The sequence below is a fragment of the Schistocerca americana genome, chromosome 3 (assembly GCF_021461395.2).
Source record: "Schistocerca americana isolate TAMUIC-IGC-003095 chromosome 3, iqSchAmer2.1, whole genome shotgun sequence".
Classification (NCBI taxonomy): domain Eukaryota; kingdom Metazoa; phylum Arthropoda; class Insecta; order Orthoptera; family Acrididae; genus Schistocerca; species Schistocerca americana.
Window position 1 is genome coordinate 637,114,977 of NC_060121.1, and position 144,179 is coordinate 637,259,155.

At 39.5% G+C, this 144,179-nt stretch overlaps 1 protein-coding gene across 5 annotated transcripts; it reads right to left on the reverse strand.

Annotated features, from left to right (window-relative positions):
* Positions 1 to 49,493: 49,493 nt before the first annotated feature.
* Positions 49,494 to 116,654, reverse strand: LOC124605212 (ATP-dependent RNA helicase dbp2-like). Of its 5 annotated transcripts, none has more exons than XM_047136758.1 (13): positions 116,355 to 116,645; positions 110,336 to 110,617; positions 110,046 to 110,171; positions 109,709 to 109,820; positions 99,889 to 100,077; positions 91,479 to 91,658; positions 80,384 to 80,556; positions 72,379 to 72,489; positions 70,960 to 71,021; positions 60,056 to 60,115; positions 57,759 to 57,995; positions 50,735 to 50,974; positions 49,494 to 49,857 (listed from the first exon to the last, which is right to left on the reverse strand). In XM_047136758.1, exons 1-13 carry the CDS (start codon positions 116,372 to 116,374, stop codon positions 49,853 to 49,855), a joined length of 1,797 nt encoding a protein of 598 aa, XP_046992714.1. In that variant the 5' UTR covers positions 116,375 to 116,645; the 3' UTR covers positions 49,494 to 49,852. The 5 variants fall into 5 exon arrangements, 4 of the variants coding, with proteins under 4 accessions (XP_046992714.1, XP_046992713.1, XP_046992710.1 ...); XM_047136757.1 differs by lacking the exon at positions 49,494 to 49,857 and adding an exon at positions 49,908 to 50,207 and having other exon boundaries at positions 116,355 to 116,648; XM_047136754.1 differs by lacking the exon at positions 49,494 to 49,857 and adding an exon at positions 49,908 to 50,207 and having other exon boundaries at positions 50,430 to 50,974; positions 116,355 to 116,644.
* Between the last annotated feature and the right edge of the window lie 27,525 nt (positions 116,655 to 144,179).

A 144,179-nucleotide genomic window follows, 5' to 3' on the forward strand; every position in this document is an offset into this window, starting at 1 on the left:
GATGGTTTCTTGTGGAGACTTCGCTATGTTGTCTTGTGAAGAAGAAGAACAAGCAGGTTGGGCAGCGTTGCTTTGCTGATATCCTTCTGCTTCACAAGGTTGCGATGTAATTTAAGGATGGCATTGTGAGAAATATACCTGATGATTGTGAAGGCTGAAAAAAGTACTATCGGTGGTGTTCATGGCTGGAAGTGGTTGGATAACTAGGGTTTCATTGAACTTCCTCGATAATACTTAAGATTCATCGTTTTACTGACAACTTCAAGTGCTGCGGTATTTTCTTACAATTGGGGATCAAAGATAACATAAAAGAGTTTGTCCTCGTCTGTCATCATTTGTGCGTCTAGTTGCTGTCTTGCATCTGCAGATTTTTGCAGCACATTGATTAATTCTCTACCAACTTCATTTTGTGGCTTCCTTTTCTTGTCTAGCACCCTAGCCCGTGTACGGTCCACTTGCTGCTTCACTTTCTTGTGAGGCCTGATTCTCAATGGTTTCAGGCGATACGCTGCTGTGCGTATGGGCGGGTGGACTGGTGATATTTAAGAATGACAGTAAATTGAAATACAAATATTGTGTGTTCCTTGCAACGGCAGAACCACTTTTACCGCTTAATCTCCTCTTCTCTCGGTTGTAGGAGTCTTTGATATTGCGCCATTTCTTCTGTAATTGCATACCTGTAATAATGAAACATTATTTTAACTACGAATAAAGTCCATTGCTTGCATGCTGAAACCGCAAGCAGTGATATGTTAACGAGTTTCCACATACCATAAGTTAATTTTTGAAAAAAATATTACAATAATTCTGCTTATTAGATTATCTTAGCAAAATGTTCCACGAAATTATGGTAAGGAAAAGGTTGCCTGAAATGTAACCTGTTTCCTAGAAGTGTGAACTGATTTAGTAATTTCTCCCTTTCAGATATCTAGCAACTGGAAATTCGTTTGTTGATCTGCATCATGCCTTTCGACTTGGAGTATCAACAATCAGATAAATTGTAAGAAGAGTATGTTCCAATCTGGATTGCCTTGAAAGACGAATGTTGGTCAGAACCTACCAAAAACAATTGGTTGCAAATAGCAAAATATTTTGAAACTAAGGCCAATTTCCCAAACTGTCTCGGTGCTGTTGTTGGAAAGCATGTGAGGCTGGTGAAACCAGCAAACAGTGCATTAACTATAAGGAATATTTATCTATTGTATTAATGGCTGTTAGTGATGCAAACTACAAATTTGTCGCTGTGGATGTTGGATCGTGTGGTAAACGTGCTGACCCAACAATATTTCAACAATCAGTGTTCTATAAGCGAATACTGTCTAATAACTTGGACATTCCAGAAGACAAACAAATTTCAGAAATAAACAAAACGCTAGTACCTTATGTATTCATTGCTGATGACGCATTTTCTCAGTCGCACAGAATTCTGTGTCCATACGTTGGTCTAGGACTTGATATGAAGAAAAAAGTAATTATCGTCATTGCCGAGCAAGACGTTTCGTAGAATGGCAAATAAGTGGAGGATCTTTCACAGGCCTCTGAATGTAGACGTTGATTTCGCTATAGATATTGTAAAAGCATGTTGTATTCTACACAACTCTGTACGAAACAGAGATAGTGTACAATTTTTAGATACATTGTATTGATACCCTCGAATTCATGAGGATACTCCACAATCAATATGCAGCCATAGATCCAATTCACACTACAGAAATGTTTTTGCCGATTACTTTGCACATGAAGGCACTCCGTCATGGCAATTGGACTACATTCACTGAATTACGTGTATATGTTGTGATAATTAAATACAAATAAGTGTAAAAGAATTTACACAACATGTTTTGTTCCTGCAGTGTTGCACGTTCACTGACCCCGAACATCATGGTCACTTCCTCCCACATTCTCTTCTTCAGGTTTCAATCAGCATATTCTTCAGATGACAAGTCCCACAAAGAAGGCCTCTCCCTAATTTCTATAATAAATTTCTCCGTGTCGAAATCCATTACGAATGAGAGATTTTTGTATAAACACGCAAGAATACTGAAACGTAAAAAACCGCACAGCTGGAACGTCATCGACGGCTGGTCGCACACTGTCAACCTAGCGTGCGCGCTGCCCCATGTAACTGCACATAACATTCGCCGCAGCGGCCAGCTGGCCGGAGGCTGGTCGCAAGACACGACACTGGCCGCACTTGCGGCCAGTGTTGCCAATTTAGCGACTTTGTCGCTATAAATGGCGACTTTTGCCTTCGTCTTAGCGACAAAAATTATTTAGCGACTTATCTGGCGAATTTTGGAGTACTGACGACTTTTGGAGTACAAATCAAAACTATTTTGGGCCAGTATTTTCATTAACAAAACTAAGATTGTAACTATAGAATGGGCACTACACTGACTTTGTTCAAGATTTACTAAGTTAAATTAAGTTCTTAGCAGACCATGTAACATTGTTCAGCATTTAGTAAACCTGAATGTGGGAATTGCCTACAGAGTAAGAAAACTTTGACTATAGAAAAATTCATTATTCATTACCCGCTAGCCTGTTATCGTCGATAGCATATCGATCTATAATTCAACTTTTGAACTCCCTTTATTTTTCGAATTGACAAAAAACATATGTAATATTAAGTATAATAAAATACATTTGTGTCCAGCAACCTCTAATTTTTCGAAATGTTAACTCGCAGTCAAATTATTACCACATGCAGTGTGGTAACGCAAGAACAACTCGGTGGGGGTATCTCAGACATTATTATGTTTTAAACAATGTACAACAAAACTGATATTGAGATACCGAGTGAGTAGATTGTTTCATGACATCTAGTTTGCCTGAGTTTTAATGTACACTCCTGGAAATGGAAAAAAGAACACATTGACACCGGTGTGTCAGACCCACCATACTTGCTCCGGACACTGCGAGAGGGCTGTACAAGCAATGACCACACGCACGGCACAGCGGACACACCAGGAACCGCGGTGTTGGCCGTCGAATGGCACTAGCTGCGCAGCATTTGTGCACCGCCGCCGTCAGTGTCAGCCAGTTTGCCGTGGCATACGGAGCTCCATCGCAGTCTTTAACACTGGTAGCATGCCGCGACAGCGTGGACGTGTACCGTATGTGCAGTTGACGGACTTTGAGCGAGGGCGTATAGTGGGCATGCGGGAGGCCGGGTGGACGTACCGCCGAATTGCTCAACACGTGGGGCGTGAGCTCTCCACAGTACATCGATGTTGTCGCCAGTGGTCGGCGGAAGGTGCACGTGCCCGTCGACCTGGGACCGGACCGCAGCGACGCACGGATGCACGCCAAGACCGTAGGATCCTACGCAGTGCCGTAGGGGACCGCACCGCCACTTCCCAGCAAATTAGGGACACTGTTGCTCCTGGGGTATCGGCGAGGACCATTCGCAACCATCTCCATGAAGCTGGGCTACGGTCCCGCACACCGATAGGCCGTCTTCCGCTCACGCCCCAACATCGTGCAGCCCGCCTCCAGTGGTGTCGCGACAGGCGTGAATGGAGGGACGAATGGAGACGTGTCGTCTTCAGCGATGAGAGTCGCTTCTGCCTTGGTGCCAATGATGGTCGTATGCGTGTTTGGCGCCGTGCAGGTGAGCGCCACAATCAGGACTGCATACGACCGAGGCACACAGGGCCAACACCCGGCATCATGGTGTGGGGAGCGATCTCCTACACTGGCCGTACACCACTGGTGATCGTCGAGGGGACACTGAATAGTGCACGGTACATCCAAACCGTCATCGAACCCATCGTTCTACCATTCCTAGACCGGCAAGGGAACTTGCTGTTCCAACAGGACAATGCACGTCCGCATGTATCCTGTGCCACCCAACGTGCTCTAGAAGGTGTAAGTCAACTACCCTGGCCAGCAAGATCTCCGGATCTGTCCCCCATTGAGCATGTTTGGGACTGGGTGAAGCGTCGTCTCACGCGGTCTGCACGTCCAGCACGAACGCTGGTCCAACTGAGGCGCCAGGTGGAAATGGCATGGCAAGCCGTTCCACAGGACTACATCCAGCATCTCTACGATCGTCTCCATGGGAGAATAGCAGCCTGCATTGCTGCGAAAGGTGGATATACACTGTACTAGTGCCGACATTGTGCATGCTCTGTTGCCTGTGTCTATGTGCCTGTGGTTCTGTCAGTGTGATCATGTGATGTATCTGACCCCAGGAATGTGTCAATAAAGTTTCCCCTTCCTGGGACAATGAATTCACGGTGTTCTTATTTCAATTTCCAGGAGTGTATTTTCAGTGACTATAAATTGGTGAAACTTATGTTGTGGTGGATTACAAAATGGATTTACCGCAGAAGAAGAAGCAGTACGCTCAAAAATATCGGGATGCGTGGGAAGCAGGACCTGAATTCGTTGGAGACTTATCCAAGGCAAGATGTCAAGTATGTGCAACAGAGTATTATGCTAAATTGTGTGATATTAGAAAGCATTCGAAAACTATTAAGCGTAGACCAAAAACTGATTTTAAAAAAACACAAACCACATTACCTGTGAAACTTGTTCCGAAAACTACAGTTAGAATAGCAAGCAGAGCAGAAGGCGCCCTTTATTTACTGCTGAACATGTTCTATTTTAGCTGTAAATCATTTAGGAATACTGTGCCAGAAGGTGTTTTCAGGTGATGAGGGCGCTAAAAACATGCAATTACATCGTACAAAGTGCACTAACATTATAACTGAAGTTTTGGCTCCATATTTTACACAATCATTGGTTGAAGATATAGGTAACCAAAAGTACAGTGTACTAATAGATGAATCCACATATGTATCAATATCTAAAATGCTAGGTATCATTATACGGTACTATAGTGTAAACAACCAAACCATTAGTCCAGCATTACTCAAACTCGCTGTAGTAGAAACTGCAGATGCAAGAAATCTGGCTGCTGTTCTTGTGAATTCTTTGAAAGATCTCAAACTTCCAATCGCAAATATGGTAGGAATTGGCACAGATAATGCTTCTGCAATGGTTGGAATAAACAATGAGCTTTTCGAACAACTCGAGAGAGAATATGGTTTCAAGCATTTGGTATTGATCCATTGCAGTTGTCACTCCCTTCAGCTTGCAGTTTTGCATGCCTCAGTGAATACCATACCTAGAAACATAGAGTTTCTTGTATGGGAAACCTACAATTGGTTCTCCATTTCACCCAAAATACAAGAGGAATATAAAAATGTTTATGAGACAATAAATTGTGGAAAACAGTCACTAAAAATTTGGAAGGTCTGTGCAACACGTTGGCTTTCAATTGAACCAGCAATATGAAGAATTCTGGAGAAGTGGGAAGAACTAAAGCTACATTTTTCACTTGCCATGGTTCAAGACAATTGTTACACTACCGACCTTTTGTACAAGATGTATTGTGACGACTCAAATCATCTTTACATGTTCTACCTTAAACATGCTTTAAAGGACGTACAAATAGCAATAGAAGCTTTTGAAGGAGAATACAATGACCCCATTAAATTACTAGATACACTTGTATTTCTTATGCAGTCACTCTGACAAAACATAGTTTTTCCAACTGTTGATTTGTTGACAACACCAGTTCCAAGCGAAAGTATGTACACAAACCCGAACCTTGGCTTTATGTTTAAACAGAAATTGTCTGAGTCAAGTTTGTCTTAAGAAAATAAAGTTTATTTGAAGAAGAGATGCATTCAGTTTAGTCTGAAACTCATAAAAGAAATTCAACACAGACTGCCAAGTAACGTTACGATCCTGAAAAAAAATGTCAATGCTGAATGTTGAAGAAACGCTAAAAATGAATAAAAATAATGCTGTAGCGGATGTAGCCAAAGAATTGGGTTTTAGTGGCGATTTCATAGACGGTATGCTGCAATAATGGCATAATATCAACTTCGTTATGTGGAATAACACTACTAACACTGTTCGATTTTGGAGTGAGGTTTTGCAGTATAAAAATGCCGCAGGGGAGAATCCTTTTTCTTCAATTTCACAGCTAACAATGACTGCTCTATGCCTACCACATTCCAATGCAGAAGTGGAAAGAATATTCAGTTCTATGAACATTATAAAAGCTAAACAACATAACAGATTATCATTAAAGACAATTAATACTTTGATCATATTGAGAGACCAGCTGAAGAAACAAAATAAATATTGTGCATCTTTTGACATACCGTCAGACGTATTGGAGCTTATTGGAACGAACAAAAGTTATTCTTTTGTGACAAAACCAGTCGAACTGCATCATCATCTTTTGAGCGACGTTCAACCCTCTACATCAACTACATTTCTGTCAGAGCATGAAAGAGAAGAGTTATTCGATCTTCTGTGTGACGACGATGAATAGCTCACATACCGGTATGTATATATTTTGTAACCTAATTTGAGTTCTTGCTTTCTTTTGTTACAACTATAGTTGTATATTTCTAGTATATTTGACTGCTGTGATTGAAATAACAATTTATGTGTTGCGTCAATTATGATAACACGTTTAATTGAACGTTAGCGTATTTTATATGTATGTTGTTGCAAGCGATGCGTCATTTAATTATGACAATATAGCAATTACATGTGAGAATTTTTATTAATATTTTATTACCCCGTCCCCTCCCTACTGGCTTATTGCACCATTCACAGCACGAAATTTTCAGTACACCCCTGGTAAAATCAGTTTTAGCGACTTTGTACCGACTTTTGATATTGAATCTAGCGACTCGGGTTTTTTAGAGTTGGCAACACTGCTTACGGCAGGCCGCAGTCGATCGTGTGGTCTTCACACGATAGAGAATGCATTTGTTTTGTTTCGCTGACACATTTGGACCTAATGAAACCATTTTATGTCATATTTCTCCGGTATGAGTTACTAATATTTCTTCATATGCTCTTGACAATTTCATTTAAAATGCCACGAAATGTAGGTTTCTTAAAGCCAAGTGATCAAGCAGAACCCATTTTCTTGGTTTTGCTGAGGCATCTGAACCTGTTCCAAGCTTTCTTTCTCGTTTATTTCTCTGATACGAGTCCCGAATATTCCTCCATCTGTTTTGCACATTTCACCTAAAATTCCAATGAAAGATAAGTTTATTAACAATAACCGCACGGTAGCGTCATTGCATTGTTTCAAGTTCTTGACAACAAGATAGGGTTACACCTTAAACATTTCTAGAATTTTGATTCTGAACGTCTACAGTATACATTGGCAGAAATGTGGAAGAAATAATGTCCGTGCTTGTTCACAAAATTTCCCCAAATTATACTTGTCAGTTTCTCCCATGCAGAAACTTTTGGAACAAGCTAAGGCAACTTTCATAGCTGACTGAATTTTTATTCCCATCCAAATGAACTTCCATATTCTTATATTCTGACAGCATACATCGTTATGGTTGACATGAACATTTAATCTTGCCAAGCTGCACTCAAAATATGACTCCAGGATTTACAAAAGACGAATTTCAATTGTGAACTGAGTCAGACCAGAAGGGCCTTGTAAAACAGTAGTGCACTTTTGGCACAAGTTTTTTGAGCACCATCTTCTACCAATGAATTGAAGTGAATATGTCAAATTACTTATTGCAGCATACTGTTTGCGCAATCTGTTGAGAAACGCCTTCCTCAAAAACGAACATCTATTGATTACAGAAAGCGGTACAACAATCTGGTGGTGGTTTTTCACAACTAGAAGGTATCATCAAGACACCAATTTACCGTTTACTTTCAAGGTGGAGGTATTGTAAAACGTAACTTTCTCGTTGTACTTTAGATTGTTCATTTTATAATGTACTTGCCGTTTTCAATTTTTATCGTCACAAAAAAGAGTAATGCGAAAATTGACCTTCAAGTTCATTTTCATCATTCTAATTCTACATCTGCATGGATTATACTGATTTTCATAACAGGCCTGAAAAATTTGCATTAATGGGAAAAAATTATATATTTCACTCACCTGCCAGTTTCAACTGTGCACCAATTTCTTCCCAAATTCTGTCTCTGAACATAGTGTCTCTATATTTAGGGTTCTTCAAATCGTAAAGGCAAGGATGTTGCGAGACCAGCTCACAGAGCATCACGTCCTGTGAGTGGCTCATTTCAGTTTTCCTTGACTGGCTCGATATCTTTCTGGCAGCCGTACGTCTTTGTGTCGTGCGACTGCCGTCGCAACACTGCTCACTGGTGCAGTGCTGCGGCAACTGTCGCAACAGTCGCGCGTCGCATCCCAAACTCGAACTGCGCATGCGCCAGCAGGCAACTTCTGACGTCACGTAGCGATCCGTCGCAGTCGCTAGTGTGCGTCGCGTCTTGGACAACGTACCTTAAGGGGAGTTGGAATGCCCTATCTCGCCAATGTTAAATTTGCTAACTTTGTGTACCTTTTTCTTTGGAACTATTATCTTCAGAACTTTGAAATTCTGGCAGAGGTTTTCAGCATATATTGTGAGCCCACTGAACTAGAACCAATGTTTTCTTTTTGTTGGTATAGTATTTATGAATTTTTTACCATTAAGCCATTTTTTATTGGAAAAAGTATAACATAAACTTCCCTAGTTCAGAGAATAAGCCAGTTCTTGTCATGATTCTAGTTCAGTGGCCTCTTTGAACTGTTTTGCAGCATTTCTGAAAATTTGAATGTTGTTGGTTGAGTGGTTTATGAGATAAAGGTACATGTAACACTAAAAATGTCAAATGCCAGAAAATGCGATTAAAGTAATTTATTATGAAAATTCACAAATACCTTTTATTCTATTATCAAAAGTGTCCAGCAGAGTAATCAGGGTCATCTTCTAGTTCTTCTTCTTCACCTAGAAGCTTTCTTCTCCTTGCTGCCCTTGCTTTTTTTGTATTAAATTCAGCTGCATACTGAGCCTTCCTTACTCGCACGCTGTCCAGAAGCTGAAGACCTCTGATGGTGTTGATACCAGGAGCAATGCCGAGCCTTGCCATGACCTTTAGCCTACCCATATGACCATCATTGAATGAAATAACAGCATCACTGACTCCCCATTTCAATGTTTTTATCCCAACAAATACATTCTTAGGTACACGAGTCCAAATGAGGTTGTTGAACGACTCGTTTTGATTCTGGGTACAACCATGAAGACATTTTCGCAGAAGATCAGGATGCCCCAAGTCTCTATATATTGGTTTAATTACTTCCATAACAGCCAATGGAATATAATTTTTATGGTGATAAGGATCCCCAGTAGCTTGAGATTTTCTATAATTGCACCATGACTGAGGACCATCTGGACAAGCAAAATGTTGAGGATTATCATCAGTTGATGATCGATGTAAATATGTGGCCCATACAGCTTGTCTCATTTCCTGCAAATTATTTGCATTATTTCTTATTGCCATACCATAGTATTGTTGTAATTCATTTATAATTTTATCTGACAGGCGACCTCTAATGGTTTTACCATCTGACAAAATTTTGTCCTTCAGATTCTGTTTCAGTTTCCTTAGACGAGTGCCCATTCGTTTCTGAACATGACCGACACATTCTAGTTTAGTTATTGTCTTATTGACATATGGCATGGATTCTGTAACACTTTTGTATGCCTTGGAGTCCCCATCTCCAAGGAATTTTGTGTAAAATACTCCCCGTTCTTTTTCTGATCTGCTAAACATTTTCACAGCAGCGGCAGCCTCCATGCCTCCACTCGTACCTTCATAATTCTTGCTACATATGTGAGCTGCTTCTATCTTACCAGATGCACAATGGTAACAATGTTTAGTGAGCACTTCATAGTCCAAAACTTTACCGCTGTCCACACTAGTAACAGTAGCAACAGCATTTTTGGATGTGTGACCCCTTTTCTGCCAGGTTCCATCAAAAGCAACAGGGATATCTGGGTTTCCTTCATTTATATATTTTGCTTCACTGGCAGCAGCTTTCATTGATAAATCTGCTACAGACTGAACAGCATCTCCTATCACTTCAGTGTAATTGTCAATTTTAGCAGGTGGAGGTGGAAGATTCATTATGGCACAAAATGTTTGAGCAGCAGTATGTCCTTTACCAATTGCTCTCATTGCATACATTAGCCTGATATTACTCTCAAACAAATTGCTACTGCATGTTTTAGAGCTCCAAAAACAGGTCTCATTTTCACAACTGGCACAAACTATAGCAATTTTGCAGGAAAGTCCTATAGATTTTGTTATGTTCATATCAAAAGAACCTCCACAAAGATTACAACACAAACATTTCTTCATAAACTCAGTAAAAACAGGAAAGTCGACTAAAACATATTGTTCATTAGAAGCTTCATCTGTAATTTCACTTGCACAGTTTGATAACTTCTTTTTTGATGCACTGGTGGGCGTGTCTCCTTCACACATCTCAGCTGTACAAACGTCAGAACTTTCACCAGCATCAACAGGTGCTGAAGCAGAATCACTTGAACAAACGTTATTTGTAAATCTATTACCGCGAAACTTTCGCTTTTTAAATAATGATGCACTCCTAGGCATCGTAGAAACTACGCACTCACCACTGAAAGTCAAAACAAGACAGATAACAAACTCCAAATGAGCGACAAACTAAACTCGAGGCTCAAAACAAACACTCACAGATCAAAAACTGAACAATAAACACAGCTAGTCGTAAAAACAATGGTACCTATGGAAGGATCAAAGATTCTACAACTGAAGAGTGAAATCCACAGCCTTCTATATGTAATGTTTTCGGAAATGCGAAGATTTAAATGTGTACAAATCACAAGATGGGTAACTTTGCTGGGCGCACATGTAATTTTGAAAAATTAAATAAAAATACTTCCAATTGGAATTTCTTAACAAATTTTGCACCATTTTAAGCAGAAAATTTCAAATTAAGTTATAAGGTTAAAAACTGAAAATGTGAATTTTTTCCATTTTCCGGCATTCCAACTCCCCTTAAGTGCGCGTTGCCCGGTGCACTCCTATGTAAAATTGGCCGCATCCGACCAGCCGCAAGTTAGGCCGTGGCCGTCCGTACTAGTGCGCTATCGCTCTAACATAACAGTCGCGACACTCTCTGCTGTAAAAGTCATTACCGTTTGACAGATGGACCGACACTAGCGCTCCAAGCAGCGAAAAAGGTGAACAACAGACGCGTCGTAAACATAATGTTTGTTTTACTTCCATTTCCTACGTAATTTACGATATAGTTGAGTTATATTCTTGCCTCCAGGGGTTTGTGTAGTATCAGAAGATATATGTTTCTAAAAATGATTCTAAAATAAGCGCAAGTATGGACAAAAACCATGAATCGAGTGGCAAGCTACAACACATTCGTGAAGAAACACTTGTGACGATGGATAGAATTGCAGCTTACCTCGTTGATATCAAAAGAATATAAACACACAGATTCACACGTAAGAAGCTCATTTATCGTTCTGTAGGCCTACTGTGTTTGTCATTGTCGCCTGTTCCCACAAGTACGACCTTCATCTTTATATTATTCTAAGTGGGACAAGCAACTGCCAGATAGTGGGTGAAATATGTTGAAAACATTATAATGAACTGAATACATTACATTTCACGCAAAACCAAATATTTGAATATTTTTCAAACAATCTGTCAGTGAACAAGGTGCCAACAAAATGATGTCATCGCACGAAGGAAGCAAGGAAAACTAAGTGACTAACAACAGAAGTAAATGAAATTCATACCAAACATTACTTTTTTTAAAAAGACACGAATAACTGCACTTAATGTAACTAACCACTTCATCGTCAAAGCAGGTCTGTGTTGACGATTCACACGAATCTGGCCCTGATACATGGAGAGCTGAACTGCCTACTTCTGGGCCATTGGACTGTTTTACAGCTTTAGATGGATTGTCGAATCTTTGTAGCCGTTTCCTCTGCATCGTCAGTTGAGGTCGTTTATTTGGGATGCCAAACAGTGTGGGTACTGCATTTCACACGAGTTTATTACTGTCTGCGTTCATGAACTGGTTTTGTTCTAAATGTAGCGAACAAAACCTAATATAATTATACAGGTAAACTGCGTCTTTTTTCATAAGGTCTTTTCGTCTGCTGTTAACTAGCCATTTTCTGTTCCTAAAACGAAACAATCATTAATACACATGTAGTTTGCAAGTGAATCATGACGGTGCAGTTTAGCAACATGATGGTATATACCTCGCAGGATACTTATGAAACCCGAAAAAAAGAAAGCTGTTGTGTCTTCTTCCTGTTGTTGCTGCAATTTATTGCGCTACAAACGCTCCCGCTTGTAAAAACCACTGTAGAAATTAAAATAACAACCACTATGCGCTTTCACGATCGCGCGGACTCATCGTTAAGTTACTGGCCGCTTGGGGCAACAAAATCGAGGCGAAGTGTCGCGACTGTTATGTTAGACTGTGGCAATACTCTTCTACAAAGTGTGTATGAAAATTGGGCCTTTTGGTTTGACAGTTTGCTAGCCTGCAGAATGTGATTTCTGTGCCAGTCTCACCTACATTTCACTTGCATCTGTGCTAATGTCACATTGTTTGGGATGCCTTTTGTGGTTGTGTTGACAAGCTTCGTTGCTGAGAGTATTATCAGTTTCGATGGCCTGTAACGATCAAGATAAAGGGAGAGTTATTCACAAAATGTCAGGGGGATGACAAAGCTCACAATGAATCCAGACAAGTTTATAGCCAGGAGCAGTGAAAATGTAGGTGTGGCACCTTTGTCTCCTTTTATCATTTTTGCAAAATTAGAGGGAGACATGGGAAGTCATTTAAGAATGTCAAAAATCGCCTCATGTCTTTTCACCCATCTCCACACACTTTAGTATACTGTTATTTTTCTTCTTCCATGAGCAAAGGAGTTTGAGTTTCTTCTTTCAAGAGATACATTCTTCCAGCTGACTCGCAAAGAAAGGTTGCCACAGCTGAAATCTTTCCCACATTTCTTACACTAGGTCCTGTGAAGTCAGTACTGATGGCTAAGTGAAGTTTCTGTCTTGCACAATGAGTATAAAAAGCTCAAGATTGAATATTAGATATGCACACTTGAACACCTTATATATTACCATTCATATTGGCCCCTCCATGTGTTCCCAGTACAGTTAAATGCCTAGGCTCAGGTGTTCCAATTCTTGCAATATATTGCAAGCTATGTTTTCACCAGTAAGATCCACAATCTGGGCAAACTTCAAGAAATTGTCTGATTTCATTCGTATCCACATCAATACAGGGAATACAAATGGATAGCTGGTCACTAATAGAAACATCTCTAAGCTCTCGGCTGTAATAGAAGAAATCTATATCTTGATTTTGGCTACTACTTTCATATTAATCGCACACAGCTCTAAGTTAATTCATTTTGTGTTGATCTGGTAATATACGAAGACAGCATGTTTTCATATGGTCAGGTAGTATCTCATAGCCAGGATCTAGTCAGAACTTCAATAAGTTCTGAAGTTGCCTTCTCCAGGAGAACTTCCCGATTCTAAGTCACTGTCATCCCTGTGCCCTCTTAATGGATTGTTTTGCATTCCACACAGTATAATCATTTTTATAATGAGTACTTTTCTACACCAGTTCAACTATGCTCTCCTGGGATATCATTTGGTCAAAAATATCCATTGAATTTTCCCTCCATTATCATCAGGAAATTGTGAGAGGCTCCCGCATTAGCTTGGTGATATTTTGTGTTCTCATGATGTTTGAGAATGTCAACATTTTTATATAATTTCAATGGTTCTACACTAACTTTCCCAGTTTAACATCTTTGCCAATAGCTGCAATGACAAACATTTTGTATCCAGGCATTACATATTGTAGGTAACCAAAGATGCAGGAAGTGCTTTTCTTCAGCAAAAAAATAAAATTTTCTTACTTAGGCTTACATCTTTCATGATTACTCTGAAAACTTCAACAAAAAGACAAGAGGATATAAAGTGAATGTAAACAGACCATTCAATGCCATAATCAGAAATTGGTTGACAGACACCTAATTTATGTGGAAGAAAACATTTCCAAAGTTAGCCATTTCTTGACTACTCAAGTCTGAGCATTTCACCTTTTGAAATTATCTTTGACTGCAAAAACTAAAATTTATGCAAACAAAAGACCACAATGAGGTAAAACTTTAATATGGTCTGTCTGAAAAAAACTTATACCAACACACACACAGAGAGAGAGAGAGGGGGGGGGGGGAGAGGGAGAGAGGGGGGGGGGGGGAGAGGGAGAGAGGGGGGGGGGGGGAGTCATGTAAAAAAAAAAGTGTTAAGTACTAAAAGACCCATAGATTAATGTGCAATGACACTGAAAAAAGTGAAAACAATAACTGGTGTGTTGTTCATGGTAGTGACCTTAATGTAACATATTCAGAAATGCTTTATATTTTCATACAGTTGTGGTTTGCACAGTCAAATGAATCTTAATAATCAGACAACAGGATATGTAATTTCTTGTCACTGGTAATTTTAAGGTACATAAAGCTAAAGTAGTCCTTTCATATGCTTCTATCAGTCAGGTTGTCTTCCTGGACAGAATGAAGAATGCTGTAGGAAGTCCCTCCTCGAAAAGGGAGATGCAACACGAGTCACTAACATCCCATCCCTGTCCTGGCCCCTTCACAGAATTTAGGCATCTGGGTAACATTGACCCCATCCATAAAGACAGTTTGGACACCAAAAAGGTAGCTTCAAAACTGAAGCCAAATTTTCTTTCTTTCACAAATGGTGTACTGGAATCACTAAATAAAAATTCAAGCCAGTCAGTATATTCCTTTCTAAGCTTTCAATTGTCTGGATCGCAAAATACTTCTCAAGCAAGTGTACTACTGAGGCCTCAGAGAGGCTTGCAAAATTGGCTACAAAATCTACAGTCAACGAAGTTTTCAATGGGAGCAGCAAAGCAAGTTGGGGTGGGTAAGAGGTAGTCTGACTGAGCAACTGTACTCCTTTGAGTGTGTATGTTTGATTCGCTGTTGTTAAATAACTTACCTTTGTCGTACAAAACATTATTCACTATGTTTGCTAACAATATAAGCATTGTGATAAACAACAAATGTCCAACTCTCTAGAGGCCGATTCCAACAAATTACTGGTTCAAAGCAAACTGTCATTAAACCTGAATGAAACTAATTATATCCAGTCTAACTCCAATCACAAAATCCCATAGGAGCTATTGTACATGGCATTCAACAAATACAGAGGGTACACTGCTCCAAAGTCTTAGGCCTCCACACAGGTAGCGAGGTTACATGGGAATATCTTGTTGGTTGGTTTAAAAGAAGGGGGGGAAAGTACCGAACTGCTAGGTCATCGGCCCCTTGTTTCCGGTAAAATAATTGCGCAAGGGAAAGAAGAAAATAAAGGGAGACATACAGCACAATAACAGGAGAAAGGAAGAACCAGAAGAACGACAGAAGGACAACCAACACCACTAAGGACAAAACAGGAAAAGAAAACCACAGAGAGAAGCAAGAAACAGGTAGATGAGGTAAAAGCAAGAGAACAGATGACCGTGGCTGGCCGACCATGAGAATAAAAAAGAAAAAGCCAGCCACTCTGCAACAAATTAAAACATCCACCCTAAAAGCATTAGAGTGGAGAACACAAAGGGACAAAGGACTTGCGCTAAAACTTATATAGAATGATAAAACCCACTGTCATGTATAAAACGTAAAACTAAATTAGCCGATGAGGCGTTGTCAGCTAAAATTAAAGGCAACAAGTCCGGTAACTGACGAGTCCATCGCAGGGCAGCCAGATATAGGCCACTGTCAGCCAGGCACTGCACCGACACTGAGGTGGGTCATCACAGCGCAGGAGATAGCCGTGTGTCACCCAAGCGTGGCCAATGCGGAGCCGGCAGAGAACCACAGAGTCCCTGCAAGAGACTCACATGGAGGACTGCCACATATTCGTAGCCTCCTTAATGACACGCAGTTTGTTGTGCATGCTGAGGTTATGCCATTTTGTCTCCTAAGGCCACAAAACCTTGCAGAATAGTACTGAATGCCGGTCAGTTGCAGAGAAGCCAATCACCATAAGCAGTTTCCACATAGCCTGTTTGGCCAGCCTGTCTGCAAGTTCGCTGCCTGGGATTCCGATGTGACCTGGGGTCCAGACAAACACCACTGAACGACTGGACCATTCCAGGGCATATATGGACTCCTGGTTGGTCACTACCGAAGGATGACAAGGGTAGCACTAGTTGATAGCTTGTATGTTGCTCAAGGAGTCAGTACACAGAAGAAACAACTCCCCAGGGCACGAACAGATGTGCTCAAGAGCATGAGAGATAGCCACCGTCTCGGCAGTGAAAACAATGCAACCATCGGGCAAGCAATGCTGTCCAATATGTACTACATACATGAAGCTGACGTGAGCATCAGCCATCGAGCTGTCGGTGTAAACCACTTCATGGCCTCGGTACATGACAAGAATTCGAGAGGAAGTGGCAGCGGAGAGCGGGGGGTTAACTGAGTCCTTAGGGCCACATGAAAGGTCCAGGTGAAGCTGCGGGCTAGGTGTACAGCATGGATGTGTACAAGAATGGACCTCTAGTATAAGTGATAAAGGCAAGGACTCCAGTTTGGAAAGAAGGGATCGGACACGAACTGCAATTGGAAGCCCTGACCTGGGCCGCCGACGCAGGAGACGAACTGCCGTTGGTGGGAAAAGTAGATGAGATGGTAATTCGGATGCGCAAGAGAACTATGAGCGTGTGCAACGTAACTGGCCAGCAGTTGTACACGCCTAACCTGCAATGGAGGGACTCCGTCCTCCACAAGGACATCTGTCAGCGGATTCGTCCTAAAAGCTCCTGTCGCTAGGTGAACACCACAGTAGTGCACTAGGTCGAGTAAACGCAATGCTGAGGGTGCCGCCGAACCATAAACCAGACTTCCATAGTTAAGGCGGGATTGAACAAGGGCTCTGTAGAGCTGCAGTAGATTAGAGCGATACGCACGTCAATTGGTGTTGCTCAGGCAATGGAGGGCATTGAGGTGCTGCCAGCACTTCCACTTAAGCTGATGAAGGTGAGGAAGCCAAGTCAATTGGGTGTTGAAAACCAGTCCTAAGAATCGATATGTCTCCACTAAAGTGAGTGGATTGTCATTAAGGTAAAGTTCTGGTTCTGGATGAACAGTACGACACCGACAGAAGTGCATAACACACGACATTGCGGCCAAAAATTGGAAGCCATGGGCTAGATCCCATGACTGCACTTGAGGATGGCTCCCTGTAGGTGCCGCTTAGCAACACCAGTAATGGTGGAGCAGTCAAAATGCAGAAGTTGTCTGCATACAGAGTCTGTGAGACGGATGGCCCTACAGCTGCTGCTAGACCATTAATGGCCACTAAAAATAGACACACACTGAATACAGAGCCCTGCGGGACCCCATTCTCCTGGATATGGGGGGAACTAAGGGAGGCACCTACTTGGACACTGAAAGTACGAAGCGACAGGAAATTTTGGATAAAAATCGCGAGCGGGCCTCGGAGACCCGAATATCTTTTCCTCCAGCCCATAAAAAGGGTGTATTAGGCTACTTTTGTCGTTAAGACATGTGCCCACTAGCAAGCAAAGTTGCTTGCAAAAGCTAATTCTGCCAGTTCTTTGACATGGAAACACTCCCACCAACCAAGTTTCTGTCAACTTGCTGAAGTGGTGTATAAAAACAGTTCCTTCCATCTTGTTGCATGTACATGGCAGTTGCTGGAAGTTTTTCTCGAACTTACAGAAGCTTTGTGTGTTCAATACGAGTACAAAAATAGCAGTGTCGAGGAGAATGGCACAAAGGTAGATAGGCCAAAACATATGTACCACTGGAGACCTTGAACGTACGAGTATATTACTGACCATCACAGCCAAGAAAGTGGGAAATCAATTCAACGATTACTTTGTTTTGCCAGAAGGGAAGTAGAATGTCAGCACAACTTTAAATTTTAACAGATTTTTTTAATGTTAGCATAAACATAAATGCAGTAAATTTATATGAAAAGTAACAAATACTATTTGCAAAAATCGGAGAGTAAATGAAAGACCATCTTTTGGTGGTATAACATGCCACACTTTTGTATCCTCTTTATAAACACAATTGTACAAAGACAAGAGATGTTTGAAAGTAGCATATGACTATCAGGAAGTTTCAACCTAAACAAGGTACTTAGATTTTATTCTACTGAATATTGTTTCTCGATAACTTAATTATGTATGCCACTGTCTCCATTTCATCATCCAAACATTTTACAAAAAATGTATTCACAGTCACAGATATGGCAACTATCAGCTGTATAATAGAATGACAACAATGAAAATTTGTGCCACATCAGGACTCGAACTCGGATTTCCCGTTTTCCTGAGCGATGGTCTTACAATTTGGCTACCTGTGCACAACTCACGGCCAGACCCAAACTCCCGTGTTGTCATCCACGTGTCTAACAACCAGTACTGGAAATTCATTATGTATATTCCCACGCAGGGTAGACACTACTTGAAAAGTGCTTGCCTGATGTCAGTGGATCAATTACATGGACACTGCAATATTGTATTTATCAACACCAGGCAAGCGGCATCCAAATAAAGTGTCTCCCCTGTACGGGAAAATACATAATGGATGTGCGTGTACAGGTTACAGACATTTGATGGACAACAAATGGAAAATTCGTGTCTGGCCAAGAATCGTGCTTGAGCAGCCAAACAGTAAGGCGACAGCTCAGAATAAGCAGGAAATCGGGGTTAGAGTCCCAGTCCAGCACAAATTTTCATTGTCGTCATTCCATTATACTGCTGATTGTTGTCCATATTCATATTTGACGTATTTCATAAAGGCTATAGGTGTCGCAGTGCCGGTTTCTTCACACATGCATGCTTGTCTGAAGGAACACTGCATCTTAATTTGGAATGACACAGGCGCTGCAATATTGTATTGTATACATTTTCTTCTTAATTTTGATTTTCTAAACGATTTTTTTTTCAATAATAGTAATAATAATAAACATTACACTGTAAACTTCCACTTGCATATCTTATGATGGTAAGTACTTGCAACAAGTTCCCCAAATTAATTTGCCGGAGAACTTGCAGATGTAAACTTGTGCATGTTTTTGCTCTAATACAAACACCTCAGTAACTGCTTACAGAAGTTACTTGCTAGTCGATACATTACATGCCTTTAGGGCGCTCGTACTGGAGACACAAATAACAAAATCAGTTTTCTTTGGATACTTCCACTATTATGCAGAATGAAGTTATCTTCCAGTGAACTTCACGCACATCAGAGAAAATTTTCTGCCTGCAGAAAAAGGTCATCCAAACTATTTTAAGAATTTTCCCAAGAACCTCATGTCAACATTATTAAGAAACTTGGGATACTTATCACCACTTCTCAATATATGTATTCCAATATTATTTCATAACTGAAAATATTGTGTACTATGGTACCAAGGAAAGGCACCATGATTGCAATACTAGGAAGGAGGGCAGACCTCCATTGTGGTTTCAGGTTTAACCCAGGTACAGAAATGTGCACAGTATTGTAATATTAAAATACTTGGACCCATTTTCAAAAATTATTATTTATTCAAGTATAAATCCAAAATGGGATAATCTTTATACTAACGAAAAGAGAAAGTTTCAAAGTTTTTGGCAGGCAGGCAGTGATGGTTTCAGAAGCGGCCAGTACAGCTCGTGCAGCAATAGGGCGTCATTCCGTTTCACTGTCAGTTGTGAGAAATGGGGACTGCGTTCTTGAGTTCGTGAAAAGTGAGTCGCAAATTACAGTACAGTGGGCATTTCACACCAAATTCGATATTCAACCACCAACTTGCAAAAGCATTAGCCATGTTGCTTAAACTGCCAATTTAAACAGACTGGAAGTGTGTGCAAAGGAAAAAGCACATGCCGACTGTGTGTTTCAAGAGGATATGTGGCGGATTTAATAACATTTTGTGCACAGTCCCAGTAAGTCTACCAATAGAGCCAGTTGAGAACTTGGAATACCTCAACCAACTGTATAGAAAGTTCTGAGATGGCGTTTGCTGTACAAGCCCTACCAACCACAACTTGTGGAGGCTCTCAACCCCGATGACAAAGAGAAGCGTCTCACATTTCTAAAGCATGTAATTTTTAGTGATGAAGCGACGTCCCACCTTAGTGAAAAAGTCAAAGTCAACAGACACAATGTTCACATATGGGGTTTGGAAAATCCAAATTCACCACTGCAACACGAAATAGACTCACCGAAGATCATGTTCTGTGCCGTATCCCATACAAAGGTCTACAGACAGCTTTTCTTTGCGGAAAAAACTGCAGCGGGAATCAGATACCTGGACATGTTGGAACAATGGCTGCTCCCTCAAGTTATGGAAGATTCACAGGATTTCATTTTCCAACAGGATCAGCCCAATTGGCGCCATGATGCACAGGGCTTTTTAAATGACTCCCTCCCTCAGCACTGGATCGGTCACATGGGACTTGAGTACCTGGCCCTGCACTTCTGGCCACCGAGATCTCCTGATTTCGCACCCTGGGGCTATTTCTTATAGTTATGGGGCTATGTGAAGGAAGCTGCGTACATCCCACTTCTACCAAAAACTCTGAGCGATCTGTAGAACCGGATCACTGCTGCCGTGCATCCAACGGTGACCACATTGAACATTTATCATTTCTAATTATTAAATAATTCTTGAAAACTAATTAATTACAAATTATTAAATTTATTTAATTGATATCAAATATAATGAAAAAAAAAAAAACTTTAAAACTTTGTCCTTTCTTTGGTATAAAGCTTGTTCATTTTGGATTTGGATAAATACGAAGGTCTGTAAATGAGTCCATCATTTAGTATAAACCAGCATTTTGATCGTATGTTTGTCACACAATGGTAAATTTGGGATGAAATAGGACAGATTGCTACTCACTACGTTCAAGCAGCGTTGAGTGACACACGGGCACGTCTGAAAGAAGACTAAGCTACTGGACAAATTTCCCTTTCAGAGGTAGGAACGAACACACACACACACACACACACACACACACACACACACACACACACACACACACACACACACACTATTTCTTTTTGTGCAAAGGCCCTTAGCCTTTGTAGTGTTCAATATCACACAGGCATTTTTGACTTCCTTGTGTTGCAACCATGTTCTTTAATAATATGATAAGAAGCTCAGGACCTTAATCAAAAGTGTAACACTAGGAATGCTTCATTTTCAATGCCGGTGGTTCTAAATGTCTCATTAATGACAAATTGTTGAACAAAAATTTGTCGCGAACCTCAACTATTTTATCCAGTTCAGTCTTCCTAGTCAACTGCAGCTGTTAGTTCCTGTTACTCAAATGGAACAAGAATAAAATTGTTCACTAATTTAAGCACCTAATTCGTTATCATACTGTGGACACTATACTTCGATCAAAATCACGAAGTGATTGTCAGCTGAGCATGGAAGAGAACAATTTCTGGTTCACACTGTTCTGCATACACAATACAGCTGCAGCAAAAACTGAATGGCGTTTCTGTTTTGCGATTATTCACATACTGCCCATTGACATGTTTCATTGGGTTTGAATAACAGAGTGTATAGTCTTATCACTTTACTGGGCACTATCACAACTAGTTTAAGATGTTATCATTTGAGACAGACAAGCCACATACAGAAACAATGCAAACAACAAAAACAAAATCATGATTTTTACATGACCAGCTGCAAGTGCATCCGCAACTGTGATACCAGACCGATACGTTAACAGTGAACAGAGTGAGAGGCTTGCGAAGTTCACTCTCTGGTTGTTTGTGTAGTACCTGTCAATTAGTTCGTTATCATTCACTTATATGTTGTTAAGGGGACCACACCGTGGTTCAGGGTGAAAAAAATCAATTTTCGGTTTTCATAAATTTCGATAGATAATTAAGTACTTTGAAAAGGATTTTGCTGAAAATTTTTTTTTTTGAGCAATAAAAGAGCATTTTCCTACCACGTGTGTATGTGCCATGCCCTCTTTTCTGCATATGTTTTAGATCTTTATATCCCCTACTTTGCATGTTACGGATATTTTTTTTTTTACTCCAAAGTGTGTTGGCTATCCTTGGAATGCAACAGTCGGTATTCTTTTGTTTCTGCTGTTTGTAAATAACAAGCTTTCAAACACGCGCATAGTTTTGTTCAAGTGTGATTGCGAGTAGTTGTTATACTTACATTTGCAGTGCTTGTTTATGTGTGTTTATTGAAGATGATGAAACATAAAGGCATTTTAAGAAACAACAATTTAGAGGAAACAAGTTTAGAAAGCTTTCTGTACAAGAGGTTATGTTGCCTGGCAACGATGTTTCTAATTGTAATTCTTCAACAAGTGCATCATCAAAGAAGCTCTCAACATTTCAAGAGAGTTACAACGAGTTTACTGTAAGTGACAAGGGGTGCAGTAACATTATTATAAATTTGAGAATATTATCAGATGTAATTTCTAAATTTGTACAATGTAGACAGTGTGGTGAGTCACAGAGTGCGAAAATTTGTGAGAGTGCCAGTGGGAGGAAAGGCCTTGCAATTGCTTTGGATTTAATTTCCACTAAATGCTCAGCTTTGATTTCATTTATGAATTCTTCAAAACAAGATGCAAATGGCCCTTATGAAATCAATACTAGATTAGTTTATGCCTTACGATCCATTGGCAAGGGCATGACTGTAGGGAGAAGATTTTGTTCAGTGATGAACTTACATCAACCAACAATACTAGAGAAAGATGTATGTTAGGTCAGTGAGGAAAGCATGAAACTGGCCGTTAAGGAAGCAGTGGAAGAAAATGATGGATGTTCAGATATTGCAGTTGCACTTGATGGAAGATGGCACAAAAGAGGACATACTTCTCTGAATGGAGTAGTAATTGCCACGAGTGTACACACCGGTAAAGTGTTACATGTGTCTAAATATTGCAAATGTTGTAAAGTCAACATACAGAACACAACTGTGTGGCTAATTTTAGAGGAACAAGTGGTGGTATAGAACTTCATGGAGTACAACAAATATTTCACCGCCCCGTAGAAACAAGAGGCGCACGGTACACCAAATATTTGGGCAATGGTGACAGTAAGGCATACAACAATATGGTGAACTCTAAGCCATATGGAGATGCCATTGTTAGCATAATAGAATGTGTAGGCCATGTTCAAAAACATTTGGGAACAAGGCTGAGAAAACTAACTGCTGATATGAGAGGAAAAAAAAAAAAAATTAGAAGATGGAAAATTGTTGACCGGACAGGGTCAGTTAACTAAAACTGAGGAGAAATAAAGAAAATCTGGAGTCAATGAAGAGAGATGGATTGTGTCCATCAGCAGAAAATTCGTGGTGCGAATACAATAGGGCTCAGGCAACTGGAGAATCTTATTCTCACCAGCATTCTCTTCCTGCTGCTGTTATTACAGCAATTAAACTTATTTTCAGAGATGTGGCTCATCCTGACCTCCTAAGGAAATGTCTGCATGGGCAGACACAGAACCCACATGAATGTTTCAACAGCATAATTCGGAACCGCCTTCCTAAAACTGTATTTGTAGCCATGCATACAACGAAACTAGGATTTCATGATGCTGTTATTACATTCAATTTTGGTAATATTGGAAAGTGTTGGGTACTGAAAAAGCTGGGAATTAATCCTGGTGAAAATATGCTCAGTGGGCTGCAACACTGCGATACAATGAGGATAGCCCATGCAGACGGGTCAAGAAAGCAAGACGAACTTCCAGGAAGGTGAAAAAGAAGCTGGAAGACCTGCTAGAGGCCAAAGAAGGGCCATCATATGCAGCAGGGCTGTTTTAATTAACTGTAAGTAACATATTTCAAAAGTTTTTTCTTTAAAGTCAATTTCTCGCAAACTAAAATTTTCAGTATATATGCCCCATTATATCAGAAACTGTCATAAATAAATGAATGAAATTTTCAGAGACTCTGCATAATATAGAAAGCCACCTCTGGTACTACAGTCATTAATATTCCCCATTAAGAAGTTTTCCCCTTCATGAACCATGGACCTTGCCGTTGGTGGGGAGGCTTGCATGCCTTAACGATACAGATAGCCGTACCATAGGTGCAACCACAATGGAGGGGTATCTGTTGAGAGGCCAGACAAACGTGTGGCTCCTGAAGAGGGGCAGCAGCCTTTCCAGTAGAAAATTTAAAAAGGGAAATGGATAGGTTAAAGTTAGATATAGTGGGAATTAGTGAAATTCGGTGGCAGGAGGAACAAGACTTTTGGTCAGGTGAATACAGGGTTATAAATACAAAATCAAATAGGAGAAATGCAGGAGTAGGTTTAATAATGAATAAACAAATAGGAGTACGGGTAAGTTACAACAGACAGCATAGTGAACGCATTATTGTGGCCAAGATAGACACGAAGCCCACGTCTTCTATAATAGTACAAGTTTATATGCCAACTAGCTCTGCAGATGATGAAGAAATTGATGAAATGTATGAGGAGATAAAAGAAATTATTCGGATAGTGAAGGGAGACGAAAATTTGATAGTCATGAGTGACTGGAACTCGAGAGTAGGGAAAGGGAGAGAAGGAAACATAGTAGGTGAATATGAATTGGGGCTAAGAAGTGAAAGAGGAAGCCGCTTGGTAGAATTTTGCGCAGAGCATAACTTAATCATAGCTAACACTTGGTTCAAGAATCATGAAAGAAGGTTGTATACATGGAAGAACCCTGGAGATACTAAAAGGTATCAGATAGATTATATAATGGTAAGACAGAGATTTAGAAACCAGGATTTAAATTGTAAGACATTTCCAGGGGCAGATGTGGACTCTGACCACAATCTATTGGTTATGAACTGTAGATTAAAACTTAAGAAACTGAAAAATGTGGGAATTTAAGGAGATGGGACCTGGATAAACTGAAAGAACCAGAGGTTGTACAGAGTTTCAGGGAGAAACACAAAGTCTCAAAAATGATATCGACAGGAAGTGCAAATGGCTAAGCAGATATGGCTAGAGGACAAATGTAAGGATGTAGAGGCATATTTCATGAGGGGTAAGATAGATACTGCCTACAGGAAAATTACAGAGACCTTTGGAGAAAGGAGAACCACTTGCATGAATATCAAGAGCTTTGATGGAAACCCAGTTCTAAGCAAAGAAGGGAAAGCAGAAAGGTGGAAGGAGTATATAGAGGGTCTACACAAGGGCGATGTACTTGAGAACAATATTATGGAAATGGAAGAGGATGTAGATGAAGATGAAATGGGAGATATGATACTGCGTGAAGAGTTTGACAGAGAACTGAAAGACCTGAGTTGAAACAAGGCCCCCGGAGTAGACAACATTCCATTAGAACTACTGACAGCCTTGGGAGAGCCAGTCCTGACAAAACTCTACCATCTGGTGAGCACGATGTATGAGACAGGCGAAATACCCTCAGACTTCAAGAAGAATATAATAATTCCAATCCCAAAGAAAGCAGGTGTTGACAGATGTGAAAATTACCGAACTATCAGTTTAATAAGTCACAGCTGCAAAATACTAACACGAATTCTTTACAGACTAATGGAAAAACTGATAGAAGCCGACCTTGGGGAAGATCAGTTTGGATTCCGTAGAAATGTTGGAACACGTGAGGCAATACTGACCATACGACTTATCTTAGAAGAAAGATTAAGGAAAGGCAAACCTACGTTTCTAGCATTTGTAGACTTAGAGAAAGCTTTTGACAATGTTGATTGCAATACTCTCTTTCAAATTCTGAAGGTGGCAGGGGTAAAACACAGGGAGCAAAAGGTTTTTCCAATTTGTTCAGAAACCAGACGGCAGTTATAAGAGTCGAGGGGTATGAAAGGGAAGCAGTGGTTGGGAAGGGAGTGAGACAGGGTTGTAGCCTATCCCCGATGTTATACAGTCTGTATATTGAGCAAGCAATAAAGGAAACAAAAGAAAAGTTCGGATTAGGTATTAAAATCCATGGAGAAGAAATAAAAACTTTGAAGTACGCCGATGACATTGTAATTCTGTCAGAGACTGCGAACGACTTGGAAGAGCAGCTGAACGGAATGGACAGTGTCTTGAAAGAAATGTATAAGATGAACATCAAGAGAAGCAAAACAAGGATAATGGAATGTAGTCGAATTAAGTCGGGTGATGCTGAGGGAATTAGATTAGGAAATGAGACACTTAAAGTAGTAAAGGAGTTTTGCTATTTGGGGAGCAAAATAACTGATGATGGTCGAAGTAGAGAGAATATAAATTGTAGAATTGCAATGGCAAGGAAAGCATTTCTGAAGAAGAAAAATTTGTTAACATCGAGTATAGATTTAAATGTCAGGAAGTCGTTTCTGAAAGTATTTGTATGGAGTGTAGCCATGTATGTAAGTGAAACGTGGACGATAAATAGCTTAGACAAGAAGAGAATAGAAGCTTTCGAAATGCAGTGCTACAGAAGAATGCTGAAGATTAGATGGGTAGGTCACGTAACTAATGAGGAGGTATTGAATGGAATTGGAGAGAAGAGGAGCTTGTGGCACAACTTGACTAGAAGAAGGGATCGGTTGGTAGGACATGTTCTGAGACATCGAGGGATCACCAATTTAGTATTTGAGGGCAGCATGGAGGGTAAAAATCGTAGAGGGAGACCAAGAGATGAATACACTAAGCAGATTCAGAAGGATGTAGGCTGCAGTAGGTACTGGGAGATGATTAAGCTTGCACAGGATGGAGTAGCATGGAGAGCTGCACCAAACCAGTCTCAGGACTGAAGACCACAACCACAACATTAAGAAGTTCACAAATATTACTTTCTGCAGAAAAAACTTAATATATTTTGTTAATAAATTTTAAAAGTAATTCTTAAAAACTATACAATGGATAAAATAGATTTTAGTACAGTTGACTATTAGCATCATACAAAATACAGTAAAAATATTAAGGTCGTGCATCAAATAGTTTTTTTCAGAAATGGGTCAAATACTTGCCTAAATTAACATGGGTTAGACTGGCAGGGTGTGGTCCCCTTAACTGTGATGGTAATAACATTAACACTGAGGAAACTTCCTTAAGCGACACCATTATCCTGTTCAAAATAAATCAACAGAAATTCAACTCGATACTTAAAATAGCTTTATGGCAAGACTGGGTTTATAAATATGCAACAGTCTACCTAGTTTTAAACGGAGAAATAACTGTTAATCCGAGTCACTAATTACTTCATAAATCCTATACACATCAATATACTCTGCATATGACTATTTCACGCATTTACTTGAGATTGGGAAGAAGTACAGCTCTCCTGAACGGAAAACCACTTTCAATGTATTAGCTACATTCGCACCAATGTAATCACCTGAACTGGACCATATGTAAACTAGCCAGTGATTTCTTTTTTCAGCAATAACTTTTCAAAATGTGGTTCAGATTACTTAATTTCAAAGTACGCTAACTATGAGCAATAACAAGAAGAGGGCTAGTTCATTATCAAGCTCCAATGTGAGATTTACGACACAAAAGAATGTTCATGAGATGGCTACATGACTCCACGTCTTTTCACTTGTGTGGCCCCAGTCTACAAGGTTTGTCCACAAAATAATGCACAAAAAAAATGCTACAAATGCAAAACATTGTATTTGTATGTTTGACCTCTTCTGAATGAGCATGCCAAGTTTCCGTCGCTTCCAACAGATAGCATAGCTGCATGAAACTTTAAAAATGGTGTCATATGTGATGTACGTTACAAGCAACGTGCTGTCATTGAATTTCTCACTGCAGAGAAACAAACTGTGGGGAATATTCACAAACGCTTATGCAAAATCCATGGAGCATCTGCTGTCGACAGAAGTACAGTTAGTTACTGGGCATGTAGGGTGAGGTCCTCAGAAGGTGGTTCGTTGGAACTCCACAATTTGCAGCAGTTGGGGAGACCATCCACAGCTGTCACACCTGACAAGTTACAGTGAGCTGATGATGTCATTTGCAAGGACAGACAAATTACGACTCAAGAAGACGTTTTGAGGATGATGACGAAGTGATTCACACAGTGAAGCACTGACTCCGCCACTAGGACAAGAAATAGTACTGACAGGTCATACACACCCTCATTCTACACTGAAAGGAGGCCAGAGAACGGGATGGAGGTTATGTGGAAAAATTGGGTGTGTAGATAAAGCACCATTCTTTCGTGTATATAATTCTCCTTATGTTGAAGGGGAGAAAGTGCGGTGCTTTACTTTCTAGGCACACTTGCATCTCGGTATCTGGGTTCTTGAGTAAATTCTGCATTATCAAAGGCTTGAAACTTTTTGTTCTACTCTGGATATATAACTTTCTCAGTCTTCCGTGTCAACTGGGCATTTCCTATTTTGAATCAGGATCCTGCCAGAACTACTGACATGCTTGCAGTGACAGACGATGTGCAGCTTGAAACACTAATGGATTACACATATAAAGCATCTTTTGATAAATCCAGGCATAGTAGCAACTGGGTGTACTGTAAGTAAAATAGGAAAGAAGCTGTTCTGTCTATCACGCAACCTCTTAAAAATGCTAACTTTAAGAAAATACCACTTCCATTCAAAATAGACTAACATATGGACATGCCATAGAACAAACCCTCTGAATTAAGAAAATATTAATTTCAACAGAAATTCATGTATGTTTTCAAGGCTTTTAACATGGCCTACTGATGCAGAGTAACAAGAGTCCCTCTAATCCCATATTTATATATGTGGATTTTCAAGTGTTTTCTAACGACTATGAAAAACACTATTTACAGAACCTGTTAGTTACTCTATCAGGTAAGAAACATTTTCAGGACTTGTTACACAAAATCTTATTTGATTACTTGTAGACAGCTATAAGCAGTAAACTATCTTAATAAAAGCCTCATAAGCTGATAATTTTGCCCTACAAAACAACAACAGATGGATTCTTAGCTTGTAACTACAAAAATAATCAATTTTTGAGCATTCAAAGCAATTGGATAAAAATTCTACTCACCAAGCAGCAGCAGAACACAAACAAAAAAAAGAAAAAGTTTTATGTAAGCAAGCTTTCGGAGGCAGTAGCTCTGTTTCTTGGCAGAAGGGTTGATCTTTACCTTTCCAACAAGTAGAAATAATCTTGAGATCCAAGAAGTTAGGTCAAAATTCTCACCAACTGTAGCACATGTTTCAATGGGAGAGATTTAATGGGAATTGAAGTAAGACCAGGATGTGAGATCTAATGGGAGCTGAAGCAAGACCAGGATGTGAGGTCTAATGGGAGCTGAAGGAAGATCTGGATGGGACATCTTGTTTATGTAAAGGTCATTAAAAGATTAAGCACAAGGTCCCATCAGACAAGAACAGAAAGGAAATCTATAGTTTCCTTAACAAAGGAACCTACCTAGCATTTGGATTTATTTCCACTAAACTATAGAAACACAAAACTGGATGACAAGCATTTAAATCCTACCACTCCAAAATTCAAGTCCAGTGCTGTAACTACCGTCCTGCACTGCTCAATTAATAGCAGTTTCTGAAACAAGCGCAGATCTTACAGAAATACAAGACTGGAAATATTGACGTATTCTAGTTAAGGAATCAATAAACCAGTCCTTGAATGCCTTTAACAGCAGCAACTTTCTTGTCTAGAAACACTATTCGTTTTAAGTGAATCTACTACAGATCTCCTATTGCATTATTCCTGTACTAAGACTCACTTTTCACAAATGGTAATTTGAATTAACACCAAAATTGTATTTTTCTAAGTGCTGTTTAGTTTGACACAACCAATTGTAGTGTTGAGGATTATTCAAAGTGGACTCCAACAGAACAGAGTATAACTGTCAAATGATGGGGATGATCACACTATATGAACTGTCACAATGCTCAGCCGAGTACTGAAGAGTTTAAATGAGGTTTATAAAGTACAATCTTTACTAGTCGATACACGATAACAATGATAGTAATTTTATTTATGATCATAGTAAAATTATTAGTGAAGGATCTTGACAAACGCCATATTTTAAGTTCTCCACGCTACCTGTGTAGCGGGACTTTGAATTTTGCCCCGCTACACTCGACACCTCAGATATAAATTATACCGTCGCAGCGGTATGAGCGCTCGACGGCAGAGAAAATACTAAAACTGTAACTCTTTTTTTTCTGTTCGTCTATTGTCTCTCGAGAGCGGAAGCTTAATGCAGATGTGATCTGATGAAGACGAAAAAAAAAACTTATTATTGTGTAGACATTGTGGAAGTTATGACATTTGGAGGAGGGAAGCAACGTAAAATAAATTGCATTTAGTATCAAGACGGTTTTGTTTACATTAGAAATTCCTGGACGATGAAACTTATTGCAAGATTTCGGAGCAGACTTTTCACGCAGAAATGAAGTAGGAGATTTCTGAAGACCTGGACGCCACACGAAGATTAGATTAGATTAGTTTTTCGTTCCATAGATCCGCGTTGAGGAAATCCTCTTGGATGTGGAACATGTTAACCTGGTAAAGGATGAACTCTTATCTACGCCATTTCCCCATGTTAGTTACATTTGTCCACAAGGACCACCCATTAATAGCCATTCCGAATCACGAAGTCCGATGACTTTTCTGTAATACGAAGTCCGATTTGCATTTCATTATTTCCCTTTTTTCACGGTCATTAACGATTTTACAACCCCCTTTTTATTCACTCTTTTCTTCCTACATTTTCAACCTTTTCTTTTCTTCTCTCTTTTTCTTTTTTAATAACCACTACAACTGGCTTCCGCGAGAGGACGCAATTTTCGGATGTGGCGTTTTAGAGCAAATTTGAAACTTTTGTATTTTTTCCCAACTTAGAATAACCAAAAATCCTTAAATTTAAATAGTAACTGAAAGACCAACTTTATTGTACCTAAGCAAATGATTATACAACAATATTGTAAAGAATTTTTGTATCTAATTCAATCTGTTTTTCTTTGCATGGCATATATTGATGCAAAACTGTTATTTTGAGACCTTTTGGTGACTATCCGATGGAGATGTATTAAGAAAATCCATATTTTGACGAATACGATTTACGCAGAAGTGATTGACCAGCCGCTTCAGGACAGAAAATTTATTGGTGAGTCACACTATGTTTCACTCAAGCATTCAATAGCCAACTGCAGAATCCATTTTTCCCTTCCCACACATTCTGTAGTTTTCTTCTACATTTTTCCAAAATGATCTATCTCTATTGTAGTTTGTGGTAATTATAGCATTGTTGTAGCATATGAAGATCGTGAATTTGACCGCCAAACAGTTATTTGTTACGAAAAATTTTGTCCGCCCTGCTGCATCTTTCTCAACCATTGTTTGCAATAGAGAAATCATTTACATTGACGAGAAAATATTTCAACCTGAATCTGAGTCAAATCTTTATTAATCAGACTTATATTATTCCCTTTTTGACTTACGATTATACATCCTATTACAATGGAACGCGGTAAGGTAGAGATAGTTTCGGCAGATGAGTTAAGTGAAGTAGATTCATCGTTCAACCAACAAGAAAGTCTGCGTTTCCCTCCATGGACGAGTTCACAGATCAATGCAATGATTTTGCCTCAAACTCGCAACATTTGTAATAACACACAGATGGCGACTTTAAATGACGAAATGTGGAATGGGCGCGAGACTAGACCGTCAGTGCCATTGTTAACATCAATGTCAGAACCGAATGAGGCAAATTCAGCAATGTGACACAAATCGGACACAGGAAACTGACAAACTGGACCGTCTATTGGAGTTATTTGCAGACATGAAACGAGACGTTAGTCAGAAAATTGACATATTAAACCACACCATGACCGAAAATTTTGAACGAACGACAAAAAAGATGACAGAATAAAATAACACCACTCAACAGCTCAGCCAGCGATTTGAGACATTGTCCGACCGAGTCACTAAACAGGAAGAAACTTTGGTTACATTCACACATGAAACAAAAAACAATATCACCCGATGTGAGAATCAGTTCAAATGGTTCAAATGGCTCTGAGCATTATGCGACTTAACTTCTGAGGTCATCAGTCGCCTAGAACTTAGAACTAATTAAACCTAACTAACCTAAGGACATCACACACATCCATGCCCGAGGCAGGATTCGAACCTGCGACCGTAGCGGTCACGCAGTTCCAGACTGAAGCGCCTAGAACCGCACGGCCACACAGGGCGGCTGATGAGAATCAGTTAAATAGTTAATGTGCAGCAGGAAGTGAACACCCGTGTGGAAGAGTTAGCTCAGGCCCACACTTCAGCTAGCTCCACCCAAGAAAAGCTGACTGAAGCAGTGGGAGATGTTACCCAACAGCTCACAATGGTAGTCCTTGAACAAACCCACATCAAAGACAAGATAGGAAAATTAGAAGATCGTGCGGACCTCGCGTCACTAAACAACGACACCAACATGGCCGAGAGAATTGTACATGAATGTAAATTGTGTGACGACTATCTGGGCAAAAAAACTTGAAACAATTACACAGGACATACTTTCAAAAACAAAGACACATGTTAAAGACGAGGCAAAACACATAGAAGACGAAGTGACAAAATTACGAGACAATGTTGTGCCGTGTTTGGCGATTGGTGTAAACGCATCCTCAGGGAACGACAAAACAGCTAAAACCACGGCGAATGACACAGACAGAACACCTATTGTGGAATCACCGATTTCCAATCAAAATTACAATGTGCCGCTTTCTTTTCCACCAAAAGAGCAATATTACGGTACGACACCTAGAGTAGGAAGTGACACAAACCACATCAATACAGTTATGCAAATCGGCATGGGCGATGACACATTTGTAAGGCATGGGTATTTCCAGACATTTTCCAGTGAGAACAAGCACAAAATCCACCCTATTGTGTTTATTAGATCATTTGACGGTGGTTTTCCACGTAGTCGGTCAGAAGTCGATAAAATCAGATACGTCACCAATCTCATGAGAGGACGAACAGCTAAGTGGGGTGCCGCTATGAAACGGCGGTGCCTTACGTTTGAACAGTTCGAACAAGCCTTCTTGAACGAATTCTGGTCCGAGAATGAGCAACAGAGACTAAGGAGGGAAGTGTGCAACCCCGAGACCTATGACCCTAAAAATAGAGACATTAAGACAATACTTTGAGAGGTACCTAGACAAGACACTGTACTGGTCCAAACCAGCCGACTTGCCAGCGATAATTGACACTTTAAAGAGCCACTTCCCCTTTCCATACCGAGACAGATTAATATGAGTACCGGAGAATGGCGTTAAGACTTTCTTAAACTTCTTAGATCAAATGGACGTAGTTTACACAGGCGTTTCACGCCATTCAAATTTTACTCATATTAGTAACCAAAATCAGCACCAACCCCAAAGGAACTGTAGTGACGGTGGTTGGTGAAACCATCCGTCCGCGCCGCTACACAATACGATGCCACCGCGCGAAACATATTCAAATAGAAATGTGTATGACGGTAGGAACAACCGCAGAAATTCGTGGAATAATAACGACGACGACAACAACAACAACAATAATTATCACCCTTTATCATAATGTAACTACAAGCAAAATGAAAATCAGTACAACAACAACCGCAATAGGAGACGTGAGATTAACCGGTACAGCCCGGGCTACTTTGACAGGAACATGCCATATAACAGACATAATTACCACCAAAACAATAACAATCCCAACAATCACCGACAGAATATGTGGAACACACAAAATTCACACATGACAAATCATAACCCTCCACAGAATCCGCCGCCTTTCCCCAGTACAGTCATACACTCCCCGCCACGAAGTAGCAATAACAATTGCGGCGCGCCATCAGCTGACGCGTGGGCGCCAACCGGTCTTAATGTAAACATAGTAGAGCCGGTCAACGAACCCGGCCAAACACAGCAGACGACGGAAAACAGTCGACGACCGACCTAAGCGCTCGTGCTTCGGTCGTGAGGTGTTGTAAGAGCGCAACGGCTGAGACGGTTTGTTTCCTCAGGTACGATGACAAAATGACAGCAGAACAGGAATTAACCGACGAGAAAAACATTAAATCAGACAGTTGTGTTAAAGAATTCGTACAAGCTACGGCATGGGTTAAGTTTAACGATTATGATGTACAAATTTTATTCGATACTGGTGCTGCTGCAAGTGTGATGTCAACCTCATTCTATAATGAATTGAAACAAATTATAAACATATCTACTTTACCCGTACAGAATTGCCACGTGGTTAGTGCCACAGGTACTAAATCTAAGAACATACGCATGCAAGCCCTTGTTAACTTCACATTTTCCAATACACAGTTCAAGTGTAATTTTCTAATTGTAGACAAGCTCATCGTACACTGCATCCTGGGGATGGATTTCTTTAATGAACACAAAGCAATCATAGATTTAAGTAATGGCGTATGTCAATTATCTGTAGGAGAACAACTAATTAATGTTGAACTTAACAAGACTATTGAACCACGACAAAAACATTACGAAGTAAGTCAATTTCAATTGGTATATCCTACCATAGTTAGTGTATGTAATTTAACACTTGAAGATTCAGACTATCAGGAGATTGAGCGGGATTTATTGTATCCGAAATGTGTCGAATCTGACTATTTAACGAAACAACAGCAAGAAGAATTGTACAAATTATTATGTGATTATGCACAAGTTTTCAGTGAGAGGCCTGGTGTAATCAGGGGTTATAGCTACAAAATGGATGTTAAGCCACATAAGACTTATTGTAGGACACACAATATTCCATGGGCGAAGGAACCTGCAGTTTTACGTGAAATCGAGCGTATGTTGACCTGGGGTGTCATAGAAAAATCACGTTCTCCTTATTGCAGTCCTATCCTGGCGGTAGACAAGCAAGGTGGCAACGTCAGATTGGTGCTAGACTAGGGTGTCCATTCGTCCCGTTTTTCCCGGAACAGTCCCGTTTTTGACCAAAATGTCCCACTGTCCCGAAAGTTTTTATGGGGACGCTCAAATGTCCCGTTTTTTTATGATTCCGCTTGGCTAGGGTATTTTACGCTACTGGTTGTTTGACTTGCTATTAACTGCTCAATTATTTACACTAGGAAGCGTGTGATGACTTTCAGCATACCCCAAACATGTACCGAACTGTCACAAATCGCAAGTAAATTTAAACCCACTATAGGTTACGAATAATAACGAAGATTCTTCTCTTCCAAAACGATCCACTGAATCCGTCCTTTCGGTCCAGAGATACTCTACACCACTAATACTTGCTCTCTGGCTTTCGTCACCACACTGTTAATGTTTTGCATACTGCAATCCATGGAGGTAAAAATAAGAGGAGTTGTCATGACGTCACAAACTTGAAGCCGACCCAAGAGAAGGTCCGCCATGTTAGCTACCCCAAAACATTCGCTTCTGGTGGTTTGATTCCGCGTATTCGTGAAGTGTTTTGATAAAAAATGCCGGGCTTGCGTCGCTCACGGGTGTACTAATCGTTCTGATTGTAGTCTAAAGTTTAAACAAATCACATTTCATTCGTAAGTGGACTTATTTAAGCGCTATTTTGTTATATATACTTGAAATTCTGATGCACTGTAAAGTTTTACAGTATGGTTTTATTTCTGTGATTTAACTTTAGATTTCTATCAATCCAAGGCGAAGAGCTGTCTGGAAGTGAGCATTACACTTGGTTTTCACTGTGTGGTTATTCTGAAGTAACTGAAAAGTCCTGGCAAGAAATATCCTGGAAATGGGGACTAATGTTTTAAAATGCAATAATTTAATATAAAACTAATGTAACTACATGTAGGTAATTAAATCTTCAGTAAAATGTGTGGAACACCTGTTACAGTGGTTAAATTATAAGTACTTAAATGGCTACATATTTGTTAAAGCAAAGTTCCCTATCGAAGTCCAGGCTTAGATCATTACATTAATCACTGTGTTGTCGTATTACCCTGTAAATTGCTGTTATTTGCCACGCTGAATGTCATTTGGTAGGTACAATTTAAAAAGAAAGCAGATGTGGAAATTGCAATGGGCATGACAATCTTAAATTCAGTTCTGTTCCTTCGTAATTTAACGTATTTTTCACTTTGTTGATATGACAGCTGGCTTGTTTATATCATCCCTGCATACATCTATGGGACACCAAAGGAAATAAGGTAAGTTTCTTGCAAACGTGAACATTTAAAATTTGCATTTGACTTGAAAATGCAACGAATACAAATCGGTGCCTCTAAACTATCAATCATTGTTTTTGGAGTTCTGGCTTTATCAATTATCGACACAAACACAATGAAAGTGAATAGAAATGGATTACAAAAGCACGCTTTTCATAGCACATACGTCTCTTCTCGATTATTCTAAGTGTATAAACAAAAAGGAATTACAGTACTGAGGCAAGAAGCGTAATATTTTTGCGTATTACTGTATCGAATACGCATTTAAGACGAGAAAAACGTTTGAAGTTGCGTTCGTTATGCTGTGTTGTTCACTAAAAACGAGTAACATTTACTATATAAAACAAATATCACGTGCACACGACACAAATAACGAACAAGAAGCAATTGTAAACACTCGTCTGCTAATATTTTGGGGGATCCAAGATGGCGGCAGGCCCCGCCCACTGGCTTCAAAACAACGTACAGCGCAAGTCTGTAGCGCCATCTCCCCTTATTCTACCTCCATGCTGCAATCACTGTTTCATTATGCCAAAACGAAAGTGTAATTTTAACAGCAATATAAAAAGCAAGTTTCCTTTTATCAGTGGTAGTGGAGAAACTGTAGAATGTACGTTGTGCAGATCAAAATTTGCTATTGGCTATGGTGGAAGGTATGACATTGTCTATCACATTAAGACTAAGAAACATCGCATGAGTGATCAAACGAAAAGATCAAATAAATGCGTGAGTGACTACTATGTGAACTTAAAATCAGTAACAGAAATGGATAGGCAGTCGGCAGCACAAGAAGCTACGTTTGCATAGCTCAGCAGGTTTTAAATAAACTGAAAAGTGCTCGATTCATTTCTGTAATGATTGATACATCGAATCATCTGCATTTGAAGTTGGTTCCTCTCCTTATCAGGTATTTTTACCCTGAAAATGGCATCACGGTGAAAGTGCTCGAATTGGTTAATTTAGCTGGAGAAACTTCAGACTTACTTCAGAATTATGTGCTGGAAGTTTTAAAGAAATATGATCTTGAGGGAAAGGTGATTGCAGTTTCTGCAGACATCACTAATACCAATTTTGGTGGTAAGCAGAGGAAAGGAAAAAACAATTTGTTCTATAAACTGCAACAGAACACAGTGAACAATATAGGTGTTGGCTGTCCAGCACACGTGGTGCACAATTCCTTACAAACTGGCTCAGTTTGCCTACCCATCGACTGCTAATTAATTGTAAACAAAATCTACCAGCATTTCCACATATATACAGTAAGGGTTGAATCTCGGAAGTAATTCTGTAAGTTTACTGAAACTGAATACAAAACTGTACTTAGGCACAGCAACACAAGGTGGCTATCTCTGCTACCAGCATTGGAAAGAATTGTAGACATTTCCTGCTTTGAAATAATATTTCATTTCCCTTGATAAGTGTCCTGTTATCCTTAAACAATTCTTTGATAACCTTGTGTCTATTGTTCTACATTTTCTTGTTAGCCAGCTAAAACCTTTCTCCACAAGAATTAAATGTATAGAGAAACAAGAAATCACAATAGTGGAAGTTTATCAAGAAATAAACAAATTATTGGGGAAATTAAAATGTAGAAAATCTGAAAGATTTCTCACATCCATTGTACATGAGACTCTAAGAAAGCTGGAAGAAGAGGGAGAAATTACTGTAGAACAATTTCATATTTATGCTGACATCATCTATGACTCTTGCATTGAGTATATTAAAGAATGGTGTTTACAATTTCTCACATCTTTTAAAGCATTTGACTGGGTTAATACTGAAAAGGAGCAGCTACAGTGGAAGGATATTCAGGACTTTTTTTTTTTTTTTTTTTTAAGTATTGTACCAAATTTTCCTGTTGATGAAGACGAACTGTTTGATGAATTTTCATGTGCACAGAACTTCATAAAAAGTGAAGGAGGAGACAAAGAAAGTGTTAGTGCAACGTGGTGTAAAATATTTGCTTATTTCAAAAGTAAAATCATTAACATGAAAAACATGATTCATTTGGTGGAGTTTTGTCTGGAAATTCCTGGGTCAAATGCTGCTGTGGAATGTGTGTTTTCGTTAGTGAACTCTTTGTGGTCAGATGGAAAAAACACAATGAAAGTTGAAACAGTGAGGGCCTTACTCATTGTCGAAACACACTTTAATGGTGTATCGTGTACTGACTTTTATGATACAATTTAAACGAAAATGCAGTTCTTGATAAAGTACATAAAAGTGAAAAGTACGGTAATAGTGTGGCAAAATAATTGTAAAACGTGATTTGGGGTCATCTGAGTGCACGTTGTAAAGGTAAACTTGTATGTGTATTAAATTTAGTCAATACAGTATTTATGTCCTGTTTTTTTATTCATTGTCCCAGGTTTTTCTCTAATTTTAAATGTCCCCTTTTTCAATGAAAATGAAATGGACACCATATGCTAGACGCACGTGAAATCAACAAAATTATTATGCCTGTTAACACAAGACACGTCGACTTGGACGATCAGTTGCTAAAATTTTATAATGTACAATACCTAACTAATATTGACCTCTGCTTATCGTACTGGCAGGTGTCCCTTCACAATGACAGTCGTAAATACACTGCTTTCCCTTGTGAAGGACGCAGTTATCAGTTTTGTGTGTTGCCTTTTGGTTTGCGCGTAAGCGCGGGCGTGTTCATCGAGGCGCTTGACGCCGTTCTCGGCCCGTGTTTGTCACGCGTCACGGCGTACGCCGATGACATTGTCGTGGCAACAAATACGTGGGAGGAACATATTGATCTGTTACAGCAAATTTTATTTAAATTTTCACAAGCTGGAGTCACAGTAAATCTTTCGAAGTCCAAAGTAGGAAGGCGTGAAATCAAGTTTTTAGGCCATATTGTCTCGCCGGAAGGCATTAGTCCCGATTCTAAGAAGATTGAGGCTATTCGTAATTTCCCTCCTCCACAAAACCGCAAACACTTGAAAGCATTCTTAGGATTATCTTCTTTCTTTCGGAAGTTCGTTTCACAACAGCTTCTGAACAGCTCTCACCTACTAACTCTACTGAAAAAGAACGCAATTTGGAGATGGACAGTTTTGCCAAGCTAATTTTCAGGCTATTAAAGATGCATTTGTGAACGCACCCCTCCTCTGCCACCCCGACATGACGTCAGATTTTTGCCTAGCCACGGATTCGTCATCATACGGCCTTGGAGCTTTTCTATTTCAAATTAAATCCGAATCAAGACAATCTGTCATCAAACCGATAAGTTTTGCGAGCCGCACGCTCACTGAGTGCGAGAGGTCGTACCCGGTGACAGAGCGGGAGGCTCTTGCCATTATTTGGGCATTCCGTAAGTTTCGCTACTTTCTTTGGAGTAAACATATTCGCATATTCACAGACCATCAAGCCCTTTCTTTCTTGCTATCATGCAAATTGCTTCATTCACGGCTCACCCGGTGGTGCCTTTCACTCCAAGAATAGAGCTTCGAAATTATTTACATTGAAGGTAAATCAAACGTAGTAGCCGATGCCCTGTCCCGTTTGCCGCAAGGCATACAGGATTTTTCGGAACTTTCCGAGTAAACATCAGACTTTAACATCTCACTTATGTATGATGGTACATACGCCCCATACTACCGCAATATGTGCAAGAACTTTGCTTCACTTCAGGACAGCGACCCCAGGTGGTCAAACATCAAAAAGAAATTACGTACAGATCCTTCTTCACACTTGCAAAAATATTACACAATACATAAAAATGTACTTTTTCATAGGCGTACCCCAGACTCGCACCATTGGTGTGTGTCTACCTGACGCGCATGTTGACGATTTTATTCTGTTCACACACACTACGGAGACACTGGGACACTACGGAGTCACCAAATGCACTGATGAAATAGTACAGTGCTGTTATTTTCCCAATCTGCGTCGGAGAGCGTTGCAAATTGTTCGTAATGTATCATCTGCCAAAAAGCAAAATTTTCCAACCGATAAACTTTGAATTACATCCTATTGTACCAACCCGACCTCTGGAATTAGTATCGTTGGATATCACCGGACCTTATCCCACAGCTCGTGGAGGTGTGAAATACGTCGTTGCTGCACTTGATGTCTTCTCAAAATACTTAAAATTGTATGCTATCCGTACTGTCAACACATCTGCTATTGCTAGACGTTTGACTAACAGCTACTTCACAAGCTTTGGCAAACCCCACAGCATTATCACGGATAACGCACCCTATTTTACGGGAAGAAAATGTAAATCTCTTGTTGCCACACATAACATCAAACATATTCTTACATCAGCATTTTCACCCGGAAGGGAACCCCGTAGAAAGGATTTTTAGAGTTTGGTCAATTCATGAGACTACATTCACCTCGCAAACACACAAAGTGGATCGGATTTTTTGCACCCTTTGAGCAGATAGTAAACAATTTGCCTCATGCCTCAACAGGATACCCACCACAGGAATTATTATTACACAAACCTGAACAGAACAAGTGGGCTATGCCCATTCCAAAGCTAACCGCATCCACAACACATACACCTTTGGAAGAGAAAGTAAGACAGGCATACACTACGTTGTGCAATAAAGCCAAGATCAGGAAAGATAAGTATGACAAACATGTTACAAATACACAAACCTATCAGGTTGATGACCTTGTTCTTTTGCGTTCACATCCCAAGTCTACAAAATTAAAGCAACTGAACAGAAAATGGCAGCTATTATAATCAGGTCCTTTCAGAATAGCAACCATACCTCACCCAGGTTGTTACTCCCTAGAATACACATTATCTCACAAGCCGAGGGGGCTGCATCCCCACAGACATTTGAAACCCTTTGTGCACTAAAACAACATAATATAATGACAACTAATTTGAACATGAGCAAGTCACTGTGAAAACAAGATCATAAATATTTGTATTGAATACACGAACATTAAGTTATACAGCCTAAGAACACAAACGTTAATTTATGGAAATTATATACTGCAGTTACACTTGTACACATAATTATGAAGAGAATGTAAATTCAGGTGAGTACACTTACTGAATAAGAAAAGATATTCATATAGGAATGAGATCTACACAGGTTACATTTGTTGTTAATTGTAAATTATAAGGTGAATCAACAATTAGTTATTTCAAGGCACTCTAATGACAGGAGATAATAGCTATTGAGATCAGTAATGACATAGGTATGTAGCAGAATGAATGAGGCTGTAAGAATGAATGATCAGTATGAATGAGTTAATATAAGAAGGTAAGTTACTGTGAAGTAGTTGATGGAGACAAGAAATTATTTGAGGAAAATATTATTGGAGTTTATGAGAATGAAAGTGGCAAATGGCCCTACATATGTGATATATTAATGTTTGATGAGGAATATGTTTAATGTATAAGGATATATATATATATTATGATGAATATGTGAGTAAGGAATGAGTGAGAATGTTTTGGTAATATTGTGCTACATAGAGAAGTGAGTAAACAGTCTACATCTTTAAGATTACATAAGAATTTCAGTTTGCAAGAAAACATTTGTGATGAGTTAGAACACTTGAGTACAAGACGTTAAATGTAAATCTATTTTCCGTGCCCTTGAAAATGAACGAATGTAAGAAAAGCAGAGTGAACATAATGATGATTACAGCTGTGGAAAGAAGTGTAATAAGAAAGTAACTTGGAAACACATTAGCTTTAATTTATTTCAGAAGTGTAACTTAGTAACCTTTCGTTAAGTTTTGTTAAGCCATTGTGTGGAAGAAAACATTTATAGTTCGTGTTCAGACAGGAGAATATTTTAAGGAACTTAAATTGAAATATAATTTTTACACAGTCCTCATGTGAATACATTTGTATAATTTTTTTTTTTTTTTTTACGAAAGTGAAATTTAGTGCCATGTTAGCCTTTATTATACTTGCATGCAACAGAAAACCCTGAGGAAGCAAAAGATAGGAGAGTTATTAAGGCCGTTTTTGTGACTCGTACACCTCCACTTAAGCGAACAGATGACAAAATTACATCTACTTGGAAGACAACATTTGACTTTTCAGGCTATGCAAGGTAAGTGCAAAGGAGCAGTGATCACCTGTGCAGCCGACGTTGAGCAATGGACACTGAGAAAGAGATATTTTGCTGACAATTATAATACTATGTTCTTTATTTGTGTTTTATAGAAAGAAATGATATATATAAACCACATACATGATGTTTAACCTTCACTACAGTAGAAGAAAGTTCATGGTTGAACTCTTGAGAGGAAATTTGATATGTTATTATATAATACACATTATGAGAGAGACAATCTCTGTGATATATATTTTCCATTTGTATAGACGGTATCCACAAGAAGTGGAGATATCGAGGAAGTACTGAGCAGATATGCTATTTATTCATGCAAGGATTTGTTAAGGTATAATACACTTAAGTCATATGAACAGTCAGAACACAAACACAGAATCTGTCATGATGTTACACTACACAGACTTGACGTAAGGGCACTTACATTTACCCATGATTTGGTAAATGGTAAGCACCTGCTTTCACACACACCCTTTGAAGGTGATGCAAACGTTATAATGTATTGTTCTCTTTTTATGTATTAGCTGTAGGATTTGGTAGTTTATGGGTAGTGAATAGTTTCTTCCAGTCAGTCTTTCTTTCTTCTCCATTATCCTACCACCTCCTGCAGCTGGGTATTGTTTGTTTGTGGAATGTAAGAATATATTGTGAGACAGTAAACTTTCAGGTATGAATAAAAAGACATGAATATTGATGGCATTACAAGCCTGGTTAACCACTAGCCAAGATATGGAATCAAAAGAAAGAAATAATAAATGAAGGAAAGCCCGTGCTTTAAATATTAAGTCTGACATTCCTTGGCACGCCCAAACCTGGATAAAAAAAATTAATACCCCAATAAAAGAAAGCCAATGGGACTTAGTATAATTTTTTAGTGTAAATATTTCACATGCATATTCTTGTAAATTTATATGTATTTGTATACAAGTTAAAACTTTGCATATTGTCAACACATTTTGAAATGTGACCACGAAATGTAAGCTTTCAAAATTAACTATGTAAACATGCTCGGACACTGAACTTTGTTAAAATGTAAATATGGCAAAAAGTGTTACAAACTGTGTACGTTATAAACGACGAAATTTGTGAAACTTATGGTGCATAAACCAAATGACTGTTTGTAAACCGATATAAACTGCAATTTACTTCGACAATGAGGATTTTCACACTGCAAATGAACGTTTGTTGGCAAGTGTAAACAACGTGTTTAAACACCTACCTTTGCGAACATTGACACCGTTGTTCCTGGCCGGCACCTGTCATAGGCGATGTGGAGGCTAAAAACTAGATCGACCATATATGCCCCGGGAACAATAGTCATGAAAACGCACAAGGACCTGGAGTGTTGTGTATTAACAGAAGCCATGGACATTGCTTCAGGTCATGCACACGCTCAATCTTATGGTGTCTCCGGACTTAACACGCCATTTATGCTGAAATAACAACTTGTAATGAACACTATGTGAAAGTGAATGCTGGGCAAGACTGTCATAACACAGCGATTTTGAAACTGCCGCACATGAAATTCAGTGATGCTATTGCGCATGCGCAAAGACTACGTGCTGCCAGATGCATTGGGAATCCAACGCTGGAAGCGCACAACATGAACTGCGATGACAAGCAGCTTGCTCAAACAAACTCTATGTATTATTTTTGTAAATGGGATCAAAACTGTAACACTTGTATTTAGTATATAGGTTTAGAAAGTAAGTATTGACAAAGACTATCCCCTATGAATGCACGTGGCCTTTCCTATGAAAATATGTATACATTGACATATCTAAAAACAAAGCTGATGTGACTTACCAAACGAAAGCGCTGGCATGTTGATAGACACACAAAATTCAAGCTTTCGCAACCAACGGTTGCTTCATCGGGAAAGACGAAAGGATGTGGGTTTTAAGGGAGAGGGTAAGGAGTCATTGCAATCCCAGGAGCGGAAAGACTTACCTTACGGGGAAAAAAGGACAGGTATACACTCGGACACACACACATATCCATCCACTTGTCTCGGTGTGTGTGTGTGTGTGTGTGTGTGTGTGTGTGTGTGTGTGTGTGTGTGGGCGCGCGCGTGCGCACGCGTCCTTTTTTCCCCCTATGGTAAGTCTTTCTGCTCCTGGGATTGGAATGACTCCTTACCCTCTCCCTTAAAACCCACATCCTTTCGTCTTTCACTCTTTCCTGATGAAACAACCATTGGTTGCAAAAGCTTGAATTTTGTGTGTGTGCGCTTGGTTGTGTGTCTATCAACATGCCACATGCCAGCACTTTCGTTTGGTTAAGTCACATCATCTTTGTTTTTAGATATATTTTTCCCAGGTGGAATGTTTCCCTCTATTATATTGACATTTAGGTGCATCTATTATATTGTTTGCTAGCCTGCCACGCTAAATGTTTTAGCGTGACAGTCAAGGGGGCGATGTAGCGGGACTTTGAATTTCGCCGCACTACACTCGTCCCCTCAGATATAAATTATACCGTCGCAGCGGTATGAGCGCTCGGCGGCAGAGAAAATACTAAAATTGTAACTTTTTTTTTCTATCCGTCTACTGTCTCTCGAGAGCAGAAGCTTAATGCAGACGTGATCTGATGAAGATGAAAAAAACTTATTAATGTGTAGACATATTGTGGAAGTTATGACATTTGGAGGAGGGAAGCAACGTAAAATAAATTGTATTTAATATCAAGACGGTTTTGTATACATTAGAAATTCCTGGACGATGAAACTTATTGCAACATTTGGGAGCAGACTTTTCACGAAGAAATGAAGTAGGAGATTTCTGAAGACCTGGACGCCACACGAAAGAAGACATGTTAACCTGTTATCTATGCCATTTCCCCCTGTTAGTTACGTTTATTATTATGTCTTTTTTCAAATAATTTTTGTAGTGGAAACTGTTTTGACTTTTGCTCAGAAACGCCACAAGGACCACCCCAGCAATAGCCTTTCCGAATCACGAAGCCCGATAACTTTTCTGTAATACGAAGTCCGATTTGCATTTCATCATTTCCCTTTCTTCACGGTCATTAACGATTTTACAACCCCCTTTTTATTCACTCTTTTCTTCCTACATTTTCAACCTTTTCTTTTCTTCTCTCTTTCTTTTTTAATAACCGCTACACCGGGAACTGAAGAAACAGGAATTGTCATCCAAGCACCACTAATACATTTATTTGATTGAGAAACTATATATAAAAGCGCTGGCAGGTCGATAGACACACAAACAAACACAAACATACACACAAAATTCAAGCTTTCGCAACAAACTGTTGCCTCTTTCCTGATGAGGCAACAGTTTGTTGCGAAAGCTTGAATTTTGTGTGTATGTTTGTGTTTGTTTGTGTGTCTATCGACCTGCCAGCGCTTTTGTTCGGTAAGTCACCTCATCTTTGTTTTTATATATAATTTTTCCCACGTGGAATGTTTCCTTCCATTATATAGAAACTATATATATGTACATATAAAACATAACAATACTCAGAACGTGGTATAACAGCAATTTTAGTTTATCCTTTGTGTTTTAGTTTCATTAGCTTATCTTTTTTTTTTTTTTTTTTTGTGGCGCACAACTTCAATGGTCATTAGCGCCCTGACTACGTTAAGAATGCACCGCGAGGCCCAAGTTTAAAGCAACAACTAAAAGGGAAAACACGATAAAAGACAGACTGACAGGCATAGGATTAAAAAACAGCATCATCAAATGTCCTTAGAGAGGTTTGTCAAATTAATAAAACGAAGAACACGAGCAGCTGCTCGTGGGTCATCTGCTAAAATGGCATCTAAAGTACATGGCAGGTTAAGATCTAGACGCAGTGTGTTAAAATCCGGACAGGACATTAAAATGTGGCGGACCGTCAGCAATTGCCCACATGGGCAGAACGGCGCCGGCGCAGCCTTCAGCAGATGGCGATGGCTGAACCGGCAGTGTCCAATGCGTAACCGGGCCAAAACGACCTCCTCCCGCCTAGAAGGGCGGGAGGAGGACGTCCAAGCCGCAGGAAGAGCTTTCAAGGCCCGAAGCTTGTTGTCCGTAAGTGCAGCCCAATCGGCATGCCACAGCGATAAAATGCGCCGACAAATTACCCTGCTACTACCCGATGAAGGGACACAACAAGAAGCTGTCCGAGGCTGGAGGACCGCAGCCTTGGCCGCGGCATCTGCAGCTTCGTTCCCAGGGATACCGACATGGCCAGGAACCCACATAAAGCTAACCGGAGAACCGACGTCCACCAGCTGCTGAAGAGAGCGTTGGATCCGGTGCACGAAAGGGTGAACCGGATACGGATCAGAGGCTCTGGATGGCGCTCAGGGAATCGGAGCAGACGACATAAGCAGAATGTCGGTGGCGGCAGATGTAAAGAACAGCCTGGTAGAGGGCAAAGAGCTCAGCTGTGAAGACCGAACAATGGCCATGGAGCCAGTATTTGAAACTTTGTGCCCCGACAATAAAAGAACACCCGACCCCGTCATTGGTCTTTGAGCCATCTGTATAAATGAAGGTCATATTGATGAACTTTGAACGAAGTTCAACAAAACGGGAGTGGTAGACTGAACCGGGGGTAACCTCTTTTGGGAGCGAGCTGAGGTCAAGGTGAACGCGGACCTGAGTCTGGAGCCAAGGTGGCGTGTGGCTCTCGCCCACTCGAAAGGTTGCAGGGAGTGAAAAATTAAGGTGTTGAAGGAGGCGACGAAAGCAAACTCCAGGGGGTAGCAGGGCAGAGACATACAACCCGTATTGACGGTCGAGAGAGTCGTCAAAAAAGGAACGATAAGACGGGTGGTCGGGCATTGACAGTAGCCGACACGCATAACGACAAAGCAGTATATCGCGCCGGTAGGTGAGTGGCAATTCGCCAGCGTCAGCATGAAGACTCTCTACGAGACTAGTATAAAACGCTCCAATCGCAAGTCATAAACCTCGATGTTGTATGGAGTTGAGGCGGCATAAGATGGATGGCCGTGCAGAGGAGTATACGAAGCTCCCATAATCCAGCTTGGAGCGGACGATCGACCGATATAGACGAAGCAGGACGGTTCGATCCGCTCCCCACGACATACCACTGAGAACGCGGAGGACATTTAAAGAACGGGTACAACGGGCAGCCAAACATGACATGTGGAGACCAGCTAAGTTTCCTGTCAAATGTAAGACCTAAAAATTTTGTTGTCTCCACGATTGGGAGAGCAACGGGACCGAGTCGTAAGGACGGTGGGAGAAACTCTTTTTAGCGCCAGAAGTTAATACAGACCGTCTTCTCGGCAGAAAAACGGAAGCCATTGGCGACACTCCAGGAGTTTTAGTTTCAAAGTGCCATACAACAGTTTACTTACAGAGCTGAAACAATTTTTATTGAATAACTACGTTCTTATTGACACACAGGATAGGTTTTTTCCCCGTGTTTGGATGATTGGCCTCCTGTGAGTGAAAACTTTTAAGAAAAATATTAAGGTTGATGCAATCTTAGCAATTGATCACAAAAACAAGCTAAAAGTAAATAAGATAAAGAATCAAAGATTCCATGACTTACCAAATGGGAAAGTGCTGGTAGATAGACACAAAAAACAAAACACACACACGCACACACACACACACACACACACACACACAATTTCAAGCCTTCGCAACCCACGGCCGCCCCACCAGGAAAGAGGGAAGGAGAGGGAAAGATGAAAGGATGTGGGTTTTAAGGGAGAGGGTAAGGAGTCACTCCAATCCCGGGAGCGGAAAGACTCACCTTAGGGGGAAAAAAGGACAGACATATGATATGTCTGCTTGTTTGTGTGTGTGTGTGTCCCTGTCCCCTTTTTCCCCCCTAAGGTGAGTCTTACCGCTCCCGGGATTGGAGTGACCCCTTACCCTCTCCCTTAAAACCCACATCCTTTCGTCTTTCCCTCTTTCCTGGTGGGGCGGCCGTGGGTTGCGAAGGCTTGAAATTTTGTGTGTGTGTGTTTTTCTATGGTGTCTATCTACCAGTGCTTTCCCGTTTGGTAAGTCATGGAATCTTTGTTTTTAATATATTTTTCCCATGTGGAATGTTTCTTTCTATTTTATTTATAAGATAAAGAATCTATTGATATAAAATGAGTGAATGTTGTGAGAACTGGTGACAGTCAACATTAGCTGATAATATTACTATTATCTGATTCAACGCAGGTGTAGTCTTCAGCATACTTAGGATTTTACAATTACACTCTGCACAATTGAAGTACAACTTGCACCGTCAACCCCACCCATAACATGGGAGGAGACTTAGAAGACACACACTTGTGTGTGATGTGCACCCACAAACAGTTTTTAATAATGCTTTACTTCAGTAAGTATTGACACTATCTTGCGCTTGCCAAATGATGGTACAGATCCTCTGCATATAAATTTCACAAAGCTAATAGATTACACTTTGATTCATGCTAGTGGAAATAACTGAAGTTGCATATGCCCAATTTCCATACATTTCTTTAAATTACTCTGTGAGATCATTCAGCAGCAACACTCAAGCAGCCCCCCCCCCCCCCCCCCCAAAGTTCATCTGACTTCCAGAAATCACGACTTCTAAGATGTTGACGTTCACTAGAAAGTCTTATTTCACTTGGGAGTTTGCTACATTTTGCCGATTCAATCTTCTAATCATTCATTCCAATTCCTTAAATATATTTACCAGTATCAGCCAGCATTTTAGGGACAAAAGATTAGAATATATCGTCTCACCGAAAGAGGTAATTAGAGAGAGTTCTGATTACAGGAGGATGCGGAAGGAAATCAGTCATACTCTTTTCAAAGGGACTATCCTGGGATTTCCCTGGAGTAATTTAGGGAAACCTCAGAAAACCTAAATCTGGATTTGAAGTCAACATTTTAGTGGAAACGCAATCTGTAATGATTTAACAACCGCCACTGTTACATTTGGCTATATTAGAAATTGCCTCTCCTCTCTGCCTATACAAACACAGCAACACAAAGAATATTTTTGCAGTTTATTTTTCATGGATGCCACTGAGATCTTGAAAATAAAAAATCTTAAAAGTACCCTTTGGCACTGTTCTCAGTTTGTTGCCTAGCACTAAACAAGGAACACTTATACAGGAAAGCCAAATTCCCGTGTAGTTGCACCACCACATATTTTAGCTACTTCACAAAGATCAACTACTACTACTACTATTATTATTATTGAATCATTGATCTTCTGACTAGTTTGAAGCAGCTCACCACAAATTCCTCTACTGTGCCAACCTTTTCATCTCGAAAGTAGCACTTTTACCCTACACCCTCAATTATTTGCTGGATGTATTCCAATCTGTCTTTATCAGTAGCTTTTACCAATTATTACAGACCAGTTATAGGTTGGAATGAACACATTTTATTGATTTACATATAAAATACAGACAGCTCTGTACATTTATACAATACATTTAGAATATAAATTATACTTCAAAATGACTGAAATAAAAACTTCAATAAAAAAGTGCTACGAAAGATGTAAATGCAAGATCTCTGTACACAATACCATCTAATTATTAAAAATCAGTCCAACAAAGAAAGATCACAGAGCCACATTCAGCATCACTAACACCACATCAATACTGTAAAGATAAGTGCACTAAATCCCACCCTCCCAGCTCTTCATCCATTCCTCATCACGACTGGCAACGCAAAGCTGAACGATGGAGGCAGAATACTGTTAGGCGTTGTTACATCACGCTAAAACAGAATTGCATATTGCAGAAATGGGTGAATACACGAACTAAATCTGCAGGTTTAAGTCTTTATTTCCAAATTAAATACTGTACACAGTCTGTAACAAAGCAACACAACAGCATGTGAGCTACCTCCAACAGCTTCAAATCAGGAAAGGTTAGGACTTTATTTGCATATTAGAAGTGAAACTCCATGTCAGATCAAGAATTTCATGTTGATAATACTGAAGCATCCAAAAACAAATTAATTTGGACAGGTACAAAAATGACGTTGTATGGAGTGTGTTGTCATTATCTCGCTTCATCTCTCCCCCGTTGCCGAACTCCAGTAGTTATCCCCGATCACATAATCATCTAAAACAAATAAGCAATAGCACCAGGAAAAATATCTAGAATTAACATTAATTTTAGTGCATCAAAACCAAGCCAAATTATGTGAACATATGGAAAAGTCTGAATCCCCATTTATAAAGTAATCAACATTTCAAATTATCATTAATTAGGAACAAATTAAGTCAACTGTATGAAGTTTCTCAAATGCACTATTTGAGAACCTGGTGACAAGAAGACACAAACCTTGCATGCTGCAGCCTAATGGTGACTGTACCCATAGCCATTGGCCAACGGTGACATCATCTGTTGTGTTGTGTTAGAGGTAACAGAAGAAAGTGATGGAGCAGACTGATTGGTATCAGTCTGTGGCAATTTCTGAGAATCAGTTGTGGTCTGGGATGTTGGTGAAGAGGGAGGTTGTTGCAATGCAGCTGGAGGAGGCAGCCCACCATTGCTCCCCAGGTGAACCTGCTGAGGCTGCTCCTGATTCTGCTGTGGGTGTTGCTCTTGTCGCCATGCACGATCAGGTGAAGACTCCCGCAACTTGCCTGATCGGTCATCCCGCCTGTCACGAGGGCTGCGACTTCTGGAACGGGTCCTGTCCCTCCTCCTGTCTCTGCTGCGGCTTCTGCTTCGTCTGTCTCTGTCTCTGTCCCTGTCCCTATCTCTGTCTCTGTCCCTGTCTCTGCTCCGACTACGCGTGCGGGACCGGCTGCGGCTTCGTGATCTCGTCCGACTACGGCCGCCACCTAGGCCGCGGCCACCTCTACCACGCCATCTGTTCCGACCTGATAAAATAAAATATTAATTTTTATTACACAAAAAAACTGTCTAAGATTTATTTAGTTAACACATTACAGGCTTTCAGAAAATAATAAATCAAAGGAAATGACAGAATATTTTTGTTTAGGCATCAAAATAACTTTTAGACACGTCACTCAAAGTTCTTTCAGTGCTGCTGGAGCAAAGGTAATATACGGAAATGCAAGATTTAAATAAATTTGTTGTAGGGATTAGTACTGAAACATAAAATTTACAAATCCACATAAGCAACACAATTTTTTTTTAAGAAGCCTTTTGACAAATTCAATAACCAATGGAGAGAATGAGCTGTTTGTATTACAATTTACGATCAATTCAACTGTCAATGTGCTAAGCCTTTTTGAGATGCTGAACCACAACACAAGGCATCTTACTGAGTTTTCATTCACCAGATATTCCCAATTCACAGGTAAATGCCTGCCCATTAAATATAACGACTAATAGGCAAGTTTTGATGGATTATTGATAACAGAACAATGAGAATGTAATCAATTTGACAACATAAAACTTGTTCATGACCAATGGTACTGATTAAAGTTACCAATTTTCTCTCACCAACAGCACAGCTCAGCGTTTATGCTGAATTGACAACGACCCCCCTCCCCAAACAGCAAGCCAGTCTTACACCCAAGTTTTATTTGGAACAATGTCATCACAGATTTATAGGGCACACAAAAGCACAAACAGAAATTAAGCAATCTCACACTTATACAAATATCCGGTTGCAATTTTTTTTTGTTCCAATAAAACAGTTGTTACTACCTTTGGAAATTAATACTAAGTATGCCCGATCAGATTTCACCACATCCTCTCATTGTTAAGTGTATTGTTGCTTCTTTCCTAAGCTGTTTCAAAGGAATCACACTTGTGACAGGAAAGAAAAGCACTACACTGTTATGTAACCCTACACGAAATAATATTCAGCTCAGTAACATGAGGGCATCGCTGTCAAAATCCATGCTGTGGATCTTATTTTCAGAGTTTAGAGGTTATCTATGATACGCACATAACATGAACTTCCTGCAATGTAATGTTAACTGCAAGAACAACTATTACTGTACATGGGTTGGTAAAAATCTTATGATTTTACACATGGCATTCAGACAGCAACCTTACAAGAATATGACAGTTAATACAACCAACCAGTTGCAACAAGATTTTGCTTTAAACTAGTTTCGACACAAACTATGTCTGACGACAGCAGAAATTTCAAACAACTGTTTTGATTTCCTCTGCATGTCAAAAACAGGTTGAAGAAGTATCTAGTTGCTACCAGTTGGCTGTATTAACAAGTCCTATTCTTGTACGATTACTGTCTCAAAGCCTCACTTAAAACAGTTTGGATTTTATATTGAAGACAGCCAGTCAGCGTTGTTTGAAGTAAAAGCTTGTTGCAACTGGTTTGCTGTAATACTGAACTCTTACTACTGTACATATTACAGGGCACCAGAATGACTTAGCTCACCCACGTTACATTTTGTAACTTAATGTACTTTTTCTTCCTGCAACTGTTACACCTACAACTTTGAAATGTTGACAGCTGTTTTCAGCATGTTTTGTTAGCTCACTGAACCATAATCAACTATCCGTAAGTGAGAGCCTCCAGTATATTGTTCACAGAATATAGAACTATTTCTTGGCATTTCAATCAATACTGGATTAGATAAAAACCCAAAAGAAGGGAAGGAAGGGGCTGGGCAGAAAGGAGGATGGTCTTACCACCAGCACTTTCGTATTCTACACCTACATACATATTGAAAATCCATCTTAGCGTGTTTGGTGACAGGTACATTGTGTACCAGTGTCATTCTGCCCCTGCCTTGTTCAATTCGACAGTGGTGTATGGGAAAAATTGCACAATTCCAACTGCTCTAATTTTACCTGTATGGCCCTTCTGTGGATTATATGTAGGAGGAAGCAATACACTGATACTATCTACTTGGAACATACACTCTTGGAATTTTAGTAGTAAACCACACCATAATGCACAACAACTACTTTTGTAGCATCTGTCAATGGAGTTGGACGAGGAGTTCAGTAACAGGTGCTCACTAAACAAACTCTTCAGGAAACAACTGTTTTCTTTGCATCTTCTCTATCTCCTCTATCGATTGTCCCAGTCTCAACAGTACTTCAAGTATTAGTTGAATATAGGGTTTTTTCCCCCCAACGAGTCTTGAATCAACCTTTACTATAATCAATTTTATGGGAGCTGTTCCTCTTCAAATCACCCCTGACCAATTCTAGATTTTTAATGGATGTCACTAGCTCCAGTGACTGTTCAGCAACTGCTCAAACAAACAATAGGTCTTTCTGCCTACTTATGCAAAGTGAATTGATCTGTTTATGCTGACAGTAAATAGCTAATTCCTGCAGCAAGAAATGATAATCTTGCATTCCACTAGAAATTTCTAGCAATGACTTCTCTATACACAACAGCATTATCTGTCGCCAGCCTAATAGGGCACTAACATCTAAAATTACAAAACAAAACTGTCATGCAGTGTACCACATTTGCATTAAACACTATGACACGGCACACTTCTGTACCACAATCAAGTCCACTGTATCTGAACAGTCTATGATTACAATTTGCTTGTGACTTTATGACTGCTGTTGTTAAGAGTGCTGGAACTGTCAACTACTGAGTGGACATACACACTAGCAACACAAATTTTAACATTAGATATGTGAACATATTAAGACATAATTTATTAACTCACCTAAATGTGTTATTACCATAAGCACACATAGTAAAACACCAAATTGATGAACTGGTTTTATGGAAATTCCGCTTTTAATGAATATTTCCGTTCGTCCCGGTGATACAATAACAAAGTTATTTTTTCATGCTTTTACCAAACCGCACTTTAAGCAAAAGTCTGCTTTTAAAGAATAGACATGGAACATCTTGCAAATTGAAAGGCAGTTTTAACATACCTCCTAACACTTTCGAGCAACTTTCTGATTTCTTTCCATTGAACAGTTGTGTGTGTGCATGTGTATGTGGACACAGTAAATAGTAATAGGACAGAGTGTAGTCCAACTATACTTCCTTTGTAGCTTTATCAGCACATGCATCAAATGGAAATCAATTCCATGACACTTAGGTCATGTGCTGTGACACCACAGTCACCAAGTCTATGAAGCTCTGAAGTGTAGCTGTTTGTTGATTGAAGTATGAAAGTTATCAGTTTAACTTTTGTGGAGTTATGGCCTGCAAAAGTTCGAAGCTTACAGTTCAGCAAAACCTGATGATAATCCGAGACATTGGTGGCAGTCTTAGCTTAAATTTTTCCTACATGGCGAACAAATACAGCGCTGTCTAGATGTGCGGCTAATGATTCCTATGGATCCAAAATAGAGGAATGTTCATATGTCTACATTCAACAACAAGGAAAACTTCTAATTGTAGTTTCAAGGACTGAGAAGCAGAAGCATTCCTGTACGGGGAAACATAATGCACGAAAAAGTTTGAAATCACTATGAACATCGACATTGACACTTTAAGCGTATTAAACAGCTGCTGGAATAGTTAAAAAAAGTTATAATCTGTAGTTTAAAAATGTAGGTTAGACAGCTAGGCTCTTAGAAAAGTGTAACTTAATGGAAGAACATTACATTGCCACAATTTATATAGAGCTATCAGCCCACATACATTTCATTTCAATGCTGTTGAAACTCTTCTCTTTTATAATTTAATTCCTGCAAAAATCGTGTTTCATCACAGAGGGGAGGTGGGGGTGGGGGTGGGGGGTGGGGGGGGGGGGTGGGTGGGGGGGGAGGGAGGCCCCACAGAGGTTAAAAATAGTAAAGAAATGATGATGATACTAATGTATGTAAAGGGTGATGGAAATGAAAAGCTGTCTCCGTTATCAATTCCCATGTGTTTCTCAAGCATAAAAATACTATTTTGTACTCAAGAGCACAATAGCAAATCCAGAAAATGTCAGAAATCTTTGCAACTTTTTCAAGCAGTTACATGCCAAGAGTGGAGCAGCAGGAAAAAATTAGTCTAATTATTGAACCATGCCCCATACATTCTAATGAAGCATATTTCTGAGGAATGTACAACTGCAAAAGTAATCTGCAGCCTCTGGACGAGGAAATAATACACTCTGTTGAAAGCCAGGTACAGAGCAACATTTGTGTAAAAGTCAATTTCATTCCATGCGAGGAAGGAAGTGATGAGACTCAGCACTGTACAGGCTATGCATCTGTTTCTGCCCGGGATTTTGTAAAACAGACTGTTATACAAATACTGACTCTGGTAAATTGGTTGCTATTGAAGGAGACGTTCCAGGAGAATGGAGTAGCATAACAGATGAAGAGGAGGGCATTGTGTAAAGTTTCACTGCTGTTGTGCAAGGAATTGATACTGTTAACGGTTTATTTTCCTGTTTTAATATAGACAGGTCAATTTTAAACTATATCAGGCAGCTTGAGCGACTTCTTCTTTGAGTAGAATATATGCTGTAAGAACAAAACTGCTTGATTTTTTTTGTTCAGTGAAGAGTGTAATAAATGTATATTCACTGCATTTAAATTTGTAGCAGCACAGGATATTGGTGATTTTGTAATTAAATAGCACTTTGAACTACAATTCTGGGTTTCCCTTTCCACGTACTCTGGCAAAACCCCAATTAATGAAAAAAATATTTGCGTACCCAGAGATTAATAAAAAATGGGTTTTACTGCGTTACAAAAAGCAGTATATCATCTATATCCTCAGGTCATCATATGAAGTCTCATTAACATTTAAAGCCTGCCCATTCTTGTTACCATCTCACACCCCCTTACAGTTTACACACAACAGAAACTGACAATGCAGATTAGCATGAGCTACTGAAATTAACTCAGATAGACTGCAACATTAGGAAGTGATGGTAAAAAGCAAACTGTCTTAACATAAGAACTCCATTTTCAAACGACCTTAATTCAGTTATTAAGCTTTTCAACTCTAGATATTTAAAACAGAAACATGTAATAAGAATCACATGTATAATTAATTTCTTTATTCTCTGGTTCTTACGAAGTTTTACTGATGCAAGGAATTTGTACATTAACTAAACCTATTGAGGACAGTATTTTAACTGTACTGAACCACAGGTATCTAGACTGGTTACAATGCAGAGAGCACAACAGGATTAATCATGGAAAGCTACAAAGGAACACATTCTGTAATGATTTTTGATTGCAAACACCAACAAATTTGTGTACAACGAAGGCTACAGCAATGAGGTACAATTTTAATATGGTTTAGCTGAACAAAAATTACCAATACCTAGGTATTAAGGAATAAAAGTAGTGTGTAATAAACCTGTAAGCCAAAATAAAAATAAAAATAACGTTTGTGTTGTTGAAGGCAGTGACCTTAACATAGTTCATGTAGAAACAATGCCGTTGTTTTTCATACAGTTGTGCTTCACACATTCATATGTCATCTATTGAATCAATCTTATCACGGTATGTGGTTTCTTCACACTGCTAAGTTTAAGGTTCACAAATCCAGATTACTTTTAAATTCACATTGACTACCACTAAATTTTACAGTTTCTTCGAAGGACAGATCTAAATATCCTACACTTGGGTATTTTTGCCTTTAAAATATGTGGGCACCATGTGGGGAGTTGTTCTTTGCTTGTAACTTGTTTTATGAATTATGGGCGTAGAACATTACATCGCAATCTTCTTTGCAAACCCTTGACACTGCTCTTTTCTGTCACCTATAATGACTGTCACCAGAAGATTATAGCACTTTATATAGATGCACATAAAGTTAAAAATCATCATTCAAAAAATACTAAATTACACACAGAACCGCTGAGGACAGTGGAATGACACTACTGGTCGCAGGCTGTATGGTTCTCTGTCTTACTACTGTGAATCTCTCCACCACCACCACCACCACCACCACCACCACCACCACCACCACCACCAAACTAAATCCGTATGAAATTAATGCTGAAAACTGATTCTGTGCACTTTGAAGTCTTAATGTGTGTCAATATAAATTTGAAGTAATAATCCATAGCAGAAATGTAAAATGAATAGTGTACATCATAAGCTAGTAGCTAGTTACAAAAAAGAATGAATAGCTGGCATCTTTTTCTTGGTACGTACATGCACACCCATTCCAAATAAATTTGTTTTGAGTATTTGTTGCATGGAGCATATACGATAGGGAACAGCAAGAAACTTCCTGGCAGATAAAATCGTGTGCCAAACCAGAACTCTAACCAGTGATTCTTTGTTTTCATTGACACCTTCTCCACCAACAGAGCTATCGGATCAAGACTCACAACTAACCCTTATCACAGATTTACTTCCACCAGTAGCTCATCAGTGAGGCTATATTTGCTCATTGTGGATATGTTGTGTAGTCGGGTATGACAAATGATTGAGGACTGTTAAAAATTTTTTTCTTTTCTGGTGATTGGAGCCACAAGTTTTTGCACAATAGGAATTACAAGAAGTAAAACAGATGAAATAGATGGTGATCCAGTCTTGTATAAATTGTGAAATCAAGAAGTAAAACTGATATTCATTAAGCTCTGGCTAAAATTTTCTATTTACACTACTTTCAGTTAATGCATCCAGCCTTAATACATAGAAGGTGCCAGTTGCCCAAATGTTTCCAAGAACAGTACGCTTGCAAAATGTCAATCACTATTCACTGCTATTTTAATGCTCACCATTCAGGCAAGGTTTCCGTATTATTAAGTACTACATAAATAAAAATTTGATCACCTCTTCCTCCCATTCCTTTTGCCATTTCAGCCATTTCATACAACTTAGGATTGATGACCTGATTTGCTTCTCTTAATACTGCAACCAAATCTGCTGCTTGTCTTGCATTGCTTGGTGTAAAAAAGGTATATGCAGTGCCTGTTCTTTGAGATCGTCCTGTCCTCCCAATACGATGAACATAATCTTCCGAACTTGAGGGGTAGTCAAAGTTAATGACAAACTTTACATCCTCCACATCTGAAAAAGCAGCAAAACTATGTGAGTAAGCACAAAACAGACAAGCGATGTTACAACATTAATAACTAATTAAAAACACTTTCAAATCAAACAGCAGTACAGTAATAAAAGTATTAATTTTAATGTAACTACACGTTTATTTTCAATTTACAGGATCTTCTGAGATTAAATGAAAAAATATTTAATCACTGATCACTATTAGTATAACATTAAAATGATTACTGATACCACATTAAACAATTAGCAAGTCATGACATTAGCCTGCAATAAAAAACCACAATGATTAAGGAAACGCCTGAGCAGGTGTAGTTTAGTTATTACCTGTGTGCGAACCACTAACAGGCCTAGTAGTGCAGTCAGGTGCACACTCCGCACAAGTTGCTTACTGCTGCCCTACAACTGGGCCATCTTAAGCAACTCGGTTGGGAGCATGCACCTGCGACGGCGAACGGGGGGGCGTGCAACCCCCTTCTGTTACTCGGCTTTCTCTCAGGGGCCTACCGAGTGGCCCGCAGGCCTACCGAGTGGCCCGCAGAGAAGCCAGAGAGGCACAGCCTGAACGACAATGCAAACCACCTTTGCATTATCTTGCTTGTGCCTCTGCAAGAAAAAAGAAAATAATCGAACTTGTTAATAACAGAAGTCTCCCACAGATCGTCACTTTCCTTTCACTGACTGAAGAGAACTCAAGACAGCAGGCCACTGCTATCCCAGTAATTTATCAAATGGCATTTTTAAAAATATTTACTAATACTATTTTGGAGGGCCGTGTAGCTCCAATGTTGTTACTGGCTGGCACCAACAGCTACAAAATTGCTTCTGCACGAGTTGCGTCCACAAACTGGCTGCAGCAAAGTATAGGTTCCCACAGACTGCATGTACTTGCCACTTACTGTAAGTAAAACTGATATCTCAATCAGTTTTCAGATTTCTGGAAACCAATCATATTAATAGAAATAAAAAGAATATTCATGGCCCCATAACCTATATATCATACTTTTTCAATGAACCCAGTGGCATGTTTTAAATATACTAACCACAAGGTACCACTTACTCCCACAACAAAATTAAAATTTGTGCAATATTTGATTTCAAGGGTATCCCACACTAACATGTAGCATACAAAATCAGAAGGCTTCTTTTTAAACACTTAACCATTCCCTTGCCTGAACCACTTTGCTTTTTACAGCATTTAATTTTGTAACCCTTAACTAAAGAATTCATGTATGGTCCTTAAATACTGTAACCCACAATATTTACTGCTGGAAATGTCATAAGTGAAAAGAGTGGTTTTTAAAACACCTAAGACATTTTCCATGCTAGTAGTGCCCTGTACACATCAGTCAATCCCCTTAAACTACTAACCTAATGTTGCCCTACTATTTGAAATTGAACATACTGATATTGCAGAAACCGAGGAAAGGGGGGAGAGGGGAGAGGGAGGGAGGGAGAGAGAGGGGGGGGGGCTAGGAGGAGGAGGGTAGAGAGAGGGGGGTAGGAGGAGGAGGGGAGAGAGAGAGAGAGAGAGAGAGAGAGAGAGAGAGAGAGAGAGAGAGGAGGAGGAGGAGGGGAGAGAGAGAGAGAGAGAGAGAGAGAGAGAGAGGGAGAGAGAGAGGGGGAGAGGAGGAGGAGGGGAGGGAGAGAGAGAGAGAGAGAGAGAGAGAGAGAGAGAGAGAGAGGGAGAGAGAGAGAGGGAGGGAGGGAGGAGGAGGAGGAGGGGGGGGGGGAGAGAGAGAGAGAGAGAGAGAGAGAGAGAGAGAGAGAGAGAGAGAGAGAGAGAGGAGGGGCGAGCACACACTGCACTCACTTATTTGTACATTCTCACTGAATAATGAAATATTACTTTAATTCATATTTAACTGGGACTAAAGTAACAGTTATTGAAAAATATCCCACTTCTTGTGTACTGAATTCACAACTCAATAAAAACTCACTGCAGTATGGAACATTTGAAACTGTAGAAGCCTTCCAACCTCACAAAAAGTCTAATCAATGAAAACTGTTTACTGTCGCGTTCAACATATAAATATAAGATTTGTGTACATGACATACATACATACCTAAGCCTCGAGCAGCAACATCAGTAGCAACAAGAATCGGTGATTTTCCTGTGCGAAATTCTAGAAGAAAATAAAATCAAGTATCACTTTACACCATTCAACTTTCTGTCCACTTACATTGCATGCATGCCAAACCATTCTATACTTTATGATTTCCATAAAAACTCAAAGGGTGCAATGCTTGCATTATAATTAGCATAACAATCCAGTAATTTTTAAATGTGTATGTGTGTGTGTGTGTGTGTGTGTGTGTGTGTGTGTGTGTGTAGTGATAAACATTATAAAATTATAATTAGTACAGTGGGCACACCATCAAATAAGATGTGCAAACTGAGGTGCTGATATTCAAACAGCAATCGACAGATTTACGGATGCACTTATCAATTATATCTGCCCATTCTTAAGTATGAATATTGGCAATTCAGTCCTACTAAACAATGGACCATACACCCATACACACTTAAGCATAACCAATTCACTAATAACTTATTATGGCAGGGTTCTATTACATCCATTATTGGAAAGATCTCTGTTGGGCTCTACGAGGATGGAATCCAAACATTAGTCTGAACACCGAAGGCATAAAGTTCCCACAAATTGCTATACCTCCTATTTAATTCATGACATGTTAAGGACACAAAGCCATGCCAAGAAAGGAGGCCAAATCTTCATGTATAGTCACATTCGTGTTGCTACACAATAACACACAAAAAATGACAGTCTCTTTCAGGTGTGTTAAGTACATGCATCTCAAACACTCAGCTCCATTGATGTTCGTTTTTATAACATAACATCTGCAGAATAACAATATACTTAATGCAATGGTGAACCTGAAATACAGCTACAAAAAATAATCTATTTGGGAAACAGAGCAGAAACTATACACAACAAGAAATTACTAGAATGCCTTGTATGAAAAAGTAACCGATATTTCTTCTTTCGTTTGTTATTGTTAGCTATGCATATGGCACTGGATCTCGTCTCTTTAATATTCATATCACAGTAGTTCTCTGCAACCATATGACAACTGGATGACAGGATTGCATAATGTTGCAGTACAAAGTCCATGAACCATTCTGGACTGTCAACAACAATCATCATGCAGTCAAACCTGGAAGTAATTTGTTGATAAGTCTACTAAAAACACACAAATGCAACACTACCTGCAGGACTCCACACCATAAACATTAAACCGAAAGTTTTACAATAGCAAGGAAAAATTTCAATGAGTGAAAAAAATTGTTAATTCACACGCCTTTGGATGGAAATTCTACAAAGAGTATTTTTGTACTGTGATCCGTATGTGTTAAAACTCCTTTCCCCATAATCTAGCAGTAATGGTCAAACAACAATCACAATACACAGAAATCCAGTTTTATAACTGGAGACTTAATTTAAAATAAAGCAGTTTGAGTTATCAGAATACACACAGTACAATACTGATTTTACCTGTGATATGTTGTCCTGGAAACAGTAACATGATAGCTACTGTCGGGCACTACGAGGATGGAATTCAAACATCTTGTTTGAACACCGAAGGCATAAGTTCCCACTCATTACTATACCTCCTGTTTAATTCATGACATGTTAAGGACACAAGGCCATGCCAAGAAAGGAGGAGAAATCTTTTGTACAATCTCATTTCCTATATTTGTGCAAGTGCAGAAAACTTCTTACAAAATTTGATAGGCATCAAACAGCACAGATAACTGGACACTTACATTTCATCATTAATCTTTATTAATTTAACGATATGCCTAAACCAACTAAGCTTGGAACTACAGCTACAAAAATTTAACTAATTGGGACACAACATGCACTAATAAACTACTAAAGTCATGACATCCTGAAAAACTAAAGCAACTGCCCAATGTTTTGACCACTTCTCCGCAAGGTCTCTGATGCACGATTCCTCATTTTGTCTTTGTCACTGTAAAGAATGCAGGCCCCCTTCCCTCCCCCCAGTAGCACTCACACTACAGAAGCTCTTAGCAAACTCATGTCTTACCGTATTTACTCAAATCTAAGCCACACCTGAAAAATGAGACTCGAAATCAAGGAAAAAAAAATTCCTGAATCTAAGCCGCACCTGAAATTTGAGACTCTAAATTCAAGACGAGAGAAAAGTTTTAGGCCGCACCTCCAAATCGAAACAAAGTTGGTCCATTGTAATACAATTTAGGTCGAATGAATGACGATACAGCTACAGTAGTTTGGTTCGAGTCGTAAACTTAGCAGTTAAGCTTTACCAGGTAGCCATTGCTATGCGTCAGGTGCTCCGTATTTAAACGGGTACCCTTCCTTTTTCACGTGCTTCGTCTGGTTTGAATTGATTGCTTATTTTTCTTTGCTCTGATAAGTGCCAATCTCTTTGCTATAGGGATTTACGTCTCACTAAGCTGAAAATGCATTATAATAGACTGCGAATGATAGAAGATGTTCTGTACGAGAGTTTAGCGAAAATTTTCTCCGTTTGAAAATGTTTGCAGACGCCTATTTAGTACATTACATTCTGCACAGAAATTAGAGTCATCTTAGATTTACAAATCTAGTTAATTCATTTCTGACTGTATGTCTATTAGGCATAAGAATAATACAAATATATACATGACATGATATGTATTTCTTCCGCGTCTGCTGTTGTCTCACTCTAGTTTCGTACTTTATTAGGCAGGCAGGATTTAAATGAGATAACAGCAAACACGAAACAATACATGGCAAAATATTTATATTCGTATTATTCTTATGGTGAAGACAATACCGCATGTGATTCAAAATTCATAGAAGTTCCTATTACCAACCATCTCTTCTCACAGGAAGGAAAAAATTCAGAACGTAGAGTTTGCTTTATTGACAAACAGTCTTGCCAGTCGGATTTTTGTAGTACATTGAAATGCTGCTACATTCTAAGATGAACAGTACGGAATTTGTATTTACTTCATTGGATAATGTATGAAAATGCAGTGGTCGAAACTTGTGGCGGAGAAGAAAGCTCGTCTTCCACCTTTTTTTTAAATTTATTTACTGACGCAGAGGTTTTGGCACCAGCATTTATCTTTGTGCCTACAAAGCATGCCTTTGTAGCGCTACATATATTCGACGGCAGAAGTTAGTTGTGGCGGCACCTACCAATATTTTTCAGAACTTCCGCTTGCTTTGCACTCGATTCTAAGCCGCAGGCGGTTTTTTGGATTACATAAACCTGAAAAAAAGTGCGGCTTAGATTCGAGTAAATACGGTATGTATGACAGGATGAGAAGACCACACAGGATGAAAGATTACTTCACTGATCATAGTGTGTGTAAACTACTTTCCACTGTCAGCAATTGTGTTGAGGCACACCTAGGACACCAGCCAAAGAAGCCTATGTAAACACACATGCAACTATCTGAAGGAAACTTAACTTTAAGTTGCACATAAAGTTTTGAAACATTCAGTGAGTAAGAGGAGGGGGCTCTATGTGCTGGACATGAATTTCGGTAAAGTATTTGCAGAATTTCCAAAAAAAACTTGTCTCTCCAAAAAGTCAAACTAACACCATTAAGCACATAAGCACTGGTCAAAACTGCTATTCCCACAATACAACAGTATTGGTGTAACAAGTTCAAGAAAAACAATGAAATCCAATTTTATGACATGACTAGAGGCATTTAGTTTACACTAATCAGTTGTCATGTGGAGTACTACTCGAGTATGCAATACAGTAAAATGTGGCTTGCTTATTCCTTACTTAGAATTTGTTCTCCTAGAGACAGTCACCAATGGGAGGTAATATAGAGCTTTACAAGGATGGAATCCAAATGTCTAACCCTTGCCCGGGGACAAACCCATGCCAAACAATGAGGTAGTATTATAAATGTATAATTAATCCTTGATTTACACACACACACACACACACACACACACACACACACACACACACACAGTAATACCCTTAACACATTTATTCACTTTAGTTCACTGCCAAATTATTTCAATATATCGACTGGGAGGGAGGATTCGTAAAACTAACAAGAATTCATTCCCACAGACAGTGCTGTTACTACAGGTTTCTCCCACTAGGTGTTTGTACTACACACCAATTTTCCCTATCAACCAAACATAGGTTGCACTGATTTTTGCAAATGTTTGTCCATGATCCTAAATGCAGAATTCGTAGGCATGACAATAATATGTTACCATCAAGTTCTGATTCTCACTACAGAAATCAGAAACCCCTCACTGGAAATAATTCAGCTTGCACGAGATCCAGTAGACGTTCACTTTGACAACACAACCAAAGCAAAACAAATGAAAACTAACATAGAAACAATTATGGATACTGTATGCAACATAAAACATATAGCCGAGTTTGAAATTATTCTCTATAGTAATGTAAGTAACCAGTTTACAACATCGAGGAGCTAAAATGTTGGGTGAGGAACTGTAAATCCCCCTCTCAATCACAGTGAAACTACTCACTAGATCCAAACCCCTCTCACTTATTACTAGCACAAAATTTTTTCTAATGAAATGAATTAAGGACACATTAAAGAATAAATATGGGTGAACTAAGGAATAACTTCCAACAAGGTTAAAATTAAATTTTGTCAGTTGGTGAAATAGGATAAGGACATTATGTCTCACTATTTACACTACTATAATTGTTACTACTGATGCCAAATTTCTTTGTAAATATGTCATGGGATGCTGAGGAGTATGCAAATTATCTCAGGAGGTTTTGTTGGGCTCTACGAGGATGGAATCCAAACATATCAGTCTGAACACCGAAGGCATAAAGTTCCCACATATTGATATACCTCCTGTTTAATTCACGACTTGTTATGACACAAAGCCACGCCAAGAAAGGAGGCCAAATCTTAATATGTATTGATTTTTGCAAATGTTTGTCCATGATCCTAAATGCAGAATTCGTAGGCATGACAATATGTTACCATCAAGTTCTGATTCTCACTACAGAAATCAGAAACCCCTCACTGGAAAGAATTCAGCTTGCACGAGATCCAGTAGAAGTTCACTTTGACAACACAACCAAAGCAAAACAAATGAAAACTAACATAGAAACAATTATGGATACTGTATGCAACATAAAACATATAGCCGAGTTTGAAATTATTCTCTATAGTAATGTAAGTAACCAGTTTACAACATCGAGGAGCTAGAATGTTGGGTGAGGAACTGTAAATCCCCCTCTCAATCACAGTGAAACTACTCACTAGATCCAAACCCCTCTCACTTATTACTAGCACAAAATTTTTTCTAATGAAATGAATTAAGGACACATTAAAAAATAAATATGGGTGAACTAAGGAATAACTTCCAACAAGGTTAAAATTAAATTTTGTCAGTTGGTGAAATAGGATAAGGACATTATGTCTCACTATTTACACTACTATAATTGTTACTACTGATGCCAAATTTCTTTGTAAATATGTCATGGGATGCTGAGGAGTATGCAAATTATCTCAGGAGGTTTTGTTGGGCTCTACGAGGATGGAATCCAAACATATCAGTCTGAACACCGAAGGCATAAAGTTCCCACATATTGATATACCTCCTGTTTAATTCACGACTTGTTATGACACAAAGCCATGCCAAGAAAGGAGGCCAAATCTTAATATGTATAATCACATCCCATGTATTTTTTGTTGCCAGACACAATCACTTAAAAATAGTACGTCTTTCTGCTGTAATCAGTACAGGCATCTTAAATGCTCAGCTCCTTTTATTCTTACAATTGATCATTAACATTTGCAAAGTAGCGATGTACTTAATGCAATGGAAAATCAGACTTACAGAAAAAAATAAAAATTTTAAAAACTGGGAAACAAAGCAGCCTACAATACACAACTAAAATTAACCAGGACACCCTAATGAAAAAGTAAAACATTTCTTCCTTTGTTTGTTATTGCTAGCTGTGCATTTGGCACTGCATCTCAGACTCTCCAATATTCAATCACAGCCATTCTTGACACAATAACTTTACTACAGGATCACACAGAAGACAGAAGTACTTAATAGGTCAAAGAGAGTGGACTGCTCTGGATTGTCAGCAAAAATCCTCAAGCAGTCAAACCCATGACTAATTTGTTGAATACGGATGCAGAGGGAAACATTCCACATGGGAAAATATGGGCAGTAGTGTGTTTTTCGTTGTGCCTATCGACATACTGTCGCTTTCTCGTTTGGTAAGTTGATAGAGACAACACACACACACACACACACACACACACACACACACACACACACACACACACACATATATGTAAATGCAAGGAGGTTGGGCTGAGATGTCAGTCGAGGCGGAAGTACAGAGGCAAAGATGTTGTTAATGACAGGTGAGGTATGAGCGGCAGCAACTTGAAATTAGTGGAGGTTGAGGCCTGGTGGTCAACGAGAAGAGAGGATATACTGAAGGGCAAGTTCCCATCTCCGGAGTTCTGATAGGTTGGTGTCAGTGGGAAGTATCCGGATAACCCGGACGGTGTGAACACTGTGCCAACATGTGCTGGCCGTGCACCAAGGCATGTTTAGCCACAGGGTGATCCTCATTACCAACAAACACTGTCTGCCTGTGTCCGTTCATCCGAATGGACAGTTTGTTGCTGGTCATTCCCACATAGAAGGCTTCACAGTGTAGGCATGTCAGTTGGTAAATCATGTGAGTGCTTTCACACGTGGCTATGCCTCCGATTGTGTACACCTTCCGGGTTATAGGACTGGAGTAGGTGGTGGTGGGAGGGTGCATGGGACAGGTCTTACAATGGGGGCGGTTACAAGGGTAGGAACCAGAGGGTAGGGAAGGTGGTTTGGGGATTTCATAGGGATGAACAAAGAGGTTACGAAGGTTAGGTGGACGGCAGAAAGACACTCTTGGTGGAGTGGGGAGGATTTCATGAAGGATGGATCTCATTTCAGGGGAGGATTTCATGAAGGATGGATCTCATTTCAGGGCAGGATTTGAGGAAGTCGTACCCCTGCTGGAGAGCCACATTCAGAGTCTGATCCAGTCCCGGAAAGTATCCTGTCACAAGTGGGGCACTTTTGCGGTTCTTCTGTGGGAGGTTCTGGGTTTGAGGGGATGAGGAAGTGGCTCTAGCTACTTGCTTCTGTACCAGGTCGGGAGGGTAGTTGCGGGATGCGAAAGCTGTTTTCAGGTTATTGGTGTAATGGTTCAGTGAGTCAGGACTGGAGCAGATTTGTTTGCCACTAAGACCTAAGCTGTAGGGAAGCGACTGTTTGATATAGAATGGGTGGCAGCTGTCAAAATGAAGGTACTGTTGCTTGTTGGTGGGTTTGATGAGGACGGATGTGTGAAGCTGGCCATTGGACAGATGGAGGTCAACGTCAAGGAAAGTGGCATGGGATTTGGAGTAGGACCAGGTGAATCTGATGGAATGAAAGAAGTTGAGGTTGGAGAGAAAATTCTGGAGTTGTTCTTCACTATGAGTCCAGATCATGAAGATGTCATCAATAAATCTGTACCAAACTTTGGGTTGGCAGGCTTGGGTAACCAAGAAAGCTTCCTCTAAGTGACCCATGAATAGGTTGGCGTACGAGGGGGCCATACTGGTACCCATGGCTGTTCCCTTTAATTGTTGGTATGTCTGGCAAATTTGAGTGTGTGTTTGTGTGATTTTTATTGTGTTCATCTATCAGCGCTTTCCCGTTTGGTAAGTCACAGCATATTTGTTTTTTTATATATTTTTTCCCACATGGAATTTTTATAAAATGGAAATTGAGGGATGCAACTGCTGATTTTGTATTGGCTCCAAACATCAACAGGCATCTGTATCGAGGTTCCACATGCAAGTGTCTGTTAAAGTTGCATTCGCCGTAATTGAGCACTATAGGTAGAATGGAAAAATCTTGTTTTATAAGTGAAAGCTTATAGTTCACACTAAAGCCAGCTGTCATTTTCAGTACCATCAGAACACACAATAAAGTGAGAACTTTTTTCTTTTTTACTTTGTGAACTTTTCCTGGAGAGTCACATAGGCATACTGTCATGCTTTAAGAGGATGTAGTCATGTTTTAACACTGAAGGCATAAGTTCCCCTTATTACTATACCTTGTGTTTAATTCATTACTTGTTAATGACACGAAGCTAAATGAAAAAAGGAGGAAATATTAAGTATGTGTAATAAGGCCTTAACATGTTAGCCATCGTATCTTCACCTCACTCCAACACTGAAGTAAGCAAATGCAAGCGGCAGCAACAAGCTGGAAAGGGCAGTGTGGGAGTATGTGACAACACAACATGAATGCGTTTACTGCAGGTACTGACTGGTTCTCCTGCAACTTGTTAATACCTACAGAGTCGTAATAACTTTATCCAACACCATCTGTGTTGAAGCTTCGACTAGGTGGGATAGTAATTTCTTTTGCAAATTTTTTCCACGAGTTCATAACTGTAGTCTGCACGCATGACAGAACAAGTCAGCATCCAGTTTTGTTTTGTGTTTCAGAAATCAGTGGCAGAAACTTCCCACTGACCAGTAACCAACAAACAAAATCACTGGAAACCTGCTTCAATAACCTAACCAAACCAAACGAAGTAAAACAAGTCAGTAGCATCGTAACTACTTTTAAAAATGGAAATGTCTGGATGAAACAATACTTAACAGAAGGGAAAGTCAACCAATCTACCTATAGTGGACTCATGGGTGGGGCATAGAAACACACAACATAGAACAGTATTCACATTAGCTTTTGAGCTCTTGTTCTTTTGCTACTGAAAATACACACATTAACAGACAGACCCAGACAAACACCAATTACTGAAAGCAGTTGCCCAAGGCTGATGGAGGTGGGGTGGGGGTTGAGAAAGTTCGTTAGTTGATTTGGGGGAGGGGACAAAACAGCAAGGTCATTGGTCCCATCACACTAGGGAAGAACTGGGAAGTCTGCCAGGCCCTTCCAAAGGGGAACCACCCTGACATTTGTCTGAAGCAATTTAGGGAAATAATGGAAAACCTAAATCTGGATGGCTGGACATGGGTTTGAACAATCTTCCTCCTGAAAGTGAGTCCAGTGTGCTAACCACTGCGTCACCTCACTCAGTTAGGGAAGGACACACATGGCAATGAGGCAGGTCTTTCACAACAGATGATTCAGTGGCTGCACAACAAAACAAAATTAATTCTGTGGGTAGAGCATTTAAGAGACAGAGACGAGAGAGAGAGAGAGACAGAGAGAGAGAGAGAGAGAGAGAGAGAGAGAGAGAGAGACAGAGAGAGAGAGAGAGAGAGAGGTGTAGACAGAGGAGAGTAGGGAAAAATAAGGTGAGGTAATGGGAAACTGCTTAGCGGAGGTTTGGGGCAAGGGGATTGCAACTGCACAGGGTCTGCTGGGGAGAGAATTCCCACCGGTGTAGTTGAGAAAAACTTGATGTGGAAATGAGTATCCAAATGGCCCACATACTGATTCAGCTGTTGAAGTCGTTAGCGTAGTAGTGTGCAGAATGTCTGGAAAGCGGATGGTCAGGTTTGGAGTTTGCCTCACTTTTGCAGTAGCAATCCAAGTGAGTAGACAGTGGATTACTTGTCATGTCCATATGGAATGGTGTACAGTAATTGTAGGATAGCTGTTATGTAACACTACCACTTTCGCACTTTGCCCTGGGTAGAGAATGCTAGTATCTGGACTGCAGTAGGGGGTAGTGGATGGGTGCATGGACTTGCCTTTCGCAGACTCAGAGTGCTAGGTTGAGAGATGAATGCTCAAGGTTATTCTGTAGGTTGAGGGGAGTGGGTGGCGAAACACTAATTTTGGTTATGTGATACTTTTACTAGAAAAAGAGTGAGAGCTCAAACTGTACATAAAAACACACAGCTTACATGATTAATATTGAAGAACTGATTGCCCGATCATGATAAGGCTCTGAATCAATGTGGCAGTTTTTTCCCAAAAAATGTTAATCACAAAGTGAATTATGTTCAACCTTTTTTCCATTAATTAGGATGAAAAGTGACCAAATAAGTATTTGTTGTTCGGCTTTGTAGTAGACATGACAGAAAACTCACAGGAGGCATTCAGCATCTCAGCCCCGGAAAACAATAAAAAAATATTTCCATGGTGAAAAAAAGATAAGCTCATTAGGACCAATGGAGATTATCTTTAGCTAGATGCAAAGTGTAATGGAATTATTCTCTATTTATGGATTTAAGCTCATGTTAATTTTCAAACCATGAGCAACTACTGAAGTCTGAAATCATAATTGCCTTGGAAATGCCAACTGGTATGCTTGTAAGTTAGCAACAATATCTCTAAGGGTCCCGTCGGGCACTTCGAGGATGGAATCAAACTCTAATCTGAACACTGAAGGTTTAGTGCCCATATATATCTATACCTCCTGTACAATTCAATGCATGTTAAGGACAGTTATGTCAAGGAAGGAGGCAACACTATCAATGTATAGTCAGGTCTTAGGTCCACCTGTCACAATACACAATGAATTTATTAATAATCTAATGGTAAAATGTTCCAGACATTTATCCACGTACGATCATGATATTTAAAACCAAGCAACTAATTAGAAGCAATTTTAAATCTGTAACCAATTTCAGCAAAATACTGCCCCAATCAGCGCACAAAACATTGCCAATGCTACTGGAAACTGATCAATTAGCAGTTGACAGTGCAAAATTTTGCACACCAACGCATTACAACCTTGGTATTACAAGGATTTAAGTGAGACATTGGTCTTAATACCAAAAACACCACCAATGGCAGGAAATTCTCACTGCTTTCTTTAGTTGCTGTTATCGCTGTCTTTATTTGCTGTTAAATTCAAGTTGTGTTAAGGAGAGATGGAGACCCTTTGCGGAGGTCAAGTGCACGCTAAAAACATATAATGCTCGTGTATTACAAAATAACAATTTAACAAGTTTTCTAAAACCAACCTTGAAGAACCCAGTCTCTCTCTGGTTGAGATTTGTCTCCATGGATGCAAGATGCTGGCCACCTGTAATAAGTCCACTGTAATAGTAAATCTCAACCACAAAATTAACATTAATGCAACATCCATTACCATAAATTTCAAAAGATGAACTTTTTTAAATCTTTGAGGCAACAAAATATGCTGATCCAATCTATATATCATACATTCTTGCTGTGAAGCAACAAAAGTTAATACTGTAACAAACACCATGTGAAAAATTAAGTGAAAGAAAAATCGCACCGAACAACAGACTATAAAAACAATGTAATACATGTGAAAGTGGGTGTCCACTGCACACTGCAACATCATGTGGTTTCAATCAACAAACATCACTATAGTATGAAGGATATATATATATTTTATAATGCAGCCCAAAATTACAGCCACCCGGTGACAGGTCAATGGAAGATTTTCACAACAATCGAAGGGTACTTTTTGTGTGGACGATGATCTAAATATTTTTCAAGCCCAGAAAATGTTAGTGGACCTTCAAAAATTTCAAATTTGAGCTACTGCATCAATTCTTGTGTTTGCTAGAGAGAGTGTGTCTAAGCACCATCACACACAAAATAATACTATCAGAGAACAAAAGAAAACCCCCCAAAAGTGTTAATTTCTGTAGGTTAGTGGTTCCCAGAAGTAAGTTCTCTAACAATGTGCTTCAAATCTGATTTGCCTTTATTATTTTATTTTTGTGAGGTCTGCCAAACCTTCATGAAAATAGAAATACAAACTGTTTATGAGTTTTTCATCAATTTTTCTGAATTATATCATTGCTGAAAACAGCCAGGTTTCAAGGGGAAGAAGACGATTTCAATGGCAGTGCCTTTTTTTAGAGGGCTAATGAAGGTAAGGAGAAGCAGTGTTACCTTTCCTCTATTCCAACTCAAAGCTAAGCTACAGAACAAGCCTGAGAAGCAAATGTTACCCACACACTACTTCCAGCACTAATAAAAAACTGAATTTACTTTTCAGATTGAATAAGGCACTTGTATCCATGGCTTCTTTACAACTATGGTACAGCAGAAATTGATAGTCTTCATAAAGCATGACAAACCATGTCTGGATAAAACAATGACAGAAATTAGGGTATAGCTGAGAAAATCTGAAGAAAATGTGAAGGAATTTCTTTGTAGAAGGAAAAACTCTCGACACCTCCCCGAAGTTCCAGTCTGTATCAAAAAATTTAAGGCTTACAAAATTAATACAATTTAAATTCCATTATCTAAAATTGGTAACTCCTCCCTTTCTCATTCCAAAAATGATTTGAGAGATTGCACTTACACTTAATGAACTAGTAATGAAGTATCTGGAATCTGTTCAAAATTAACCAAAGCGAGCATTTCAAAATTCTGTGCAAGTCACTTCTGTCACTACTTACCCATCACGTCGCATTTTTCTCGTAATTTCATCAACGCGCCTCTTTGTTTCTATGAACACTATGCTTTTATTCTCTTTCTCAGCCATTATTTCTTTTAATAGCGTGCTTAACCTGCAAAATATTAACTGGATTACTATCAATAAAATGATTGTCCAACTCCTTATGTGACCATTTATTTATCCTGTAAGATAGTCTAACCTTTTCAATAACTTAATATAACATTAAAGGACTAGCAAAAAACATTGTAACAGATGTTTGGTAATTATTATAATTTCACCTCACCAGAGAAAAATCACAGAACTTGTGAAATTCATTAACACTCGCAAAAATGCCGTAGAGCCTAAAAACTGAGAAAAAATATTTACATGCTAACAATGATGAGATTATAATGAAAGCTACCTTTCAATAATCATAATTGCAGAGCTGCATTAAGCTGACACTGCCAATGCTCTATACTGGTGATTGACAGACTTCTGCAAAATGAGTAATGCTACAATGGGCATCCATGAAATATTTTCCAAATCACTGAAGAAGACCCCTTTAGCAGTATACAAATGAATTACACTGCCTTTTATATGGAAAGTACATAGACAGTCATATCATTTTACAACCACCGCAATGTAAGGGATTCTCTGTAGCTATCAAGAAATACCATTTCTATTCAATGAACTTTAACGTGGATAAATAGCATGTTTACGTAAGAAGAAAAAGAAGAAGAAGATGATGATAACTAGAATTATAATGTTATAACAACAATCCACCTTGTAAATTTATAGCTGAGTCATTAACAACACAGGTGTTGAACCAGTTGACTCAAGAATTTGGGATCATTGAGAAAACTAAATTTGTCCTCAATGTCAAAGAGCACTCACACCAATGAGTTGTTAAGGGTTTTGAAAGATTTACAGTCTTAAGTTTGGGAGTCATACTTCAAAACCAGCGAATCAGTGTAAATAACTCAGTAAAGGTCTTACACAGCATACAGCTAAAGGTCATAATGTGGCTCTCCAGGTTTGTCTGCCCCATGCAAATCTCTACAGCAGCCTACATCCATTTGAACCTGCTCACTACTGACATCCCTCTATCACCACATTTACTACTACTCAGTGCTTCAGGATGTGTCCATGTAAGTTTAGTCAAGTTCTGCCATAAAGATGTATTCCCCTCTACTAGATTCAATGCCTCTTCATTAGTTGCCTACTCATCTAATTGTCACTACTGTTCTCAGACACAACTTTTCAGAAAGCTTTTATTCTCTTCTTCTCTGAGCCACTTCTAGTGCCTGTTTAGTTCTGCCCAAGGCTACAGTCCACACAAATAATTTCACAGACGACTTAAGTCTTTAACATTTGTGTTACACATGCGTAAAACTGGGATATTGGTACCTATACTGCATCGCTAATACAACTATTACATCAGTAAGATAGCTAACAATGTTCTCAATTTTATCTGTGCACCTACCAATGACCCTGCAGCACTAATCTCTGACAAGTTATCTTTACTTCTTTCACTACGTATTCAATTACCATTTCTATCTAGACATGTAATTTAACAACGGTGCAGTCCCCAACACTCAGCCTTTACTTTTCATCCCGTCCAGTATGTCTCCCCTGACCCGGGGTTCTGGGTGACTTTTCTGAACTGTACCCCTTTTCCTAAACCTCTCCAATACTTTTCCTTCATCCCTTCAACTGTTCTGCCATAAGGAGGAGCCACAGGCTCCCGAAAGTTTGTAAAATTTAAACCCGCGCACGTGTGTGTGTGTGTGTGTGTGTGTGTGTGTGTGTGTGTGTGTGTGTGTGTGTTTTCCCTTGCCACTTGGTGAGTAGATTTTTCTATCTATCCATTTACATTATACAGATATGTAATTTAATTTGTACAGGGTACCCCACCAGAGCTAATTGCCTTAATTATTTAGGCACCTTTGTAAAATACCACAGTCTGATTAGGCAGTATGATCATATGGCGGAAATATTTACGGAGAAAGGAGTCAGGGAGGAATATCAAAATTACAACACCAATGCAAGAACCCTCCAGACACAGAGAGAAGCAAAGTAAGTGACTGCAATGCTGGTTCCCATTACACAAAGGTAAGTTTCTTCAAATTAATGTAGGTCTAGATTTTCAGTTAACTGTGTGCCTAGAAAATGCAAATACAGTGGTACCTTGCTTAACGTGCACCTCCCACAATGATAAAAAAATAACTTGTTTAACGACTGATGTTTCACACAACGAATGATTAATTAGTGTCACAACACCAGCCCTTTGCATGCAGCGGGAAAACATTCAACAACATCAACACCTTCCACTGTTGCCAGCAGCATATGAACTTTGTCTTTCAGTTTTGGTTGAGTGCTCTTTCTTCTACCATCTTAGTGCAGTTTTGAGCACACACTTATCTAAACTTGTGATCACACAGTGTTTTTTTGTGTGCAAATTTTAATAACCTTCGTAGAGATGTCCCCGAAAATACAGCCACAAGAGACAACCATAAGAGAAAGAAAATTACCTTCGAAATGAAATGTAGAATCATTGATAAACACGAACATTATCTGAGTGTTGCTGATTTAGCACGAACATACAATTGGTCTACATCAAATATTTGCACTATCCTCAAGAACAAGGACAAGATTAAGTAGAAAGATGCTTCCTTCCAAGGAAGTGACAAGAGTAAACAACAGTTTCGAATTCTGGATGACATCGAAAGATTGTTCACTATATCAATAAATGAAAAGCAACTGCAAGGAGACACTATTAACAAGAACAACGTTTATGAGAATGTGACAATTTTTGCTAACCTCAAGACAACAAAAGTGTCATTAGCGGCCGAAGAAGTCGCTGATTGTTCAAGAAGTTTAAGAGAAATATCAGCATCCATAGCATTGTGAGGTGCAGCAAACCAGCCACCTCCAACACAAAGGCAGCAGAGAATTTTATCAGCAACTTCAAAGTGCTCTTAGATTCTGCCTATTACCTGCCGGAACAGGTTTTTAATTGTGACAAGATGGGTCTATCCCGAAAAAAGATGCCAAAATGCACCGTTATAACAGCGGAGGAGACCGCATTGCCCCATCACAGACCAATGAAAGACCGCCTCACACTACTATTCTGTGCCAATGTAAGAGGTGATTTGAAAATTAAACCGCTGTTTGCATTCGGAAACCCCACGAGCCTTCAAGAAGTGTGAAGTCCAGAAGAGCAGGTAAAATGTGATATGGGGGGGGGGGGTTCTAACAACAAGGCTTGGGTGACACATGATCTTTTTTCTGTGGATCAATGAAGTGTTTGGTCCTTCAGTGAAAAAATACTTGCTTGAATGAATCTGACACTCCAGGTCTTGCTTTTTATGGACGACACTCCGTCCAATTCTCCAGGCCTACAAGACAAACTCCTTAAAGAGTTTCAATTCATCAAGATCCAATTTCTGCCTCCCAACACCACTCCATTAATCCAGCCTATGCGCCACCAGATTATTTCTAATTTTAAGAAACTCGACACTAAACCACTCATTGAGTATTGCTTTGAATTGACTGAAGCTACCAATCTCATTCTCACAGTTTTGGAAATATCAATTCAACATCATTGCCTACGACAAAATGATAGAAAAGGCATGGGAAGGGGTTACAAAGAGAACTCTCCCTTCTGTCTGGAAGAGGTTTTGGCCGCAGTGCTTTGTCGAATGTGACTGAGGTGTTTATTTTAGTCAGTACCTGTGGAGCCTGTAGTCAATGAGATTGTGTCTTTGGCCAAAAGCACAAGATTAGAACTGGATACAAACAATATTGAGGAGTTTGCGGAAGATCACAGTCAAGAAATGACCACCAAAGAGCTTAAGAGTTGCAGAGTAAGATAAAACTTAGTACTTTTTCTGCATCACCATATTTTACATTAATTTGTACAGGATAACCTGTTTCACTTAAAGAGGAGTGTTTCACACTGTGAGTGATATTCTAAAGTGAATGATGCTGCCTACACAAGGTTCCACTATAGAATCTTTATTTCAAAACACCAATGTTAATGTCAATGGCACTGTTGCTTAACTTTAAAATGGTCATATGCTAATACGAGTCCTCAAAGAACTGTAGCCCCTATCTCATTGCTGTAGCACAAAGACAGTGGCCACAGAAATAATAAAACAAGCCAACTGCATGAATAGCAAGAAAGGGACATACAGTGCATAAAATTTGTGACTATCAATTCGAGGTAAACCACAAAAAACTTCTGTGACTGGCATACCTTTCTCTTTTATGCAATACCTAAATATTTAATTTTGGGCTGCCTACAGGAAATCAACCTCATCGAGTCAAAATAATGAAGCATCTCTTCACTGTACCTGGACAGTGGAGCACGTTGAAGTCACCCACGAGGGTGATTCATATTTAACAAGAATGATTTAACAACTAGGATCCTTTTTGAGTGATGGATGTGGAATGGTAGTATGTTTCATTCTCCAGCAATCTATTTTAGCAATACAGAATGTTCCATCCTCTAACACTGCTATCAAAATAAATGTCAGGTGTTGCTGGGAACCTGATGCCTGACAGACGAAACAGACTCATCCAAAACGGATCTATGCTATCCTCCTCGTTCATTGTAACTCATTCGGTAATAGAATAACATTTAAACATTTTGTTGCTGTTCAACTTTATTTCCTTAGCAGTAAGAGTAACAGAGTGCTCATTACAAAATCAGCAACGTAAGGTTTCCTACCCACATGAACCATGGTGGGGAGGCTTGTGTGCCTCAGCGATACAGATGGCCGTACCGTAGGTGCAACCACAGCGGAGGGGTATCTGTTGAGAGGCCAGACGAACGTGTGGTTCCTCAAGAGGGGCAGCAGCCTTTTCAGTAGTTGCAAGGGCAACAGTCTGGACGATTGACTGACCAAAACGGCCTTGCTGTGCTGGTACTGCTAACGGCTGAAAGCAAGGGGAAACTACAGCCGTAATTTTTCCCGAGGGCATGCAGCTGCACTGTATGGTTAATGATGACGGCGTCCTCTTGGGTAAAATATTCTGGAGGTAAAATAGTCCCCCATTCAGATCTCCGGGTGGGGACTACTCAAGAGGATGTTGTTATCAGGAGAAAGAAAACTGGCGTTCTACGGATCGGAGTGTGAAATGTCAGATCCTTTAATCGGGCAGGTAGGTTAGAAAATTTAAAAAGGGAAATGGATAGGTTGAAGTTAGATATAGCGGGAATTAGTGAAGTTCGGTGGCAGGAGGAACAAGACTTTTGGTCGGGTGAATACAGGGTTATAAACACAAAATCAAATGGGGGTAATGCAGGAGTAGGTTTAATAATGAACAAAAAAAATAGGAGTGCAGGTAAGCTACTACCAACAGCATAGTGAACACATTATTGTGGCCAAGAGAGACACGAAGCCCATGCCTACTACAGTAGTACAAGTTTATATGCCAACTAGCTCTGCAAATGATGAAGAAATTTATGAAATGTATGATGAGATAAAAGAAATTATTCAGGTAGTGAAGGAAGACGAAAATTTAATAGTCATGGGTGACTGGAATTCGAGAGTAGGAAAAGGGAGAGAAGGAAACAGTGGGTGAATATGGATTGGAGGAGAGAAATCAAAGTGGAAGCCATCTGGTGGAATTTTGCACAGAGCTCAACTTAATCATAGCTAACACTTGGTTCAAGAATCATAAAAGAAGGTTGTATACATGGAAGAATCCTGGAGATACTAGAAGGTATCAGATAGATTACATAATCTTAAGACAGATTTAGGAACCAGGTTTTAAATTGTTAGACATTTCCAGGGGCAGATGTGGACTCTGACCACAATCTATTGGTTATGAACTGTAGATTAAAACTGAAGAAACTGCAAAAAGGTGGGAATTTAAGGAGATGGGACCTGGATAAACTGAAAGAACCAGAGGTTGTACAGAGTTTCAGGGAGAGCATAAGGGAACAATTGACAGGAATGGGGGAAAGAAATACAGTAGAAAAAGAATGGGTAGCTCTGAGGGATGAAGTAGTGAAGGCAGCAGAGAATCAAGTAGGTAAAAAGACAAGGGCTAGTAGAAATCCTTGGGTAACAGAATAAATACTGAATTTAATTGATGAAAGGATAAAATATAAAAATGCAGTAAATGAAGCAGGTAAAAGGAATACAAACGTCTCAAAAATGAGATCGACAAGAAGTGCAAAATGGCTAAGCAGGGATGGCTAGAGGACAAATGTAAGGATGTAGAGGCTTATCTCACTAGGGGTAAGATAGATACCGCCTGCAGGAAAATTAAAGAGACCTTTGGAGATAAGAGAACGACTTGTATGAATATCAAGAGCTCAGATGGAAACCCAGTTCTAAGCAAAGAAGGGAAAGCACAAAGGTGGAAGGAGTATATAGAGGGTCTACACAAGGGCGATGTACTTGAGAACAATATTATGGAAATGGAAGAGGATGTAGATGAAGATGAAATGGGAGATATGATACTGCGTGAAGAGTTTGACAGAGAACTGAAAGACCTGAGTTGAAACAAGGCCCCCGGAGTAGACAACATTCCATTAGAACTACTGACAGCCTTGGGAGAGCCAGTCCTGACAAAACTCTACCATCTGGTGAGCACGATGTATGAGACAGGCGAAATACCCTCAGACTTCAAGAAGAATAGAATAATTCCAATCTCAAAGAAAGCAGGTGTTGACAGATGTGAAAATTACTGAACTATCAGTTTTATAAGTCACACCTGCAAAATACTAATGCGAAATCTTTACAGACGAATGGAAAAACTGGTAGAAGCCAACCTCGACAAAGATAAGTTTGGATTCCGCAGAAATGTTGGAACACGTGAGGCAATACTGACCCTACGTTGAGGTTCGCCGATGACATTGTAATTCTGTTACGGACAGCAAAGGACTTCGAAGAGCAGCTGAACAGAATGGACAGTGTCTTGAAAGGAGGGTATAAGATGAACATTAACAGAAGCAAAACGAGGATAATGGAATGTAGTCGAATTAAGTCGGGTGATGCTGAGGGAATTAGATTAGGAAATGAGACACTTAAAGTAGTAAAGGAGTTTTGCTATTTGGGGAGCAAAATAACTGATGATGGTCGAAGTAGAGAGGATATAAAATGTACACTGGCAATGGGAAGGAAAGCATTTGTGAAGAAGAGAAATTTGTTACCATCGAGTATAGATTTAAGTGTCCGGAAGTCGTTTCTGAAAGTATTTGTATGGAGTGTAGCCCTGTATGGAAGTAAAACGTTGACGATAAATAATTTGGACAAGAAGAGAATAGAAGCTTTCGAAATGTGGTGCTACAGAAGAATGCTGAAGATTAGGTGGGTATATCACATAACTAATGAGGAGGTATTGAATAGAATTGGGGAGAAGAGGAGTTTGTGGCACAACTTGACAAGAAGAAGGGACCGGTTGGTAGAACATGTTCTGAGGCATCAAGGGATCACAAATTTAGCATTGGAGGGCAGTGTGGAGGGTAAAAATCGTAGAGGGAGACCAAGAGATGAATACACTAAGCGATTCAGAAGGATGTAGGTTGCAGTAAGTACTGGGAGATGATGAAGCTTACACAGGATTGAGTAGCATGGACAGCTGCATCAAACCAGTCTCAGGACTTAAGTCCACAACAACAACAAGGTTACATTTTGACACCAGCCACCAATACAAAGGCTTTGACACCAGCCATCATTGCAAGAGCTGACACTCCCATCCTCCCTTTTTAATGGTTTCCTAATTTCCATTGTTTACAGTATGTGTATCTATCTATCTCCATCCCTCCTTAGTACTACAGGGGACAATAATGATAATAGTATACAGCAAAAATCAAAAGCTTCGTGAAAACACTGCTACGCACATGAAAGGATGCTCCTAAAAGAGATTAAGAATTTCATAAATTTATAACTCTACTCTGTTGCATTTTTAAGTTTAAGAGATGACACCTCCATTTCTCAAGATTAGGTACTAGATATCCTTTATTCGGAACATTTAACTTAGTCCAGAAACAAAAATTTATATATACGTACTTCTGCTCCTTTTCATACTCTTGGCAGACATCGATTATCTGAAGAATGTTATGATTTGCTGATAACTGGAGTGAGCCAACATTAATCTGCGTGTAGTCTTTGAGAAATTCTTCTGCTAGATTTCTGACATCTTTTGGCCATGTTGCTGACCACATCAATGTTTGTCTATCAGGCTGCAATTATAAACATTAATTAATGCAATAAATTGAAATTTAAATACATTTATCAATTTTTTATAATAACGTTGTCATACCTGCTTTCCATTTAACTAAATTGACAAATTTCAAATGAATGTTCATTCAAGCATCACATGGGCATTTATCGCAATTGGATTATTGAGTGTGGCAATTTTCATAATAATATTGCTCAGATTTCCAAATTTTTCGGTTTGAGGTTCCAAATTTCTGAACCAATTTTTTGTGATGTGTAAGAGCAAGTTTTACTTTACTAGCCTCAATGGTCACTTATAGCATTTTTGTGTTGGCAATCTTCTACTTATTAGTAACAGGAAATTTAGGCATAAACAATAAACAACAAAACAGTGGTTTTTACAAAAATCAGAAAAATTGGCATTTTCATCGTAACCCAGGTAAAAGTCTTATAAATATTAAGACAGCCACTTACTAATACTGGTAACTGATAAGTTGTCAGCCAGTAAAAGCTCCATCCACTGAAGTCAAATTTCCTGATCCTTTTGTACAACACATCATACAAAAAATTTCACATTTTGAGTGATGTTTAGTGCTATACACTAATTAAAGTGCATATCTCTACACTACAAAAAGTATAAATACAAAACCACCACATACAACACTTTAGCTTTTTCAAAAACGTAAGACAACATTTTGGCACATTGTTTCATCACTAGGACTACATTACATATCAGGTAGTCACTACACATTTCACAAAATCATAAAAATAAATTTATGTTCTTAAAGCAGAAGTGCCATATTTGGCTTTTTTTTTTAATTTGCATTTATATCTTATGAAAATATGCATTTTAGCTTAAGCGCAGAAATAAAGGTATCTCCAAAATGTGGTGTTCTTTCTATGATTTGTTGTGCAAAAGTTTTGAGAAGTACAAGGGTGGTTTCATAAGTCTGGTAACTTTCAACTAAAGAATGGAACATTTTTGTTGTGATTTCATGGTTGATAAGCTCGATTATTCCAATGATCGTATAAAGAATTTCAACAATGTACAGCACCAGTTCATTGTTGACACCCAACTGAGCTGAAGACCATTTATTTCTTTATTAATGAATTTAAACGGTCAGACAAGCGGGAGGGGGTGGGGGGGGGTGGGGGGGGGGGGGGGGCATGCTCCAGCCGTCCAATAGAAGTCACCAAAAATTTGACTATCGAAAAACCCATGTCGTCTTAATGAAAGACTGCAGAATGAAAATTCATGACATTGCTGGGATTGTCAGCATCTCAACTGCACAAGTGCATAATATCCTACACGGATAATTGGCTGCGAAGAAGCTGTGTGCGACCCCTTTTCACCAGGCTTACTTCCGGGTGACCTCTTCCTCTCCCCTAACTTTAAACTTTGGTTCCTGGGAAGAAATTGTCATCAAATTAAGTGATAGTTGCAGTAAACAAGCATTTTGCAGTGTTAGAAAGAAACTATTTTTTCAATGGGATGAAAAACCTGGAGGGTCACTGGATCAAGTATATATCCCTGAAAGGAGGCTGTCTAGAATTAAGGCCACACACTGCGGTTTTGTGTGTGTGTGTGTGTGTGTGTGTGTGTGTGTGTGGTCTATTTTTGACAAAGGCCTTCGTTGTTGGCCAATAGCTAACTTTCTGCCAGTCCCTATGTTGTGCCTGTAAGCAGCTCAGCATCTCTGCTATATGCAGGGTGTATATGTAGACAAGGAAAAAAAATTCCTGTATTTCCCGGTTAAAAATACACTTTTTCGGTGTTAAGTGACAGTATACTCTTCCTCGGCACTGTAAAACTCATCAATTCTTTGAATGTTTACGTTTTTATATACCGACGTTTTGAAAGACCCTTGATGTGCAGCAACATGTACGCTGCATATTTCCATATTACGAAGGTATAAATCTGAATTCCACCAAACACCGCATGTCACTTTCCGAAGCATTGAAATCGAGATTGTGAGGCGCTTTTGTAAGCCAGTCATAGAACATTGTCACGTGATCTCACCAGCAGATGACAGCACGGACACTTGATGTAGTAAGCCAATAGAAAGATCACTTGTAAGTAGCGCGAACACACAAATGAGAAAAGTTAATGGTTTAAATTAATATACATAGAATTCACATATAATATTGGTCTCTAAGATTAACAAGCTGGAAGAGAAGCTAAGCTTCTACATATGATGATCTTTTTTGCGCGCGTTACACTTTAAGATACATCACATAAATGTGCCAGTAAAATTTTTAATAACGACTTAAATGTTTGATGTTCTGGGCTCAAAATTCTTCTGAATGATCGTCCTCAAAGAGCTTATTTTTAAATGAAAGTCAAACGTTTTGTGATTTAAGTAATTCATCGTACATTCTCGCAAATAGTTCATCTTGCGTAATAGGAAATTGGGTTTGAATGTAACGCTTTTCAAACCACCATTTGCAGTATTTTCCTGCGACCTGTTAGAAATAGGTTCGTTTCAGCAGTTGGGGGAGAGCTCCACATAATAGGCGTCACCGCGCTTACGCAGCTACAATAACGCAGGAAGCCCATATGTGCGTACGTGTGAAACATTAAAAGATCTTACATTATGTCATAAAAGAAACAAGACATCAGAGGATACTTCCAGAGTATCCGAATTTCGTGAACCATGCTAAAATGCATAATTCGGCTTAAAATGCACATTCATATGTCCAGATTCGTATGTAAATTTTCTTGGAGTACCAGTAGTCTATTATGTTTTCTTCTTTATTATGGCATAATGCCATACGTGCACTTGAAATGCAGCGAACAGTTGAAATTAGTCAATAGTGTGAAATTAAACACTTCGTTTCAAATAAAACAGAAAAGATTAATGAAAGCCAAATCTCTTTAGCAAACCGACGAAAATAACTTCACTGTTCTGCAAGGCGATTAATGTTTGACAGTCAGGAAGGTGGAAATAAAATCTAAAACTAATAACTTATTTTAGCCTTCCGTAATTATGCGAACGTATTTTGATTCATTTGATAACTCCCGGCCGCAAAAATCCGTTTGTTATAATTTAACGTGAGAGCAATAAACTAAGAGGAAACAACAGAATCACTGAACGTAAACACAGGTCACGTGGAGACAATCCACCTTCCCACTACAACTCAGACTGTTCTGGGGATCGGCGCCAGATTTACTATATTTCCAAACCAGAGGCAATATTAAGTAGTGGCGCCCAGCCATACTTCTGTAACCAAAAGCAAAAGAAGGTACTACAAAAGAAGGTACTACTCATACGCGACTCAACTGCGCATGCGCAAGAGCCCGCCCGCCACTGCTCAAATGAATCTAATTTGAACAGTTGTCACGTCACGGTCATCCGAGGCAATTTGTTGTTTGAAGCATTGCATAGTCTTCCTAAAGCCTTTGGCCGGCCGAGGTGGCCGACCGGTTCTAGGCTCTACAGCCTGGAACCGTGTGACAGCTACGGTCGCAGGTTCGAATCCTGCCTTGGACATGGATGTGTGTGATGTCCTTAGTTTAGTTAGGCTTAAGTTCTAGGGGACCGATGACCCCAGATGTTAAGTCCCATAGCGCTCAGAGTCCAGCCTAAAGCCTTTGACACACTTTGCTGCTGGCTGACACTTGTATGAGCACTGTGTTTTGTTGTTCTATACGGCGCATTTCCTTTGCAACTTAAGTTGCATTTTAGTTTTTTTTTCTCGTTCATGTTTTGTTGCTGTAGTATTATTCTGCAATAGTGGGATACAGTAATATCCTTCGTTAGAGTATTGGTTCTTACCAGTCAAAAATCACAAAAATTTAGCTAAACAATGAAATTCCTGGAATTCTAAAAAATTCCCGAGATTTTCCTGGATGAAAAAATTCCCGGGTTTTTCCCGGATGAAAAAATTCCCGGGTTTTTCCCGGATCATATACACCCTGTTTACGGTGAGTAGCAACTATCATTTTCATAATATTGTAGTATTCTCTCCTGAAATTTCCGTTGTTTGAGAATTAAGGTGACTTGTTTACAAAACAAACATTTTTTTCTTGCTTTTTTACTGCTTATCAAATAATGTTCATAACACTGGCAGATAAAATTTTTATATCTATTCCAAGAAAACCGTTTGAAGATGCATTCTTTATCATGGAAAAGGAATGTTTAATGATTAAACTAGCAGACTGTTGAAAAAACCTCAAGTACTTCAGACAGAAGTGAAGGAAACAATGAAATGTATTGGACTGCACTTTTGAACTAGGCTGCCACCTCTTACAGCAAAAGATACAAGTGTGTGTTCACAGCAGTAAGTTACTATTTCAACAATATGATGAACCCTATTAAAGATGACGTGGCAAAGATCCTGTTATGTATACCTGGAATGTCAGGTAACTGCAGAGTAGATCTTGTGAAGGAATACAAACCTCTGCAGAGTACAGTGGGCAGTTTTCGAAATATCCAGGGTGACCCCTTCACCTTGACCATCTCAAATAAACCACTAACCAGAAGCAAAATAAGAAATGCATCAAGCAAATTCTGTTTAGTACCAGGGGGGATACTTACCAACATAATGGTCTTGTTTGTAACTATTTGTTACGAAGAAATGAAGGGCAGTGAGTCTTTACATGATATTAAAAATGTAAAACAAAACTGACTCACTTATTAGTACGCAGTGCAAGTACCCAGGGAGCCATAGACACAAACTGGTATTTCACTTAACAGTCTACAGCATATGATAGGTTTTTAATTATAGACTGCCTCTCCCGTACACAATTTATTATTAAAAAGCACTACAGAATTTTAATACATGTATCAGTATTCTAAATATGACACTACTGCAATTAATGTTCTATTACCTGACATTCTCCACAGCATTTCTATCTTATCTTTGTTTGCGTATACTGCACTCGCACAAAGCTTCAACTGAAGACAGCTTACTGAGTTAACAGGGCACATTTCTCTTGTGTTTCTATTTGTTTAGTCTCAACTCTAGCCAGTGAGAGAAAAAAATGTTTCAAATGGCTCTGAGGACTATGGGACTTAACATTTGAGGTCATCAGTCCCCTAGAACTTAGAACTACTTAAACCTAACTAACCTAAGGACATCACACACATCCATGCCTGAGGCAGGATTCGAACCTGCGACTGTAGCGGTCCCGCGGTTCCAGAATTAAGCACGTAGAACCGCTCAGCCACACCGGCTGGCACTAGTGAGAGAGGAACCACCAACGGGTTCTGCGATCAAGCAACATGCCTCACACTTCTCAACCTTTCCTTATTTGACTCCACAGCACTACATCCAAAGCAGAATCTACGTAACATTTAATACGACAGTACATTTCCTCGTATAATTAACAGTTAAAGTCTCTTAGTGTCTCAGAATTCCCTGACAGTAAAATCAATTTCCTTGAGAATTTCTATTTTCCAGGTGTCACCATCCTGATTAATTAACACAAGCCTGCCCCCTCCCCCATAAAAAGCTCTTGAGTAGCAGTTCAAAGCTGCCCGTCCTACCACCAATATCAGTAACACAAACTGAGAGCACTAAGGGAGTTTCGTAACTTTTCTTCAATCTACATGCTTTTAAGATACTGAACCAAGGGAAAAACTTACTTAAATGTCACTCATTATGTTGAGAACAGAGATCTCAGAATCTAGACAAAACAGACACTGGATGATCAAAGTTCTCTCAGATTTACTTTACCTCCCATCAGCATAAACAGCCTGCTACTGGTAAACAACAGGGTTCTGCCAAGATAAGGAGGTTCAACCATATGTAGACTAATTAAACATAATCAACTAAAAATAAAAATATGCCATCAAAAAACACAATGTCGCAAAGAAGACATGTACGTCCACCTCATTACAATACAGGTGTATAAAACACACTGTTTGTGAACAAAAATAACTCAAAGGAAATCATCTTCAGTTATCAGCTAAGTAATGTTTTAGTAATCTCCAGACTCAGTTGCAGATTCCTGTAAGACAATCTACGAGACTGTTCATAATACTCTTCTCCCAAAGGTATTTCATGTGGACAAATCACAAGCTTCGGTAAGAGACTGTACAAGTCAGCAGCAGAATACTGGTCGTGTGTAGTCCATACTGCTGGTGCTGCTGTCTGTCCCTTTCATATGCTTTAGACCCATATAGCCTTAACTGACAGAGTGAAACCTGTGTTTCCACAACTGCCACCTAAACTTGGGCCGCAACAACCAACCTTAGTCTCAGGTACAACTATCCAAAGCAGACATTACCCAAATTAAGAACACGCTCTGGACATTGAGTGCACTCTTCCGCAAGGTTTTTGAACGACACTGTTGTTCCCGCTATGCAGCTGACGTAGCCACAAAGAGTGTTGACTACTGTTTGTCCACATTTCAAAGCCGTCAAGAGTTTGTGCACCAGCCACTAGAGGCACTCTTGTTTGGCATCAATGGTAGATTAATTCTCTTTGTTTTTTTTTCTTTTGCATTTTTCTAAAAAGTTATAATGTGAGAATTTCCTTATGAATACAGATATCAACTAGCACTATTCTTGCACACTAGTCCCAAGTTCTTGCTATCTTCATTTGTGTTCTGTATTTGTTAAATGCTTAGTGTTAATGGTACATGAGAGTGTATATTTCGTGTGCTATTTCAGTTGATCTGCTTTAATACACAAATTTAATTTGTTCAGATCATTACTGTCCCAAAATAACAATCCAGGAAGCAGTGGAAATAATGGTAAACAATTGTTAACATCAGGGACGACAACTTCTCATTTCTGTATCGCACAGGATCCTTCATAAGCAAAAATTTGGCAAGAACGCCTTCAACAGCAGTGTTTGCATGGGTAATGTGGACATGTTGCACCAGATTGGCAACAGCTAGATGGCCACTTAATTCCAATGTCAATCATGCCCTCCCAGAGGTACTCAATGATCCAAATGATGTTACTGCTGGAGAATAGATGCATAGTTGAATTGATTACAAAAGTTGTGAAATGTTGCTTCACGATGTCAGTTATTCTGAACATAACCCAAGAAGCTTCCATCAGTGAAATTTGCTGAAGAGGCTTGCCCTTTCACAGTGATAACAATGCTCTTTGGTTTGATGGACAATGCAAATGAGTCTTTAATGGCACGAAAAAATTATCAGTAAAAGTACAAGCACTAAGAGCACCTTGATACACAAACTGGCAAATCCATATAATAGTTTGACTTTTTTTATTATGGATGAGGGTAGATACATTTATTAATTACAAAATAAGGCATTTCTACAATGCAGAGTTTCAAAGCCAATACTAGCATTATTGCTGATAAAATATCAGCAATTAAACAAATATCAGCTCTGAAACCCGCTTTCTAAAAAAGTGCATACTTTGTAACAACTGTCATACAAATAACCAATGTCTAAAAGATACTGAAACTATTTCAGTACAAAAACAACCAATGTCTGAAGGTCTTAAGAAAACTGCTCAAGAACTTTTAATAGCACAAATAATAGCATTTGTGATCAAATTTATTAGTGGGAAATATGAAATTGCAGACCGAAGTATTAATAGCATTTGAACATCTCTAAATTTCAATGCTTGATTCCCACAAATACAGGGAATATACACAAACAAGAAAAAAAATCCCCAGGTTTCTTGGTTAAAAACATGCATTTCCCAGGTGAAAATACACTTTTTCCCTTGGAGCTGTAAATACTACCAAGCCTTTGAACAGTAAAGGTTTTATACACTGTCTTAGAGCTTCCCATCAATTTAAAACAAACCCCACAAAAAATTAATGCATTTTGGAAAGGTATTTTGACAAGTGACAACATGTACACTGCATATTTTCTTATCAAGGAAGTATATAAGAATTCCACCAAATACAGCAGAGCATCTGCTGAAGTCTAGATTGTGCTGTGCGATTATAGATCACATCACATGATCTCACCAACCAATGACAGCAGATATTCAGAGCATAGGACACATGATGTGGTCAGCCAATTGCAACATCACTATTAAGCGGTGCAAACACACAAACAGGAAAAGCTGATGGCTTAAATTAATATACATTAAATAAGGGCATAAGTGGCCGGTCCTCAAAGTATTAAGTCTTGAATGAGAGTCATATGCTTCATGATCTAAGAAATAATCACCCATTCTCACAAATCACATAATTCATCTTGCATAAAAATAAATTTACTTTGAAATTAACACTTCTCAAACCACTTCACAACACTTTCCCAAAACCTATTTGAAGGCAGCAAAGAGTCTTCTTCCTAGACATGCTGTCAAGTAATACAAATGACTTGGAAGTTTATATCAATAGTGTATTTATGTGTGTGTGTGGGGGGGGGGGGGGGGGGAAAGGAAACTTGTTATCTGTTACACAGAAGGTCTCCTGAAAGAAGATACTTACCTAATGTGTCATATTTAAACACTCAATAAAAGCCTTAAAAGATCTAAGTTGCAAAGACCTGATTTTTAGAAAATTACATTACTCTACAAATAAGAAGAATATTTAACAAGTCAGGGGTTCATAGACTACTCCGAGCTAAAAATCACAATGAGATAACTTAAAATACAAACAATACGTGAACATGTTCAGCACTGTGACATGTTCAGCACTGTGACATGTTCAGCACTGTGACATGTTCAGCACTGTGACATGTTCAGCACTGTGACATGTTCAGCACTGTGACATGTTCAGCACTGTGACATGTTCAGCACTGTGACATGTTCAGCACTGTGACATGTTCAGCACTGTGACATGTTCAGCACTGTGACATGTTCAGCACTGTGACATGTTCAGCACTGTGACATGTTCAGCACTGTGACATGTTCAGCACTGTGACATGTTCAGCACTGTGACATGTTGTTCAGAGGGGAAATATGGAGTTATGGTACTTATGGCAATTGTTTTATTATATCCTATCCAGATAAGGAATGCAAAATAAGAAAGTAGTCCTTGACATAATATTTATTTCAAAGCTAGGCTCTGCAACACAAAGTACCCAATATTTTGCTACGTGGTGACTTTAACAAAGATTTTCTTTTATTTAAACAGTAGTTTGTGTACACCACACCTAAAAACAGTAAGTTTTTACAGTTCATGTTCTACTCCATGAATAAATACGAAGCCATGTGAGGAGTTGCAATGATAAAACATCATGTGTTGTCAGTCGATAATTTAGCAAGGAATGGCATTCTGTAAATTTAAGACGTAAACAACACAATTAAGAAATAAAGTCAGTCCTATAGGAGATACCTGACAAGTGCTAGAACATTCCTTGTTATCGAAAAACATTGTTTTTCATGGAAGGCAGACTTGTAAAATTCTGCTAAAGCTGTCAATATACTGGAAACAAAATATTTTATTCAGTATTACTGACCAAATTTTCCTGCTTAGTTATCCTCAAGTAAACATTTACATATGCTCATACATGTATAGCATTAAGAGATGTTACATTATGTTGTAAAAGAAACAGGACATCAGAGATAACTCCAAGAACATCAGAATTTCGTAAACTGTACTAAAATGCATAATTTGGCTCAAAGTGCACAGTTTTATTTCCAGATTCATACCGACAGGCTAATACTGAATATTAATATTTTTCAGTGAGGTTTTCGGATTGCCAATTTTCTTGGCGTACCAGTGCTGTATTATCTTATCTTTGGTTCTTTATTATGGCATAATGCCACACATGCCGTCAAGATTAAAACAAGCACTTTACAAACAACTGAAATTAACTAGTAGTGAGGAATGAAACATTGTTTTAAATATATTCAATGCCTCTGTGGGAAAGGTTAATGAAAGCCAAATTTCTTCAGCAAACTGACGAAAATAACTTCATTGTTCTCCAAGTCAATTAATGCTCAATTGCTAATAACTTGGAAATAAAGTCAGAAAATAAACTAATAATATATTTTAGTCTTCTATAATTATGACAATGTATTTTAATTCACTTGATAGCACCCAGTCTCTGATATCTATTCTGTTTTATTTGATGCGAGAGCTATAAACAAAGACAAAACAGCAACATCACGAAATGTGAACATGCCTCACGTGCAGACTACTCGCCACTAGACTGCTCTGCACATGCACAACGTGCAATGTGGCAGCTTGGGCATGCCAGAAAAATTTTCCTGTTAGCATCTCGCTGCTTGCTGCTACTGCTAATCTAGCTAACAGCCACACTTCAAGCAGCCAGAAGCAGAAGACTGCCCGTATGAGACTTCAGCTCTGCACATGCAGATGAGCACACTGGCAACTGCTCCAGCAAACCTACAATTGTATATAGATGTGACATCATGCTCATCAAAAACAGTTTGCTGTTTGTCTTTGCCCTAAGGCCTTTGACACATTTAACTGTCTAGAGACACTTGCATGCGCGCTGTGATTTGTTGTTGTAACTAGCCCATTTTCTTGAAACTAAAGTTTTATTTTGGTATTATTGTTTCTTTTATGTTTTATTGCTGCAGTATTATCCCGAAATAGCAAGTTAAAATAAATTTCTTTGTTGAAGTATCAGTTTTTATGAACACAAATTACAAAAATTTAACTGAAAAATAAAACAATGAAAAAATTCCCATGAATCTAAAATATATCTGGTTTTCCCCCCAGATTTCCCAGAGCATTCACAAACTGAAATAAGTTTTGTTTTGTTTCGACACTAATTGTTCTTGCATTAGACCACAGATGCAATTTACAATACATTCTCTGGCTCTGATACTGTTTTCACATACTAATTTCCAGTAAATGCTTGGGAAGTTATTTTCATAACTTCACTGTTACCTTTTTATTTGTGAAGAAAGAGGACTTCCAAACCATCTAACAATCTCAATGACAGTGTCCATACCTACTGATGTTCCACAATATATGAAGTGTTATTTCACCAAAACGTGTGAAGGAGACAAACTTAATTCTCAACTTTTTCAGTATGTCGCAAGCTACAGCTATCTGTGGCAATTCTACAAATGTAACTACGTATTCTTACCCGTATCTGTTCAACAATTTTGCGAATCTGTGGTTCAAATCCCATGTCAAGCATTCTATCAGCTTCATCCAAAACTAGATATGTGCACCTCTTTAGGTTTGTTTTCCCACTTTCAAGGAAGTCGATTAAGCGTCCAGGTGTTGCAATGACAATTTCTACACCTCGCTCCAAATCTCTTGCCTGAAACAACACAATTCAAACACAAAATAAGAATCTGGAAAGAAAATTGTTAAATGTTACGGAAAATTTCACCTCTACCTCTATTAAGAATGCCCCAACAATTCATCATATAAAATAAGAACCGAAAGGGAAAAATGGGAAATCCAAGATGGAATAACGAAAATTATGGAAACAAGAGATTGCTACTCGCCATATAGACGAGACGGTGAGTCGCAGATAGGCACAACTAAAGGACTGCTATACATTTAAGCTTTGGGCCAAAAGGCCTTCTTTTAAAGTAGAAAAAAGAGACATTTGCGTAAGGACAATTAAAACACACACACACACACACACACACACACACACACACACACACAAATCCTTGTCTGGCATCTGAGGCCGAACTTCACAGCAGCTGTGCCTGATGGGAGAGGCAGTCTGTGGGTGGTGGGGGAAGGAGGAAGCTGGGGTGGTGAAAGGCAGGTATAGCAGAGTAGGGGTGGGGAAGATTTAGTGCAGCTTATGGGGTGACTCAACAACTCTCTTATATGGTGAGTAACAATATATCCATTTTATAATTGTAGTTATACATCAAAAATTTAGACAAGGTGCCTATACCCACTACCTCCACCACACTGATCAGCACCAATAGCTGTCCCTCCATACATGAATTTGCCTGTAGTGGCAAGCAATGTAACATGACTTGTCTGCATGAGCTAATTTCGCGTATCAGTACCATCGTACTACAACCAACATTCCTATCAAATGCTATTCCCAAATTACCACTTCTTTCTTTTCTGAAACTTGCCTCCAATACAACAGCCATGGAAGAAGTCAGAAAAAATGAAATTAACAACTTCATTGAAGGCACATGATACTCAATAGGTCACAACAGCAATCATGGGAAGAGAGAAAAAGTGAGAGAGATAGTGGAGAATGAGAGAATGATGGACGCAGACTGCCACGAGGGGTAATGAATATTATTATTATTATTATTATTTATGTTTATATCACTTTCCACCTCAGTCATTGCCCCCCTTATATTGTTTCCATAAGGACACTAAGAACTTGGAAACATTAAAATAAACTCAGGCCAAGGACGCGCACAGACTGTTTCACTCATTACATTGTAACACACAACCGCTTGTACTCAGATCTTAGGTCACACATTTTTTTGTGATCCACTTTCGCGCGCGCAAATGTGTCTCTTTTTTCTACTTTAAAAGAAGGCCTTTTGGCCCAAAGCTTAAATGTATAGCAGTCCTTTAGTTGTGCCTATCTGCGACTCACCGTCTCATCTATATGGCGCGCACACACACACACACACACACACACACACACACACACACACACACACACACAAAAAAAAAAAAAAAAAAAAAAAAAAAGCGGATCACAAAAAATGTGTCACCTACGATCCGAGTACAAGTGGTTGTGTTTTACAATGTAATGAGTGAAACAGTCTTAATTACCCATGTTTATTTACGTCCCATTTCAGATGAATTATGTCACTTTCAGATACAAAATGCTCACCACTGAACTGATTTGTGTCTACAACTAGTTTTTTTCTTAAGATGGCCCAATTCAATTCAGGCGAATTCAGTAATTATAAATAAATACGAAACTAATATAGACTTCTGTCCATAAAAGTTGGAGTTTTCGTTAACTCGCATTACAATGAGGTGAGCATTATAAAATAATGACTCATTATTATAAAATAACGATTATAAAATAGAAACTACCACCTACTGTGAAAGACAAACGTACTTTACACAACAATTTTGGCAAGAATTAAAATCTTTTCAATGCATCTCTTTTGTTGCCTAAAATACTGAGCAAGTCATCATAACAGGAGCACGGCAGATGAATAACAGTACAAATTACATAAACCAGGCTTAGAATCAGACTTTGATATGCAATGTTGGGAGAAGGCATATAACATGTTACAATAATTTAAGAAAATATATTCCATTTGCTACATGTGCTGAGGATATATGGCTGTTCCTGTTGATGTTTAAGTCTTCCAAAGGGGTCAACATTTCAGTAGCAAATCTGAAAGCTTAGGAACCTTCCCAACAGACTGCAACTTGAACCTGCTATCTTGCTTTTGGCTGGCGATAATACAGACTGATGCTGTTCGATAGGTTGTGACACCTCACCATCACAGTAAAATGATTGGAAGTGAAAGTGTTACTATACCCATGCCACTGAAACCTTGCACTCGAAACATGTTTTTCAAGTTAGTAGTGTAACAGTTTGACAAGTGAAGAACAAGTACATGGCGCTAGGTGTGGGGTGCGAAGCAATGCCAGCACAACAGTCATTTCTGGCCATGTCGTCTCAGCTCCTGCGTTGCCAGCTTTGTTTTGTGTGAACACAAAATTCATCATTGTTGGTTTCTGCCGTTTGCTTGCTTAATACTGCGATTTAGAAAATTCCGATAAATGGAAAATGCCAGCAGAAAAAAACCGTATTTACTCGAATCTAAGCCGCACCTGAAAAATGAGACTCGAAATCAAGGAAAAAAAATTTTCCCGAATCTAAGCCGCACCTCAAATTTGAGACTCGAAATTCAAGGGGAGCGAAAAGTTTTAGGCCGCACCTCCAAATCGAAACAGTTAGTCCATTGTGATATGAGACACAATTTACGTTGAATGAATGACGATACAGATACAGTAGTTTGGTTCGAGTCGTAAGCTTAGCAGTTAAGCTTTACCAAGTAGCCATTGCTATGCGTCAGGCGCTCCGTCCGTTTTTATACGGGTACCCTTCGTTTTTCACGTGCTTCGTGTGGTTTGAATTGATTGCTTATTTTTCTTTGATCTAATAAGTGCCATTCTCTTTGTTATAGGTGTTTACGTCACTCTAAGCTGAAAATGTATTACTGTACTGTGTCATGCATTGTTTGTCGCATTCTGGTAATGTGTGTTCACGACCTGTTGCCGCTCGCGGCATGGCTTGCTTTGGTGTGCGCGGCCGCCACTTACAACTTAAAAAAAAGAGAGGAATCGTCTCATTAGCGAAACAATGGCAAGAGACTGCTATTTGTCGTTATTTACACTGCTGCTTTCTTTGATAATGATCAACAAGAACCAAATAATAAACTGCGTATGATAGAAGATGTTCTGAATGAGAACTTGGCGAAAATTTTTCTCTGTTGAAAATCTTTGCAGGCGCCTCTTTAGTACTTTCTGCACAGAAATTAGAGTCATCTTAGATTTAAAAATCTACTCAATTGCCGTGCTTCATTTCTGACTGTATCACTATTAGGCATAAGAATAATACGAATATAAACATGACATGATATGTGTATTCTTCCGCGTTTGCTGTTCTCTCACTCTAGTTTCGTAGTTTATTAGGCAGACAGGATTTAAATGAGATAGCAGCAAACACGAAAGAATACATGGCAAAATATTTATATTGGTATTATTCTTATGGTGAAGAGAATACTGCATGTGATTCACAATTCATGAAAGTTCCCATTAGCAACCATCTCTTCTCACAGGTAGGAAAAAATTCAGAACGTATATTGACAAACATTGCAAACAGTCTTGCCAGTCGGATTTTTGTAGTACATTGAAAAGCTGCTACATTCGAAGATGAACAATACGGAATTTGTATTTACTTCATTGAATAATGTATGAAAATGCAGTGGTCGAAATTCTGGGCGGAGAAAAAAAGCTCGTCTTCCACCTTTTTTTAAATTTATTTACTGACGCAGAGAATTTGGCACCAGAATTTACCTTTGTGCCTGCAAAGCACGCCTGTGTAGTACTACATATATTCGACGGCAGAAGTTGTGGCGGCACCTACCAACACATTTCAGAACTTCCGCTTACTTTGCACACGATTCTAAGCCGCAGGCGGTTTTTTGGTTTACAAAAAACTGGAAAAAAGTACGGCTTAGATTCGAGTAAATACGGTAGTTCTGTCTGCCTAGTGACAATCTTTTGCGACAAAGGTGTGCTGTTAGACAGGGACGTGAGTCACTTGTAAACTCTGAATTTTACGAGCAAGAGAAAGAATGTGCAAATATTCACAGTCAGCCATCAGTTCCTGCCAATAAAGTAGTAGAATGTACATAAAATACTCTTGGAATCAGTTCAACAACATGGAATTACTGCAAGAACAATAGTAAGTAAGGGAGTGTTACTTCAAAAGCTGAAAGACACAGATGTGAGCCGTAGTGAATTCTAAAGTGTCTGTATCAGCTAATGTAATTATAGCAACTTCTGAAAAGAAGAAAAAGCAGCCTCCTCCTGTCACCAACAGTTTCTTTCCAAATTGATGCAGTTGCCAGCAGGAAAGAACGACCTACTGTAGCAAAGTTGCTACTATATTAATACATAAGTCCAACTTTTCAAGGGTGGAAAGAAAGTCACTAAAAGGTATGAGTTTCCATTATAAAGAGCTATACAGACACTAAGTCCAGTTAGAAAAGGCACATATTTCGATGACTTTAAACATATTTTTTACACAAGATTTGATAATATTGCTACACAAAATGTGGGTTAATGCTAGGGGAGCTGTCAGTAAATGCTGGATGGGTGACACTCCAAGAAGCAGTTATCACCCAACAGGAAGAGCAGCTTGATTAACCCTGCAACAACAGGATGCTTGGCTCCCCGGTTGGGCCACCCGAACAGGCAGTACTTGACTGTCTTGGCTGCGTACTGACAGACTGATCATTGTGCCCAAGCATGGTCATGTTAACGAATCGTTGTCACATTCAATTTCACTGACAACTTCAAAATAATAGCAGTTTCAAAGCTTCCTCAGCTAAGAAACAGTTTGCTCATTTTCAAAATAAAATCTTACTAAAAAATAACACATCTACAGCCAAGAAAGCGGGCACTACAGATTACGTATATCGACAACAAATGTACCACTGCTTGCACTGCACTGCACACCACATGCCCAAAATCCTTAGCATGCGCCATACCGCTAAGTTAAGGGCATTAATTTCTAGTGGCAGTATGTTGCTGTACAAAAATGTTCAGAAAGCCCACTAGATAGCACCAAGAATGCTGCTTCCACAATAACATAAGCTTACTAAAACTGTAAACACACAGAATTGGCTGCACTGTGACAGCAGTCCATTTGAGGGAATGTCTTTCCCAGCAGACTGTTTCAGCAGTCCATTTTCTGCAGGGCCCAATTACACTACCACAGTTGAAGCATTAATTGTGTACTTTTAACTTTTTAATAAAAAAATAATTGATTACCATTAAGACAAGGATTAAACATGATTTCCTGAGTGGTTGATGAACCTTTTAAAACAGTTTCACATCCCTATAACAATGGTAATGGACGATGTTCCAAATCATTTAGTGATACTGAACACAGCATCATAGTAGACGAAATAGCCAAGGTGCAGCATCATATTGCAATAAGGCTGCCAGCATGTCACTGCCATTTCAACCTCAGTGAGTTAGTACGAAGTGATGTGAAGACATACAGAAGAAACAATAACATGTCCTAGAGTTGGGCAGGCAGTTACGTGAAGCTCTTGGGACTGTAGGTGCAGCTTCCTGAAGGCAGCACAGACAAAGGTATCATCAGCAAGCATGAATAGCTAATGATTTGTATTGGTAATGAGAGCACCTTTGGATCCAATTCCAACAACAATGATAGGGAGCCAGATGGATTGTATCACTGTTGCCATAAATTGGTGAATGAAAATCTGAATATGTTATTTACGACATCGTGATTGTAAAATCCAGAGAAAAAAGTTACAACCTGCGGTTTTTTTTAATAAACTGTGTTATCATATTGTTTTCAAGATGGTCATCATCAAATACTTACTTCTTGCACAAGGTGACACACGGGAGACTGACGGTTTTGAACTGCACAGTACTGAGGGTGCAGTGGTGGGAGGTGGTCGTGGTGGGAATAGTTCTTATCCACACAAGACGCCATTTCAATTACTCAGTCATTATGGAGCAGTGGGACTTGCAACGTCAAGTGTTTGTCTATGACAGTTTCGTGAAAAGTGGTGAGTCTATTATTGCTACGCAGCAATTGTTTCGTGCACGGTTTAATGTCTGTCGACATGGAGCTGTTCCGAGCTGTAACACAATCCTCAGATGGGTGGAAAACTTCAGATCAACTGAAAACATACTGGATAAGAAACACCCTGGCCCGAGATTCGGAGTAACGACACCAGAAAATGTTGAAAGGGTAAGGCAAGCGGCAGTCAGAAGCCCAAGACGGTCAGCTAGACATCATGCTAGTGAGTTACAAATCAATCGTGAATCGGTCAGATGAATTTTGCATAAAGAATTAAAATTCCATCCCTACAAAATGCTCATTGTCCAACAACTTAAGGAAACTGATTTTGCTGTACGAGAAGACTTCACTTACAGAATGCAAGTGATTTTGTGATCAAATGAAAATGAAACTTTATTGATGAGTAATGAAGCTTATTTTCATTTAAACGGGACCGTGAATAAGCAAAACCTATGTTACTGGGATCCAGAGCATCCACACCTAATCCACCAGCGTCCTCTACACTCAGAAAAAGTAAGTCTGGTGTGCTCTTGGCTCTGTTGGCGTTATTGGAACTTTTTAAAAAAAAAGGAGAATGGGGCCACAGTTACTGTTAATTCGGTTTGTTACATTCATATGCTTGAAACATTATTGAAACCAGAACTAAGAAGGCGACGAATCCCTTTAAAACGCATTTGGTTCCAGCAGGATGGGGCAACATCACACACCGCAAACGCTTCAATGACAGTTCTTAGACGCATGTTTCCTGGCCGGATTATCTCACATTTTGGCAATGTTCCTTGGCCTCCCAGGTCTCCAGACTTGTCAGTATGTGACTTTTTTCTGTAGGGGTACCTTAAGAACTGTGTCTATAACCACAAACCACGAAATTTGGACGAGTTGAAGAATGTAATCATTCAAGAAATTGCTGCCATCCCTGCAGAGATTTTAGTCCGTGTGATGGAGGATTTTGGGAAGAGATTCTAGTCCTGCATTCGAAATGATGGACATCACCTTGACAACATTATTTTTCACAAATAACTTTGTTGACTAAAATGGCAAATAATGAGCTTTGATTTTATGTAAATAAACATGCATTAATTTTAAAGTTGGCTGAGTATTATTTCATTAAAAACTGTCCGTCTCCCATGTGTCACCCTGTATTTCTGTTCTCAAATATGTATGCTTCGTTATGATTGTATCTACATTGATATGCGGCTGTTTATTTGCTGTCATTAAGGTTGCAACTCAAATACTAATTCTTAAATTCACTGGTGCTGTCCAAAGGCTTATGTTTATGAAATGGAATGGAAATCGGTGTCTTCCGCTATGTGTGTAGAGGCTGCTGTTGCAAAATCATTACTGCAATATAGTAAACTTAGCTTTATGTTACGTTAACTATGAAGTGTAACATTTCACTGGCGTCAGTATACTACTGTCAAACGTCCACACATTAAATGAGATATATTCTGTCGCAGTAAAATGCAGAGATAATCTTTATTACTCAAGAATGAAAACAACAGTATTTCATTTAAGCTACACAACTTGCAACTGATCTACAGCTGTGTTCTGGAAAATCGAGTCCTAATGGAATTAAATTTTGGAAACAGCTTCAATTTGTTTTCGTTAACAAATGTCAAGAAATTTAGCATTTTGGTACTTTTTAACAACAAAAAATTAGAAAAGCCAGAGAGTATTAACACAAGTGTTCAAGCCGAAAAGTTAACTGGAATAGCAAATTAGAATGGAGGAAACAGCAAACACTTCTTAAGTACTACTGCACACTAACAGTACTGTCCAACTCTTTGTTACAACCCAATTTCTAAGAAAAGGAGAATAGCCTGGTTCACGATATTTTGCACTCCCAAAGCAAAATTCATATGTGTAACATATGTGATAGCCTGCCCACCTGACAATGTTGATACTTAAACCCTTTATAGAGGATTATGGTGTAAAGAAAATATTTGTGTGGACTGCTATTAACAATTTGCATTACATGATCCTAGCTAAAATTCTGCATATACAATTCCAACTACCGGCTCGTACATATTTCTAGAAACGATCGCAAAACACAGCATCAGGTTCCACCGAGACTCGAACTCGGATCGCTGGATTCAAAGTCCAGAGTGCTAACCATTAGCCCATGGAACCGTATGCCTGTAGCGATTCAGTAGCATCATGTCATTAAGCCGTGAGATTATTCCATTCTTTCTTATAAAGATACAGCTGAAAATAAAACAAATTTAGTTTGTATTGTAGTTACCTGTGGAGCTTTTGGTGCACCACCAAAAACACAAGTGTTGCGAATCTGTGAAGAAGCTCCAAAATCATTTGCTACTTGCTGAATTTGCTGTGCCAATTCCCTAGTTGGAGCCAGTATCAGAACAATTGGTCCATCCCCACGCTGAAGACGAGGCTGATTATTTATGTGCACAATAGCTGGCAAAACATACTGAAATTGGTAAAAAAAAAATGTTATAGTATATGAAAAGAAAATATGGCAAGGCATTTCACTGAGCTAAACACCTGTACATGTAAACAGATAAGCACTGGTATTAGGCTATCCCAAAAGGATAAAAGTCAACAAAATTTGCAAGAATGAAAGCATAAAATGACATTTTTCCAGTAAATACACATTGCGATACTATCCACTCACACACTGACTAAGAGAAAATGCAACTGTAGCCTGTAACTTGGTAGCATCTATAGGATGAATTCACTCCAACAAAATCTGAGAGGTATTCAGAGATGCTTGTGGAATGCTTTGGTATAAAGGAGGTACTTTTTCCAAGGTCTTATTGCTGAGTAATTGCATTTTGTTTCTTACCACCATTTAACTCTGAAAAGATCTGCACTACAGTTAAACTGGACAGCATGAACTGTGTGTGTCTTGTTTGGAAATTAACTTGTTAAGACTCAGTAACAAGCCTGCTGTTGACAAAAGTTATGCTGATTTCACTGTTTACTATCAACTTTGCATTCATTACAGTTCAAAATTGTTTCGAGCTTCTTTTTCCAGCATGTTAGCTGCATCTTGAACAGTTTCACACAGCCGTATAGACAGGTTTACTGATGAGTTGGGTGAAATGAACATTGTTTATGGGGTACATTGACTGCAATGGAAGAGCAAAACAGTGCTTTGTTGAGCTGCTCCCATTGCAACAACAACCACGTCAGAGTACTTATCCACCTGAGTTATTACTCTACTCTTGTGTGTTTTACATTTCTGATGATTACCAAACTTTGTTGGTATTCACATTCCCTCTGTCGAAGGATACCTAATGTTTAGTGACATTAGTACAGCCCCTAAGTGTGAACCCTCTGCATCAGGAGCCATAGGGGCAGAAAATTTGAGAGAAAACTTTGAGCAGGTTAACAAGCTTCTCAAGTTGCAGTCACTAGTGAACAATCAGTTTTCTGCTCCTTAGTTTCAAAATCTGATTACAGAGGACGGCATTCGGAACATAGCTACCTTAACAGCCTGGATTAATTCCTAACTACAGACCACTTTTATCTAAAAACAGTTATATCTACATGATTACTCATCAATTCACATTTAAGTGCTTGGCAGAGGGTTCATCGAACCACGATCATACTATCTCTCTACCATTCCACTCCCGAACAGCGCACGGGAAAAACAAACACCTAAACCTTTCTGTTTGAGTTCTGATTTCTCTTATTTTATTTTGACGATCATTCCTACCTATGTAGGTTGGGCTCAACAAAATATTTTCGCATTCGGAAGAGAAAGTTGGTGACTGAAATTTCGTAAATAGATCTCGCCGTGACGAAAAACGTCTTTGCTTTAATGACTTCCATCCCAACTCTCGTGTCATATCTGCCACACTCTCCCCCCTATTACTTGATAATACAAAACGAGCTGCCCTTTTTTGCACCCTTTCGATGTCTTCCGTCAATCCCACCTGGTAAGGATCCCACACCACGCAGCAATATTCTAACAGAGGACGAACGAGTGTAGTGTAAGCTGTCTCTTTAGTGGACTTGTTGCATCTTCCAAGTGTCCTGCCAATGAAATGCAACCTTTGGCTCACCTTCCCCACAATATTATATATGTGCTCTTTCAAACTGAAGTTGTTCGTAATTTTAACACCCAGGTACTTAGTTGAATTGACAGCCTTGAGAATTTTACTATTTATCTAGTAATCGAATTCCAGCAGATATCTTTTGGAACTCATGTGGATAACCTCACACTTTTCGTTATTTAGCGTCAACTGCCACCTGCCACACCATACAGCAATCTTTCCTAAATCGCTTTGCAACTGATACTGGTCTTCGGATGACTTTACTAGACGGTAAATTACAGCATCATCTGCGAACAACCTAAGAGAACTGCTCAGATTGTCACCCAGGTCATTTATATAGATCAGGAACAGCAGAGGTCCCAGGACGCTTCCCTGGGGAACACTTGATATCACTTCAGTTTTACTGCAACTCTCAATGCTAAAACTTTTATTCGTAACTTTATTTTCAAGTTCCACAAAAAATGGAACATTGTGCAATATTTCACATTACTGCAACAGTTAACAGAATAAAATTAATGTTCGTGTACTGGAAGTCTTATTTATTTGCGTATTATCCTTACAAATTCGGAAGGAAGTGTACAGATGAAGTACTCCTCTGAGGCTGCTTAATTATATTAAGCTCACTCTAAATCAGTGATTCAGCACTTTCCTCACTACCCAATAGAACTGGTGACAAGTTAATGCAGCACTTCACAGTAATAGAATTTAATGTTGATTTGTGGGTAACGGTACTAAGCAGCAAGGTCTAAGTGCCCCTTCACGAGTGATACACAAGGCAAGCATGGTGAAAATTTTAAGTTGCATTTACTCACAAGAACTGAAAAGGCAATCTTGATAACGTAAGCATCAATAATCATCATATAGAACACTACTTCTTGTGCTGTGGTTAAGGACACAAGCACAGAGTGGAATGAGTCCAGATGAACATTGCAACCCCAGCTTTCATCCTGACACCAGTAAGGTCATCTTTTCTGTAAAAGTTATAGCCTCCAAGTGTAGGCACAACAGTGTATTTAAAATGACTCTCTCAGAAAAGGAGGCAATAGGTATGTTCTATACTAAGAGTTAACTCCTCCAGACGAGACCTGAAGCACTGTGGGTTCAATTTACTTCTACCCATACGCCGAGGTGGTGAGGTGCTTGTAGAGTGAGGAGGATTGGAGGGGCTGTCTGGGTCTACTCAAAAGGCATCAAAATCCATGATGCCTTACCTTGTAAGTCAGACATACCAGAATGACATCTGATGGTGCCAGACAGCTTTTGGCCCTCATGTCATGACCCTTACCCTACGAGAATGATGGGGAAGAGGGCATTGAAAGGCACTCTACTTTTAAGGTGTCTACTTGATGCTCACTGTGAAAATTTTGCGGTCTCTTCTGTTGTAGCTGCCTGGATGTCTTTGCTCACTTCAGTTTGGCCTGTACAGGTGCCAAGTACAGGTGCTAGTGGTGAATAATGGTGCACTAGACATCTGTGTCAAAGGGTCCACCTTAGGAACATGTTTCTGCAGCACACCTAGCGGCATTCATCAACTGGATGCTGAGCCCCTGAGGGCAGTACAATCTGTGGCTCTTCACCAGGCAGTTTTAAATGAGGAATCCATGAGAAAGTGTCATTCATAATTTTACTTCAGTAACTTTCAATTCCCATTGGTAGCCGAAATTAACAAAGTGGATTTAAACTACAAGTGAAAGAACCACACAGCTGTTTCCAAAATGACAAGTCTGACAGTGCGCTTGTCGGTTAGCATAGCATGCGGTATCAGTGATCAAAAGATCATTACATGAATACTAATTGTGGCTGTAAATAGGAATGTTAAGTTACGAGGATATTTCTCCTTAGCAAGTGCAACAAGAAACTTTTCAGATTGCCTGAACAGTCTACAGGACTGAAAATTTTAAGCATAAACAAGACAAAGTTCAAGAGTACTGTTAAATGTGTCTTAGAGACACTTGTGTGTCAAGAAAAACTGAGAGATGGGAAATACGTGACACATCTTGACAGCTGTGTTAAGAAACGGCCGCAAAAGCAAACAGATCTTCACTGCAAATTTAAATATAGCCCAAAGCCTCACAAACTAAAACTGAATGAATCCATTAATTGGGGGAAGGAGGGTCACGCATGAAGCATTCAACAAATTCCAAAGTAAAAATATCTACTGACAGAAGATCTGAAGTTCTGATCTCTGACTGTCATATGTCTAGAAACAATATGACCTTAGGAGATAAAGCAAAAACACAAAATGACTTTTCCAAATCTGTTTCATGTACACATATCACACTGTGGTTCTTGCTCTAAATCGCCTCAATGTTATCACATACATTAATGATTATGGGTACTTTGTAGGGTTGTGACATGTTATCGGTGACTGGAGGAGGACTGTGGTTCTATCGAACGAAGATTGTGGTTCAACCTCCTTATCTATGAATAGGTTGACTTCATCTTAACTCGGAAAAAGCACATCAAGAACTTTGAACTAGGGCACTGTACCTCATACTGGTAATGTGTGTTACCATATGCTTTATCACATCTTTAAAGCATCTGGATTGACAGTCGATGGGCACACTACAAGCTTAACACACTGCTCAATGAGCTTAAAGTCATGGAGAAGGTGCCTGCTCAGAATATCACATTCAGCTACCTCTAACACAAGCTCTCCTTGAGCACATACACCCCAAAAAAGTAAGGCTCTCGGCGACCTGTGATACAGCTTCCCCAGAGATTAAAACTGTCTCCTTGAATATTGGGTGAATTTCACCATACAGAACAATATGCAGTTATATAAAATAAGCTTTAAAGAGTAATTCAGCAGCAAGACCATTACTTTTCTCTCCGGACATTTACTGTGGGGTTGGTATTCTGTCTTCTATCTAACGGATAGAATTACAACACCTGCATCATAAAGATGTAAAAAATATTCCACCATATTTGAGAAGCAGCAGCAAGTGGTCCCATCAAAACAGCTGAGAGTAAATCAAGTAGAATCCAATCACTAAATCAACAGCAGATAAAAAAATTGTGGTAATTTAATGGGAAGGCAATTCAACGCAGCACTCAACCTGACCCACCCAGTTTTGCTTCAGATACGGTGCATCCAATGACCTGATTTGCAGAGGCATATAATAATCATGAAGAAAGCTACAGGTCTGCAAAGTCTGAAAACTGTGTAAAATTTACAGGCGTCTATATTGGCACGTATTTCTGGACCGGTAACTCTGCTGCTAATCAAAAGACAGCAGTGAGACATATACAATTGAAAAGCTAATGATTAGGGCTTTACAATACACGCAACAAAGCGAGTTCTAATTCCTCATCTTAGACCTTTAATGTCTCAAAAAATCACTTCCTCAATTTTTTTTTTTAAAAAAGAAAGTCATATATATGGTTTTTCCCAGAACAGTAGCCGATAGTAGTCTTCATTATTCTGACCACTTGGTGAACATTTCTTGCTGTGAACAGCCAGCCACAGAGACTCATTTCAGCCAATCATAAGTAGCTTTTTACTCAAACTGCAGTATACATGTAATGTGAAGTAGTACTTAGTAGTAGTTTCGTAAAAAATGGATTTCAAGTCATAACTGTACTGTTGCAATCCATTTAAATGTGGTCATGTGAGCTTAATGAAGAATGTGATGAATGTTCAGGAATGGATGGTAAACAGGTGCCCGAATGTATTGCCAGGTGGAAAAATTTGCAGCAAACCTAGAAAGCAAAATCAGAAAACCCATCGCCCCCGTAGTGCTGCCACAGCTGTCCTACGAACTCCCACAAAATGTGTAAATGAAGAAGAAACAATGTAAGATGTGGCACTGGAATCTTTAAGTACTAGCCTTCAGTATTTAGGTGAATCTGCTGCGAAAAAAGAAGAGGCTTCAGTATGGAAAAAGTACCCAAAGCAAAAACTGTGAAAGACTGCCTCAGTATTGGAGCATACTTATGTGGCGCAGCTGGTAGAAGAAGAGTGTACAAAATAGAAAAGGAAAAATCATAATGCAGCTGGAAGATGTGTCACAATTCAGACTATATGTGACAAAATACAAATTCTAACAGTAATTTGGAAGAGCTGGATTATAAGGAAAACTATGAAAAAATTTTCCACTTCAGGTTGCATGCTACAAAGAGTAACTGTTAGTAGCAGACCACGGTATATTAATGTCACAAAATCTAAAGCTTGATAAGACGTGTGAAAAAGCCATTCAATGTGTACATGATTTTATCATGAGCCGTTTGATGCCAGGGAGAAAAGAACGTCTGTAAAAGAAAATGCAATTAAAGTACAGAAGCAGAATGTGTTGCACAACCTTAAGGAATTGCATGCATCTTTCAAAGACACACCCAGGTGTAAACAGGATAATCAAAATTTTGTAAGTTGTTACCAAAGCACTTTGTCCTTACCAATGCCACTTGGGACCCATGTCTCATACAAGAATTTTAAGTTAATGGTTGAAGGGTGTAAACTGAAAGAACTAATGAAGTCTGGAAAACACATATTACCATCAAACAAGCACTGCATAGCATTTGGTACATGTAATCCTGCACTTGCAGCATATGTCTTAGGGAGAGGTGTCCATGTCCCTACTGTCCAAATTTGACAGGACTGTCTGTCTGGTACAAATTGCACTGTTGAAGTTACACAGAAGTTTAGTTTTTGACACAATAAAATCTACAAATGATATCATTGACATGTTTGCAACAAATTTAGAACAGCTCCTACCACACACTTATCACCCAGCAGCATTCACAGCTCTCTCAAATCACTAAATAAGAACTCAAAAGTAAATGAAGACCTTGTTTGTGATTTTGTGGGGAACTACTACACCATTTGAATGGAGTACAATGCTTTCAGTGGAATAATTCTCAGGTTACAATTCATCTATTTGTAACTTACTACAGATATACACTGTGTATCATATGTGGAAATATTTCCCTGCCTTCAACATGATTTTTGTGTGTGTGTGTGTGTGTGTGTGTGTGTGTGTGTGTGTGGAGGGGGGGGGGGGGGGGGGATGCACGCTTTCCAGCACAATTTCATCAATTTTTTCAAAACTGTCACTTTATAACTCTGAAGCTCATTCACTACTTCTCAGGTGCACGTGCTCTCAAATACAAAAGCAGGAAGAATTTCATGAATCGCCTTCATCATGGGGTTTTTGATGTTACAGCAGAATGGAATTTTTGCTACAGCTCAAGATAAAGGACCTTGTGGTGTGGTTGTGCATAGATTAGCCACACTTGCCAACCTCAATACATGAAACAGTATTTTTAAGTTGTTTCGGTGGTGCAAAGAAAATATTCCTTCATATGTCTCCCACTATACATCAGCTTCCCTTCAAGGAGGCACTGCCACGCATACAAGGACAATTCCACATACCCACAAGCTTCAATGAGTAATATCTATTAACAAAAGTAGAGCAATAGCAAGAAACATTCTATAGCAATGAAAACAAGCAATTACTGACAAAACTATTTAAATGGTAGATAAAAAATCCCAGTGGCTCCTTCAGGTAGAAGGGTTGAAGGAGAATGAAAAAGGGGGAAGGAAAAGGACTGGAGAGGTCTAGATAAAGGGGTGATTATCAGAAAGTCACCCAGAATCACAGGTCAGGTGGGGACTTACCGTACGGGGTGAGAAGTGAAGACTGGATGAGATTTGAAAACCTGAGAGCTTAAAGGTGGAAGACACGATAATATGCAGTGATTACTGCTTAAACATCATGCACGAGTTGTTAAGAGTGAAAAGCTAAGAGCATCATACGTAACAATGGTGGGAGTGGGCAGTGAAAAATAGACGGGAAAGCAATGAAAGATGTAGAAAACTACAACAGGGTGAAGCAGAGAGAAGTTACAGTGAAGAACTCCTGAGACTGAGGAAATTAACGTAAACTGCACTAGCACAACAACATGTCCTTTGTTCTCGCCATCCACATGGCCTTAAATTACGTTACTTTCTTCCGTCTCAGCAGTTTTTCATTGTAACTACTCTCTGCTTCACTCCATTTTAGTTTTCTACATATTTCATTGTCTTTCCCGTCTATTTTTCACTGCCCACTGTTACGTACAATGTCTTTAGCTTTTCACTCTTATTAACTCGTGCATGATGTTTAAGCAGTAATCTCTGTCTGCATATTACCTTGTCTCTCAGGTTTTCAAATCTCGTCTGATGCAGTCCCCAACAATCAGTCTTTCCTTATCACCCCATACGGTAAGTCTACCCTGACCCGTGGTTCTGGGCGACTTTCCCAAAATCTACCCCTTTTCCTAGACCTCTCCAGTCTTTTTCCTTCCCCTTCAACCCTTCTGCCTGAAGAAGGAGCTACTGGCTTAAAGCCTGCCAATTACAAAGTACAATTGGTAAATAGATTTTTATCTATCCAATTAAATAAAGAACATTTTCTGCTTCTTTATTGGGCTTACAAGAGTCAAGAGACTGCCGTGGTGAATGAAATGGTGTTAAGAGACATACATGGACTTGTTGCCTGTATGTATGACAGTCATTGGTGGTATCCAAATGTCTTACAAATATATGAAGAAACAGATTACGTACACGCCAGCTTCTTGCATCCAAATAGGCCATCTACAGCATCTGCCTTTCCTAGCTAACTGACACCCGTGTTATCAGACGATGTGACATTTAAAAAGATTGGGTCCATTGACACCGAATGGAAAGACACGCACTCTCCCTGCATCAGATCTGGTTAACAATAACAATTTAAATGGAGACTTGTGAGATGAGATGTAACCACTTTTACTGAAGCTATACTGTAAATCATTCATAATACCATAATAACAATATAAACCATATTTTTATACAACATTGTCTTGTACTTTACAATAATGTGTGTTTCATATTTACTTGCTTCCTTCAGCATTTTGAAAGTGTACTGAGGGTGACAAATTTTTATACCACATATTTTTCAAACAAATTGAATGTAGGGGTGGGGGGTGTTGATATATTCAAGGTCAATGATGGTGAATACGAAAATTCTTAGAAACCTGATATGTTGCATATCAGTGTGAAGATCTATCCATTAGCTTTTTAATTATGAGACTTTCATTGCTGTATCAGAATTAGAAAATTCCAGTAACATAAGTTGACACAGACATATTTAAATTTAGGATCATTTCCAACTTATATGGCCCCCGTAACTTTGTCAATTGCCATATCTCTGCAAATCAGTAGTTTACCATCTCCTATCTGGATCATTGGGTGCACCATATTTGAAAGAAATCTGAGAGGGTTCAGGTTGAAAATGTTACTTATCTGTGTTGAATTGACTTTGAATTGCCCGATGAAGTACCTCTGGTACACAGTCATCTGTAGACACCAGAAGACTGCTGTTCAATGTACATAAGCAAATTGTAGTTAGATGTAACTGTCTGGTCCACTACCACTTGTGCAAATTAACTACAACGAATACTGGAGCATAGTTATAGGTATAACCAATAAAATGAACCAAGTATAGCATTGAAATTACAGAAAACTTTCCACTTCATTGGATGCATCTGCTTAACGTGCACCAAATAAACCAAGTTATGTTGAATGTATAAAATGTCAGCCCCTGATACGCAGTTAAACCTCACATTCACCAGAGAAATACAATTTTTGAAAAAGAAATATGCAAGGGTAGCAGTGGGAGAGGATGTGTAACACAATACAAACATCAACAATGATCAATATTTACATAAAAAATCTTCCACCATTATTTTTCTGCAACCTTAGAACCTAACAAGATCTGATTAACCACAGAAACTTAAGTTTTAACATATGTGTAAGAACATTACAAACTGAATAAAGAATTTTAAAGCAGTGCACAACAAATGGCAACTTTATAGTAACAGCAACTACAACTAAATGTCCTTGCATATCACGTAATAATCTGGTCCAATTGTTATTAATAAAGGGTAATTAATGTCATTTTTACACAACATTCACACATTCAAGGCTCAGTATAGCGTATATCACATACATGTAACATTCATTTGCTTTTATTTCATCACTGCCTCTTAAATTAAGTCAAATGATTTGCAGAGATACTTTACCGAAAGAGTTTTTCCTGAACCAGTTTGCGCAATGCCCACCATATCTCTTCCACTCAATGCAATGGGCCAACCCTGAGCTTGGATAGCTGTAGGTTCTGAGAACCCTTGCTTTCTGCACATACAAACAATCAAATCAAAAATCAAAAGTTTCATTAAGCATTTGTTATCTATTTTTGTAACCTGTATTCTCATGGTTAAAGAAAACAATTTCAATCAAAATAAGCACTGGCTTACATCCCTACAGTCACTATTAGCCATTCTATTACAGTAATCTACAGCAAATATGAAGAACATTGTACTTAATCTTCAAAAACACTGTTTTTGAAAACATACATACTTTATTTCTTTAAGTACATATTCTGGGAAACCAGCTTCATCAAATGTTCTGATAGGATTTGGAACATTGCGACCTTTAAGCGTTATTTCTTTGGAACTTCTATATTCTTCAACTTCCTGTGGTGACCTGTAAGGATGAAAATACAAGCATTTCCACAATTCTGACTAGTAGTAACAAATCGTAAAAAATGTAGCAATTTGGTATAAGCATCTTGTTTGTTATATAAGCAGTCAAATGTACTCCATCTAAACTCTGACCACTTAATGCACTGGTAACAATATTCCACTAACCTGTTTGCTACATCTGGATGAGGAACATAGAAGTCTTTGCGAAAAGGTTGAAGTCTGCTTAGGTCCCAATGTGGTTTCCGGAGATTAGCTCCAGCTTGACTTCTTTTCCCTCGTCCACCACCACCTCTTCGGTCATCACGATAACGATCTCTACTGCGACTACGGCTCCTTCGCCGACTTCTATCACGATCTCTGTCCCTGTCTCGGTCTCGGCCCCTGTCACGAGACCTGTCTCTGTCCCTGTCCCTATCTCGATCCCTGTCCCGGTCCCTGTCTCTGTCTCTACATAGGAAAAAAAAAAACAATCAAATCAACTAACAGATTTATAGTTTTACCATGTAAAGAGAAATTACATCATGAAAATATTACAATGCTTACCTACCAAAGAATGCAATAAAACAACACAAGTAAATTTTAGTCTGACCAAGTGTACAAAATAACTATTTGTCTAAAGACTATAATGTATCCAACACTTTCATTTAAAAAGCCCATGTTTTCCTTAAAGTTACCGTAACTGTACAGTCATCAAGTTTTCTTGAGAGAGTTGTACAATGAAACATTTTACTGCATCATTACACGTATATATTTCAAAATACAATATAGCCCTGTGCAACAGAAACTTTCTTTACAAACTATTCATTTGTTGATTACGTTTTATTTTACAATGTGTGTCCCTAACAGGCTTTCTTCTGACAGGGCAGAGAACATGATCAGAACAATCCCTAAGTCCTTCCTCTTACTCCAGATGTGTGTCTCATTCACAATGATGAAAACCACAAAGGTGTCTGCAAAACTTCTCACATGATAAATGAGAATTCTAGCACTAGGAATCTAACAGTTGTGGATGAAGTGTACAATGTCACTAGCTAGTGTATTGAATGAAATTGGTGGCAACTAGATCGACTTGCCCAAAACACAATCTGCAAGCAACCAACCAACTTTCGTAGTTTCCAAGCGTCCACAGCAGAAGCACTCAGCATCTATGAGTTGCTCCACTTGCTGCGTAAACAGAATTGCACACAAATGGGTTTCATACATGACTGTAAATGGCATGACCACTACACACTTGAGTTTCATCATTTTAAAAATGCTGTATTCATGTCTAAAATGAAAGTTTTAGCTGTTGCACGAGTTGCAGTGGAGTTAATTCTTTGTTGGGCGAAACTGCGTCATAAGAATAGAAATAAGAAACTTGTTTGGGTTCATGCCTAGATAAAGACATCAGCTCGGGTGTTCAGTGACCTTACTGAAACTAATTGCTGTGAAAGATCACATACACTAGAACAGCTCGCGCTACGCCAAAAAAAGTTAATGATGCAATAAGGTAAAAAGGTATGGCAATGTGTGAAGCACTGTCACCAGAAATATAATTAAAAATTGTGTTTTGTGCAAAAGTCTCAAGAACCCTAGGCCTGACATTTCCATTAACACCATGCTTAATTAAACCTTTGTCATGGCATGGTCCACTAAGTTTCAAAGAGAAGAAGCTCACCAGATTATGGAAAATGCATCTGGAATTGCAGTTTCCAAATTTCACTCGTATGAAAAGTCAGCTCCATTACACCAACAAATGGTTGATAAAATTGTCAGTGCTACAGATGCAATTCTTAACTGGCAGAGGAAAACAGCTATCTCAACAATATGCACAATGACAGTTAACAGACCAGGAACATGTCAATAATGGAGTTTACCAGCCAGAAACATTGAGAAGCATATATGCTTGGGAGCAGGTGGGGAGGGGGGGGGGGGGGGGGCAGTTGAGTGTTCAGGTTGATGGCTAATAGACAAAACTGAAGTCTGGTAATAATAATTATTCAAAACAGCCTGCATTTAGTACAGAATGGTTTCCAAACCACTATTCTGAAGACACGTGTACAGTGGCAACATTTCAGGGTTTGAACATATGTCCTACAATTTGTGAATGGGAAGTACTCCTTAACATTTTAAATAAACAAATATTGATTAAAAACTGACCAACTCTAACTACAGGATTTTAGTCTTTTAGACATGGACTGTTCCACAGTCCTGTTTTGTTTACTTGTATGTACGAAAACCTCAAATGCAGCAAAATGTCACTGCTTGTTTATGCAGTGAACATCATTCAAATCCCACAAACACCTACACATAGCATAGATACCCATAAAATGAACAATTTCCTCCATTCCCCCCATTTAATATTGCTGTTCATTTACACAATACTGCCACACCTAATATCAATACTTGTGCAACTTGGGTCACCAACGTTGTAAGAAACGAAAGTTGCTTAATTTTACTAATGAGTTGTGCAAAAGTGTGCCAACAAACGCATACTGGCCGGTACCACAAACGCGTGCAACACAGTGTCATCAGGTAAACTAGGCTTTACTTTGGGAACAAGTATGTATGAGAAACAGACTTAATGAACATGCATATTTAAATAGCTCACAATCTGAAAGTGAAACATTACTGACAACACCTGTCCGTCGACAGAAAATTAGCCTACTATTACAAACCTAGCTATGTGAGAGTCTAGAGTGAGGCCAATCCAAGTCACCAGTGTTTCTCTACTGCTCATAGGCAGCTAATGCTTCAGTTTCAGGAACAAGTCATGCAGTGGGCCCACCTGCATTTTATTTATAGCTTATGTTTGATAAATATGCACAATAAACATCAAAATACTCAGGCTTGGCCATTACTTAAAATACATTTTCTGAATCAATCTTGTTGCTTTTATTTCTATAGTGAGTGAAAGTGCATTTACCTATGGCACAAACAAACATTAAGCTATGCTACATGTCAAACAGTTACCACCCTTATCTGGCATTCAAATTTGTTTGCTTCACCAGCTCGCACCCAGTTACCACCTTTCTACCAAATCCCTAGAACTCCAGCAACGTTACCAATCAGTCTCCCACTACAACAATGTTTTTTGGGGGAGGGAGGAGTTAAACAACATACTAGCCTGAGACCGATGGAATGATAGATTCACATAATCACTGCTCCCATTGGTTGCATACAAACAGCTGCTAAAACATCCCCTTTTTTCTCCATCACACCCCATGTTGGGAGCTGACGACATTGTTATACAATACACGTTAAGTCACAGTATTGGCCCGACTGTAGCAGACAAGTTTGGTCATGAAAAAAGGATTCCTGCTCAAATGTCTTTGTTAACATGGCAGCACACACTGGGAATGTCTCGAACCAAGAAATGTAAGTCCATAAAAGTGTTGACCGCAATTATGCAACGAGCTCTCTCCCCCCCCTCCCCTATAATAATAAAGCTAACACACAACCTAAATCAAGGCAGCCTGATAAACCTGAATCCTGCTTATTAGTGAGGTTAAGATTTATAAGGGGTGTTCAAAAAGAAATATGCCAGAGGCATTATTACAGAAACCAGTACCTGTATGTTAGAAGTATTGACCCTGGCTGTTGAGACATTTGTCCCACTGTGACAAGGCAGTGAATGGCTGACTCAAAATTCCCAGGGCTGGGATGTTAACCAGTTCCGCACGTACGGGTGGACGTTGTCTGAGGTGAATCGTTTGCCCCTCAGAGCCTTTTTAAGGGGACCAAAAATGATTCACTTCTGATCCACTTCCTGCAGCATGGGGCAACAGTGAATGACCAGCATTACTTGCAAACCTTGACCACACTTCGCCAAGCATCAAATCAAAATGACCAGACAATCTCACCTGTGGGGTCATTATGCTCCACGAGAATGCAAAGCCTCATATGGCCAACACAGTCGCGGCACTCCTGCAGAAATTCAAATGGGAGGTTCTCGGCCAACCTCCAAACAGTCCGGACCTCTCCCCCTGTGATTAGGCCATTTTTGGTCCCCTTAAAAAGGCTCAGAGGGGCAAACCATTCACCTCTGACGCCATTCAGCTGTACATGCAGAACTGGTTAACATTGCACCCCCAGGAATTTTATGAGACAGCCATTCATCATCTTCTGTCAAAGTGAGGCAAGTGTCTCAACAGGCAGTGTCAATATTTCTAACATACAGGTACTGGTTTCTGTAATAATGCCTCTGGCTCATTTCCTTTTGAACGACCCTTATATTTAGTGTCCCAACCTCGCATCTTTTATGGGAGTATGACACGATGATATGACACATCTATAGTGTCTGCCATCTGGTGGCAGAACATGTGGAACTATGAGAAATTGCAGAAATTATCAGCATGTGGAAATATACAAGAGTTCTAAACTGCCGAGAATCTTCGCATCCATGTGCGACTGTAATAATGAATACATATGCAGAATGGGGTACTTCGCATCCATGTGCGACTGCAATAATGAATACATATGCAGAATGGGGTACTCAGTGTGTGCTTTCTACTAGCTATTGTTTATGGTTTGCTGACATCTGTAGCCAACAGCTAACTTCACATTTTCATATGGGAACTTTTGCATATTTTTATTTAATGATTAACTTCCATAAATGCAGTAATTAAATGCAATATTTTATGCAAGCTGCCTGCAAAAAGAATTCTTTGTATCAGCTGTATATTCTAAAAATGGAAGTGGACCAAATAAACAAATATCCTAGTAAAAGCACACAGTGAGGAAATATGCCTGTATGATCATGACTTACTGAAATATGATAGTAATCCTTTCTTTCTGACTAAATATGAATATAATTTTACAAGTCTGATTCAGTATTTGTATATTAAACTTACAAAGCCCTCACATTTGATTTGATTCCTTCTATAGCATTATTCCAGCATGTCCGGAAGAAGAAAGGAAATTGTGGGTGTGAGTGCCCAACAAGAAATTTCCCCTGAGTTTGTTAGTGGTGTTTAACGTCCCGTCGACAACGAGGTCATTAGAGACGGAGCGCAAGCTCGGGTTAGGGAAGGAAATCGGCCGTGCCCTTTCAAAGGAACCATCCCGGCATTTGCCTGAAACGATTTAGGGAAATCACGGAAAACCTAAATCAGGATGGCCGGAGACGGGATTGAACCGTCCTGCGCGTCTCTGGGTTCCTATCGAATTTGAGATCGGACCAGCCCGTTACAATTTCTGCAGAAAAACTGACGTGCGACGTGAATCGGTCTGCAGTTCCAGATAAGTTCGCTTGGGGCGCTGCTACAGAGGTGCATCGTGAAACACTCCTTACAGTTATGCAGAACGTATTTACACACGGGACTAACAGCCTTTTCGTATATACACATTGTCGTTAAAGTTCTGAACGTGAAAAGAGAATTAAATTGAGCACAGACGCGAAAGTGGGCTCTGCAACAGATCGATCTTTTATTTTACACTCACATTCGTTGGCTTTCCATCCTCAACAAAATAGCCACCTTCTAGCCTAACCAAGCTACAACGAAGATTTCACCACATTCGAACTGTGGAGCAATACAAGGCATTGAGTATAACTGTAGCGAGGCAAATATAACTGAACGGAATGCAATTCCTGTGTGGTGGATGACTGCCTTCAAACTACTACGCTTTGAAGGTAATTTTTCCCCTATTTATTATAGCACAATTCTTCAGAAACATTAAACAGGTTAATGTCCAATGAAGTATTGTGCAAAAATTAAGCTTCAAGTTATACAAATTTGATCATTATACGTGTTTCACACTGTAAAATAATATAACGGTAACTCTCGGCGCCGAATCCAAAAAATGTAGTCATAGCACCGCTCTCTCCCTCCCCCTCCTCCACCCCCCTCTCTCTCTCACACACACACACACACACACACACACACACACACGATATATTACAACATTAACATTACACATTTTGAAGTTCAGTACCAAACTACGCAGCAATCTCCACAAATTTTCACAGCTCTTAGCAATCAAAGAATACATAACTTCAATTGGCTAACAATCTTCGAAAACTGTTCATCGTTGCCTATAAATAACTCCATATATTTTTATAATTAAGCTAATGATCCTATTGCCAATTTCTACTTCAACACCGACAATACTTTCAAAATTTACTCAGTCCACAACGCACATCAATGTAGCCCAATATGGTCCTTCATTAACAGTCAAATTTTGTAAGAACTTGCTCCTTACTTACCTTCTATCCGACCTTCCCATTTCGCACTCTTTTTTTTTAAAACACGGTTCAAGTTCAAAATAAAGTCAAACTAGTAACAAACTCAAATTAAACGCTTTTCACGAGTCAACCTCCACCAGATCAACCACTCCACGTAAGAACATGGCGTCAAGAGGAAGCAACTGCTGCACGCGGAAGAATACAGTTATTATTGTCTCTCGAAAACGCTCCAGATGTTACAATTTTTCGCTTTAATAATACTACTGAACAAAATGCGATAGCCATAAACTAAACGAATGTGATCCCTATAACACTGTATAATGATGCACTGTTTACGTACAATAACATTGTTCACCGACAGTAAAATCACAAAACTACTTTCTGCCGCTCAGGTCACAAACCAACGAAACTATGCAAAAAAATTAAGTACTTCCGTTACGCCTTCGACCGGTTGTGCATATGGGTATCTTCTATTTGCATCAAACTAACAAATTTTTCGAAACAAAACAAAATGACGCAATCCATAGTCTTTAAATTTTTTTCAATATTTGCTTAATTTACAACAGATTTTTCACAATTGAAACTCACAGTTCATCGAAATGTTTAAACCCCTCTAAAAAAATCAGAAATAGGAACATTCATAATAGAAAAGGTAACTTGTGAAAACTCTTCTATAGTTTTCCATTCACAGAACCAGTACCAACAATTTCTCATTCAGATTTGACGATGATTTCACTCTGGATCTAACGGGACGGAAAGTAAAAACTGTCGCAAAACTTTAAAAAGAAAAAAAAAGGGAAAGACGGAAGTCGGGGTCTTTGTTTTCATTTCGATATTTGTTTAAGTTACAACATATTTTTCACTTTCGAAACTCACAGCCCATCGAAACGTTTTAAGGTTTCGAAAAAAGGTAGTACTAGAAAAATTTTTTGTAGTTTGCAAAAGAGCAAAAGTCTGAAGGTGGATCTGCGCAGAGAGGAGGAGCAATAGGGAAGCTTGGAGGGGATAAGGTTGGTGTTGTGGCACAGCGGCGGCGAACTAAGTCCTCGTTGCCAAACCGAACGGACAAGTCAGGTTCATTTGCCTACAGTATCTCGTAATATATGTTCATAACTGTGATGTGAATAACACATAACAAAATTACCAACTGATATTGATCAGTTGTCTACATGACAGAAATCATCCTTCGTGTATTGACGGACGCTGCATTTACTGCAACACAATTACAGACGACGTCATGTAGGAACACGAGAACAGCTGACACAACTATTATCTAACAGATAATTAAATTAACTCCAAACATAAATTGAAGCCACTATATTTGCTTGGCTCTTTCTGCAGGATATATTTTTTAAAAAAGTGTGATTTTTTAATGTGTGTTAAGTGCAAATCATTGTGTGTAAGAAAGGGTTACAGGTATCAAAGTAAAATTTAAAGTAAAATACTATCGTGTATATGGTGGGTATGTTTTCATATTTTTTTCTGACAGGGAGCATTATGAATGTAAACTAACTCGCTTCACAGCACTGTGTGAGAGTGCATTTGTGATTCGTGTAATGAGCGGTCAACTAACCTCCTTCAAATAACTCGAGGAAATGCTGCCCGATAAGTTCGTCGAAAACACAATGAGATCTACTTTGTATGTTATTCTGAAGTTGGCGCTTCCCACATACCTCTATGGTAGAGCAGAGCTCCTGAAATATATGGATACTTGTAATGCAGTCGTCGGCCTAACCTGATATAGACCGTTGGTGTCTCCAACGTTTCTTCTGGGTTTGCTTACTGAGCGAAGGGTGATGCTGTGGTTGATTGCCCAGTTTCTCCACTGGTTTGCTCCAGAGTCATCAGTGCGGCTTTCTCATTTTCCTCAAGAGCTGTAGCAGTGTCTAATGTAAGCAGATACACTAACTTAACATGTTCTAGTAACATCGTTTGTGGCTTATCGCTATTTGGATCTGCACTGTATGATCATCATGTTTTAAAATGATTAATACACCAGAGTACAGCAGTTGTAATGGCAGACACACTGCGTCCATTATTGGAGCATATTTTCCGATCTCTGTGGATGAATATCTTAAATTCCCATGGTTTGATGCTGGTGAAGGGCTTAGACTGGATACTGAGTTTTCACCTGCTGTAGCGAGTTTAGTAATTCTGTCTCCCTCAGTACATATTGCACTGAAATAGCTCTGACAAGAGATGCAACGCCACACCACAGACTATTTCTGCAGCTGAGACTCCTGTGCTCATCTTATATTCAGTGTGCAGTAAATGCCAGTGGCAGTGCAGAAGTCCAACTGTCCTTGTGACACATTAGTGCAGCTTTCGTCATCCTATGCCAGCACTCTACCATCCCACTACATGCTGCGTGGTAACTGGTTGTATGGTAGTATTAGAACCCACAGAACTTTAGCAGCTGCACGAACAGTCTCAATTCGAATTGTCATCCCTGACCAATAGTGATATGTGATGCAGAGTCAAACCATAACATCCATGACATGAAAAAAAATTCTTGCCTTTCTCTCTGCTCAGCTGTCACTGATTGCAACTGCCTCAGCCCACTGAGTGTTTGTCAGCTCAGAAAACATGCAGTGACAACCTTCTGATGATGGCAGTTGACCCACAATATCTATATGTACGTGGAAGAAACAGTCTATCGCCTCTAAAAACTCTCCCACCAACTTGTGTACATGTCTGCTGACATGGTATGCATGTTCCGGTCCATTGGCGATGTTCTTTCGTTATGCCGGGACAAGCGAACCTTTCTGTCAACAGTTTGGTGCTTCTTTTTGCGCTAGAGTGGGCTAGGTTATCAATACTATCAAAAACCACTTTGCATAAGTTTTCCAGCACGAAAGGTCAGGGGCTGGTTTCGTAAATATCAACCAAATGATATACTTAGCCCCTAATAGCCGCATTTGTTTAAGCTGTAGCTCCATTGAACTACTTTGAATATATTCCTGCAGCTGACTGTCAGTGGCCCATACTTTGCTGAATTACTTGTAAACAAGAGTGTATGTGATAGCTCCAATTCATGAGAAAAAAAAAAGCTACTGTGTTCTCGCCCCTTTTATGTACCTGACGTCCATGGTGAATTGGATGAAAAACTCAAGCTGGCGGATTGTCATGGACAACAGCCTATCTCTGTGTTTGCTAAAGGCAAATGTGACATCTTTTAAGGTCCATAAAAGTTACGAAAGACTTGGCCTCTATGTAAGAGGGAAAGTGTCACATGTCTCTGTAAATGGCTAATAGCTCCCAGTCGTATGCACTCCAGTTTGTTCGAGCTTCCCCAAGTTTACGAGAACTAAAACTCAAGGGATGCCAATTCTTTCCTACATAATGATGAAGAGCTGTGCTGATTGCCTGCTGGCTAGCATCTACCACTATCGATAACGGCGCATCTCGAAGTGGATGGGCCAAAGGAACCTGAATTTTACAAGCTAGCTTTTACCTTTTCGAAGGTTCTTTACATTTCCACTCTCCTTGGCTTGGGACAGTGGCCCATTGCATCATTACCTTACCGTGCTGCCATCAACAATGTTTGAACCTCCAATGCCCCCACTATGTGTCGACAGTAAAAGTGCATGTTTCCCAGGAATCCTCTTCATTGCTGAAAAGCATTTAAGCTTGGTACATACCTGATGACGTCGATCTCGTTTTTTAATGGAAAAATTCTGGTTCCCCAAACTGCATGACTAAGGCATGTTACTTGCTTCCGCTGCAGAGCACACTTTGCTTCATTGACTATTATACCATATTTGCATATTCTGTTGAACACTGCTCTCAGGTGTGTCCAGGTGCAATGTAATCATCTTTGAAAATATCAGAATATCGTCCAGTTGAACAAAGCAGAAACTGAGTCCTATTAAACATCTTCTAAAAAACGTTGCCATATGTGTGTGACATTATTCAAACCGAATGGTATAAACAAATATTCAGAAAGACCAAACGGTTTTATACTGTGGTCTTGGGTATGCCTTCTTCCGCTGTCAGTATCTGGTTGTAAGCTTTACTACAATCAGTGATGCTGCAGATCATGGTTCCAGCTAATACATTTGTGAAATCCCTTATATCTGGTACCAAGCGGCAGTCTGGAATGAAGCATGCATTTAATGTTTGGTAATTTCTACAGGGCCTCAATGTGCCATCTTTTATTTCGACCAGATGCAGTGGTGATGCCTAAGAGCTATCTGATCTGTGTATAACCCCCACTTTGAGCATCTCTTCACCCTCCGCTTTTGCTGGCCAGGTGACGTCCTATTACAATGAATTGTATTATGCTATCCTTGCTTTATCTGGTCCTCACCATCCTGTCTGTTCTCCTGTATAATTGAACTACATGGTGGGCAGATGGTGTCGGTAGTGCCATAACCTGTAGAACCTGACATGACTTCCCTATCCATCTTAATTTATACTGTACTGAGATTTATGTCTAGATTTTGCTGACTAATGAATTCCCCTCTTAATCTGGGGTCCACCACATCTGCGAACACAAATCTTCACTTGTACTTCTTACTGAATCTTAGATCAACTTCCACTTAGTAATCTCTGTATGTCCTTTTTGGCAAACTGTTGGCTGCCATAAGATGAATAGATGCGGCTCTCATTGCATTCCTGTCTTGTCCAACTGGTAAAGTGCTTAAGCATGACCTCCAATGGAATACATACCAAAGGTTTGCTTCTTTGTTTCTTATCTGCAACCTTCATGACAATGTTAGCAAGCTTGATTGGTTCTATATGTCTATGGACCCCATTGAATTTTGCTTGCATGATTGTTGACGCTTTCAGGACTCATGTTGCTTTTTCTTTTTCAATTTGGTGCTCTTGCAGAGTTTCACAACTGCTGCTCTTTGCTGAGACCATTTCGGTATGTACATGTGGACATGTACCTTGTGGGCCACTCACCAAAACGTCTGTGATACCAGCACACTGTATTTTGTTGCTTCTTTTGAGCCATTTGTCCACCTGCTTGCTTATTTTGAAACAGTTTCTTCATGTGTTCTTTGATGTCTGGTTGGGGTTCTTTTGTCCACTGCAGTGTTGACGCTTCCTTTTGCAGTGCATCTACACTGGTGTCTAAAATTAAAGCAACAAACGGAAATTTTGCAAGCTTGCGTTTACTTTCCCACAAAACAATATAAACAGGTAAACAGGTGATAATAAAGTACAAAGAAGGAATACGAATGTAATCAACTGAAACATGCATAATGGTAGGCAAAAATGATCTTTGTTTTTTTTTCAACTTAATAGATTTGCATTTACATTCTGACAACTGCTTAATGTGCAAAGTATGGGATGTCACCACCTCTGGCACCAATATACTCCTAAAAATAATGGGACATACTGTGAATGGTGTCATCAATCTCATTTTCAGGCAATAACACCCATTCTGCCTGCAGAGCTGGTCACAAGACTTGGAGAGTGGTTGGTGGATGTTGATGAGATACAATCCACCTCTCTAGTGCATCCCAGACATTTTCTATGGGGTTCAAATCAGGAGAGAGAGCAGGCTACATAATGCGTGCAATATCTTCTATTTCCAAAACAACATCAACTATTTTTGCTCTATGAAGTTGATCATTATTGTCCATCAACATGAAGTCTGGGCCCACAGCACCACGTAACAGTTGTGCATGAGATCCCAAGATCTCCTCACTGTACTTGACAGCAGTTCAATTTTGCTAATTCACATGTACAATTTCATAAAGAGGTTTTCGTGTGGTCAACATAATCCCTGCCCTCACCATGAGGGATCCAACTCGATATCGCTCTCCACAATGATTTAGTCTCGAAATCGTGTTCCACGTGCCCGCCAGATGCGAATCCGTCGAGAATCACCCTCACGACCAAATCGGGACTTATCTGCGAAAAGAACGTTGACCCACCATTCGACTGTCCAGGTGGCATGTTGGCGGTTCCGTTTTAGACGTTCCCTTCTGTGAAGACACGCCAGAGGTAAACAGACAGCAAGTATCCAACAATAAAGGCGAGTCTGCTGAAGCCATCTGTACACCGTTTACCTCTATACAACACGTCCAGGGGATGCTGTGAGGTCGGATGCCAATTGCAGTGCAGCACAAAGCAGTACCGTCGTACCATTACAGCTAAATAACGGTCCACTCTTTCTGACGTCGCATATAGTCGGCCTTGTCCTGGTCTCTGGGACACAGTTTTGGTCTCTGTAAATTGTCGCCTCATCTGAGAAACAACAGAACGATTCACATTAAGCCACTTAGCCACAGCATTTTGCGACTTTCCTGCTTTAATTCTTACTATGGCCCTACACAGCATCGAGCCTCCAGTGTCTTTTCTGTGCCATACAGCACCGTCTGTGACTATGTACACAGCGATTGTGGATGTGAGACAGCCCTGCAAACGCTACCCCGCTGCATAGCTGCCCTGACGTCATTGCTAGCGTGGTTGTCGATTGACCGGAAAGTCATCTTCAGTGCAGAACGTGACCTTAAGGACATCTGTTGACAGTTGGTATGATTTTTCGTTAATTAGGCACAGAACGGGGAAATAGCGGTTTGTTGTTTTAATTTTGGACACCAGTGTATTTGGCTTTTCATGCAGTGAAGCTCCTTACTACTGTCTGTTTGCTGGTCCTTCAGAAGAGCAACTGCTTCTTGTAAGTCGACTTCGTTGGCTGCCATCATCACTGTCGAAGTACTTGCTTAGTCTATTGTCGCATACACCTTATCTGCTACAACGATAACAGAAGTGATGTCGATTCTCCCACACATCAGTACACGTGCCTTCACCGCCACTGGAAGCTGCATAAACCAAGCACGCCCTTACGTAGCATCAGGCATTTCCTCCTCTCCAGCAGTGCTGCAATAACAAGTGCTGCCAGAACTTCGAAGGTGTTCTACCACCAATACAGTAGATATGTAACACCTGCTGTATGTTTTATTCCAATGACTTGCACAGTTGGTTGGCTAGTATCTCTCTCAGGTGTAGATATTGTCTTTCTTGACTTGGCTTCAATATAATATCGAGGGCTATTGCGGCTGCCCTAGAATCTAAACTCTTCATTATTACCACAAACTCACGACCTTTTTACAGTCGTTGGTAATGCTGTTCTGCGCAAACACTAATTTCAGCACCACAAACCACAATTCTGCTTTTCCAGTTACTTCGAAATTTGTACCTTCATTTGTGAATTAAGATTTATTTCATCCCTATCAGCGAAAATGTTGGCTGAATTTATGTTGTGCTTCAGCATTCGTGGAGATAATTCCATATTCTTCTGCATTTCAGTTTTAGCTTGGGGTCTGTCAAATTGTACTTGCAAGTCTCATTGCTGCAATAACAGCTGCATCTCTATCTGAATTCGTCTTACGTCTTGATGCGAAGGCATCGTACATCTTTGCACAGTTTCTGGTGTCTCGCATTCAACAGGATTGTCGGGCTCACCAACTTGTAGGTATTCTTCATTTCACCCTATTGTATTGAAGCAATGAATTAGCACCTCTGAATTCAACATATTTTGTTAAGCACTATAAATTAACACAATGATAAAGTCGCAAATTAACACAGAACTGTCAAAATCAGGGTAACGCTCGTTTCACACCACTTCCTACAAACTAGACGTCATTTTGACATCACGGACACTATCGACCATTGTATGATCGGCTATTGACTCGGTGACTTTGATTAGATTAGATTAGATTCAGTTGTCGTTCCATAGACCCAAAAGATGAGATGATTCTTGTAGGTGTGGAACATGTCAGAAAGTATAGCATAAAACATAAAACATTTGAATATAATACTTACTACGCAGATCATTTGTCAGGAGATAGTCGAAATATGTCAATATAACACAGTAAACTGGAACAGCTAATATTTACAGAATTAACATGCTGTCAGAATGAAACTCGGTTATGCACTATTAATAAATTCATTATACACAAAACGCCTCTTCTTGACTGTTGTGACCAAGTATTGTCAAAACTGAAACCTAACAGATATTTTTACTTAAGCCAGCTTAACAGTCTCTGTTAAGATATTCATCTATGGAGTAGAAGGAGTTGCCTATCAAAAAGTCTTTCAAACTCTGTTTAAGCCTTGCTTTATCTGGAACCAAGTTTTTAATGATTGCTGGCAATTTATTGCAAATGTGTGTTCCTGAATATTGGACTCTTTTTTGGACCAAGGTAAGTGATTTTAGCTCTTTATGTAGATTGTTCTTATTCCTAGTTTTGATACTATGTATTGAGCTATTGGTTGGAAGTAGAGATGTATTACTTGCAACAAAATTCATTAAGGAATAAATATACTGAGAAGTAGTGGTTAGAATACAAAGTTCCTTGAACAGGTTTCTACAAGATGTTCTTAAATTTATACCACAAATGATTCTTACTACACACTTTTCCACCCTAAAAACTTTTGCTCAGTTTGATGAGCTGCCCCAGAATCTGATCCTATATGACATAACAGAATGAAAGTAAGCAAAGTATGCAAGTTTTTTTATATTTATACCTCCTACATCTGACATCATTCTCACAGCAAATACAGAATTGTTTAGGCGCTTAAGCAATTCTGTGGTATGCCCTCTCCAACTGAATTTGTTACTGAGTTGTAATCCCAGAAATTTAACACTGTCAACCTCTTCGATCTGCATGTCTTCATGTATGTTACACTCATGCTGGAAGGAAATCTCTTACAGGTTCTGAACTGTGTATAGAGGGTCTTCACAAAGTTTAATGATAGTGAATTAACTTTAAACCACTTATTAATATCAGTGAGAATTTGATAAGCAGCTATTTCTAAATCTGTACTTGACTTGCTACTTATTGCAATGTTTGTATCATCTGCAGGCAAAACAAACTTAGCAGCTGGGAATGTAACAGATGAGAGATGATTAATGTACACAAGAAAAAGCAATGGACCCGAGATGGAACCTTGAGGAACACCACATGTAATTAATTCCCAGTCAGATGAAGACTGACTGCTTACTGCACAGTTATTTCGCAACGACGCCCTTTGTTTCCTGTTACATAGATAAGACTCAAACCATTTCACAGCATTGCCAGAAACGCCATAATATTCTACATTACTTAAGAGAATAGTGTGGTTCACGCAATCAAAGGCTTTTGACATGTCACAGAAAATTCCCATTGCCCCTAATTTATTATCTAATGAATTAAGTACATTCAGATTGTAAATGTAAAGATCTTTTTCTATATCAGAACCTTTAAGATATCCAAATTGTGACTTTCACAATACATTGATTGCAGTCAGATGCTTAAGGAGACGCTTGAACACAACCTTTTCAAATATATTTAAGAATGCCGAAAAAAGTGAATATGGTCGATAGTTTGATGGTATCTCTGTATCCCCCTTCTTTTAAAGAGGCTTACCTTCAGCATATTTTAGCCAGTCTGGAAATGTTCCACTGATAAGAGATTGATTACACAAATAACTTAAGATAGAACTCAACTTGCATGAGCACTTTTGATTATTAGTTCTGGTATGTTATCATACCCACTGGAATACTTAGATTTTAAGGATAATATGATGGATGCAACTTCTTTGGGAGACATGAGTGTCATTTCCATTTTACTGAAGTTATTTTTAAAGACTGGTCTCAGATAGTCCATTGCACTGTTCACTGAACCTGATAACCCCAGGCTGTCAGTAACAGAAATGAAGTACTTGTTTAAGAGGTTTGCAACACTATATGTACTTGTTTCCAAAGTATCATCTATTTTTAGAGCTATCTGGTCCTCTTCCTTTTTAGCCCCACCGGTCTCTGTCTTCACAATATCCCATACAGTTTTTATTTTGTTACCTGATGTAATTATCTTTTTCTCATAATAAAGCTGCTTCGATTTCTGGATTACTTGCTTCAATATTTTGCAGTATTCTTTGTAATACATTACAATTCTAACATCAGAGCTGTTCCTAGATAGTACACGCAGACCCTTTTTATCCTACATGATATATTTATTCCTTGTGTAATCCACCGTTTATTTTTTGACTATTGTGTGATTTGAGTAAAATAGGAAGACAAGGAAGAATATGAATGTTATTGCTCCTTGATTCACTTGCAGCAATTTAAGCTGTCATCTGAGGTTCCTGCCTGACCACAGACGCGGAAATCGCTAAATATTTATTTCGTCCTTCATTCTCAAATCAGAGGCAACGTTTATTGCAGAACATACTTGTATTACATTCCTAAGAGAGTCCCAGAACGTGTTAACAACGCTACAGTAACTTGAAAAAATGGTATGTGACAGGATGCGAATCCACAACCATTGAAGCTTTCATTTTTCTTTGCGTAATAAAGCAGAAAACGTGAAAAGATCGTGTAGTTGCATTTTCTGTTAACGTTTTGCCGCAGCAAATGTATAGAATTTCGTTTAGTTGTTCTTTGCTCTCTCCGGCAATTTAAATGTAGCATACCACCTCATTATTTAACTCACATTCTTGTAAAGTAGCGTTAAGTTTAGTTTATTGTTTCAGAAACTTTGCACTGTTGTTTTTGTTTACACACAGTTGAGTATAGGCCAAATTTGTGGAACCATATTTTCGTGTTTAGGTGACTTATTCTTAATAAACTATTACGTTCATCATGAGTGAAAAGTGCTTGAATTTTTATAGAATTGTTGGGTCGGGGCTTTGGTGTGACGGGTGCTGTAGTTTTTTCCATGTGGGTGACTGTAGTGGCGTGCGAATAGAGGAAGTAAATGAGACTCATCAGTGATTTTGTAGGATATTTAGTAGAGATAGGAAGATACTAGAACAGGAAGGGAAAACTGCCGCCCTTCAGGCAGAGTTACACAAGGCCAGGGGAGATCTTGACAGGTTAAGGAGGGAGAAGGGTAAAGAGAGATGGGAAGGGCTAACAAGCAACAGGAGGGATAGGTCTAGAACTACGTCTGACAGCTTCATGGTGAATGTGGAAAATAGATTTTACCTGTTGCTTCAGTTAGAAGCTGATGAGCCTCAAGCAGTTGCAGGTGTAGACAGGGCACAACAAACTTTCAGCATCAAATTGAAAAGTAAGACTGCAGGGAAATCAGTAAAGAGAAAGAAAGTGTTGTTGTTAGGTAGTTCGCATGGAAGAGGTGTAGGCCAACTTCTGCAGGATGAACTACGATCAGAATACCAGGTCACAATTTTTTTTAAACCTAGTGCTGGTCTGGAGCAGGTGACAGAGGATTTAGGATCACTTTGCTAAGATTTCACTAAGGAAGACACAGTGGTTATAGCAGGTGGGGCAGGTAATAGTATTGACAGAGATCCTGGGTACAGTATAGAGTGTGACCTGGCAAAGCTTGCATCAGCAGTGAAGCTTACTAATGTTGAGTTTGTATCTGTTCTTGGGCGCCTGAGTGACCTCATTTGAACTCTTCTGTCAAGAGAGTTAATTTGGAGTTGTAACAGCTGCTTATGTTGGGTGCAGGATCACACATTGGATGGTTCCTGTTGATTCTCTCAATAGGTGGGATTATACTAGACATGGCCTTCACCTCAACAGGAAAGGGAAGGGTAAACTGGTTGGGAAAATAGCAGGAAACTTAAAGGAGGAGGCACTGTCATGAATGATAAAATATCAGTGATTATAGGGTTCAGAAAAACCCCTTTTTTAGGGTACGGAGGATAGACAGAAATCAAATTTTAATAGAGGTTAGTACTGAGACAAACCTTCAGTTTGAGAAAGAAACCAAAAAAGAATTCTAGCTTATTACATCAGCATAAACAGTTATTGGTTAAAAACTTTCAACAGTCAGCAGATATTTCAACTCTACACAATTTTAACTCAGTCAATGTGAAATATCAGCTTTCTTTATTGCATCAAAATATTCTAAAACTGAGAAACAAAATTAATGAATTAATTATCTGTATAGATGAATTAGAGTCCTCCAGCCCTGCTGACATAATCTGCCTCTCTGAACGTCATGTAACCATTCATATAGAACTTTTAATTGTTACGGGGTTTAGGTTAGCATCTCACTTTTGTAGAGCAGAAATGGAAAAAGGAGGAGCTGCCACATTCATCATGAACTGTCATAAATTTAAGAATATTGATATTCATAGATTTTGCCTGAACAGCATACGGAAGCATGTGCAACAGAAGTAGAATTTCACAAAAAGCCCTTCATAACATTAAGTGTATATTGAGCACCTGCAGGTAACTTTAATCTGTTCGTAAATCACCTTGAAGCTGTACTGGCCCATTTAACGACCAAAAACAAAGAAATAGTGGTTCCTGGTGATTTCAATGTAGATCTCTTTGAAGACTCTACCAATAATAACTTATTTTAGTTAGTAACACTGTCATTCAATTTAATTCCCACTGTAAAGTTCCCCACTAGGGTAGCCAATTGCTCACAAACAGCCATGGATAATATCATTATAGAAAAGTCCAACGAACAAAATTATATTACAAAACCAATAGTCAATTGCCTGTCAGGCCACGACATGCAGTTAATTCTGTTAAATGTTAATACTGTACAGGACATAAAATCTGTTAAACCTGAGCTCAAGAGGGTAATAAATAAGCCAAAAATTGATTATTTTAGGTCACTCCTCAGAGAAACTCACTAGACTGATGTTTACAGTCCTCATGGCATGAATGAAAAATATAACACTTTTGCTAATAAAGTGCTTACCTTATTTGAACACTGTTTTCCCCTAAAACTAACCAAGGTTAGAGCAAAGTCTACAATGAAGCTATGGATTATTCAAGGAAGAAGGGTATCTTGTAAAACAAAAAGAAAACTGTATATGTCAATCTGAAACAGTTCTGATGTTGATACTATAGCATGTTACAAGAAATACAGCAAAATATTGAAGACTGTAATACAGACATCAAAGCAAATATATTACAAGGAAAAGATAGTCATATCAGATAACATAAAAAAAGACAAATATGGGTTATAGTGAAGGAGGAGACCGGTAGAACCAGACATGAAGAGGGACAAATAGCATTAAGAGTAAATGGTACACATGTGACGGACGTATATAGTGTTGCAGAACTTTTTAAGAAAAATTTTATAACTGTTACTGAAAAGATGGGTTTGTCAGGTTCTGTAGATGCTGCTATGGAATACCTCAGACCAGACATTTCAAGTAACTTCCATAATATGAATTTGACCCTACCCCAGTAGAAATAATGTCCATCATAAAATCTTTAAAATGAAGAACATCTAGTGGGTATGATGAAATATCAACAAAGTTAATTAAAGAATGTGATTCTTAGTTAAGCAACATATTAAGCTATTTGTGTAACTAGTCGTTTATCAGTGGAATATTTCCTGAATGGTTGAAATATGGTAAGGCCACTGTCTAAGAAGGGAGGTATAGAAATACCATCAAATTTCCATCCAATTTCACTATTGCCACCATTCTCAAAAATTTTAGAAATAGTAATGTACAATCGGCTCTATAACCATCTTATCTTAAATAACATATTGTCAATGTCACATTTAGAGTTCTAAAGGGTTCTGCCCCCCCTCCCCTAGATGAACCATGGACCTTGCAATTGGCTTGCATGCCTCAGCGATACAGATGGCCGCAGCGTAAGTGCAACCACAGCGGAGGGGTATCTGTTGAGAGGCCAGACAAACGTGTGGTTCATGAAGACGGGCAGCAGCCTTCTCAGTAGTTGCAGGGGCAACAGTCTGGATGATTGACTGACCTGGCCTTGTAACACTAACCAAAATGGCCTTGCTGTGCTTTTACTGTGAATGGCTGAAAGCAAGGGGAAACTACAGCCATAATTTTTCCCAAGGGCATGCAGCTTTACTGTATGGTTAGATGATGATGGCGTCCTCTTTCGTAAAATATTCCGGAGGTAAAATAGTCCCCCATTCGGATCTCTGGGCGGGGCCTACTCAAGAGGATGTCATTATCAGCAAAAAGAAAACTGGCGTTCTACGGATTGGAGTGTGTAATGTCAGATCCCTTAATCGGGCAGGTAGGTTAGAAAATTTAAAAAGGGAAATGGATAGGTTAAAGTTAGATATAGTGGGAATTAGTGAAGTTTGGTGGCAGGAGCAACAATACTTTTGGTCAGGTGAATACAGGGTTATAAATACAAAATCAAATAGGAGTAATGCTGTAGTTGGTTTAATAATGAATAAAAAAATAGGACTGCGGGTAAGCTACTACAAACAGCATAGTGAACGCATTATTGTGGCCAAGATAGATACGAAGCCGATGCCTACTACAGTAGTACAAGTTTATATGCCAACTAGCTCTGCAGATGACGATGAAATTAATGAAATGTATGATGAAATAAAAGAAATTATTCATGTAGTGAAGGGAGACGAAAATTTAACAGTCATGGGTGACTGGAATTCGTCAGTAGGAAAAGTGAGAGAAGGAAACATAGTAGGTGGATTGGGGCTAAGAAATAAAAGAGGAAGCCGTCTGGTAGAATTCTGCACAGAGCACAACTTAATCATAGCTAACACTTGGTTCAAGAATCATGAAAGAAGGTTGTATACATGGAAGAACCCTGGAGATACTAGAAGGTATCAGATAGATTACATAATGGTAAGACAGAGATTTAGGAACCAGGTTTTAAATTGTAGGACATATTTCAGGGGCAGATGTGGACTCTGACCACAATTTATTGGTCATGAACTGTAGATTAAAACTGAAGAAACTGCAAAAAGGTGGTACATTAAGGAGATGGGACCTGGATAAACTGAAAGAGCCAGAGGTTGTAGAGAGTTTCAGGGAGAGCATAAGGGAACAATAGACAGGAATGGGGGAAAGAAATACAGTAGAAGAAGAATGGGTAGCTCTGAGGGATGAAGTAGTGAAGGCAGCAGAGGATCAAGTAGGAAAAAAGACGAGGGCTAGTAGAAATCCTTGGGTAAGAGAAGAAATATTGAATTTAATTGATGAAAGGAGAAAATATAAAATGCAGGAAATGAAGCAGGCAAAATGGAATACAAACGTCTCAAACATGAAATCGACAGGAAGTGCAAAATGACTAATCAGGAATGGCTAGAGGACAAAGGTAAGGATGTAGAGGCGTATATCACTAGGTGTAAGATAGATACTGCCTACAGGAAAATTAAAGAGACCTTTGGAGAAAAGAGAACCACTTGTATGAATATCAAGAGCTCAGATGGAAATCCAGTTCTAAGCAACGAAGGGAAAGCTGAAAAGTGGAAGGAGTATATAGAGGGCCTATACAAGGGCGATGTACTTGAGGACAATGTTATGGAAATGGAAGAGTGTGTAGATGAAGATGAAATGGGAGATACGATACTGCGTGAAGAGTTTGACAGAGCACTGAAAGATCTCAGACGAAACCAGGTCCTGGGAATAGACAACATTCCATTACAACTACTGACGGTCTTGGGAGAGCCAATCCTCACATAACTCTACCATCTGGCGAGCAAAATGTATGAAACAGGCGAGATACCCTCAGACTTCAAGAAGAATCTAATAATTCCAGTCCCAAAGAAAGCAAGTGTTGACAGATGTGAAAATTACCGAACTATCAGTTTAATAAGTCACAGCTGCAAATACTAACGCGAATTCTTTACAGACGAATGGAAAAACTGATAGAAGCCGACCTTGGGGAAGATCAGTTTGGATTTCATAGAAATGTTGGAACACGTGAGGTAATACTGACCCTACGACTTATCTTAGAAGAAAGATTAAGGTAAGGCAAAACTACGTTTCTAGCGTTTGTAAACTTAGAGAAAGCTTTTGACAATGTTGACTGGAATACTCTCTTTCAAATTCTAAAGGTGGCAGGGGTAAAATACAGGGAGTGAAAGGCTATTTACAATTTGTACAGAAACTAGATGGCAGTTATAAGAGTCGAGGGGCATGAAAGGGAAGCAGTGGTTGGGAAGGGAGTGAGACAGGGTTGTAGCCTCTCCCCAACGTTATTCAATCTGTATATTGAGCAAGCAGTAAAGGAAACAAAAGAAAAATTCGGCGTAAGTATTAAAATCCATGGATAAGAAATAAAAACTTTGAGGTTCGCTGATGACATTGTAATTCTGTCAGAGACAGCAAAGGACTTGGAAGAACAGTTGAACGGAATGGACAGTGACTCGAAAGGAGGATATAAGATGAACATCAACAAAAGCAATACGAGGATAATCAAATGTAGTCGAATTAAGTTGGGTGATGCTCAGGGAATTAGATTAGGAAATGAGACACTTAAAGTAGTAAAGGAGTTTTGCTATTTGGGGAGCAAAATAACTCATGATGGTCGAAGTAGAGAGGATATAAAATGTAGACTGGCAATGGCAAGGAAAGCGTTTCTGAAGAACGGAAATTTGTTAACATCGAGTATAGATTTAAGTGTCAGGAAGTCATTTCTGAAAGTATTTGTATGGAGTGTATCCATGTATGGAAGTGAAACATGGACGATAAATAGTTTCGACAAGAAGAGAATAGATGCTTTCGAAATGTGGTGCCACAGAAGAATGCTGCAGGTTAGATGGGTAGATCATATAACTAATGAGGGGGTATTGAATAGAATTGGGGAGAAGAGGAGTTTGTGGCACAACTTGACAAGAAGAAGGGACGGTTGGTAGGACATTTCTGAGGCATCAAGGGATCAGAAATTCAGCACTGGAGGGCAGCGTGGAGGGTATAAATCGTAGAGGGAGACCAAGAGATGAATACACTAAGCAGATTCAGAAGGATGTAGGTTGCAGTAAGTACTTGGAGATGAAGAAGCTTGCACAGTATAGAGTATCATGGAGAGCTGCATCAAACCAGTCTCAGGACTGAAGGCCACAACAAGAACGAAGGGTTCTGATATTGAGAAGGCTATCTACACTTACAGTGAAACTGTGCTTAATTCATTAGACAAAAATTGCAGGCAACTGGTATATTTTTTGATCTGTCAAATACATTTGACTGTGTAAATCATAATATCATTTAAGTAAATTAGAATATTATAGTGTAACAGGGAATGCTGCAAAATGGTTCAAATCTTATATCTCTGGCAGAAAACAAAGGGGTTATTAGGAAAGGTACATGTATCAAGCTATCAGGCTTCGTCCAACTGGGAACTAAATACATGTGGGGTCCCACAAGGTCCCATTTTGGGGCCTTACTTTTTCTTGTGTATATCAATGACCTTTCATCAGTAACATTACCAGATGCCAAGTTCGTTTTGTTTCCCAATGATAAACAACTGCAATAAATAACAAATGAAGTGTAGTCTTAGAAATACCGGCTAATACAATACTTGTGGACATTAATCATTGGTTCCCAACCAATTCCTTGTCACTAAACATTGAAAAAACACACTACATGCAGATCAGAACTTGTAAGGGGCTTCCCACGAGTATATGTCTAACATAAATTTTAACATTTTTGTGCAGCGACAGCAACTGATATTGTTTATATAAGAATATACAGTCTACAGTTGCAGGTTAACTTTATCGTTTACCTAGGTTTCAACATTAGTAATAAAGTCTTCTTCAGGACATAAATTATTATTTAAATGTTTTCCTAAAACAGGCCATGTCCTAAGTCATCTTCATAAAACTCGATGCATAACCATAAGGTTTTGTCACTTCTATTAAACCAACTGTAGAAATTCACTTTAAGCCCGTTGTATGGGCCCCCGCGACGTAGCGCCATTTACCAACAGCGGTAATGTAAACCGGCATAATATACTGTATTGGACAACGGAAAATCCATGATGGCTGCGACATGTGGAACATCAGCGACCTCGGCGGGTTAATGTATGGTGCGGCATAATGGGAGGAAGGATAATGGGCCCCCATTTTATCGATGGCATTCTAAATGGTGCAATGTATGCTGATTTCCTATGTAATGTTCTACTGATGTTACTACAAGATGTTTCCCTGCATGACAGAATGGCAATGTACTTCCAACATGATGGATGTCTAGCACATAGCTCACGTGTGGTTGAAGCAGTATTGAATAGCATATTTCATGACAAGTGGATTGGTCTTGAAGCACCATACCATGGCTCGCACATTCAACAGATCTGACGTCCCCTGATTTCTTTCTGCAGGGTAAGTTGAAGGATATTTGCTATCGTGATCCACCGACAACACCTGACAACATGCATCAGTGCATTGGCAATGCATGTGCGAACATTACGGAAGGCTAACTACTTGCTGTTGAGAGGAATGTCGCTACATGTATTGCCAAATACATTGAGGTTGATGGACATCATTTTGAGCATTTATTGCATTAATGTGATATTTACAGGTAATCACGCTGTAACAGCATGCATTCTCAGAAATGGTAAGTTCACCAAGGTACATGTATCACATTGGAACAACCGAAATAAAATGTTCAAACGTACCTATGTTCTGTATTTTAATTTAAAAAACCTACCTGTTACCAACTGTTCGTCTAAACTTGTGAGCTATATGTTTGTGACAATTACAGCACCATCTATCACAAAGTGAAAAAAGTGGTCCAACAAAAATATTCATATTTCTTTACTTATTACACGAATATGTAATAAAAAATGGGCGTTCCTATTTTTAAAAAAACGCAGTTGATATCCGTTTGACCTATGTCAGCGCCAACTAGTGGGCCAACCATAGCGGCATCTGGTTTCCCCCTTCAAGCTAGACAAATTTCGTTCTTTGTAGTTTTTTGGCCCGGTCATGATCAATGGACCAATGTCGCCTGCGGCGACATTACACCAGATGTACTGCGGCATGTACGACATTCATTACGCCAGAGATGGCAATTGTGTGCAGCAAATGATGGCCACCATACTGAACATCTATTGGCCTGACATGTCGGGACACACTCTATCCCACTCTGTAATTGAAAACGGAAACCACGTGTGTATGTGTACCTCACCCCTCATGGTAATGTAGATGTGCGTCAGTGAAAAAGACCAATAAAAAGGTGTTAGCATGTGGACGTAATGTGCTGTTCCAGTCTCTTCTGTACCTAAGGTCCATCACCGTTTCCTTTGGATCCCTACGTAATCCGGTGCTCTCCGATACACGCGATCGAACAGCGGAGGAGTGGTACTCAAGCGTCAACTTTAGGTTACAATATCTCCGGATATAATTAACATTTTACAATACAACAAACGGCACTGATTACGTATTTGTCTATATGTTCAGATGTGCTAACAAAACTAACATGGTTCCATTTAAAAAAACGTAGGTTTGTGTTAAAAAACATACTTCCGTGCATTTTTGTATGGTTTGTATTAAACAATTACACTAGCCCTTCTCCTCACGTTCGGTCTGTGGAATCGGTTCGTCAGCATTTGATGTGGTTTACGAAATATATCCAGCGGTAATGTATGTGTGTATACATACATACATATATATATATATATATATATATATATATATATATATATATATATATATATATTACATGCTTACTACCTTATAAATAAAAAACTTTTTTATTTCAAATTGAGTGCATTAGTATTTGTAAAAGATTCTTTCATATAGTGTTCATTAAAAAAATGACGATCATTCCACTTGGGACCTGTGGAAGGTACATTAGTTAATTTGTTTCAGTTGTAAATATTTGTCATGTATTATTGTTTTTCTGACATGTTCTACATCCTGCAGGACCTCCTCACTACGGATCAATTGAAAAGTAAATCTAATCTAATCTAAAAACCATATCGATATTGCATATCATCCACCAATTAGCCAGTGCTCATTTAGGATGTTGCCAACTGGACAACTCGCAATTTGGGAGAAAGTGGTAAACGCTGTAAGAGGGTATCACTGAACATTCATAGAGTTCTTTGCCGTTTCCTTCTGTCATAGTGAAGAAGAAGGATGGTACATGGCGTTTCTGTATCGAATACAGACGACTGAACAAAATCAAAGAAAAAGATGTCTATCCATTGCCACAATTGATGTTACCATTAACTGCTTGAAAGGAAAAAGTATTTATTAAGTGTGAAAATGCGGACAAGCTACAAGCAAACTGAAGATTGTGAGGTTAATTGGGGGGGAAATACTCCCTTCTTAACACATTATAGAAGCTATGAGTTCAAATTTATGCAATTTGGACTACATAAAGCTGCAGCCATCTTTGAGTCTATGATGGAAAACGTGCTTCAACACCTTAAATAGATGACGTGTGTTTGCAACCTTGATGATGCTATCAATCTTTGGAACATGTCTGGAGAACATCTGAGACAGCTGGTGGCCATGTTGAAGTGTGTTCAGACTGCACCCCTCCTCCTGAATCCATAGAAACGCTTCGTCATCGCCCGAGTAATTGAAATTTCTGGCAACTAGTTATTGGCGATGGAATCCGTCCTGGTCCAGAGAGAATAAGAGCTTTCACCGATTTTCTAACTCTACAACACATTTCTGATGTGAGAAGTTTTCTTGATATGTGCTTATACTACTGATGATTAATAAAGGACTTCACCATCAAGGCACGTCCCTTGCAAGAAATATTACAGGAAGACACCAAAGTTTCTTAGAAAGAGATGTGAGAAATGTCTTTCCTTGTAGTTAAGGAAACACGAACTTCTCCCTCAGGCCTAGCATTGTGTAAAAGAATGTCATGACAGAACTTCACACCAACATTAGGTGTCATGGGATTGGTGCATTTCCAGTACTAATCCCTGAAGGAGCCGAAAAACTACTACTCTACAGCCAAGAAATACTGCCTTGCTGTTGCTTGGCCCATCAACAAGTTTTGACTTTATTTGTTTCGCAAACCATTCACTGTTGTGATGGACCACCATTCTTTATGTTGGCTGATTAGCCTGAAGGATCCATTGTGTCAGCTGGTGAGATAGTCACTGAGGCTTCAGAGTATTATGTCACAGTGCTGCACAAGAGTAAACGCAGATATACTACCATCCTTTCAAGGAATCGTTTGGTGGAGCATAGCAGGTTAGATGAAATCTCAGTCATCGCTGTATTAAATGACATTCCTGTTGAGCAGAGGGAAGATCCAGGACTGCTGAAAACCATAGAAACCTTGCTGAAGAAGGAACGGATCAAAGGAAAATATCAATTAATAAATGTAAAATTGTATAACAGGAACTAGGATCCCCTGGTGCAGAAATGTTGTTCAGCATCCCAGCTCGTCACAGCCTGCTATCCTGCAGTATTTTACGACACTCCAGCATTTGGTCTCCTATCGTTAAGAGCCTACGCAGATTCAGATGCAGGTATCACTGGCGAGGTCTTAGACACCGTGTAAGGAATTCCAGCAATTGAAGCGAATACAACAATTACATGCAGGGTTCAATTCCACCATTCCACCGGACTGAAACGGATCTCTCGGGAAAGTTCGTGAAACTGACAAACAGGAATCGATGAATAATAGTTTGCACTGACTACCTCTCTCACCACGTTTATGATCTGATGATAACCGACGGTGGAGAAGTTTTCCAGTCGAGACTAGTATCAAAGGTACTTTCGTGTTGTGACATCACCAACATGATGATTGCTGACTAGCACCTACAGACGAATGGCCTCACAGAACGCTTTAATAAAATGTTTGCTGATGTTCTCTCAATATATGGTGACGCAGAACACAGACAGCGGGACAGAATACTGCCTGTCATAACATTCGCATACAGCACTGCGAAGCAAGACGCTAAGGGCTTCACACCATTGTTTCTGCTCCACAGCAGTAAGGCTGAAACAACAATTGATTCACTGTTACCATTTCAGCTGGATGATACTCAAGATGACTATGTGGAACACCTCATCACATGGGCAGAAAAAGCAAAATAGCTGGTTCGCATATGGTTCCTGGACGTCCAAGAAAAGGAGCGAGATGGACATAATACCAAGTACTAGGCAGTAAGTTATATCCTGGAAGTCTTGGTATGGATTTTTAAGCCTGTGCGGAAAGTGGGACTATCAGAAAAGCTACTATAACGTTACTCTGAGCTGTAATGCAACCGTATTTGCTTGTCGGGCACGACATACAAAGTCGAGGATTATGCTCCTTCACCAAGAAGACGAAAGTGCAGAGACGTCATGTATGTCCTCCATATGAAGCCCTACTTCAGTCCTGAGGTGCAGACTGACAATACGGGCTTATTCAAGAAACCGAAGGCCTGCATGATGATCACAATCGCTTTGATGGAAGGGCTGCCTTTGACACTCATCACAGGGAAGAGAATGTGACAGCACGACCCAACACAAGGTTCTGCTCGTGCTGCGATGCAGAGGACTACTGACAAGATCTATAGATGAAGGATCAATGAGAACTTCTGAAGCAGGGGGTCACTGTTTCTCCAGGAAAGGGAGCACTGCTGCAATTTTTGGTCCATACAATGTTGAATAGCGGTTAGCGTCATCGTTCACCTGACCACCGATAAATGTTCGTTATTTGGTATTTGTCATATGTAGAAGGTTTTCGAAATTTCTTATATTGTAATGTTTCCATGATCTGGAATTTCGATGTTTGTATAAGCAGCAGCCTTCTGCATCCTTGAGGCTGTTCTGTTCTGTGATGTCTGTATGTTCATGTCCATAATAACTAATAAATATTCTTTTAGTGCTATTTGTGGTACTGCAGTGACGACTCTGGTTTTGGATTTGAACTTGATTGTGGTTACGAGGTGACTATGCCCACAGCAATCTGAATTTTTCTTTAGAACTCGCAGCCTGGCGTAGTTTTGGAGATCCAGTTGTGACATTACTCACATTCATTGCTCTGTGCGGATCCAGAGGTGTCATCTCATACTCATGTCAACACATGTGTCTACCCCCTGACAAGAAACTATGGCTCCATGCTCATGAAATGAGCCAAGCTTTGATTCGGAATGCAAATTTAAGTGTTATTTATATAGTACACAACATGAAGGCAACCTGATCTTTGCAGCCGACCATTACACTGTAATATCATTGGAAGAATATACACAGCATTTAAAAAACGTGTCACATCTCCTACAGAAGAAAAAATTTCCAATAATGATATATTAGGAAACCAATACCTGTTGAGATGTGGACCAATCTGAAACTTCTTGGACTGAAACTCAAAATCAGGATATCTGCCTTTCACAGGCAAGTGCTCTACTGACTGAAATATCCAATCACGCTCATGACCTGTCCTCACAGTTTTACTTCCGCCAATACCTCATCTCCTACCTTTCAAATTTCACAGAAACTCTCCTATGAAACTTGCAGGACTAACACTCTTGGAAGAAAGGATACTGTGGAGACATGGCTTAACCACACCCTGAGAGACTTTTCCAGATCGAATTTTCACTCTGCATAGTGTGGGTAACTCAGTGCCAATCCACTGCGCTGTAACAGAGAAACAGTATGTCTTGTGCCTCAACTGTACAAGGGTTCTCGAATTTCTTACGAGCAGGTAGCTTGGAAGAGTTCTGGCACAGAATGCAGTGTTGCCATATTTCCACCTCACCTCACCCTATGATGTCATGCACTGTTGGCAGATTTCTGACAAAGGCCAATTGCCTATGTATAAAAATCAGGAAATTCAGATTTTGGTTGTAAATTCCAAAATCGGTGAGAAATTCAAGAATAGCTCAATTGTTGTAGTGGGTTCCCCCATACCCCTCCCCCCCAGGGATATAACATCACTTTGGATGTAGAGCTGTTGACCTAAGTATAAACTGGCAGGAAATTCAAAATCTACAACAGAGCATTGTCGCGCTAGACATGAAGATGTGTGACAGGGAGCACTGGTCCAGCCTGAATTTTTTCCGTATTTCCCCTCTGAGTGTGTTTGTTTCCCCTGAAGTTCCAAGCCTATATATTAGACAGAGGATACCAGTTTGAGCCTGAATATGTTTTTCAACCTACAGGTGGTAGCCAGTCTGCTGACCTATTTACGACAATACAGAATACCAGTTAACATGTGTTGTCCAAGATATTATTCACTCAGATCACTGGTTTGAAGTCTGCGTGCACCACACTGCAGCACCGCTTTAGCGACAGGCATGTACAGCTAACAGAAATCGGGACCCTCAATTGCCTAGCCGTCCGACAAATGTCTCTATGATCATGCAGCCATAATCCTTTGTGAGTTCAGAATGCCTATTCTGCTGTTTAGCTCTGGAGAAGCCAAGTCAAGGCATGGCACAATAAAGATTTATCACAAACATATCACTCTTTCTTACTATTTGTTATAAATAAATGTTCTTTAATGACATCAATGTTAAAGAGGACTTCAGATCATTATTAAGAAAAAGCTAAAGTCCAATTTCGTGTAACTCCAGTATAGTGTAGTGAGAGGGGACAGACATTTGAGAAGAGGAAGGAAATAAGTTTGCTTCCGACCATGTTCTAAAACTTTTTTTCACGTTTGCATTTGTAAAAGATTCTATGATTTTATATGAATGTAATAAAAGCGTGTACCGCAATATTCGATGTGATTTACATACGAAAGCACTCACTCAAGTACTACTTTGTTACATTTTGTGACATCTGTCCCATTAAAAATACTGTAGATTACACTGTTGGAAGGGACACTAGCAGCAGTGACATTTATGTTCATCCTCGTCATACGTACTGGCTGTTTATTTCTGAATTCGTCGCTGTTTGTGTGTATATGTACATAATGTACACCAAACCACTGCGCTTAGACTTGTCCATTATACAGGGTGTTTCTAAATGAATATCGGGGTTTTAACGCTTTATAATATTTATTACATTTAACTTACAATTACAAATGATATGTCAAATGAAAGAGCAACTCAAACAGTTGTATTTGGCACCAGGGAGCATGCACAGCGCGTAATATTTCCGCCTAAATCCGCTAGACAGCGGTAGTAGCGAAGATGGTGGCTAATGAACAGAAAGAGTATTTTGTTTTACAGTTTGCAAAGACCGAATCTGTAGTTACTGTGCAACGTGCATTCCGGCTGAATTTCGGTTGTGATCCTCCAAGTGATAATAAAATTCGTAGATGGTATCATGAATTTGAAGATACTGGCTGCCTTTGTAAAGGGAAGAACACAGGACGACCAAGAGTTAGTGAAGAGACTGTTGAGCGAGTGAGAGAGTCGTTCACTCGTAGCCCAAAGAAATCGGTCCAGAAGGCTAGTCGTGAATTACAAGTTCCCATGTCGACTGTTTAGAAAGTTTTAAGAAAACGCGGACAACTACGTCCTTACCGTTTACAGCTATTACAGGCTCTAAAGCCGGCTTACCATGGATTACATGCCAACTTCGCAAACGAAATGTTTCATGACGATGAAGATTTTCTGGATCATGTTGTCTTAAGTGATGAATCGACCTTTCACCGTAGTGGACATGTTAACACTCACAATGTGTGCATCTGGGGCTCAGAAAATCCTCATGGTGTGGTACAAATGTAACGATATTCCCCTAAAGTGACTGTTTTTTGCGCCGTATCTCGGCGGAAAGTTTACAGGCCTTTCTTTTTGATGAACCTACTGTAACTGGCACTTCTTACCTTGATACACTAGAGCAATGGTTCTTCCCTCAGTTGGAAGAAGATGAGCCAGAGAACTTCATTTTCCAGAAAGATGGTGCGCCACCTCACTCGCATAGCAAAGTATGCAATTGGTTGAACTTCACTGTACCCAAGCGCTGGATAGGCCGCAAGGGGCCCAATGACAGAGCTTGCTTTGCATGGTCTCCACGTTCACCCAACCTAACGCCATGCGATTTTTTCCGTTGGGGCTTCATCAAGGATCATGTGTACGTGGCTCTGCTACCAGCAGACCTCCCTGAATTAAGAAACTGGATTGAAGCAACTGTTGCTACAATCACTGAAGACACACTCATCATTGTTTGGGAAGAACCCAGCTATAGATTTGATGTGTGCCGTGTGACAAATGGTGCTCACATTGAACATTTATAAGGTTCTTGGTAAAATTGTTTGAGTTGCTCTTTCATTTGACATATCATTTATAACTGTAAGTTTAATATAATAAATATTATAAAGTGTTAAAACCCCAATATTCATTTACAAACACCCTGGTGTTTTCGGAATTTACATTGCAGGTTTAGTTAATTTAATAATAGCATATTCTATGATATTCGATGTTATTCACATATAATATCACCTTCCAACATAATCTAGAACTCGGGTTAACCTACAGACCAGTGTCACCACAAACAAGATTTTCAGGGGACAAGAGAGGGGTAAATACTTCATTCTAACCAGTTTTCATTGCAACACAAAGATACAATTTTTGCAGATTAATTAAAATGTCAGCCAATGGAAACAGGTTAGGTCATTCAGATTTAAAAAATGTGTTTTTTTGTCACAGACCCATCAGTGAGTATTAACACAGTCTGTCATGTCAAGTCAACTTAAGTCATATGATCTCAACTTCTATGGCTGTTCTCCACCGGTTTTGCGCCGGAATTACAGTCTTTGCAAGATGATTCTCAACAGATTTTACGCACGAAGCACACATACAGAACACAATAGCTCATACACTCCTGGAAATTGAAATAAGAACACCGTGAATTCATTGTCCCAGGAAGGGGAAACTTTATTGACACATTCCTGGGGTCAGATACATCACATGATCACACTGACAGAACCACAGGCACAGAGACACAGGCAACAGAGCATGCACAATGTCGGCACTAGTACAGTGTATATCCACCTTTCGCAGCAATGCAGGCTGCTATTCTCCCATGGAGACGATTGTAGAGATGCTGGATGTAGTCCTGTGGAACGGCTTGCCATGCCATTTCCACCTGGCGCCTCAGTTGGATCAGCGTTCGTGCTGGACGTGCAGACCGCGTGAGACGACGCTTCATCCAGTCCCAAACATGCTCAATGGGGGACAGATCCGGAGATCTTGCTGGCCAGGGTAGTTGACTTACACCTTCTAGAGCACGTTGGGTGGCACGGGATACATGCGGACGTGCATTGTCCTGTTGGAACAGCAAGTTCCCTTGCCGGTCTAGGAATGGTAGAACGATGGGTTCGATGACGGTTTGGATGTACCGTGCACTATTCAGTGTCCCCTCGACGATCACCAGTGGTGTACGGCCAGTGTAGGAGATCGCTACCACACCATGATGCCGGGTGTTGGCCCTGTGTGCCTCGGTCGTATGCAGTCCTGATTGTGGCGCTCACCTGCACGGCGCCAAACACGCATACGACCATCATTGGCACCAAGGCAGAAGCGACTCTCATCGCTGAAGAAGACACGTCTCCATTCGTCCCTCCATTCACGCCTGTCGCGACACCACTGGAGGCGGGCTGCACGATGTTGGGGCGTGAGCGGAAGACGGCCTAACGGTGTGCGGGACCGTAGCCCAGCTTCATGGAGACGGTTGCGAATGGTCCTCGCCGATACCCCAGGAGCAACAGTGTCCCTAATTTGCTGGGAAGTGGCGGTGCGGTCCCCTACGGCACTGCATAGGATCCTACGGTCTTGGCGTGCATCCGTGCGTCGCTGCGGTCCGGTCCCAGGTCGACGGGCACGTGCACCTTCCGCCGACCACTGGCGACAACGTCGATGTACTGTGGAGACCTCACGCCCCACGTGTTGAGCAATTCGGCGGTACGTCCACCCGGCCTCCCGCATGCCCACTATACGCCCTCGCTCAAAGTCCGTCAACTGCACATACGGTTCACGTCCACGCTGTCGCGGCATGCTACCAGTGTTAAAGACTGCGATGGAGCTCCGTATGCCACGGCAAACTGGCTGACACTGACGGCGGCGGTGCACAAATGCTGCGCAGCTATCGCCATTCGACGGCCAACACCGCGGTTCCTAGTGTGTCCGCTGTGCCGTGCGTGTGATCATTGCTTGTACAGTCCTCTCGCAGTGTCCGGAGCAAGTATGGTGGGTCTGACACACCGGTGTCAATGTGTTCTGTTTTCCATTTCCAGGAGTGTATATGTGGATGCTGGAATCCACACTGGTACCAAAATTACATTTATTGGAGGATAATGCTTTGTAGCTTGCGGCAGGAACAGCTTGTATAT

Bases quoted from the DNA above. Each gene is read 5' to 3' on its own strand.
- LOC124605212 (XM_047136756.1), bottom strand. From the start codon at position 116,374: ATGGGAAGGTCGGATAGAAG. The intron at 110,618-116,354 runs GTAAGTAAGGAG...TTTCCTATGTAG, and splicing joins ATGGGAAGGTCGGATAGAAG to AGACAGAGACAGGGACCGGG. The intron at 80,557-91,478 runs GTAAGAATACGT...TTATAATTGCAG, and splicing joins AAATTGTTGAACAGATACGG to CCTGATAGACAAACATTGAT.